General features: G+C 51.3%; 2 protein-coding genes and 1 long non-coding RNA gene across 6 annotated transcripts; 1 reads left to right on the top strand and 2 right to left on the bottom strand.

Annotated features, from left to right (window-relative positions):
• Positions 1–32,241: 32,241 nt before the first annotated feature.
• On the bottom strand, positions 32,242–52,133 carry LOC135186817 (uncharacterized). Its single transcript, XR_010307118.1, has 2 exons — positions 51,810–52,133; positions 32,242–33,333 (listed from the first exon to the last, which is right to left on the bottom strand). It is a non-coding gene; the product is annotated as an uncharacterized LOC135186817 (long non-coding RNA).
• A 6,893-nt stretch (positions 52,134–59,026) lies between these two features.
• On the top strand, positions 59,027–108,900 carry MME (membrane metalloendopeptidase). Of its 3 annotated transcripts, none has more exons than XM_064164965.1 (23): positions 59,027–59,080; positions 63,260–63,429; positions 65,440–65,475; positions 71,988–72,149; positions 73,641–73,721; positions 74,422–74,517; positions 74,598–74,716; positions 75,859–75,924; positions 81,335–81,469; positions 84,333–84,434; positions 88,048–88,184; positions 88,948–89,041; positions 91,064–91,192; positions 91,686–91,784; positions 92,449–92,529; positions 93,424–93,527; positions 93,882–93,940; positions 98,027–98,146; positions 99,622–99,755; positions 100,473–100,538; positions 103,624–103,719; positions 104,515–104,591; positions 107,555–108,900. In XM_064164965.1, exons 2-23 carry the CDS (start codon positions 63,270–63,272, stop codon positions 107,652–107,654), a joined length of 2,253 nt encoding a protein of 750 aa, XP_064021035.1. In that variant the 5' UTR covers positions 59,027–59,080; positions 63,260–63,269; the 3' UTR covers positions 107,655–108,900. The 3 variants fall into 3 exon arrangements, with proteins under 3 accessions (XP_064021035.1, XP_064021033.1, XP_064021034.1); XM_064164963.1 differs by lacking the exon at positions 59,027–59,080 and adding an exon at positions 60,062–60,162; XM_064164964.1 differs by lacking the exon at positions 59,027–59,080 and having other exon boundaries at positions 62,715–63,429.
• A 9,473-nt stretch (positions 108,901–118,373) lies between these two features.
• On the bottom strand, positions 118,374–122,430 carry STRIT1 (small transmembrane regulator of ion transport 1). 2 transcript variants are annotated; one of them, XM_064164791.1, is made up of 3 exons: positions 122,323–122,430; positions 119,343–119,442; positions 118,374–118,474 (listed from the first exon to the last, which is right to left on the bottom strand). In XM_064164791.1, the coding sequence occupies exons 1-2, from the start codon at positions 122,333–122,335 to the stop codon at positions 119,348–119,350; spliced, it is 108 nt and encodes a 35-aa protein (XP_064020861.1). In that variant the 5' UTR covers positions 122,336–122,430; the 3' UTR covers positions 118,374–118,474; positions 119,343–119,347. The 2 variants fall into 2 exon arrangements, with proteins under 2 accessions (XP_064020861.1, XP_064020860.1); XM_064164790.1 differs by lacking the exon at positions 122,323–122,430 and adding an exon at positions 119,549–119,638.
• Positions 122,431–140,727: the final 18,297 nt, after the last annotated feature.

The following is a 140,727-nucleotide window of genomic DNA, read 5'->3' as shown; positions in this document are numbered from 1 at the left end:
ACCTGGCCTTGGACACCTCCCTGGGCAATTCCTTCCAGTGTCTCACCACCCTCACCGCAAAGATCTTCTTCCTCACATCCACTTCCAATCTCCCCTCTGCCACTCCAAACCCATTCCTCCTCCTCCTCCTCTCATTACCAGACCTTCTCAATAGTCCCTCCCCAGCCCTCCTGGAGCCCCCTGCAGACCCTGCAAGGCCACTCCAAGCTCTCCTGGAAGCCTTCTCCTCTCCAGGCTGCACAGCCCCAACTCTCTCAGCCTGTGCTCAGAGCAGAGCTGCTGCAGCCCTCTCAGCATCTTGGTGGCCTCCTCTGGGCTGGCTCCAACACTTCCATGTCCTGCTTGTGCTGGGGGCTGCAGAACTGCACCCAGGAGTGCAGGTGGGGTGTGAGGAGAGCAGAGCCAAGGGGCAGAATCCCCTCCCTTGCCCTGTGCCCACACTGCTCTTGCTGCAGCCCAGCACAGGGTTGTGTAGCTAAACCTCAACATTCAGAAACCAACCATTGCCTCCACTGTGTGGGGAGAGTGAGGAGATGGTTTTGCTTCTCTGCCTTGCTCAGAGTGAAATATTTTTGGTGTTATAAGTTAGAAAGTTAATCAATGAAAAGAAATTAAATCCTTTGCCCTGGTTCCTTTTTCTTGCTTTTTGGCTGATCAAGGTGGGGGCTGCCTCTCAGCTTCGGTGGAACACAGAGCAGGAAAGCCCAGCAGGTTTTACAACTCCACCTCTGCTACCAAATTACAGCCACAGCAATTCCAAGAAAAAGAAGACAGCAAAGGTGCAATTGCTTCCTAGAATCTCCAGCACACCTAGAAGGAAGCTTTGCTCCTTGGGTACAGCAGCTGGATCTCTCCCAGCAGCATTTCGAGTTGTAGAGCTCCCCAAGGGCACTTCAAACTGCTTGTTTAGAGAGAAAGAAAGGAAAGGAAGGACAGAAAGAAAGGAGGAAAGAAAGGAGGAAGGAAAGAAGGCAGAAAGAAAGAAAGAAAGAAAGAAAGAAAGAAAGAAAGAAAGAAAGAAAGAAAGAAAGAAAGAAAGAAAGAAAGAAAGAAAGAAAGAAAGAAAGAAAGAAGGAAGGAAGGAAAGGAAGAAAGCAAGGGAAGGGAGGGAAGGAAGGGAGGGAAGAAAGGGAGGAAAGGAAGGGAGGGAAGGAAGGGAAGGAGGAAAGAAAGGAGGGGAGGAGGGGAGGAGGGAAGGAGGGAAGGGAAGGGAAGGGAAGGGAAGGGAAGGGAAGGGAAGGGAAGGGAAGGGAAGGGAAGGGAAGGGAAGGGAAGGGAAGGGAAGGGAAGGGAAGGGAAGGGAAGGGAAGGGAAGGGAAGGGAAGGGAAGGGAAGGGAAGGGAAGGGAAGGGAAGGGAAGGGAAGGGAAGGGAAGGGAAGGGAAGGGAAGGGAAGGGAAGGGAAGGGAAGGGAAGGGAAGGGAAGGGAAGGGAAGGGAAGGGAAGGGAAGGGAAGGGAAGGGAAGGGAAGGGAAGGGAAGGGAAGGGAAGGGAAGGGAAGGGGGAAAGAAAGGAGGGAAGGAAAGGGGGAAGGAAGGAAAGCAAGGAATGAAAGGAAGAAAGGAAAGGGAAGGAGGAAAGAAAGGAGGGAAGGAAAGGGGGAAGGAAGGAAAGCAAGGAAGGGAAGGAAGGAAAGGAAGGGAAGGAGGAAAGAAAGGAGGGGAGGAGGGAAGGAAAGGAGGAATCAATCAATCAAATCAGGAACATATAGAATAACAACAGATCCACAAGAAGGGAAGTGCAGAGCCAGGGAGCACCAAGCACTTTCCTAAGGACCTAGCCAAGAAAAAAGAGCTCCTGAATACTTTACTGAGGTTGTGAATGAAATCTCCCAGCCAAGATGAAACTGCACTTAGCAAACAGCCTTTGCAACACAGCAACAGCTCCAGCCGATCTGCTTCACCATGTCTGAGGCTCCAAGGTGCTAAAGGGACTGCAAGCTCCAGGCTTAGAGCCAGCACAGAGTGGACATGGTGTGTCAGCAAGACAGTGAGACAGACACTGAGCAAGCTAGCCAGAAACAGCTGCCTTAATGGGCCAGATGGGAAGCAAGTGCCAGGCTGCTCAGGCAACAAGAAGACCAAGTGCTGGAGGAGGTCAGACCACAGTCAAACGCTGCACCACTTCAGACACAGCTCACTTCTGGTGGGATGAGGACAGGAGGCTGTTGGAGGGTCAGTGCCTAAGAGCAGGCAGAGTTAGCACTGGCACTCGTTTTCATTATCACCTTGCCTGTTGTCATTCATATTCATTATCACTTTGCCTGTTCTCCTGAGGCCACCAGCAGAGCTGGCAGTGCTTGTCAGGACAGCCGCAGCAAGCCCTCTGCCAGGCATCCAAACATCCTACACTTTAGCCAGGGAAATGCAGAGGCACCAGAAGAGAAGAATGTGACCATCAGTGCCATCAGGAGCAATCAGTGCCACATTCAGCCCAAAAGCCAGCCAGGCTCTCTCTTCACTCAGCCTTGCCACAGAGGCTCCCCAGGATGTTTAGGAGGGTTTGTGCACCCAGTGACCTCAGCTGTCACACTCCCTCGCTTCTTTCTTTGTGTTAAATCATCATCAAGAGGGTTCAGATGTCAGAGCTAAGCTCTGGAGAATTGTTCAGGGCTTTCTAAAGTGTTTCCCATCCCTTCCTCACTCAGCTTCTGTGATTTATGCCAAGACTTCTCAGATTAACAGCCCAGTTTATGGCAGAAGTCTCAACCTCAGCACATCCAGGGAGCAACTTAGGGAGGTTGTGGATGTCCTCTCCCTGGAGGCATTCAAGGCCAGGTTGGATGAGGCCTTGAGCAGCCTGGGCTAGGGGAAAGTGCACCTGCCTATGGCAAGGGGCAGGAACTCAATGATCTTTAAGTTTCCTTCCAACCCAAACCATTTGTGCTTCTGCCATGTGTGTGTTAGATGTGTGCTTGCAGATTCTGTTGCTTCTGGTTGTGGCCAGGTGGGGTTGGGCTCTGCTGCCAGGCACCCAGGGACAGAAGAAGGGGACACAGCCTGAAGCTGTGCCAGGGTAGGTTCAGGCTGGAGATTAGGAACAAGTTCTTCACAGCAAGAGTGATTGGCATTGGAATGTGCTGCCTGGGGAGGTGGTGGAGTGCTCATCCCTGCAGGTGTTTAAGAGGCTGCATGAGGCACTTAGTGCCAGGGATTAGTTAATCATAGAATGGTTTAGGCTGGAAGGGACTTCAAAGACCATCCAGTTCCAACCCCCTGCCATAGGCAGGGACACCTCCCACTAGAACAGGTTGCCCAAGGCCTCATCCAACCTGGCCTTGGACACTTCCAGGGAGGGAGCAGCCACAACCTCCCTGGGCGACCTGTGCCAGTGTCTTTCCACCCTTACTGCAATGAACTTCTTCCTAACATCCACTTCCAATCTCCCCTCTGCCACTCCAAACCCATTCCTCCTCCTCCTCTCATTCCCAGACCTTCTCAGTAGTCCCTCCCCAGACCTCCTGGAGCCCCCTGCAGACCCTGCAAGGCCACTCCAAGCTCTCCTCAAAGCCTTCTCCTCTCCAGGCTGCACAGCCCCAACTCTCCCAGCCTGTGCTCAGAGCAGAGCTGCTGCAGCCCTCTCAGCATCTTGGTGGCCTCCTCTAGACTGGCTCCAATACTTCCATGTCCTGCTTGTGCTGAGGGCTCCAAAAGTGCACCCAGGACTGCAGGTGGGGTCTGAGGAGAGCAGAGCCAAGGGGCAGAATCCCCTCCCTTGCCCTGCTGCCCACACTGTTCTTGCTGCAGCCCAGCACAGGGTTGTGTCTGGGCTGCACTCACACTGCAGGCTCAGGTTGAGCTCTGCATCAATTAGAAGGGGCAGGTCTCTTCCAACCTGGTTAATTCTGTGATTCCTTTTGTATCTGACACAGAACGTAGTTAAGTTCCTCCAGGTAGAGAGAGAGAGAACATCTACTGCCCCAAGCAAGCTCAGTGCCCAGCCTGGTCTCCTGTGGGCATCACCTGCTTGGCAAAGATGGGCTCAAGTGCCTGTGCTCTGCAGGCAGCTGAGAGGCACCGATGCAGTGTCAGTAAATACACAGCTGAGCACCAGCCTGACACCTCACTGCCTAATGCACACCAAAACATCTTTTGGAGGGTTATTCCACAGGAACTCTGGTGAAATCATTTCCCAGCAGCCTGTGAATTTAGATCAGCACAAATATCAATACCAGGGTGTGTGTGTGGGGGGGGAGAAGCCCATTTGCTCAAACCCATAATCACTTCTATGCCATTACTGATGCAGAATGCATCACCTTCAGGTTATCCTAATGAGTTTAAGTAAGAAAACATCCAAGATAGAAGTCCTAATATTGACTTTAAGGCAGTGGGAACCTGGGAAAATTGTGCTGTGAACACATGGGGTTTCAGAGGGCTACATCGAGCTAAAAAGCCCCCTGGGCCAGGCAGATGCCCACGCATTGATTTTCAGTCAATTACGCCTCCGGTGTTGAGGTTTGGCTGTTACAAATATCCCAGCCCCAGGGTTAGAGCTGTGCAAGAAGCTGCTTCAAGCCTCCTCTCGGATGCTGAGAGCAGCTGGCTCCTCTCACACACATCTCCCTGTTTGCTGAGATCATTCTAAAGGCTCCTCTGACTCAGCTGTCTATGTGCAAAGCTCCTTCAGCTCTCAGCCGGAGGAACAATGCCTTTCGCTGTCTGCTCAGCCCCTGGCTCTTCACTAAGTACACAAAGGGGGTTGGGGATGGAAACAGAACCAGAAGGCACTGTAATTAACGTCAGAACTGGCTCAAGGTCAGGCTCCTCAGCTCTTTCTTAATTGAGTGGGAATGGGAATGATCAGTAAACTACTTAACACCTTTACTTAAAGGCACAGAAGGTGACATTCATCCCTAGGAATCACAGGCTGGTTGTGGTTGGAAGGGATCTCTGGAGTCCCTCTGGTCCAAGGTCTCTGCTCAGAGCTGGATGCTGGGGACCCTGTCTAGATGGCTTCTGATGGATATTCCATCACCCACACTGGGCAGCCTGAGCCAGCGTTTGGTCAACATCACAGTGAGGAAGTGTTGTCTGGAGGGTGCTGCTGTGTGTCACTGCATGTCCATCACCTCTGGTCCTGTCACTGGGCACCACTGGAAGAGCCTGGCTCCATCCTCTCTGCATCCTCCCTGCAGGCATTTACACACAAGTGTGATGGGTTCACGTGGATCCCTCCCCCAGGAAAGCAAATTGACTCGGGGGGCTGGAGGACAAATGAAACTCTACTTCTGTACAGTTTAAACTAAATAGAATCACAGAATGGTTTAGGTTGGAAGGGCCCTCAAGGCTCAGACAGCTCCAACCCCTGCCATAGGCAGGGACACCTCTCACTAGAACAGGCTGCTCATTGGCCTCTGCCCACCCATCCAGCCTGGCCAGGTCCCTCTGCAGGGCTCTCCTACCCCCCAACAGCTCCACAGCTGCTCCTAGCTTGGTGTCATCTGCAAACTTACTGCTGCTGGACTCAATCCCCTGGTTCAGACCATCAATAAAGATATTGAACAGAACTGTGCCCAGCACTGATCCCTGGGGCACACCACTGGTGCAAACTGGCTGTGGCACCATTCACCACCACTCTCTGGGCCCAGCCCTCCAGCCAGCTCTTGACCCACATCAGAGTGAATCTGTCCCAGGAGCTGCCAGCTGTGCCAGGAGCTGCTTGTGGCAGAGTGTCAAAGGCTTTGCTGCAGCCCAGGTAGTCTCCATCCACAGCCTGCCCCACATGCACCAGGCAGGAACCTGATTGTAAAAGGAGCTCAGGTTAGTCAGGCAGGACCTGCCCTGTCTAAACCCATGCTGTCTGGGCCAGATGTTCAAAATCAGACTTGGTGTGGCCTTGGGCAGCCTGGTGTAGTTAGAGGTGTCCCTGCTGACTGCAGAGGGGTTGGATAAGATGACCTCTGAGGGTCCCTTCCAACCCAATGCAATCTGTGAGTCTGTGAAAATGGTTTTCAGCCTCATTCTGTCGGGCCTGAGCTCAGAGCTCATGCTGCCATTCCTGTTAAACGAAGTCACTGCAGAGTTCCAGCCCAGACTGGGGGGCTGAGACTTGCCCTACATGTGCCCTGGGGCGGCACAAGGCAGTTCTCTCCTCCTAATGAACTTAAACTGTGTGACAACCATACCAAACGTGAGCCATGCCACAAAAAGGAAGCAGCCTTCCCTAACCCTCATCCTGCTTTAGAGATAATAAAAGGTGTAAGCCTTGCATTAGCAAACATGATTTCCCAATGTGGATAAAGAAGAAGATTCAGGACAGTCAGCTTTGATACAAGCATGATGGAGTGAAGAGGACAGGCAGAAAGAGGCAAGCTTATTGCAGAGACTGATGACTGCAGATCTGAAGCTCTCTCAGACATCTCTCTGATTTAGAGGGTTCTGGTGATGCCAAATTGGCAGCAGGCTGTGAATGCCTCACTAGTCACACTCAAGATGTCTGTAGCCTTATTTCACAGCCATGCTCTAATGCAGAACTTGAAGCTGAAGCACAGCAGTGTCTTGAAAAGCCACACTGGAGGCTTCTGCTGTGCATTGCAGTGCCCCTCAGGACCTAAGCCCCTTTGCTACCTTCATCTTGCCTGGGAGCGAGGGCTGGAGCTGCGCACAGTGGCCAGCCTCAGGCAGCTGCTCTGTGCTCCGCAGGAGGAGGTATACCAAGAAGCAGGCTCCTCTCATCTCCATCAGTCAGTCACTTCTTTGTGAGAAAGGTGAATTATTGAGGAGAAAATCCTCTTTAATCACCATCACCAGGACATCACCACAAGCATCAAAGAAAGGCGAAGTGACAACCAAAGTGTCAGCTGCAGTTTAGAGCTTCCCAGTTTTTTTCCATCAACCCCCAAATATTTTTTTCATCCACAAAGTGCCAAAGATGAAAAAAAAAATCTGTCAGCAGTGTGGGTGACAAGTGGGAGAATATCTTCTAGGATTTGAGGGCAGAGGGGAGAAGCACAACTGCCATCCTTCATTGACTACGGGAGCAAGAGCTGCAGCTGAAGGCTTTGAAGAGGCAGAGGGAGATGAAAGAGCCCCCAGTGAATATCCACCTGCTGAGACAGGAATGGCTGAATTCAGGCTTCTGGTAGGTTCCATAAGCAGGTTCCCCTCAGTGGTACGTCCTGCTCTAGGTCTGACATCTCTTGCTTCAAGCAGCAGCTGGGTGATGTTTCAGTCTGCTGTGAGAATCAAAGAGCACCTTACCTATGGGTATGGAAAGGCTGAAAAGTAGGAGTTGGTGAAGGAAGTTTTGGACAAGACCATCCAACACAACAAAGAGAAAAAGAACCTGAGCAAGAGAGAAACATGAGATGAGAGCAAAGAACCTCACAACTGCACCACAGTAAGGCCAAGCAGTTGAAGAGTATAACCTCTGGTTTCACTGCAGTGTTCTGGTCAGCATCCTTCGACCTTCTTCATTTATTGTAACAGGAGCCAGGCAGAAAGCAGCAGATCGGCAGAGAACTGGCCAGGTTGGGAGAGACCTCTAGGATCATCAAGTTCAACCTATTACCTGACCTCATGCAGCCTGCTCCTGAACACCTCCAGGCACAGCAACTCCACCACCTCCCTGGGCAGCCCATTTCAACGCCAACCACTCTCTCTGGCAACAACTTCCTCCTCACATCCAGCCTAGACCTCCCCTGGCATAGCTTGAGGCTGTGTCCCCTTGTCCTGTCCTTAGGTGCCTGGCAGAAGAGCCCAACCCCACCTGGCTACAGCCTCCCTTCAGGTAGTTGTAGACAGCAATGAGACTTTGCTGCCCTTCTCTGGACACCTTCCAGCACCTCAACATCTCTCTGCAATGGAGGAGCCCAGAACTGGACACAGCACTTCAGGGGTGGCCTGAGCAGAGCTGAGCACAGGGGCACAAGAACCTCCCTTGTCCTGCTGCCCACACTGCTCCTGAGCCAGCCCAGGATGCCATTGGCTTTGCTGCCCACCTGGGCACACTGCTGCCTCATGTTCAATTGCCAACCAGCACTCCTAGGACCCTCTCTGCCTGGCTGCTCTCAGCCACTCTGTCCCCAGCTTGTAGCACTGCATGAGGTTGCTGTGGCCAAAGTGCAGAACCTGGCACTTGGCCTTGTTAAAACTCCTGGCACTGGACTATGCTCATCTGTGCAGCCTGGCCAGGTCCCTCTGCAGGGTCCTCCTACCCTCTAACAGGTCCACACTTGCTCCCAACTTGATGTTGTCTGCCAGCTCACTGATGGTGGATTCAGCCTCCTCCTCCTCCAGATCATTAATGAAGACATTAAACAGGACTGTGCCCAGCACTGATCCCTGGGGCACACCACTCGTGACTGTCCCCAGCTGGATGTGGCACCATTCACCCCCACCCCCTGGGCACAGCCATCCTTTGGTAACTCAGGTTTCAAATTCAGGCACTTACTTGCAGAAAGATTTCCTTTCTGAGGTCTTGTTGTCAGGGAAAAGAGCAGAATCATATCAAGGCAACTCAATCTGCAATTTAATTTGCTGAAGTCAAAACATGAGGTGAGGTATTCTGAGGGGTAGTCAGTGCCAGCAGGAGGCTTTGGCTGATATCATCTGATTGCCAGCCATACACTTAGCACTGCTTGCTTCTGTCTCATCTTCTCTCTTCAGCAGTAGAAGAGGCAGACAAAGCTCCTTCTAGAGGCTTGGTAGAAACCCAAGGTTTTCTCTAGGCTAACAGATGGGGGATTTGGCTTTGTGTCAGTTCAGTTACAGGAGAAATTGGTTTGCCCCACTTCAGGTTGTCCCCATTCATCAGGCACTATTCCAGGCTCCATGGCATAGAGAAGGTGGATCAGTTTATCCACCATCATTAAAAAACCCCTGAAACTGATGTAGGAAAGAGTCAAGGACTGCAAGAGTCCCTTTGGGTTCACTGTGGTTTGTGCCCCCCTCAGCTAGTCCGATGGAGTGGCTGGGAAACAGGCATCCTCTTGTCTCTGACAGCTAATTTAGAGTGAAGCAAGGAGCCATGGTGCTTGACCCTGTAGCTGCAGCTTTCTGGGCACCAGCAGCAGGCTACAGTGTCAAAGAGAAGCAGCAGCAGCAGACCTGCCATGAAACAGAAGTGTGGTCTGAAAGATAACTCAGTCAGAGAGCAACAGCAGCACCAACTCCCAATGCTCTGCTGCTCCACGCCTGACAGAACCTTGCCCTGTGCTTAACGTAAAGGTCCTTTGCTGCCTCTCCAAGGTGTCCCACTGGAGAAGGCCAAGTGCTTGCTTTAGATTAACTCTACTCACACACAGCTACTGCACAGCTCAGTGGAGAGCCTAGACCAAAGCTTGTCACAGAGTCTTAGAATGGTAGGGACTGGAAAGGACCTCTGGAGATCACTGAGTCCAACCCCACTGGCCAGGGCAGGGTCACCTAGAGAAGGTCACACAGGGTTTGGAATCTCTCCAGAGGAGACTCCACAACCACTCTAGGCAGCCTGTTCCAGGGCTCCAGCACCCTAAAATTAAAGAAGTTCCTCCCCATGCCTAGATGGAACTTCTGATGTTCCACTTTGTGCCCATTGCCTCCTGTGCTGTCACTGGGCACTACTGAATCAAGCCTGGTCCCATCCTCCTGATGCCCACCCTTAAGTATTGATCAACATCGATGAGATCCCCCTCAGGCTGCTCCTCTGCATACTAAACTGCCCCAATTCTCTCAGCCTTTCCTCCTCACAGAGCTGTTCCAGTCCCCTCAGCACCTTTGTAGCCCTTTGCTGTACCCTCTCCAACAAGTCCCTGTCCTTCTTGGCCCAGGGAGCCCAGACCTGGAGCCAGTACTCCAGCTCCTGCCGCAGCCTCAGCAGGGCAGAGCAGAGTGGGAGGAGAACCCTAATGACTCTGTGCAAGACAGGAGACACTGAGCTTGGCCTTCTCTTCTTTCCCCTTACCTGTCCCCCAGAGCTCTCTCATCCCTGGAGATCAGCATGGGCTTAGTATCTGCAGGTGCAAGCAAGGCCTTGTTCCAAAGGCACCCTGCCAGGCTGAGCAGAACTGACCTGTTGAATAGCAATAATGCAAACCCCACCAAAACCACAAACTGTTTTCTTTCACTTGACTAAATCCAGACCAGTCAAACCACCTGGGTGACACAGGGCTCAGCAACAGCCTGGCTTGTGATGAAGCAGCTAAGGAGAGCAGAAAGTGTGCAGCAGCTTCTCTGCCAGGGTGTCCTTATGAAATATACATCTGCTGCCATGTGATTAGGATGCAGTTCCTCATTGGGATTAAAATGCTGCTTCCTTTCTGTTTACTGAGCTTCAGAACCCAGCCTCATTGGCATGCAGGATTTGCTGTCTTTTTTTCCTCCTCCTTTTTCTTTTCTTTTTCTTTAAAGCAGGACTTAAATTAACTTCCCTGCTATGCATGCAAAAATGCATCTGAATGTGAAACTTCCTTTGGCTTGCAATTATTAACTGTTGGGTGAAAAATCAAAACTAGGACTACTGCTGATAACAGTAACTCCAGAAGCCTGAAATGAGGTCTGGGGTCCACTGCAGGGAGAACTGAAGACAAACACACACACACATCAGAGACACATCACTTCCCCTGGGAGAACAAAGCCAACTAGGCCAGAGGAAGAATGAAACTGAGGCACAGAGTGATGATAAGCTCTGAATGGAGAGAGAGAGATGATGGAGATGAAAGGGGAAGGAGAAAGAAGGGGAAGGAGAAAGAAGGGGAAGGAGAAAGAAGGGGAAGGAGAAAGAAGGGGAAGGAGAAAGAAGGGGAAGGAGAAAGAAGGGGAAGGAGAAAGAAGGGGAAGGAGAAAGAAGGGGAAGGAGAAAGAAGGGGAAGGAGAAAGAAGGGGAAGGAGAAAGAAGGGGAAGGAGAAAGAAGGGGAAGGAGAAAGAAGGGGAAGGAGAAAGAAGGGGAAGGAGAAAGAAGGGGAAGGAGAATGAAGGGGAAGGAGAAAGAAGGGGGAGGAGAAAGAAGGGGGAGGAGAAAGAAGGGGGAGGAGAAAGAAGGGGGAGGAGAAAGAAGGGGGAGGAGAAAGAAGGAGGAGGAGAAAGAAGGGGGAGGAGAAAGAAGGGGGAGGAGAAAGAAGGGGAAGGAGAATGAAGGGGAAGGAGAAAGAAGGGGAAGGAGAAAGAAGGGGAAGGAGAAAGAAGGGGAAGGAGAAAGAAGGAGGAGGAGAAAGAAGGAGGAGGGGAAAGAAGGAGGAGGGGAAAGAAGGAGGAGGGGAAAGAAGGAGGAGGAGAAAGAAGGAGAAGGAGAAAGGAGGAGAAAGAAGGAGAAGGAGAAAGAAGGAGAAAGAAGGAGAAGGAGAAAGGAGGAGAAAGAAGGAGAAGGAGAAAGAAGGAGAAAGAAGGAGAAGGAGAAGGAGAAAGAAGGAGAAGGAGGAGGAAGGAGGGAGGAGAAAGAACACCCATAAATGGTAATTATCTTGGCCATATGACTGGACCCAGCTGAAGGCCTTCCAGAGCAAGTGATGTCCAAGTGGCCATTGGAGCAAGAGCTTGCTTTCAGTGGCCAGCATGACCCTGGGATGCACGGAGCTCAGGACTTTGCTGATGCAAAGCCAGCTGACTCTTAGAGAGAGGAGCACCACTCCAGGCAGGTGGTGAGTTTAGCTGTTTGCTGCTTTAACCTGAGCAGCAAGAGCTCTGCACCACCACTTACAGCTGATCTTTAGCACTGTGTCTGCCTACAGGTGTGGCACTGGACAGTAAGCCCCAGTCTTTCCTCCTCTCTCTGCATCTCTCCCTGCCCCACACCGAGCAGCTCCAGAGGGTGGTGACACCTGCTGAGTGATCAGGGTGGCAAGCCAGCTCCTGCTGCCAGCTGACTGTGCACTTCCAGCCCTGCTCACAGAATGCCAGGCTCCAGAGGCACCCCAGCACAAGGCTATTTGCTGTGTAACTCCTGGCACCAAACACCAGCAGTCAGCACTACACAGCTCTGCAGAGCTGCAGCTGTGCCCACAGCCCAGGTCCACTTCATGCAGGGCTAATGTCTGCTGGGAGACAACCAGGCCTAGAAACCCCACCTAGAAATCTTTGTTATTCCCAAATGAAAATGAAGTCCCCAAGTAAACCCAAAAGAAGCTCCTGGCAGTCTCTCAGCACATGAGGACTGCCCACACACCAGCTGGGAGGTGCTGGTTTCAGCAAGCTCCAGCCCAAAGAGAGCAGTCACCAACCCTGGGGTGGCACAAGAGGTGTGCAGCAGGCAGGCTGAGTGTTGAGCTGAGCTCCCCTGTGTTACCCTCCTCTTTATACCACAGTGCCCACAAAACCAGCCTAAATCCTAAACATATCCCTTTAAATTTGGGCAGGAATACACACGAGGACAGCAAGTTCTCAGCATAATTAGCTCTGCAAAGTCCCAAAGCTCCTTTGTTAGTCATACACGAGGATGGCACCGTGGTCTGTACGCCTGTCAGAGCACACAAAGACTCAGCTCTGGCAAAACACAGTCCCAGGCCTTGCTTTCCCTTCTAATCCTGCAGTGCCTTCTGCTCACTACCCAGGCTACGTCTGCCACAGCAGCAGAGCAAGGATACACAGAGGGACACACACTGCCAGCTGGGCTGGGGCCACCCCACGCCACTCACGAGCATCACTCTCACAGAGCATCACTCCCTGCTCCAACAGCCCTAACTGACTAACACAGGCAGTGAGCTGACAGTCAAGTGCAGGAATCACAGAACCACTGCATGGTGGAGGCCAGAAGGGACCTAAGCCCTGCAGGGAGAGGCTGAGGGAGCTGGGGGTGTGCAGCCTGCAGAAGAGGAGGTGACCTCATTGCTGTCTACAACTACCTGCAGGGAGGCTGTAGCCAGGTGGGGTTGGGCTCTGCTGCCAGGCAATCAGCAATAGAACAAGGGGACACAGCCTCAAGTTGTGCCAGGGCAGGTTCAGGCTGGATGTCAGGAGGAAGTTGTTGTCAGAGAGAGTGATTGGCATTGGAATGGGCTCTCCAGGGAGGTGGTGGAGTGGCTGTGGCTGGAGGTGTTGCACCCAAGCCTGGCTCGGGCACTTAGTGCCATGGTCTGGTTGGCTGGGCAGGGCTGGGTGCTAGGTTGGGCTGGCTCAGCTTGGAGCTCTCTGCCAACCTGCTTGATTCTATGATTCTAAGTCCAGGCCCCCTGCCAAAGCAGGATCCTCCAGGGCAAGTCACACAGGAATGCATCCAGATGGGACTTGAAAGACTCTGGAGAAGGAGACTCCACCACCTATCTGGGCAGCCTGCTCCAGCACCCTGGTGACAAAGAAGTTTCTCCTCATGTTGAGGGAAAGAGGGAGGAGGAAAGGGGAAAACATCACTGCCACTTGTGAGATTGTCTGCTCCCAGATCCATTACTTACTCCAACCCAAGCTCCCAGTGAAGACCCCTGGGCAAGGTTCTGTGTGAAGATCACTGTGGTGTGCAAACTAAATTCCTGGTTCATTATGCAGCTCCCCAGCAGGGAACCTGTCTGTTAGGACCTTATCAAACACACTGGTTACTAATTAATAGACTTGCCTAGGAAACTCTCGACTGCATTCATGCTCCTCATAAAACACCTCTTCTACAGAAGGAGTGGGAGCAGAAGCCTTTTGTGACTCACTTGCAGATCCTTCACTATGACACCAAACTGCTAATGGCTTCATTTCCATTACCACCACCCTGCATCTTGTTGCACCAGGAAAGTCAAACTGGCATAAATATTCTGACATCAGACCCCAAAGTAACTACACACCTCCCCTCCCAGGGATGTGCTCAGGCTGCTCCCTGTTCTCAGGTGATGGAAGGAAGTGACACGGCCTGAAACTGTGCCAGGGGAGACTTGTGTTGGAAGTTAGGAAACATTTCCTCGCTGCAAGAGTGGTCAGGGACTGGCACAGGCTGCCCAGGGAGGTGGTGGAGTCCCCAGCCCTGGAGGTGCTCAAGAAACCTGTGGGCATGGCACTTAGGGACATGGTTTAGTGGCCATGGTGGGGTTGGGATGAAGGTTGGACTGGGTGATCTTGGGGGGGGATTCCAATCCAAGCAATTCTACAGCTCTATATTGATTACCTTGAGTGAGTATCAGCCATGATGGCTTTTGCTCCTGTCCTGCTGGAGAGCACTCAGCCTACTGATCCAAATGATCCTAACAAAGCTCAGCCTACTGATCCAAAGCTCAGCCTACTGATCCAAATGTAACTAACAAAGCTCAGCCTACTGATCCAAAGCTCAGCCTACTGATCCAAATGATCCTAACAAAGCTCAACCTACTGATCCAAAGCTCAGCCTACTGATCCAAATGTAACTAACAAAGCTCAGTCCTCCCATCCAAGCTCCATCAGGGCTTCATGGAGTGAAGAAGGAGGAGCAGGAGCAGCACCACAGCTTTCTCACAGCTCTGCTGTTCAAGGCAGTAGATCACACCATGTTCTCACTCCTTCTGATTTCACTCAATGAATTTTTAATCATCCCAAACCACTTGAAAATGCAGAAAGAAAAGGTTCAAATTCCACATTTAGCAATTAGTTTTCCCTGCAAATTGCTGCTTTTAAATATTTTAGATCATTCACACTGAATTATTTTTATGGAGGGAAGAAAACCAAACCACAAAGCAGCCACTCTGACATCTGTAGACTGGAAACAGTTACAAGGAGGGGTTTTTTTTTGTGCAGCACACAACATTTTTGCTATCTTCAAGAACCACAAACCAGAGAATGGAAGGAGCTGGAAGGGAGCTCTGGAAATCATCAAGACCAAGGCAGGCTCACCTAGATCAGGTTGCACAAGAACATGACCAGGAGGGTTTTGAAAGTTTCCAGTGAAGGAGACTCCATCACAGAACCACAGAACTTTAGAGGTTGGAAGGGACCTTCAGAGATGAAGTCCACTGCCCCTGCCAAGGCAGGATCACCTTAGGGTGGTTTAGGTTGGATATTAGAATCACAGAATGGTTTGGGTTGGAAGGGACCTCAAAGCTCAGCCAGTTCCAATCCCCTGCCATAGGCAGGGACACCTCCCACTAGAACAGGTCACTCCAGGCCTCATCCAGCCTGGTCTTGAACAGCTCCAGGGAGGTGGTGGAGCACAGAAGCACCCAAGGTGATCTTTGATCACCTTGGGTGCTTCTGTGCTCCACCACCTCCCTGGGCAACCTGTGCCAGTGTCTCACCACCCTCACTTCTTCCTAACATCCAGCTTCAACCTCCCCTCTGCCAGTTTAAACCCATTCCTCCTCCTCCTGTCATTACCAGACCCTGTAAACAGTAAAAAGCTACTGTCAGGCTGCCCAGGGAGGTGGTGGAGTCACCATCCTGCAGGTGTTGAAGAAATGTGTGGCCATAGCACTTTGGGCCATGGCTTAATGGCCAGGGTGGGTTTAGATTGTTGGACCCAGTGACCTTAGAGGTCTCTTCCAACCAAAACAATTCTGTGATTCTATGAAAAATGTAGGCAGGTCTGCAGTGAAGCACAGCTGGGAAGCTGCCTCCAGGGCACTCAGCACACCCAGGATGCAGAGTTTTAATTCAGTGTCCAGATATTCACACCCTGACATCAACCCCAAAGCCCTCCCCCTGTAGCAAAGCCAGCCTGGAGGCACAGATGAAACCCAACTCCAGTTTGCTCAGTAAGGTGGAGGTTGCTTTGCTGGAGGCCAGCACTGCCCTGTGCTGGGGAAGCACATCCAGCTCCCCTCCCCTCCCCAGCAAGGAGTGCAGACTGGACAAGTGAGGATTTGAGTCAGAACTCTGCATGCACAGAAAATTCAGTGCTTTGTTTCATCTGCTGCCTCTTTTCTTCACACAAAGCATTCTTTAATAAAAGAACACAGAGAGAGCCCAGTGCTGCAGCTCAGCTGGCATCAATTCTGGGGTCTTCAGACAGACCAAAGAGCTTCAAGGGACTCAAGGTTAAATTAATTTTTCAGCAATGGCTCAAAAACTTCTACAGCCTTCTGAGAAGCCTTCAGGACTGGAGAGCTGCTGAGATTCTACCTTAAGCACAAACCCAGATGAACTTTCTCATGGGGTTCTTGCAGAACTAGAGCAGGGCAAAACACAGTCACAGTCTGGCCCAGGCAACCAGGGACAGAACAAGGGGACACAGCCTCAAGCTGTGCAAGGGCAGGTCCAGGCTGGATGTTAGGAGGAAGTTGTTGGCAGAGAGAGTGATTGGCACTGGAATGGGCTGCCCAAGGAGGTGGTGGAGTGGCTGTGGCTGGAGGTGTTGCAGCCAAGTCTGGCTGGGGCACTTAGTGCCATGGTCTGGTTGGTTGGCCAGGGCTGGGTGCTAGGTTGGGCTGGGTGAGCTTGGAGCTCTCTTCCAACATGTTTGATTCTATGACCAGAGCAGCAGCTTACTGAGGTGTCAGCTGCTCACCACAAGTGCAGTAATGCAGTCACAATTAAGTATTGGGCTCCATTAGTATTACAAAGATATTTAAGAGAATCAGGAAAGAAACAAAACATCAACATTGGAGAAGACATTAAGAAAAATTAAAGGAAAAAAAAAAAAAAAAAGGTAAAAAAGAAACTGAAGAACTAAGCCAAATTCCAGGAGCAATTCTATCCTAACCCAAAAGAGCAGCAGTTGGTGTCTTTTCAAAGTCAGAGAATGGGGCAGGTGGAAGCTGCAGAAGAAGTCAGAGTTAAGGCATGAGAAGGATCACCTGCAGTGAAAATGGACCAACACTTAGTCTCCAACCTTAGGGCATGAAGAAAACTCCTTGCTGGCTGGAAGAGTGATGATCCAGCTTGTCTCTTGAATGAAGGGTGCACACATCAGCATGCAGAAGGGTTGGACACCAAAGAGATGTTCACACTGCTCCTTGGACAGCAGATCTCTTCAGAGCTGCTCTTGGGTCACGACAGCCTCAAGCGATGCTATAGGTCTGGGGCAGTGTGGCTGGAAAGAGGCCTGCAGAAAGGGACCTAGGGGTTGTAATGGACAAGCAACTGAATATGAGCCAGCAGTGTGCCCAGGTGGCCAAGAAACTGCATCCTGGTTGGGATTAGAAATGCTGTGTCCAGCAGGAGCAGGGAGGGGATTGTCCCCTTGGACTCGGCTCTGGGGAGGCCACATCTCAAGTGCTGTGTTCAGTTTGGAGCACCTCAATGCAAGAGGGATGTGGAGCTGCTGGAGAGGGTGCAGAGGAGGGCAAGGAAGCTGGGGAAGGGCCTGGAGAATAAATCTGATGAAGAGACTGAAGGAGCTGGGGATGGGTAGAGTGAAACAGAGGAGGCTGAGGGGAGACCTCATCACTGCCTACAGCTACCTGAAAGGAGGTTGTGGAGAGGCTGCTGCTGGACTCTTGCCATAGCTAAATAATAATGGAACAAGAGGGAATGGCCTCAAGCTGTCACTAGATATGTTTAGCCTAGATATTGGAAAACATTTTTCCCAGCAAGAGTGGTCAGGCACTGGAATGAGTTGCCCAGGGAGGTGGTGGAGTCACCAACCCTGAATGTGTTTAAAAGCCATCTGGATGTGGTGCTTGGGGATATGGTTTTGGGTGAAGCTTGTAGAGCATGGGTTGGGCTTGGTGACCCTGAGGGGCTTTGCCAACAGGAACATTTCTGTGCTTCTGTGATCTGCACATTGTGAGGAAAAGGCACAGATGCAGGTCAAAGGCAGCCTGCTCTCCCAGCTCTGTATCTGCTCTGGGTGTACAGCTGCTAAATTCAGTTATCCCAACACTGTTCCCTCCAGGGAACTAAGTGCTAGCTCCTCGTTAGCATCACCACCACACTGGCTCAGGGGTAGAGTAGGTTAATGGCTGGACTCAACCATCTCAAAGGTCTTTTCCAACCTAAACGATTCTATGATTATTTAATCCTATCTCTGAGCCATTAATTTCAGCAAGAATAAACCAGAATCATCTTGTGCAGAATTCTGTCTCCCTTGAATCCAATTTCAGAAGCTGTGCATCATCTGGAGGAATAAAACATGAGTGCGGGGCCGAGGGAAAGGTTCCTGCGCTCAGCAGCGCGGCTGCGAGGAGGCGAGCCGGCAGTGGCCCCCAGCGTTCGGCGAGGCAAAAACAAGGTGCAGAGCAGCCACCGCAGCTCAAGCTGAGGGCACGGCAGTCCTCCTGCCTCGGAACAGAGGGAAAACAAGGGAAAACAGGCACAGACAGCATGGGGAGTGGGTGACTGAAGCCACCCTTCCTGTAAAGAAGCCCTTAGAAAAGTGTTCAGAAGGAGAACCCCTTAGAGAAGCGATGAAAAGTGAAGGTTCCAGGCTCAGCTCACTGACCAGCATCAAGCACTCCCTCTCCCCTCTGAGAAGGGGATGCCTGCTGCATTCACAGACCCCCCAGCACCTCAACCAACACCAACCTTTTCCCCTGCCACGGCAGCATTTGTGGTCTTGTCCCAAAACGAACTCATGAAAAGGTCTCAGCGCTGAGCAAGCCCAAAAGCAGCGCTCAGAGTAAGCTGACTGCTCTACAGCAGCCTGACACGAAGTCATTTTCATCACTCAGTCTCTACTGGGTGTGGAAGTCTCTATTTTGTTAGGATTTCAAATGTGGTTGCTCAGGGAGAACTAGAGAAGGATTTCCTCTGTGTGAGAGGAGGTTCTGGAAAGCCACGAGGAAGAAAATCGGAGCTGTGAAGTGTCTCTTCTGACACCAACAAAGAACTTTGACTTTGACTCCTTGTTCGTTGCTCCTTGGGATGGGCTCAGGGATGCAGAATTCAGAGCTCTCTTCTCATTTGCACTTGTGCACAATTTCCCTGACTTCAGGCAGCAGAGCTCAGTGTCTATCTCAGCAGAGGTTAACACAGAGCAATTAGAGAACCATTAATCTTCATCACAGGCAGTCAGCACCCTGCCGGAACGCTGGGGACCATGAGGGGGTTAGGGAGATAGAAGCATGTTTTACCTCTGCTTTGTTCAGCCATGAGCCATGAGCCAGCCACGGGAGTTTCTCTTGATAACACTGAGCAGTTTAGCTCTATTTTTATCTCCTCAAGCATAGGATAATGTCCCTAAAAGCAAAGTGAGAACATCCAAACAACTTCTTTCTGCAGCCAAAGTTCAGCCAGTGGAATCAAGCAGCCCAGTCAAAAGCTCCTCTGCAGATGCAGTGAGGCCAGAAAATGGCTTTTAAGCTTGCTGCTATCTCGCAGTCCTAATGCACACAGCAATCAATTAGCAACCTGTACCTTGTCAAGAGATAAATGGTGTTAAAAGATTCCAGGGAAGAGGAGCCAAGATGCCTGAAGCCAAAGGAAAGCCTCCTCTCAGGAAGCAGTCTGAGATAGTCTGGGACTAATTATAACAGATTTTGGAAGAGATCCTTCAGGAGGGAAATCCTCACTGCTTACATGACCTGCATTCACTCAGGAAATGGAACAGAAGGAGGCAACAGTGAAGGGAGGAGGAAGCATTGGGTGAGCTGCCTTTGGGAACACCGAGGCACCTTCTTTTACCAACTGCAGCCCTGAATACTCTCCACTTGCCATTAAGTTTTACTTGTCTGGATGCTCCTGAGCTCTCTTCTTCAGGCCAGACAGAAGGTCCGAGGTGAGTGGTGGACACCTGGGAGAGAGGCTGAGGTGGGTGCAGATGAACCCAGAGCTGGTTTGCATTTTGCTGTGATTCCTTTCCTAGTTGGGTAGCTGGTGAGCACCAGGACTGCAGTGCTGGTCCTTTCTGCACTGCCAGGACTACTGGCAAGGACTAAGGGATTATTTTCCAGCTTGCTTTTGTGGGTCTTTTTAATCTCTCTTAACTGCCTGTGAAATTATACTGCTGATACAACTTCTCCACTCTAAGCACCTCTGAGTCTTAACATCAGCAGACAGCCTGGCATCAGCAGGATGCTAACATCCAGTTTCAATCTCCCCTCTGCCAGTTTAAACCCATTACTGCTCGTCCTGTCATTACAAAACCTTGGCAATAGTCCCTCCCCAGCCCTCCTGTGGGCCCCCTTCCAGCCCTGACAATTCTGATTCTATGACCTGTGGGATGCCAAGTGGCAGCGCCTTGGCTTTCCCAGGGCACTTGGAGGGAAATGATGGATGTGTCTGTGCACTAGAGGGAGCCGCCTGCCCGCCTCACGGCACCCACGGCTGAAGGCAGGCAGCCTGCGATGCTGTCTGCACAGGATGCCAGCCCCACAGCCTGCGATGCAGCCTGCACAGGATGCCAGCCCCACAGCCTGCGATGCAGCCTGCACAGGATGCCAGCCCCACAGCCTGCGATGCAGCCTGCACAGGATGCCAGCCCCACAGCCTGCAAAGCTGTCTGCACAGGATGCCAGCCCCACAGCCTGCAAAGCTGTCTGCACAGGATGCCAGTCCCACAGCCTGTGATGCAGCCTGCACAGGATGCCAGTCCCACAGCCTGCAAAGCTGTCTGCACAGGATGCCAGCCCCACAGCCTGCAAAGCTGTCTGCACAGGATGCCAGCCCCACAGCCTGCAAAGCTGTCTGCACAGGATGCCAGCCCCACAGCTCCAACAGGGCTGGACTGAGCCTGGTGCTTGGCCCTTCTGCACTGAGATCAGTGAACCACTTTGTGCCTCCCTAATCCTCCCAGCCCAGTGCAAACACACTTGAGGGTTCTGTGGAGTTAAAACTTTGTTTTGGTTTGGTTTTCTCCTCAGCTCTGCTGCTGCTGTGGCGTTTGAGTGGGTTTGCAGGGCTGTGAGAGGAGGCCGTGGCTGGAGGCAGGGCTGTGAGAGGAGGCCGTGGCTGGAGGCAGGGCTGTGAGAGGAGGCCGTGGCTGGAGGCAGGGCTGTGAGAGGAGGCCGTGGCTGAGGCAGGGCTGTGAGAGGAGGCCGTGGCTGAGGCAGGGCTGTGAGAGGAGGCCGTGGCTGGAGGCAGGGCTTCCTTTGTTTCCTTGTGGCATTCTCACTGCTCATCCCACAGCCAGAGCAGAACAAAACCAATTTGTGAAGTCAATTCTTAGACAATCATCTCTGCCAAATGTGAGCTGCCTGCACTGTGCAAGTTCTGGGGGCAGCTGGGGGAGTTCAGCAATATAAACAAGGATTTGTTTCAGACACACTCCTCTGCATCTGGAGAGAACAATGACAGCAAGGATCTCTCTTCCCTCTCTACCCCCAAAGGCTCTGACAAAGGAAAGCAGCTTCTCAGTGGCCTGTGGGGGCTCAAAATGAGATCAGAGTTGCCCAGGGGATGTATGTCTCAAATCATCGTGTCCCAGAGAGGGCTGTGAGACCTCTTACATCTTTCAGTTCCTAAAGCAAATACAACTGCCACAGCTGCTGGCTGGACTCCCTCCTCTTGGGAAGGCAGATCAAGTATAAATGAGAACTGAAATTAACCTGAAGAGTACAAAAATCTGTTCAAAATCAACATTTTCTGTGTTGTTGGTTTGTTTTCCTCCTGGTGTGCTTTCCCTCTTAGAGTCACAGAACCAGTCAGGGCTGGAAGGGACCACAAGGATCAGCCAGTTCCAACCCCCCTGCCATCCCCAGGGACATCTCACACCAGAGCAGGCTGCCCACAGCCTCAGCCAGCCTGGCCTTAAACACCTCCAGGGATCAGGCTTCCACCACCTCCCTGGGCAGCCCCTGCCAGGCTCTCACCACCCTCATGCTGAACAACTTCTTCCTAACCTCCAGGCTGACTCTCCCCATTTCCAGCTCTGTTCCATTCCCCACAGTCCTGTCACTCTCTGACAGACTAAAAAGTCCCTCCCCAGCTTTCTTGCAGCCCCCTTCAGATCCTGCAAGGCCACAATAAGGTCCCCTGGGAGCCTTCTCCTCTCCAGACTGCACAGGCCCAACTGCCTCAGTCTCTCCTCCCAGCAGAGCAGCTCCAGCCCTCTGCTCCTCCTCCTGGCCCTTCTCTGGACACCTCCCAGCACCTCCACAGCCCTCTTGTCCCAGGGGCTCCAGCACTGGCTGCAGCACTCCAGGTGGGGTCTCAGCAGTGGGGAGCAGAGGGGCAGGATCACTTCCCTCTGTCTGCTGCCCACACTGCTGCTGCTGCAGCCCAGGCTCTGGTTGCTCTCTGGGCTGCCAGAGCACACTGCTGGCTCATGCTGAGCTCCTCATCCACCAGCACCCCCAAGTCCCTCTCCTCAGGGCTGCTCTCAAGCCTGGCACTGCCCAGCCTGTATCAGTGCTTGGGGTTGCCTCAAGTCAGATGCTGGACCTTGCACTTGGTCTTGTTGAACTTCCTGAGGTTGGCTTGGGCTCACCTCTCCAGCCTGTCAAGGTGCCTCTCAGTGGCATCCCTGCCCTGCAGCTGTCAGCAGCACCACACAGCCTGGTGTCGTTGGCAGACTTGCTGAGGGTGCACTCAGTGCCACTCTCCATGGCACCCACAAAGCTGTTCTGCATAAAGAGTTGGGCAAAGTAATTCTCTGGACCTCTTCTCAGCAACTCACTGCTCTGTGTCTGATGGAGTCTCTCCTACCTTCTGTCAAGAGTCACTCTTCTCCAGCCTGCTTCTTTCTCATCTTGTTAGAGAAGTTCTACATGCTACAGCCATCAGTTGTAAGCCTGAGCTGAACCTCTTGTAAGAATGGGAAGCAGAATGAGACCTTTTAAACCTGGGTTTGCACATTTCTTGCCCTTCAGTTTCCCAGGCCTCTCACAGAGCTTCCTGCAGCTGCCTTTGTGCTCTTTGGAGTCCCAGAGTGGCACAAACCCAGCACACCCCCACTCCCACCTCCTGTCATGGTGCTATAAAGAAACCTCTGTGCAGTGGGATTTGCACATTGGATGCATCAGTGCTTGGATCCAGGAACGCTATGTGTTTAGATTGGCAGGTTGTTGATGGCAGCAGATAAGTGAGTGCTAATAGCAAAGAAGAGGTGCCTAAAAGCAGAGGTGGGGCTGGCTTGGATGCCCTCAGGCTTTCAACTCAGAGCTTAAGTCTTGTCTGACAGGTTAAATCTACTGACAAGATCTCTATCACAATATTTTTAACAGCTGCTTGACTCCTGTCACCTTCTCCTCGCCAAAGGAGCCCAGGCTGGCACATTAACATTCCTCCCAGCTACGCTATCAGCTGCTGGTTGCAGAAGCTAAAAGGCACAACAGTCGCATGGAGGTTCAAGGCAGATCAAGTCCCTGAGCTCCCCACACCCCCTGAAACTGAATGCATTTCGGTATCTGAAGTTCTATTTCAAGCCAGGCTGGGGAGGGACTGTTTAGAACCATAGAATCACAGAACCAAGCAGGTTGGAAGAGGCCTCCAAGATCATCCAGTCCAACCTAGCACCCAGCCCTAGCCACTCAACTAAAGCAAGGCTCTTTCGGGACAGGACAAGGGACAATGGTTTGAAAGGGAAGCAGGGGAGGTTTAGGCTGGACATCAGGAGGAAGCTCTGCACATGAGGGTGCTGAGACACTGGCACAGGCTGCCCAGAGATGTGGTTGAAGCCCTATCCCTGGAGACGTTCAAGATCAAACTTGATGTGACCCTGAGCAGCCTGATTTAGTTGGAGATGTCCCTGCTGACTGCAGAGGCACTTGGACAAGATGCCTGTGAGGGTCCCTTCCAGCCCCGTGCACTGTGTGATTCTGCCTGGATAAGCAGGGAAAGGCACTTTGCCCTCTAAAGCACCTCCTGGCCACTTGCCACTCAGATTCGGTCAGCGTTTCCTTCTCTGCTCCCAACGTGCTGAGCTTCCACAGGCTGGTTAATGATCCACTCTCTGATTTTCACAAGGCATCCTACAGTCTCTGCTCTGCATTTAGGCCACTGTGTTACTTTTTTTACCCTTTGTTATGGTAACAAGCAATTGTTTCTAAGCAAACCTTGGACATTTCAGCACATGCCATAGGAGAATGCTAAGCACTGAGAAAAGCTTGCAGAGCTGTTAACAAAGGATGAAAGACTCAAAGACTCTGTAGCTTTGATTTCAAATGACAGGCGAGGTCAGGATGAACGTCCTAAGCAAGGATGTGATGGTTTGGGTGCTACCTGTCCCCCCACACTTAAGGAGGATCACCCAGACTAGACTCAGCTGCTGGAAATTAAGGAATGAAGCTTTATATTCACAGCTTAGCACAATACCCAAGCAGGTGTTTACAGCAGATACAGCTATAGACAGAAACAGAGGAGGTAAAAAGTGACACAGAAACACAGCAGCCCTGCCAGAAGCCAGAGTCCCCAGGAGGGGCTCCCAATCACCCTTCCACATTCCTCCCACCCCTCTGCCTCACCCCAGACCTTGCCTTACATTCAAGGTGAGTCAGGAGGATGGGTCAGGGGGGTTAGGAAGCAGAAGGATTAGTTAGAGAGCAGGATAGGGAGAGAAGGGGGAAGTCCATGCAGCCAGAGCCCAGGAGCAACTCTGTTATCTGTGGTTATGTTCTTGTTCTTATCCATCTCAGCAAGCCTATGAGTGCAGCAGACATCACCACTGGTTCCTTTTCACAGCCTAGCATCTAATTCTTCTCACCAAAATATCCCAGCTAGGCTCAACCTAGCACAAATGATATCCTATCCTCAGTTACTAAGTCATCTATGAGGTGGTTTCACTGGATCAAGGTTGCTACACATCAAAGACACCTCCTGGAACTGCTCCCAAAGGGCTGCAGTGACAGGACCAGAGGCAGTGGTTTGAAAGGAGAGCAGAGCAGAATTAGATTGGATGTTGGGAACAAGTTCTGCACCAGGAGGGTGCTGGAACACTGCAACAGATTGCCCAGGGAGGTGGCTGAGGCCCCAGCCCTGGAGACAGTCAAGGTCAGGCTGGCCAAGGCTCTGGGCAAGCTGCTCTCGTGGAGGATGTCCCTGCTGACTGCAAGGGGCTTGGACTGGGTGACCTCCAGGGCTGACTGCAAGGGGCTTGGACTGGGTGACCTCCAGTGCTGACTGCAAGGGGCTTGGACTGGGTGACCTCCAGGGCTGACTGCAAGGGGCTTGGACTGGGTGACCTCCAGTGCTGACTGCAAGGGGCTTGGACTGGGTGAGCTTCAGAGGTCCCTTCCAACCCAAGCCATGCTATAGCTCTGTGGAACTTCCATTTGAAGCATGTGTGCTAGCAGAAACAGACAAACTCAGCCAGCCTCTTGGCAGTTCCTCTGCAATTCTCTAAGCTCTCTGAGGACCACGAGAGGTCCACAGGTGTCCTGTGGAGTTGTTCTAGTAAAGCATTTTTCAGTCTTCAGGCAGTGCTTGCTGTAAACAAGACAATCTCTAAGAGCTTTCAGGAGTTTTCTGGAACACTTAAGATCTCCCTGCTTGTCCAGGCCCCTCTCTCCCAATTAAGGACAGTAAAATCTGCTGTACAGGGGAAGCAGCACTGCACAAAACGGTCCCACTGCCTACAGATGGCGGCAGCTGGAGCCGAGAACACCAGCAGGAGGACCCAGTGCTCCTAAGCAGAGATCCTGAGAGAAGAAGTAACTGGCAAAGGCAGCAGGTGGGGGAGAGAAGGCTGCATGCCCACCAGGAGCCAGCTCATTTCACTCCTGCTCTTTAACTTCGCAGCACATTGCCACCAGACGGGGGCGGAGAGAAAGAGCAGGGAAGTGCCACTTAAGGACAGAAGAGTGTAGGGAAAACCAATTCCCATTCAGAAGCTGGGGGACTGTGGCATGAAGGCTGCAGAGGGCTTATGGTCAGCACGGTCACAGCACCGTAGGGAACTCTCCCTAAGAGGGGCAGCCCTGTAAAAAAGGAAATCTGAGGTGAACTTCCCTGTGGAATAGTCACAGATGGAGACACCATCACGGGAAATGGAGGAGAAGAAACACAGTTAACAGAGGAGTGGCAAAAGAGGAGTTAAGAGGTGGCTCTAACATGTAAGCAGTGAAGGGATGAAAGGATTCACTTCTCTGTTTGACCTCTCCACAGCCAGATTCTACCTACCTTTCATGTGAGATTGAGCAGTAACGTGTCCAGGAGACTGGCTGCTTCCTACTCCCTCCTTAGGATCACAGAATGTCAGGGGCTGGAAGGGACCTTGAAAGATCCTTCACCTCACCCTGCACAACAAAACCAGCCCTGCTCTTTCCTCAGGCACACAGCACTCACCTCTGCTGGAAACAGCAGAAAGCAGATGTGTGAGCAGGTCTCCAAGGGGCTAAACTGAATCATGTTTATGTTAAATTTAAGCCTAAAGCAAGAGTGGTGAGAATGAGTCTGAAGTACAACACCAGTGCCAGCAGTGACACCCCTCATACATCTTCCAGCACCTCATCCACACAAGGATCACTGCTGCAACTGCCTCAAAGAAGAAGCTCCCTCAGGCTGCCAGAGGGGTAAGGACAAACAGCTCATCCTCTCCAACACTCCCAGTTCCTCCTGGACCACACAAACACAGCCTCCACACTGCTCACAGCTTTCCAGGGGTGAAAGGAGATAAAAGAAGCAGAGAGAAAGAGCCAGCAGTACTGACCCCTGAGGGACCCCATGAGACCTAAAATGGCATGGGAAAGCAGAATGTAAATGGATAGCAGAATGAAGTAAGAAGGATCAAGCATGTGGGATTCAGGAGGTGTGAAGTGAGGGAAAGAGGAACTCAGACAAGTGGCACAGGTGGAGAGACCACCATGGGAAATGGAGGAGAAGAAAAGCAGTTAACAGAGGGATGGCAAAGGAGGAGGTTAAGAGGTGGCTGCCACTGTAAGTAGAGAAGGAATGAAGGATTTACTCCTCTTTTTGACCTCTCCACAGCCAGATTCTACCTACCATTCATGTGAGCTCCAAGCCCTAGTGTGTGGGGAGTAAAGGGAATGAAAGATGAGTGGTCAGTAACCCCTGAAATCCCTTCACACTGTTTCAGTGCCCCAGGAGTCCCCCAGCCTGGTGTAAACACAACACCGCGGAGCCAGCACACACTGCAGCCTGAGTCATTCTTCTGACAGATTTCCACTGCCTTCCTCTCACCCAGTTCTGTGAGAGCCTGACTGAACCAGACGTTGACAGGGACTGAATCACAACCTCAGGACCTAGTTCACTGGAGACTTAAAGTTCAGAAGTAGCAGCCCTGAGTTCACTGCTGGAGCTGAAGAAGAGCTGCCAGTAACCATCACTGTTTTCAGCGGGAGGTCAGAGCCTGACTCACTCCAGCAGGGCCAAACTACAAGAACCATGGTGACTGCAGCCTGCCTGGAGCCTCTTCCCTTGACTGATGCACAGAATCTTCACATCAGTGTGAACTACAAAGGGTCCTCAGCCTGCCCATGCACACCAGGGCCTACACTGTATCCATGGGTGCTTACACTTGCTGCAGTCACAGGAGCAGTCTCAATTCCACCACTTCTCATCTCACATTTGGCAATGCTGGAAACTCTCTTTGAAAGCAAAAGCCCAGGGAAAATGCTACAGAGCATCTCTGGGTTTCTGGAAGTCAGTCTTTTCAGGACTTCCCAGCAGCCCTGCTGAGAAGCTGTCTTCAGGCTCTCCTTGCCTTTCACAGCAGAGACTTCGCTCTGGCTGCCCTTCCCCTGCAACTCTACAGGCACACCCAGCAGTATGTGATGAGTTCAGACGTTGCTGGTGGACAAGAAGCTCAATGTGAGCTGTCAGTGTGCTCTGGCAGCCCAGGGAGCAACCAGAGCCTGGGCTGCAGCAAGAGCAGTGTGGGCAGCAGGGATAGGACAAGCAGCAATGGATGGAAGCTGCAGCACAGCAGGTTCCAGCTCAACACAAGGGGGAACTTCTTTCCTGGAAGGGTCCCAGAGCCCTGGCACAGGCTGCCCAGAGAGGCTGTGGAGTCTCCTTCTCTGGAGACTTCCAAAGTCTGTCTGGATGTGTCCCTGTGCACCCTGAGCTAGACTGTATGGCCCTGCTCTGGCAGGGGGATTGGACTGGATGATCTCCTTTGGTCCCTTCCAACCCATAACACCCTGTGAAGTGATGCCCCACTGCCAGCACCACCCACAGCTGCTGGGGGCAGATGGATGTGCAGTGCTGTAGAGCTGACAGGCAAGAAAGGTCTCTTCTCTTCCCCCAGCCACCACCACCTTGGCTACATGAGGTTATTTTCCAGCAGGGAATAGGAGCAGTGCTGGTCAACCTGGCTGTGCTTTGAGTCATCAGCTTACAAGACAGAATCAGACAATCACAGAACCATCCAAGCTGGCAAAGCCCCTCAGCATCACCAAGTCCAACCTACAGCCCTACTCTACAAGGTTCACCTCAAACCACATCCCTAAGCACCACATCCAAACCACCCTTAAACACATCCAGGGTTGGAAACTCCACCACCATCCTGGGCAGCAAAAATGCTGATGACAGTTGGGTGTCATTTATCTTCTCTTGTAGTCTCATCAGCTTCAAACACAGCAGACAAGAAGCCCAGGAGCTGCAGCCCAGACTACACTGCAGAGACATCTTATCTCACTGCTATTCTTTTGGTGGAGTTCCAGCTGAACACACCAAGGTCTACTCCACCTACAGACCTCTGCACACTCACACTCTGCCTGCCCTCCTGCAGACAGTGACTTAAAAGGAAAGCTTCTGGCTCCCTGTTGCAGAGCCAAGGTCAGAGTTACACCATGTCCTTCTGTCTGCACCTGGCAGCTTTGCAGGAAGCAGAGCCAAGGAGCTAGTGCAGACAGCCCCAGCAGCAGCTAGCCATGCTGTGTGTCCACAGGAGGGGCTGGGCTGGGAGAAGGCACCTCCAGCTGCAGTTTGACACGTCCATGTGTGGCCCCAGTGAGCCCTGACTTTGATTAAAGATTCCACGCTGCTGCAAGCTAATTCTACTTCAAACAAGGATCTCTTCAAGAATGTGTACACATGTGGGAGCTGGAGTGGAGGAGAACCTGCGTGGATTTGTAAACAGGATGACTTGACTTGACTTTTAATTCCAGCTCCTCACAACTTGCCAGAGCTCACTGCCCCTCAGCAGCTGTTGCAGAGCGCAAAGAGAAGGCAGCTGGCACCTCCGACCAGCCAAGGCTGACAGTGCAAACTGCCAATGTCATGGGCATGACCTCCACTGGCAGCTGCAGAGGATGCTCACAACTCTTCTGGGGAAGCAGAGGCTACTGAAGTTTGCACTCAGACAATCAGCAGAAGAATTTCAGCTGGTTTTGGCTTCAGCCTGTGTGTGGAAGCTTTCAGTAGAAGCTACATAAGGGTTTAAGAGCTGGGGACAGAGGTTCCACACACACTCACAACTCCAGCAGAGCCATGTCACAGAACCCCAGGAACATCCAGGCTGGCAAAGCTCCTCAGCAGCACCAAGCCCTACCTAGAACCCAGCTCTGCAAGATTCACCTTAAACCATATCCCTAAGCACCACATCCAAATGAGCCTTAAACACATCCAGGCTGGGTGACTCCAGCACCTCCCTGGGCAGCTCATTCCACTCCCTGACCACTCTCTCCTTGAAAAAATGTCCAGACATTTCCTAATGTCAACTGAACTGAGAGGAAAACACTCACCAAAGCTGTTCCAGTCTCTGGTGCTGTGGAGTCAGCCTTTCACTGGCATCCAGTTCTCTCCACTGTTTTCTAGAAGGAAGGGGAAAAAGAACAAAAGGTTTGAGAACCACAGATTTGCAGTGAGCTCTGCCTCCCATTCCCAGACCTTCTCAATAGTCCCTCCCCAGCCCTCCTGGAGCCCCCTGCAGATTCTGGAAGGCCACTCCAAGCTCTCCTCCAAGCCTTCTCTTCTCCAGGCTGCAGAGCCCCAACTCTCATAGCTTGTCCTCAGAGCAGAGGTTGAACAATGCCATGGGGACAACTCCAGGGATTCCTCCGTGCCCCTTTTGCAGTCCTAGAACATTCTGGTAGTGGGAACATTGCTCCCTCTAAAACATTCACTCTGTGGCAGCTAACTGTGGAAGGGAAGCAAAGGAGGACTATGAAAGGACTCAAGGGAGCAGGAAAATACAAGGGTTTGAAGGCAGACCTCTTGGATCATCTCTCTCTACACTTAGAGCTGTCACAGCCCACAAGACTGCTGCAACTTAAATTCCTTTGAGCTTGATGTGATCCTTGTGTGACAATCTATCAAAGCCAGCAGCCAGCACCATAATTGTACCACAACTTCCCCTAGTACTCATGGAAATCACTCGCTCAGATGCTTCTAAAGAGACAAGGCAGGCCACACTCCCCACAGTCTTTGATTGGTATTTTCAGCCAGAAGGCAACAGCTCACAAAGCACATCACAGAACCCTGGAAAGGCCTAGGTTGGAAAGGATCTCAGAGCTCGTCCACTCCAACCTCCCTGCCACGGGCAGGGACACAGACTCAGCTGCTAAAGGCCTCATCCAGCCTGGCCTTCAACACCTCCAGGGAGGAGGCAGCCACAGCCTCCCTAGGCAGCCTGTTCCAGAGTCTCACTAACCTCCTACTGAACAGCTTCTTCCTCAGCTCCAGTCTGACCCTGCTCTGTCTCATCTTCAAACCATTCCCCCCTGCCCTGTGTCTCCAGACACCCTCAGGGAAAGTTCCTCTGCAGCCTTCCTGTAAGATCCCTTTAGGTCCTGGAAGGCAGCTCTAAAGCCCCCCTGGAGTCTCCTGCTCTCCAGGCTGAACAACCCCAGCTCCCTCAGCCTGTCCTCACAGCACAGCTGCTCCATCCTTGTGGCCCTCCCCTGGACTCACTCCAGCAGCTCTGTGTCCTTCTTACACTGGGACCACCAGAACTGAATCATAGAATCAACCAGGTTGGAAGAGACCTCCAAGATCATCCAGTCCAACCTAGCACTGGATGTGGTATGGGTGAGCAGTGGGGAAATCACACTGCCAGGAGCTGAAGCACAGCACTCCACTTCTACTCACACCTTTCACTATGCCCTGGAAGGGCATTTTTTGCTCTCCTTAGTACCCTGCTTCAGCCACGCCTGTGTTTCTGATGCTCTTCTGAAGGAAGCCTCTCTTCAGAGCATGTCTGCAGAGCAGTGAGCAAAGCACTGTGCAGACAGGGAGACAGCTTACTGCACTGCAGTGAAAGGTAACTGTGCTTCTCTCTGCCAAACGAGCTGTGCTCCAGGAGTGCCATCAACACATCCTACGGGAACGGGAAGGCAGCAGAGAACTCCCATCGGAGAGAGGAATGGCAGAGCTCAGTGTCTGCAGGGAGGCTGCCCTGGGTCTAGAAGGCAGAAATGCAGCCCTGTCCTCTCCCTGGAGCAGTGCTTAAGGGCATGATAAAGCCAGAACATGGCCTCACAGGGACCCAACAGCAGAGAAATTGAGGCCTCCAATAAAAGATTTAACAACATCTGCACTGCAGGAGAATGCAGGCAGTGCTTAACCACAGCTCCGGGGCAGCTGGGGTGGTGGCACAGCCAAGCCCCCTGAGCCCCCGGGCTGTCTGCTGAGCCCGATGGCCAAACCTTGAGTGCTATGTCCAGTCCTGGGCTACTCAATTCAAGAGAGATGCTGAGGTGCTGGAAGGTGCCCAGAGAAGGGTGACAAAGCTGGTGAGGGGCCTGGAGCACAAACTCTATGAGGAGAGGCTGAGGGAGCTGGGGGGGTGCAGCCTGCAGCAGAGGAGGCTCAGGGCAGAGCTCATTGCTGCCTGCAGCTGCCTGAAGGGAGGCTGTAGCCAGGTGGGGTTGGGCTCTGCTGCCAGGCAAGCAGCAATTGAACAAGGGGACAGAGTCTCAAGTTGTGCCAGGACAGGTCCAGGCTGGATGTTAGGAGGAAGTTGTTGACAGAGTGATTGGCATTGGAATGGGCTGCCCAGGGAGGTGGTGGAGTCTCTGTGGCTGGAGGTGTTGAAGCCAAGCCTGGCTGGGGCACTTAGTGCCATGGTCTGATTGGTTGGGCAGGACTGGGTGCTGGGTTGGGCTGGCTGAGCTTGGAGCTCTCTGCCAGCCTGCCTGATTCTATGATTCTCTGTGCCTGGCAGGACAGCAGCACTGGGTCTGAGCAGCAGCCCTGTGTGACATTCGAGTGCTTCACGGCTCTGCAAACACAGCTGAGGCTGTGAATGGTGTTGTGTAGAACCACAGAATCAAGCAGGTTGGAGGAGACCTCTAAGATCACCCAGTCCAACCTAGCAGCCAGCCCTATGCAGCCTACTAGACCACGGCACTGAATGCCCTGTGGGTGCAGGTTCAGTCACTCCCTCACCTCGGGAGGGCCCTGTTCCCAGAGGCCACCCAGCTTGCAGAGCAGCCCTGCTGTCACACTACCTAAGGCAGCCTTCCTGCACCCCTGTCTCATGGACTCACAGCACAGGCACCCCCGGTCACACGCACAGGGCAAGGAAAAGGGAAAAGCAAGGGAACATCTCCCTGAGCACTCCTGATGAAGAGCCCTTGCCATGGATGCAGCCCATGCCCTGGCACAAGACTGAACTCCTCCTGCAAAGGGCTGCTAGCTCAGCTGGCTCCTTGTGGGAAGGTCTCAGCCTCCCTAAGTGAAGCTATTCGAGGCATCCTGAGCAATTTCCTCTGTTGACAGTGAGCAAATCTTTACTGCTCCTGGGCAAAGGACTGGAAGTGTTTGGCCAGGAGGTTGCCCTTATAAAGTTCTTCACCTTGGGCGTCTCTGGCAGAAATAGCAGGGCACATGCCAGCTGGGGCTACTCTCCTGCCATCACCCCACCACGGGGGAAATTTGCAGTGCTCAACATCGTCGAGGAACCTGATGTTACCCGAGGTCAAACCCCTGGCAGAAGGCAGAGACTCCTCCTCAATCTTCTGCCTGTTTGTGTGACTAACTCAGCCCTAGGCACTTTTTCAGCTCCAGGCTGTCAGTCATGACACAATAGCAGTGTGTCAAACTAATCACCACCTTTCTTAGCAGCTGCTGCTTCTGGGGCTTCCACAACCAGCAGCCCCTCTCCTGCTCTTGCAGGCTCACCTCTCCTACAACTTGTGGCTTCACTTGTTTCCATCTGATGCCGCGTTCTGAAGGCTCAGGGAGTTGAGAATGAGCAAGAGGGAAGGGGCAAGAGAGAGCTTGCAAGGGCTCCAAATAAAAGAGACTTAATGCTTTTGCCCATGAACCTAAGCCTGGGCCCAAGAAGAGAAAAGGTTTATGAAGCTTCAAAAAAAGTTTATCAGGTGTGAGCTAAACCTTGAGGTTTTGATGAAGTCTGAAACGAGCCAGTGGAACAGGACTGCAAGTGTGAAGTGCACTCTGGAAGTCTGAACTGAGGTTGGGGCACTGCTCAGCTGCCCAGGATTCAAAGGCATTAATAGGATTCCTTGAGACAGCCTTTTCACAGCTCTCTCTGCAATGAACTGTCCCCAGTAGCCTATCATCTCCCCAGGAGCCAGGCACAGCCAGTTAGAAAAACACCAACCTGGAGAGGAAGCGAAAACCATGACTGAATTCCTCTCATTGTTGGTGACAGTGTAAGGAGAGGCTTCAGTGTCCAATCCTCACTGAGTTGTGGAGACTGAACAGTCCCTGAGCTCCCAGCACACTCTGGATGTGACCAGCACGGAGGCATCGAGGACATTTTCTGTCTGTCTCGCCGAGAGGGACAATTTCCACACTGGGAACTTCCCTCGGTGCTCTACGTAGGCAGTTCATGTCCCCTGCTGCTTTTTCAGACCTAGAGGTAAAACGGATCCACATTAACCTTCATGCAGAACAAACCTCCAGCATGCAGATTGTATTTGGAAGAATCAAAAGCTGCTTTTACACCTACAGGCAGAAGGTGTAAGAAAACACAGTGATGGGAGGCAGGGACAGGATGGAGAATGTTCCTCCCACATCTCCTGAGGCTAACCTCAGCCACAGTGGGGCAGTTTCTGCCCTTTGAAAACGGCCAAGAAGCAGAAGCTGTGAAATTTGCCTGCCAAATATTTCTCTTTCCTTACCAGGTGCAAAGTCTGCTTGAGCAAAACGATCCTTGAATCCCTCAGTGAACCACTGCTGTGTGCCAGAGTTCAAGCAGGCCTGAAGGAGAGTCTTACCCAGTTCACACCAGTGCAACTCTGCCCTCTGAAGTGCTGGGGTACAGAAAGAATCTTGCTTCACTGGTGCATGAAACATTTACTTAAGCACTCTGCAGCAGACTCTAGTGGGAACAACATTATGGTCCTTGCCTCACTTTGTTTTCGGGAGCTCCTAAGAGCTTTCCCTCTGGACTATGCAAGAGCTGAAGTGCAGCTCCTTCACAGCTGAGAATCACAGATTCAAGCAGGTTGGAAGAGAGCTCCAAGCTCACCAGCCCAACCCAGCACCCAGCCCTGCCCAACCAACCAGACCATGGCACTAAGTGCCCCAGCCAGGCTTGGCTTCAACACCTCCAGCCACAGAGACTCTACCACCTCCCTGGGCAGCCCATTCCAATGCCAATCACTCTCTCTGCCAACAACTTCCTCCTAACATCCAGCCTGAACCTGCCCTGGCAGAGCTTCAGGCTGTGTCCCTTTGTTCTGTTGCTGGCTGCCTGGCAGCAGAGCCCAACCCCACCTGGCTACAGCCTCCCTGCAGGCAGCTGCAGGCAGCAATGAGCTCTGCCCTGAGCCTCCTCTGCTGCAGGCTGCACACCCCCAGCTCCCTCAGCCTCTCCTCACAGGGCTGTGCTCCAGGCCCCTCCCCAGCCTTGCTGCCCTGCTCTCAACACCTTCCAGCACCTCAGCATCTCTCTGCAATGGAGGAGCCCAGAACTGGACACAGCACTCCAGGGGTGGCCTGAGCAGTGCTGAGCACAGAGGCACAAGAACCTCCCTTGTCCTGCTGTCCACACTGCTCCTGAGCCAGCCCAGGATGCCATTGGCTCTGCTGCCCACCTGGGCACTGCTGCCTCCTCTGCAGCTCCTCTCTCCCAGCACCCCCAGGGCCCTCTCTGCCTGGCTGCTCTCAGCCACTCTGGCCCCAGCCTGCAATCTGTAATAGTGTCACTAGCAGAGGAGCAGGGACAAAGTTTGACACTTCAAGCACACTGCCCTTAGCAAAGAGCTGACTCAGAGCTGCCTGAAGCTCTCTCTGTTCCCAGTATTTAATGGAGTGCAGACCAGAGGCCAAAAAAGCCCTCCCCAGAAAGCCAGCCACCAAACAGAAGAATGGGGCACACAATACTTTCTGGACCTTGTTCCCATGCAGGCAGGGCCACTGCAGGACTCAGCCCAAACTGCTATGGCCACAAATGAAGACAACAGGAGCCTTCAAGCCCCTCTCCATCTCAGCTGCCAGGGTGGTAGTGCTCTGCAAGGTGCCTCCTGAGCCCACACGTGTGACACATGCTGCATTATGCAACAGCAGAATGAAACATTCAAAGGTTTCTTTTCCAGCCTGGCTGTGTCTCTTAATTCATTTAGCAGCCATCAGCTCCCAGGATCCCCTTAGCAAAGTAAATGGGTTAAACTGATGAGGTATTTTTAATGTGTGCTGACAAAGGTCCAGGATGAATGAACAGCTCCATCAGTCAGATGGGGGACTGCTCTGCTCAGCCCCACTAGAAAGATCTTCCTCTTCTATTATTCAAAGCTGCTGGGGTTTTTTAAGCATTTTGTTATGTAGAAAGAGGTAGTAGATAAAGTGCTAATTCTCTGGGAAAACACTGCTGCATCTTCCTGCAAAATCACCTCGGGGCAGCCACCCAGATGCCTTTGTTTCATTTTCAAGCTTCCTTTAGAGGTAATCTGCAGACAATCTCCTACCTTTCGTGCCCTCGGGAAGTGTTATTCAATGAGGATGATGAGACAATGGAGCAGAGTGTCCAGGGAAGTTGTGGATGTGCCTTCCAGAGAAACAACCAAAGTCAGGGTGGATAAGGCTTGGAGTAACTTGCTCTGGTGCAAGATGCACTAGAGACAAGAGCCAGCAGAGTGCCCAGGTGGGCAGCAGAGCCAATGGCATCCTGGGCTGGCTCAGGAGCAGTGTGGGCAGCAGGACAAGAGAGGTTCTTGTGCCCCTGTGCTCAGCACTGCTCAGGCCACCCCTGGAGTGCTGTGTCCAGTCCTGGGCTACTCCATTCAAGAGAGCAGCCTCATCCAGCCTGGCCTTAAACACCTCCAGGGATGGAGCCTCAACCACCTCCCAGGGCAACCCATTCCAGACTCTCATGGTGAAGAACAACTTCCTCATTGCCTCCATCATGGAGGCAGTGAACTGTGACTCCCTTCCAGTGAGTCAGAATCCATGCAAGCCTCCCCCTGGGGCCTGTCAGTGCAAAATGCAGTTGCCAGAACAGGCAAGCAGGTATTGCAGAGGTGGCTTTGCTCTTCAGACACCACCTTGTAACCACTGGAGCGATGGAAGTGCAGATAACAGCCTCTGCTAGAGCACCAAAGGTTTGTGAAAGGAATCAATGCCACCTCGAGAAGCACTCCGGACTGAGAAGTCATTTGTGTCAATGACAAAAATCAGCCCTGGGTTTTCAGTCCCCAGGGTGACAAGCAGAGAGGTGTTACAAACAAGGAAAACTTAGCTCCTGATCTTTCTCAGTGATAGATCACCTCCTGTCACCCACGAGGACGAGGTCACCTGGAGCTTCCATCTGGCACAGGAAGATAAGGAGGCAGAGCAGGCTGGCTGCAGAACTTGAGTGTTTTCTCGAGGTGAAAAGATGCTTACAGGACCACCCAACACTGTCCCATCACTGGGGACCTCCTCTCCCTTTCACAGACATCTCCAGGGGCGTTTCATGTCCCACTGTCCTTTAGTGCTGCTCAGGCCACACCTGAGTGCTGTGTCCAGTTCTGGGCTCCTCCATTGCAGAGAGATCACAGTATCACAGTATCATCAGGGTTGGAAGAGACCTCACAGGTCATCAAGTCCAACCCTTTACCACAGAGCTCAAGGCTAGACCATGGCACCAAGTGCCACGTCCAGTCCTGCCTTGAACAGCCCCAGGGATGGTGACTCCACCACCTCCCCGGGCAGCCCATTCCAGTGTCCAAAATGTTGAGGTGCTGGAAGGTGTTTGGAGAAGGGCAGCAAGGCTGGGGAGGGGCCTGGAGCACAGCCCTGTGAGGAGAGGCTGAGGGAGCTGGGGGTGTGCAGCCTGCAGCAGAGGAGGCTCAGGGCAGAGCTCATTGCTGTCTGCAGCTGCCTGCAGGGAGGCTGTAGCCAGGTGGGGTTGGGCTCTGCTGCCAGGCACCCAGGGACAGAACAAGGGGACACAGCCTGAAGCAGTGCCAGGGGAGGTCTAGTCTGGATGTGAGGACGAAGTTGTTGGCAGAGAGAGTGATTGGCATTGGAATGGGCTGCCCAGGGAGGTGGTGGAGTCTGTGTGCCTGGAGGTGTTGCAGCCAAGCCTGGCTGGGGCACTTAGTGCCATGGTCTGGTTGGTTGGGCAGGGCTGGGTGCTAGGTTGGGCTGGCTGAGCTTGGAGCTCTCTGCCAACCTGCTCGATTCTATGCTTCTGTTCCTCAGGCTCCCAGACTGGAGGGCTCTGATCCTGTCAGGTGAGATGTGTTTAGCTCAGCTTTGTGCAGGCAATCATTTCAGGATTGCTCCTTCCCTGGATTTCAGATCTGGCACCTGCACTCCAGTGCTGCCATAGCCAGCTAAGGTTTGGAAGCCAATTGTGTGTGTTTCCCTCCTCCACAGCTCAGGAACTATCTCCCTCCAAGGGTGCCTGCTAAATACAAGCCACATGTGAGCATCGTTTGCTGGGCCTCTACCTTCCTCTAGCTGCTGCCTACAAATGCCTGCCAAGTTCAGCCTCAGGCTGTAAGTGGGAACACCACGCAGGCTTTGATGGGCTGCTCTGTGCTCCACCATCAGGCCCCACTCCTCCTGGCACAGCACAGCAGCAGAGAGTCTGCATTCCATTAGAGTTTCACAGCCCACACTTGAGCCACCTTTGTCTGCCAGCACTTGGAAAACCCCCTCCTGTGTGAGCAGCGAGGGCAATCCAGCACCCACACGCTCAGCACTTTGCTGGCCACGGCGTTATTCCTCAGTGGCATTTGCTGTCAGGAGAAACTGGATGTGCAGGCTTACCCCAACCACTTCCCTCTCCAAACTCCTGCTATTCAGCAGCCAAGTCCCACCAGAGTCATTTGCACGCTGGCCAAGGGCAGCAGTAAAAGGCCAAAGTGCAGATAGCTGGAGCATGAGCTGTGCTTCACCTGATGGGTGAGGTGAAGTAAGTCTAAACAAGCTGAATTCTGTTCCCAAGAACACTGCAGCTCAGCCTGGCAGCAGGCACTGGATGGCAGCAACTACAACAGCAGTGACAAACAGCACAGAGCAACGGCAGAGCTTCAACCACTGAACCACCATGGAGGTGGTTGGAATGGGCTGCCCAGAGAGGTGGTGCAGTCACCATCCTTGGAGGTGTTTAAGAGGAGGCTGCATGAGGCACTTAGTGCCAGGGGTTAGTTAATGAGAAGAGTAAGGTTGGCCTGGATGATCTTAGAGGTCTTCTCCAATCTGGTTAATTCTGTGATTCTGAGGATACCCCCAGAAGCAACAGGACCCCCCCAGTCCAGACAGTTCCTGTTCTCCCGTGTAATGCTCACCAAGGTGCATCTGCAGTTCATGTTCTTCTCTCTGCAGTGCTCTGTCACAGTGCTCTTACCTGCCTGATCTGTCACCACCCAACCTGCCACACCAGCCACAACCCACCAAGATCTGCCCTTCTGCTCAGAATCATAGAATCAACCAGGTTGGAAGAGACCTCCAAGCTCATCCAGCCCAACCTATCCCCCAGCCCTATCCAGTCAACCAGACCATGGCACTAAGTGCCTCATCCAGGCTTTTCTTGAACACCTCCAGGGATGGTGACTCCACCACCTCCCTGGGCAGCCCATTCCAATGCCAATCACTCTCTCTGTCAACAACTCCCTCCTCACATCCAGCCTGAACCTGCCCTGCCACAGCTTGAGGCTGTGTCCCCTTGTTCTGTTGCTGGTTGTCTGGCAGAAGAGCTCAACCCCACCTGGCTACAAAGTCCCTTCAGGTAGTAGACAGCAATGAGCTGTGCCCTGAGCCTCCTCTGCTGCAGGCTGCACACCCCCAGCTCCCTCAGCCTCTCCTCATAGAGTTTGTGTTCCAGGCCCCTCCCCAGCCTTGCTGCCCTTCTCTGGACACCTTCCAGCACCTCAACATCTCTCTTGAATTGAGGGGCCCAGAGCTGCCCTCCCTGCTGAACTCACTCCAGACAGCACAGCAATCCTCATGCTCCCATTCCAGCACTTGCAGAACTCATTTCCTCCACCCTGAATGCTGGTTATTAACTTCTCTGGCCATACCCTGAGACAGGAGCCAGGAGAGACTATTCCTGTGTGTTAGGGAAAGCCAAGAAACCACAAACACCTCTGCTCATTCAGAGCCTGCCTGCCCTCCAAACCCCACAGTCACAGCCCCTGGGAGCACTGCACCTTGGAGGTGTGGTTACCTCCTCAGACAAGCTGTGCTTGGTTACAGCAACACCATCCCTGCCCTCGCTGCAGCTTCCTTGCCCTATTTTTCCTCTTAGAAGGGTTCCAAGAAGATGATGGTGAGATCTGCTGGCAGCTGGAGCTGTCTGGCTACAAAGACACCACCGACGTGTAGGACTGAGTCTCTGTTGCACCTCTGGGCTTTGTTACAGTCCCAGAGCAGACACACAGTCTAACTCCTGACTTTCCCACCGTCTCTGCTGCTAGCCTGCAGCAAACATGAGCTGCAGAGAGTCAAAAAGGAGCTGCCAAGAGCCCAAAGGGGAGCTGCAGAGAGTCCTAAGAAAGGCTGCTTGGAGATAAAACAAAGGAATGCTTTCAAAACAACAAAAAAAAGGTTAAACCAGAAGCACCAAGGCCCCAAGCAAACCCATGCAATTATCTTGCTCTGTGCATGGAAATGTGGTGAGCAGATGACGATTCAGCATATTTCTGTGCAGCTTTGGGCTTCCAACTCTGTGGAAGTCCACCCCAAGATACTGAAGTCTTATTTTTCCTTTGAGAACCAAAAAACCATCACTCACTAAATTGCACCAATGGAATAAATATGCCTGCCCCATAGCAGCTGAGAGAATGCATCACCTACCACTGCAAAACTGCACTGTGGTGTCCACATCCACCTCAGTAATGGACCTGTCACAACAAAGGACAATGGAAGAGCCTCTTACGTCCAAGTGCAAATGAAACACCAAGTCACCAAGCAAAAGGGAGTGAGCAAAATGGGTTCTGCTTCTCAGGCTAAACCAGAACATGAAGAGCAATCCATGGTCAGTGAGGAAAGGCCACTCCTGGGTAGAATTCAAGCCAACAGACTTGTTAGCACATAGCTTTTCACACGAACAAAATCAGCTCTCTGATGAAAGGGTCCAAACAAGAAGGCTCATAGCTTTTGGCTCAGAAGGGGTGACAGAACAAACCAGGACCTAAATGTTTCCAAACCCCCTACTGGCTGCAAGAATTCCTCTGTCTGACTCCTTCCTCTCCTTCATTTTGGAAAGTCTTACCAAGCAGTAGTATCCCTACAAAACAAGGCTGGGCATTCCCCAGGAGCCTGGCCTACCCTGCAGCCAAGGCTGGAGACCACTGCATGCAGTGACACCCCAGCCCCTGCACCCTGATAGTGCCCATAACATACTGAGCTGCCTTCAGCTTTGCAACAGAGCCACAAAGCACCAGCCTGCTCAGCCTGCAGGAGAGAAGGCTCCAGGGAGACCTTACAGCAGCCTTTGGTCCCTGAAAGATGCTGAGGTGCTGGAAGGTGCCCAGAGCAGGGCAGCAAGGCTGGGGAGGGGCCTGGAGCACAGCCCTGTGAGGAGAGGCTGAGGGAGCTGGGGGTGTGCAGCCTGCAGCAGAGGAGGCTCAGGGCAGAGCTCATTGCTGCCTGCAGCTGCCTGCAGGGAGGCTGTAGCCAGGTGGGGTTGGGCTCTGCTGCCAGGCACCCAGGGACAGAAGAAGGGGACACAGCCTCAAGCTGTGCCAGGGGAGGTCTAGGCTGGATGTTAGGAAGTTCTTCACAGCAAGAGTGATTGGCATTGGAATGGGTTGCCCAGGGAGGTGGTGGAGTCTCCATCTCTGGAGGTGTTAGTTAATTAGAAGGTGTTAGGTTGGATTTGATCTCAGAGGTCTTTTCCAACCTGATTAATTCTGTGATTCTGTGCAAGGGGCTTACAAGAAAGCTGGGGAGGGACTTTTCATAAGGGCTTGGAGTGATAGGATGAGGATTATGGCTTTGAGCTGGAGGAGAGGAGATAAGGAAGATATTCTGGATAGTGAAGGTTGTGAGACAGTGGAACAGGCTGCCCAGAGAGGCTGCGTATGCCCCCTCCTTGAAGGTGTTCAGTGCCAGGTTGGATGAGGCCTTGAGCAAGCTGTGCTGGTGAGAGGTGGATCTAACTGACCTTTGAGGATGCTTCCAGCCCCAACCTACAATTTGCTTCCTTTTGCTGCAGGACTGGCCTGGTTAGCAGCAGCTCCCCCAGCTGCAGCTGCTGCAAATGGAAGGAATAAGGTTTTGGTATTGCTCAACAAAAGATGCTCTGTTGTGCCTGTGTTTGGGGTCTGTGATGCTCCTGCTGCCAAACACCTGCACGTGTTCAGACAGATGTGCAGAAGGATCAGATGTGCTCAGACACCAACCACAAGGAGGGAACCTGTGCAAACTGGCTGAGAGCTCTGCTTCAGCACTGCCTTTTGGCTTCTTCACACATGGCTCAGCAAACCCAAGAAGCTGAGTGACAAAAAGCAATCCACTGAGCTCAACCTTAGGGCAATTCTGCACTAGCAAGTATCTTGGCAGGGCTGGAATTCAGATACTTTAGCCAATTCTGCTGTTCCTTCTGTAGTCTTCATGTCAGTCCTGGTTGCTTCCCTTTATTTGGCTGGTGAGATTCACCCCTTGGTTCAGTCTGCAGCAGTGAGCTTTGTTTTATGGCCATGGATAGCAGCACCTCTGCCTCGTGTTTTAAGCAGAACTGCCTGGTTCTATTTAGATGGTAACTGTCTGAGCAGCTGCAAAACTCAGAGGAGGGTTTCTCAGATGAACAGAATGGTTTGGGTTGAAAGGCACTTTAAAGATCACCAGTTTCAACTCCCCTGCCACAGCCAGGGATACCTTCCACTAGATCAGGTTGCTCAAGGCCTTGTCAAACCTGGCCTTGAACAGCTCCAGATGTTGAATTTCTGGGGAGCAGTGTTGTGCCCTACCCCAGAAGAGCAGCCAGCTACAGTTACCAGCCCAGTTATGGTGGCAGGAGATTTAAAGCACAAGTTTCAACATTACCCTCCCAAGGGCTTAAACAGCAAGACACTTTCTCCAGTTGCAGCAGCAGAGAAGTGAGCCTCTGTCCTAAGCTGCTCTCCCCTGTCAGAGTGAAACAGCAGCTCTGCTGCAGGTCAGCATGTCCTTCAGCTTCTGAAATCCCAGCCTCAAAGCAGCACTCCTTAGCTGCAGCTCAGTGGCCTGCACAGGTGCCTGAGGTGAGGCTGAGATTTGATCCCCAGAAAGATCTGCTGAGGTTAGCTTCCACAGCCAGTGGAAATGACTCCACTGAGCTATGTTCAGAGCCTCTCCAACTCAGCCACTCCTTTGCAGTGGCATTTGAGATTAGAGAGCAACCCAGGCACAGACTATCACTGCTTTGGGTCAGGTTTAAATGAAAGCACTGGCACAGCCACTCAGCATTGCCACAAACCACATTTGCACAAGCAACCCCAGGGCTCTTAATGGAGATGTATGGCTTACTGTGACCCTAAAGCATCCCCAGTCACTGGGGTGGCTGGATCAAGGTCCCTGGTGTGGGAATGAATGCAGCATCACTGCCACGTCTGTCCACCTTGCACTAGCCTGAACTGCACTCCAAATAAGCAATCAGACCTCGAGTCAAGACAGAGAGCATCTGGTGCAGCTTCAGCTGTATTTTGGAAAATGGAATGACTCAGTCCTATTCCCTCCTGATTTCGTTCAACTCTTGAAAGTTCTCTTTGTTTTCCTGACAGAAGCTGTCTCCATCCTTTCCACAGAGCACAGGGGCTGATGGCCACCCTGGTCTTGCACTGGCCTTTCATCCAGCAGGCACAGTCCTCTCCCCACCAGCTCCAACCAAAGAGAGCTGCTGGCCAACGGCCTGGGCTGTTGTTTTGTTCCTCTGAAAACCACACCTCGAGCGGTTCACTGCGCTTTTAGCTTCCTAACAGCCCCTGCAGCTGAACTGCTAGGGTGGCTTGCTGAGTGCCGGTGGGAGATCAGCTCCCGAGGCCACCCTCTCACAGCGTGCAGAGCTGCAAACAGGCTGTCTCACACCGAGGAGACACTGCACTGTCTGAGCAGGTCCTGGCACACAGCACCAAGGCTCTGAACACAGGCTGGTCACTGAGCCCCCCCAGGCTGATGCATGGCAGCTCAGTACTGGCCAGAGACAGAGCAATCACAGCACAAAACCTACTACAGCAGCTGGGAGCCAAAGGGTTACCCTGCAGTGCCCAGAAGAACATGAGGCACCGAGGGGGCTGCGAGGTGATTCGCCTTACAGCAGGGAGGAAAAAGCCCAAGTCTGAAAGGCAGCTAGATAAGATCGCAGCCTGAACACATGAAACCACTCTGGTGTGGCTGAATGAGCACTCAGACAAAAGCTGTCCCAGTAGGGATGCTCCACAGAAACTTCAGCGCCGGCTCCTCTTTCAGCCCCGCGGTGTTAGGAGATTACAGAGCCTCAAGAATCAATCTAGAGCTGCAGTGCTGCCTCAGCACTATCTTTGGGGGGGGGAGGTTAAAGAGCTCCTTCTGGCACTAAGAAGGGTTTCAAATCACTTGGCACTTACCCTTGGTTTGACTTCAATTCAACTATCTGCAAAACAGCTTTCTGCAATCCTAACCCCAATGTCAGCAGCTTTCTGCAGTGCCATTTGTCAGATGGAAACAGAACCCACAGAAAAGACAATGCAGCCACATATCAAAAGGCATGAAGCTCCTGATGGAGTTCTCTGAAGGAGAAGGATTCTATATTTGGCCTGCCTGGAGCCATAATGACCTGTACTTGTCATCTCAAGGGTGAGCTGCCTGCCGTGCTCCACTGAGAGGTAAGCTGAACAGCGCTGGGGAGGCAGGAGCTGAAGTGCTGGCTTGCTTTAGCAGCACCAGTCCTGCTCAGTGTCGTTACTGAGAGCTGGAGCAGGGGATTGAGGCCAGCAGCAGTAAGTTTGCAGATGACAGCAAGCTAGGAGCAGCTGTGGAGCTGCTGGAGGGGAGCAGAGCCCTGCAGAGGGACCTGGCCAGGCTGGATGGGTGGGCAGAGGCCAATGGGATGAGATTAAACAAGGCCAAGTGCAGGGTTCTGCACTTTGGCCACAACAACCCCAAGCGGCACTACAGGCTGGGGACTGAGTGGCTGAGAGCAGCCAGGCAGAGAGGGCCCTGGGGGTGCTGGCAGAGAGGAGCTGCAGAGCAGGCAGCAGTGCCCAGGTGGGCAGCAGAGCCAATGGCATCCTGGGCTGGCTCAGGAGCAGTGTGGGCAGCAGGACAAGGGAGGTTCTTGTGCCCCTGTGCTCAGCACTGCTCAGGCCACCCCTGGAGTGCTGTGTCCAGTTCTGGGCTCTCCCACTGCAGAGAGATGTTGAGGTGCTGTTGAGGTTGCACTGCTTTCCACTTAACTCCTGGGTGCCAGCGCAGCCTATCCCACTTTGGATTTGCTGTCTGTGTGCACTATTTCTGCATACTTCAGTGTTTATTTCCTTCCTCCACCATAAGATAACAGTTTTTTTCTTCCCAATCCCTGTCATTCTGGGGGGAAAATGCTTATGGCAAATACTTGGGCTGAGAAGACAACACTTCAGCCCTTGCCAAAAGTGCACACTTTTAAAGCCTAAGAGCAAAAGCAAAGCGCTGTGGCTTTTGGCCAGGAGAAACTCTCACTCAAAAGATCTTATTTCACATACACAACAATCCCCCCAAGGAAATAAATGCTCTTCTTGTTAACGCAGTGGATCTCTTCTCCACACTGGCATAAGATTTAAGATGAACTGACACAAAGCATAATTTAACTTGAGAGCTCTCTTGATTAGGCATCCTCTGGCAGCTCCCCCTGAACTATGAGGAGTAACAATTAACTTCAGATGGAAATATGAAATCTAAATTACAGTTGCTAAAGCTAAGAACAGCAAAGAGAAGACTTCTATTATAATAAGATAGATCCAAATTACATAGACAGCAGTGTTAATTCAGGAGAGTGGGCTCAGCAGGAATGGCAGAGATGTGCCAAGCCTAGGAAAGTTTGGGATTTCTTTATACTCCTTAAACTTGATCATAAGCAACACAAGAGTCTGCCTTGTTTTCTCTCAGTTTAGACACAGCTTCTCAGCTGTGTGAGCATCTCCTCTGCTGCAGGCACAGCTTACCTCACCTTCCACTGGCCCTGTTTGCCTTTGCTCTCAAAAATCATGAAGTCATTGGATGGTTTGGACTGGAAGAGATCTTAAAGATCAGCTGGTTCCAACTCAGGGACACCTCCCACCAGCACAGGTTGCTCAAGGGCTCATCCAGCCTGGCCTTGAACACCTCCAGGGAGGTGGTGGAGCACAGAAGCACCCAATGTGATCTTTGATCACATTGGGTGCTTCTGTGCTCCACCACCTCCCTGGGCAACCTGTGCCAGTGTCTCGCCACCCTCAACCTGTACCAGTGTCTCGCCACCCTCACTCTCAAGAATTGCTTCCTAATATCCAGTTTGAATCTCCCCTCTGCCAGCTTTAGCCAGTCTCCAGCAGATACTCTGTGTGGAAGTCCTGTTTCCTTGGGTTTGCTCCCAGAAATCCTTACTCATCTCCTGGGAGAGCCCAGGACCTGTGCTTGCACATTCAGCAGAGCAGCACTTGGCAATACAGGTAGCTTGGCAAGGGAGGCAGCAGCTCGGAGAGAATGTGGCTGGATTTGGGGTTGCAATCTGGAGAGCACAAGTCCCAGAGTATGGCTCAGGGAGAGGGCAGGTGGCAATGCATCAGCAGGCTGACACCAACTGCTGGAGACTAAGCAGTCAGGCTGCTGAGGGAGACTCCTTGCAAAACATCTTTCCATTAGGGAGCTCTTACTCATTCTTACCCTGAGTGTAATTACTACTTGAGGTACTCTTGCCCTAAGCCTGGTTTGCCTTCCCACCCACCTTGCCCAAGGTGGTCAGGCCCTCCCCCTCAATGCCTGCCTGCATTTCCCTGGTTGTAAAGGTCTTACTCAACTGACAGAGCCTGAAGGGAATGTTCCATAGATATATTCTCCCCAGGTAGTCTCTCTAAACTCCCCCTAAAATCTCAGATCAAAGCAGACCACACTGAACTGGGCACATGGTAGCCTTCAGCACAGCCCAGTCCAGCTGTGAGCACTGCAGCTTGCTCTCTCACACAGCCTCAAGCCCCTTGGGATGCACCAGTTTCAACTCAGGAGGCAGAGCTGACATCCTCAACTCCCAGCCCTGTGCTGCTGTGCTGCACAGCTGGGTCACTGCTGCAGCCATCACCAGGAGAGCACAGCTGAGACACTTTCCCTCCCCATGCACTGGGCTCTCCTCTCAGCACATTTCCTATTTGTAGCAGACATTAAGCTGTGAATTACCTTCAACACCATTCTGCATTTGCTGCCTTGCCTGCAGTGTTCAGCCTTCTGTTCAGCCAGTCCTGTGTCCAATTCTGGGCTCCTCAATTCAACAGAGATGTTGAGGTGCTGGAAGGTGTTGGGAGAAGGGCAGCAAGGCTGGGGAGGGGCCTGGAGCACAGCCCTGTGAGGAGAGGCTGAGGGAGCTGGGGGTGTGCAGCCTGCAGCAGAGGAGGCTCAGGGCAGAGCTCATTGCTGCCTGCAGCTCCCTAAAGGGAGGTTGTAGCCAGATGGGGTTGGACTCTGCTCCTAGGCACAGAGCAAGAGGACACAGTCTCAAGTTGTGGCAGGGGAGGTCTAGGCTGGATGTTGGGAAGAAGATAATGCCAGAGAGAGTGATTGGCACTGGAATGGGCTGCCCAGGGAGGTGGTGGAGTCCCCATCCCTGGAGGTGTTTCAGAGGAGGCTGCATGAGGCACTTAGTGCCATGTGTGAGTTCATTAGAAGGTATTAGGTGCTAGGTTGGACTCTATCTCAGAGGTCTTTTCCAGCCTGGTTAATTCTATGATTCCTCCTTTCTACAACAGCAGCCCCAGAAGTGTGCTCTTTTCTTTGCTGAGAACATCAGCAGCACCAAATGGCTCCGTGGGTACTGCAGAGAAGGAGATCTGAAGCTATCTGACCTGTTAGAATCTCCATGCCTGTGAAGCACACAGCAAAGCAGAGCCAAGTGTCACTTCTCACCTGTCTGAGCCAGCAGCAAAGCCTGGGTGGGATCCAAGCACAGCTAAAAATAACCTGAGGAGGGAGAATGGAAACACTCCCTTTCCATCAGCCACTGCTTTTCTCCTTGTGGTTTCTTAACGGCCCACCTCCATGAGGAGAACTCCACCACGGTCAGGAACAAGAAGGCAGACTGCTGCAAAGCATCCTCCCCAGGCTGCAACAGAGCAATCGTCGTTTGCACATCTAAAGGGCTCCATCCAGCCCTGCTTTGAAGCTGTGTCATTAGCAGCCTCGGGGCTGCTTCCCAGTCTGTCTTCTTCTAACATTAAGTGACTTGGAATTTGCCCTCATCAGGATGTCCTTCAACAAGAGTCAGATTGCTGTGGCAGTGCTCCACGTGTCAGAGCATCTCTTTAATCACAGGCATTGCTCTTGAGCAGTTCCAGGCACCTTCCATTTGCAGTCAATGACATTTCACCACTCCCTCACCTGCGGTCAGCTCACCTCCAGATACAAAATACCACTTCAGGAAATACACCAAATACAACTCCCTACTATGAGAGGCTGATTATGAACTACTATGGCCATAGGGCCCTAATTAAACTCATTTTCTGGTGCATTAAAGGGGAGGGAAAAGTTGGTAAGACAGACTGGTTTGTTGGGCTTTTTCCTCTCCCCCCCAGCAGGTAATTTAGGAATGCAAAGTCGAATGGAAAGCAGGAGGAACTGTACTAGAACTGCCCCCAGCTCTAGGAAGCAGAATCACAGAATTGGTTTAGGTGGGAGAGACCTCCAAGGTCTTTGAGTCTAACTTTAACCCAAGACCACTACAGCCATCAAACCACGAGCTCAAGTGCCATGGCCACACATTGCCAGGGATGGGGACTCCACCACCTCCCTGGGCAGCCTGTGCCAATGCCTGACCACCCTTTCAGCAAAGAAGTTCTCCTAATCTCCAACCTAACCCTCCCCTGGCACCGCTTCAGGCCACTTCCTCTCCTTCAATCACCTGACACTAGGGAGCTGTGACTGACCCCCCCGGGAGGCTGGAATGGTCTCCCCTCAGCCTCCTCTGCCCAAACTAAAGATCTTTTGGCTACAAATGCTCTTTTCCAACCATGCAGCACATGCACAGGGTCTGAAGCAAGGCCTGTCCCACAGAGCAGCAGCTGACAGCAAGCAGCCACTTCAGAAGGGATCCCAGAGGACAGCAGCTGCCCCAATACACAGCTGGGTCCCACCCTGTGCTCAGCACACACCGACCCCTCAGCAGCCTTCAAACACCTCCTGTGCCTCCACCTGCCCAGCCCAGGGCTGCTGCTTCCAGTGGAGCCAGGGCAGAGCTTGCAGCTCAGCCCCCAAGCAGGGCAGTGTCCTGCTGGCTCTGAATGCACCTAAGGGTGCAGACAACACTTGGCACTGGGGCTGCCCTCTGAGCAAAGCCACGACTGAGGCCCTCACCCTGCACAGACTGGAGGCAGAAGGATTCATTGCACTGACACTGTCAGGTAGCCACAGATGAGTCTTTAGAAACCACCAAGCCTAGAGACATGGGATTGTTTTGGCAGGGGGTAATCCCAGCACGTTCAACTGCATCCTAAACAGCACCCAGGAAGCAGTGGTAGAGGTAAAGGTTATGTCAGAAACCTTTGTAAGAAGCCAAACATTCTGCACTGCTGCTCTGTGCTGTAGAAAAAGCAAGCAGCCCAAGCAAGAGTAACTTGGATTATTCCTTCTAATCCCCATTAAATCATATGAAAGATAATTAAAAACTATTTAGTGTTAATCAGCCTTGGCAAAAAAACATCTGAGAAATCTTCTCCTTTAATCTCCACCTAACTGGAATATTAAGATGACTCCAACAGCAATGGCTTTGGTGCATCTGTCAGAAATCATGAGTCTTCCCAGCTTCAAATCTGCTGGAGATGGGGAAGCTGGAGCCAATGCTGCCATCATTCTAGGTGCTGGCAAGGTTTCTCCAGCAAGTACAAGCTCATCAGAAGCCCCCCAACAAAACCAAACCCCAAAGCAGGTCCACAGCAGCACACATTTAAGCCTTGTCTCTCACACACACACTTCATATTTGAATCTCATTCTACCTAGCTGGGCTAAGAAAAGCTACAGTACAGTCTCATTTATCATCCCAGCAGCATCAATCACCTCCAGCTTCAGAAACCAACCCCCACATCAGACACAGCCTAAAAAAAACCCAAACCCCACCTGTGGGATAAAAGGTAGGAAGGTAAAATACCTTCTATCATTATTACCAACAGTGGTGATTATCTAAGATATCTGCTATGAACAGAGTGCTTGTGCAGAGCATGTGGTAGGTAAAATATGGGGCAAAGAGGGAATAAAAGTGGACAGACTTCCTTGTGGAGTTTGTTTTGGCTGACAAAGCCTGGGGAGAAGGGGGAATGAAGATGGACAGAGCTCCTTGTGGGTTTTGTTTTGGTTGAAAAAGGAGGAATGAAGATGGACAGAGTTCCTTATGGATTTTGTTTTGGTTGAAAAAGGAGGAATGAACATGGACAGAGTTCCTTGTGGATTCTGTTTTGGCTGACAAAGCTTGGGGAGAAGGGGGGCTAAATAAGGACAGAGCTCCTTGTGGATTTTGTTTTGGCTGACAAAGCCTGGGGAAAAGGGGGAATAAATCTGGACAGAGCTCCTTGTGGGTTTTGTTTGAAAAAGCAGAAATGAATATGGACAGAGTTCCTTATGGATTTTGTTTTGGTTGAAAAAGCAGGAATGAATATGGACAGAGCTCCTTGTGGATTCTGTTTTGGCTGACAAAGCTTGTGGAAAAGGAGGAATGAATATGGACAGAGTTCCTTGTGGATTTTGTTTTGGCTCAGCCACCTTTATCAGAGCAGAATATCACTTATGTAGTAAAAGCAAATTCCTACCTGTAACCAAAACTTAGTGACCAGGACAACAATGATGGAATGGCCTAGGTTGGAAGGGACCTCAGAGCTTATCTATTCCAACCTCCCTGCCATGGGCAGGGACACCTTCCACTAGACCAGGTGGTCAATGCCTCATCCAACCTGGCCTTGTACCCCCCCTAGAGAGGAGGCATCCACAACCTCCTTGGGCAGAGTCAGAGCACCCTTGTACTGAAGAACTTCCCCAGATCCAGCCCAGAGCTGCTCTCCCTCAGCTTCAAGCCATTGTCCCACTGCTAGACAGCCCTCCTAAAAAGTAAGGAACAAATCCTTTTGGTCTCAGGTGGAAACAACTGAAATTGCTAAGCGTTGGAGCATCCCTCAGTGAAAACTGCACGTGGCAGAGTTTGAACTGATCTTCAGGAAGAGCTGTGAAAGATGCATAAACAAGCACAGTATTTACCTAAAACTGTCAAGAAAAGCTTGACTGAAAGGTAAGAGAAACCTCCCTGTAAAGAAATGCTAAGCTGCAAGTGGCAACAGCTGAGATCTGGAGCTGTAAGCTGCTTATTTACTCTGCTTCTGAAATAAACCAGAGGGCAAAACTAAACTCAGTGCAAAGACAGCCCAGGCGAAGCCGCTGCAGGAGGTTCTGAGGATGGCCAAGGACCACAGCTGTGAGCTCATTTCTGCTCCCTCCCTGGCTAAGCACAAGAGCTCAGCACAAGGCACAGCCTGGCAAGTGGAGGCAGAACCTGGAGACTCGCAGCTCAGAGGCACTGCTCTGGGAAACAAGAAGCCTGAACCACATCCTTCAAATCAAAGATGCATTTTACACTGCTGGCTACCAAACCCAAACCCAAGCTAGCCATGCACTCAGTGAGCACCTGCATGCTTTCACAACCATTACTGTGCACCATTCACTCCCTTGAGCCAAGCACAGGCTGAACAGAAATAAAGTATGAAAGGGAAGAAAAGAATTCTGTTAGTCCTCAGCACTCCTGAGCAGTTCTTTAGAGGAAGTCTTGCTGCAGTGAAGGTCAAGTTGTAATTATAGCAATATTCTGAACCAGGAATAACATAAAGGCCTGTGAAAACATGCAGAAATGACATCAACACATGCCTGTGTTTCCTCAGAGCCTGCACAACTCCCAGGGCTCTCAGTAGGTAGTGGATGTCACCATTTCCACACCAAGACCTTTGAACAAGTGTCTTTTCTACATCCTCAGCCACAGTGGGAGGGAGGAATCACCATGCACCCAAGGCAGCTCGGTGCTGCTGGCCCCTGTAAGAAACACCTGCCAGAATTTGCTCTGATTCAGGTGCAGTTCTCTCTTTGCCTGGCAAAGGCAGCTGTGGCAGCAGCAGCAGCAGCACAGAACACACCTAACCCTTGCCAAGTTGTTTCACCAAGAGCCTGTGGCAGCCCCTAGGAGAACACCAAAGCAGCTGCACAACAGCTGTGACATGGCACTGCATAGCACTCACAGGTCTCACCGGGGTCACCAGGGCCAAGCTGTCACTACCATAAGAGGGTTTAGGTCAGAAGGGGCCTCCAAAGGTCATCCAGACCAACCTCTCTGCAGTCAGCAGGTTACTCAGAGCCTTGCTGAGCCTGACCTCCAGGGATGAGGCCCCAGTTACCTGCCTGGGCAACTTGCTCCGGTGTTCCACCACCCTCCTGGAGCAGAACACATTCCTCACATCCAGCCTCAATCTGCTCTGCTCTCTCTGCAAACATTGCCTCTTGTACCGTCCCTGCAGGCCTTTGGGAACAGTTCCTCTGCAATCTACTTGTAGGTCTCTTTCAGGTATTAGGTCTGCCCAGAGCTTTCTCTTCTCCAGGCTGAACAACTCCAGTTTCCTCAGCATGTCCTCACAGCAGAGGTGCTCCAGCCCCCCCAATCTTCATGGCCCTCATCTGGATCCACTCCAGCAGGTCCATGCCTTTCCTGTGTAGAAGACACCACAACTGGACTCAGCACTCCAGGTGAGGTCTTACCAGAGCAAAGTGGCAGAGTCCCCTCTCCTGATCTGCTTGCTACTCTTCTCTTGATGCAGCACAGGATGGGATTGGCCTTCTGGGCTGCAAGTGCCCATTGCCAACTCTGTAGATTCTCATGCTACTCAAGACATCCTTCACCATCAGCTACAGCACTGCAGGTTTCCCCTTTGCTGCTTCTTTTTGGGTGGGAAAGGAATACATTTAACTGCTCACCGAACCAGAAGTCTTTTAACCTGCCACTCCCTGGGGTTATCTCACTGAGTGAATAATAAGCCCCTTCTGCTGCCTCAGCCATGTTCTCTCTCCTCACTTCAGTCTGAGTCACTCTCTATCCCCCAGGCTTCTCCACAGCTGGGTGTCAGATGATTTTGGCTGGGAGTTCTTCTTGCACAGTTGGTACCACCTGCTGTAAATTCTTCAGCCCTTGTTATCTCTGCAGCAGCCCTTGGCCTTTCAGAAGCTAATTCAGAGCAGAAAGAGGAAAGGACAGTTTGTGCTTGATGTTTAAACTGCAAATTTGTTTTCCAGAAACTCTTCAGATGGAGAGTTTTGATTATGTGGATGAGAAGTCCCAGCGTGACACCGTGACCTATCAGCTCCTGCTGCTGTCATCTGAAGGAGGCCAAACTGCTGCTAGGCTGGACCAGCAGTGGGACAAATCCAAGGTGATGCCACTGAGTGACAGGGAATTGCTTTACCCCCAGATAAACAGCTACTCTGAGGGTGTGTAAATAAGAGTTGCCTGTAGCTCTCTGTAGAGATTAAAGCCAAAGCTGTTAGGCACAAGGCAGGCTCTAGGAGCTTTGTGTTTATCCCACTCCTCTCACCAGTCAGCAGTTTCAGAAGCACATGGCTCCAGCACCGAGGATGCCATCAGTCAAGCAGCGGGGGAGGGAACAGACAGGAGCCACAGAAACAACTGAATTTATACTGTTGTGTTGAAACAAGACTTCTTTAAACTCACTGGAGCTGCAAGACCTGAGCAGCCCACAGGAAGGAACCCACTCAACAGCAGCAGTGAGGGTGGGGAGACACTGGCACAGGTTGCCCAGGGAGGTTGTGGGGCACAGAAGCACCCAATGTGATCTTTGATCACATTGGGTGCTTCTGTGCCCCACAACCTCCCTGGAAGCATTCAAGGCCAGGCTGAATGAGGCCTGGAGCAACCTGTGCTAGTGGGAGGTGTCCCTGCCTATGGCAGGGGCTTGGAACTGGCTGAGCTTTGAGGTCCCTTCCAACCTAAACCATTCTATGATTCCTGCAGTCAGGAGATACAGGTTGGGGTCCACACAAGTCTGAGAGGTGCTGATGTGGAAGACAGGCAACAGGAAATCTGCATTTGGTCAGATTTGGGCATCTCACAAGTCAAAGCCACTGCTAATCCAAACCCAGAGCTGAGCAGGGCACACATAAACAAAGTCCTACACTCGCTTTGATGTCCAGGGAAGTCAGAGAGTCATAGAACCAGACAGGGTTGGAAGGGACCACAAGGATCAGCCAGTTCCAACCCCCCTGCCATCCCCAGGGACACCTCACACTAGAGCAGGCTGCCCACAGCCTCAGCCAGCCTGGCCTTAAACACCTCCAGGGATCAGGCTTCCACCACCTCCCTGGGCAACCCCTGCCAGGCTCTCACCACCCTCATGCTGAACAACTTCTTCCTAACCTCCAGGCTGACTCGCCCCATTTCCAGCTTGGTTCCATTCCCCAAGTCCTATCACTACCTGACAGCCTCAAAATTGAACTAATTTTACAGCTGTCTGGTCAGGGGTAGTCACTGAACAAACATCCAAGGGCTATGTTTTGGTTATGTTTACCCTGGAATTACAAATAGCAGGTTTGTGCTACCATAAGAAACCTGATAGTTTGTTTTCTGCCTTCCTTCTCCTTTCCCTCCACATCATCCAAGATAGAAGCTTCCAACACAAAGCACTGGGAGGTTAAGTGGGGAGAGAGCTGTATTTTTAGGTTAGGTGTATTTTGCCCTTCCTCTCTGGACAGTAACCACCAGAAGTTCAGACATGTTCTGAGTGATGAGTAAGAATAAAGCAGGACTTTGTAATAAAACCACCTGGCATTTAGCAGGCACTGTCTCATCTCCCAAAAAGATAAGAGGAAAATGTAGTGCCCCAGAACCTTAGAAGTTCTACAACTTAGTAGTTAGACTTTAGTAGTCTGCGACTACCTGAAGGGAGGCTGTAGGCAGGTGGGGTTGGTCTCTTCTCCCAGACAACTGGCAACAGAACAAGGGGACACAGTCTCAAGCTGTGCCGGGGGGGGGTCTAGGCTAGATGTTAGGAGGAAGTTCCTGGCAGAGAGAGTGATTGGCATTGGAATGGGCTGCCCAGGGAGGTGGTGGAGTGGCTGTGCCTGGAGGTGTTGAAGCCAAACCTGGCTGGGGCACTTAGTGCCATGGTCTGGTTGGTTGGACAGGGCAGGGTGCTAGGTTGGGCTGGCTGAGCTTGGAGCTTTCTTCCAACCTGCTTGATTCTATGATTAAATGACAAAGAGGCAAGATGGAGGGAAAGGAAATGCTTTTTGCTCCCCCCCTTATTTTTTACACACAATTATGTACTGATAGTTCAGAAGGTAGCTGTAGGCATCTGTACCTTTGCAGTTTTCTCTTTCTCTGCAAAAGAAGCAATTCTCAACTTCTCATCTCTCAGAGTTAAGTGCATTTAGAGAGTGCAGAATCTTTCCCTGCCTAAATCAGTGGTGTCTTTAAAACTTCTTAAGGAGTTTAATAGGCCTGGAAACTCTTAGTAGGCTACTAAATCCCCCATAAATCCTGGCAAGCTCCCAGGCTGCCCATTCTCACAGGGATACATGGCCTTATTACAGACCCATTAAACACTCTGAGATCAAAGGTCTGCTTTAACCCTGGAATTATTTGATCCACCTTATACTAATAGCTTCAGTGAAACAGAGAAGAAGAAAAAAGGACACAGCCAAAAGGAAAATAAAGTGAAACCAGGATCAGAGAGAAGGCAAACCAAAAACATGAGAAAAGTAAATAGCAGTTGAAAAAGACTAAGCAGGAGGGAAGGAATGCTCTGAGATAAAGGGAGAGACTTCCAGTTAAAGAGGACAAAAGCACACTGCTTGCTCGGCCTGGGCTCTGTTAGCCAAGGGTGAGCAAAGCAGACACTGAGATGCTGCTCCTGGGCCATCACTGTAGGTAACAAGGGTGTGGGAGCAGCTGTGGCTCCATCCAGCAGGGCCACAGCCAGCAGCTGCAGGTGAGCAGGTCCCAGTGCAGAACTCCACCCAGCACAGCCCAGTGAAGCCTTTAGGGCTGAAAGTAGGGCAGGGATTGGCTCTGGTTGCACCTGCTGAATTGTGTGTGCAACTACATCCCACACACCAGCACCTTCCTCGGGGCAGAAAAGTGGCTTTGATCTCTTTGTTAAAGTGAGGGTGGAGAGACATTGCAACAGGTTGCCCAGGCAGGTTGTGGATGCCTCCTCCCTGGAGGTGTTCAAGGCCAGGCTGGATGAGACCTTGGGTGACCTAGGCTGGTGGGAAGTGTCCCTGCCCGTGGCAGTGGGGTTGGAACTAAATGATCTTTAAGGTCCCTTCCAACTCAAAGCATTCTGTGCTGGTATGAAGCTTTCCCACAGGGGCAGGTGAAGGCAGAACAGGTCCTTACCGAGACCATCAGCAGAAGTTTGTTCTCCTACATTCAGAAGCTTTGCCCTTGCATATGCTAAAGGAAATGAATGTAAACCGTAATGAAAACCAATTCCTTTCCTCTCCCACAGCTACTCTTTGCTATGACCCAAGAAGGGTGGTTTGGACAGAACAGCTCTCACCGTGTTCTGCCAGCCCAGAGTCAGGGGGGGTTCCCCTCCCCATCTTCCATACAGTGCTCACAATATGCAAGCCATGTACTCTGTCATTCCAGATTAAGAAAAGACCAACAAGAGACATTTAAGTCATGGACTTTGTTCAAATTATCTCAGTGTCCAGGGCCGTGGAGCCAGCTAATCTGTGACACTGAGACAGCACTTATTTTTCTTGCAGGCTGGCTGGTTGTGTCATCTGGACGGTGAGCAGGAACGAATCTAGGGTGTAAGCAGTGAGAAAGAAGAGAAAAACGGGCCTGCTGAGTGGCCACAGTGCCAGGTAAGGTGGAACTGCTGCCTGCCTAGCTGGGCTGGGGCTGACTGTTTGCCAGTGACCCAGGCGGCACTCGGCAATGTTTTTAATCTGTCAGCCTAAATTTAGGCATTTCTTCCCCCTCGGTTTGAATACCTTCCAGCCTTAATCATCTTCTTGATTGGAGCTGTTCTCAACACTCACAGCAAACATGGCCTTTAGTGCTTGGCTTGTTTCTGAGGCTGGCAGGACTTCACTGGCTGCTGGCTTTAACAGAGGATGACAGTGGAACGAACGGCACCCTTGGGCACGGCATCACCTCAGTAGTGCCTGTGCCAGTCACAGACCCAGAGAATCATCCAATCAAGCAGGTTGGAAGAGACCTTCATGCTCATCCAGTCCAACCTACCAGCCCTATGCAATCAACTAGATCCTGGCAACTGCCCAGGGAGGTGTGGAGTCACCATCCCTGAAGGTGCTCAAGAAGTTGTAGGTGTGGTGCTTTAGGATATAGTTTAGTGGTTATGGTTGGATTCAGTGATCTTAAAGGTCTCTTCCAGCCTTAGTGATCCTATGATTCACAGTCCCCACCCATCTCCCTGCCCACGGCTCACTCCTTGGTCAGTAATTGCTACTGACCCTAGCACTGTCTGTAAAAACACAACTCCAAACACTCCCCACACCATCACCTCTCCACCACTGCCTGGGCACCTTTCCTGGCACCTAGCCCCACTTCCCTGCCACGAGGCTCTTTGGCATTGTCAGGCAAATAGGAAACTGCTACCTCCAAGGCCTAAGACTAACAAAGGTGGTGACAACGCTAAGAAAGCAGGCTGAGGTCTCTGCTCATGACTAAGCCACAGCCTGCTTGTCCTCTCCAAAGCCCCACCAGGACAGTGCAGCAGGCAGCAGGGCCACGCAGCTGCCGACCTGTGATGCCAGGCTGCCAGCTCCAGCTAGAGAAGCCCTCCTTGCGGGGACACATGCAGGGGGTGGGTGCTGGCCGAAGGCCACCTGGCAGGAGGCCACGGGGAGCACAGCCCGGGGCAGGGATAACGCAGTGGGAGCCTCACCTGCGGGGCAGCCAAGCTTTGGAGCCTAAGTGCAGACAGCTCCCTGGAAACGTGGCACGGAGCTGACTCCTTACGTTCTGCCTGTCTGCAGTGGTTTCTGCTCCAGTTGTTGCTGGGGTAAAGGCCTCTCTGTGCTCACGCTGCTCTTTTTTTGGTGCAGCACTGTGGTTTTAAAGCTAACCAGAAAAGTGTGACTCAAGCTTTGCAGAGCCCTATCTGCCCAGGAAACCTCACAGTTAATCCATCCCAATTCCACCCCTTACCTTTTGCTCTGTGTTTGCAGCTCCTATGCTGGCACAAGCAGCTTGAGCCCACTCCTTGAACCTGCTTCCTCCACAGATCCCCCTGCTTCCCCACTTGTGCAACTACTCTTGCCAGTATGGCTGCAGAGGAGTTCAGGACCCCAAAAAGCCTGTCAGCCTGCGCTGAGGGAAGCATTATGTGTGGCTTTTCAGGCAAGCCCAAAAACAGCTAATAAACCCCAACCCCGATAATAATGCAGCTTTTCAGCCAAGCATTTTATCAGGCTTGCAAACACCTGCAAATCAGTTACACCACAAAGCCTGTCAACTAACAAAGACAAAGCTTTGTAATACAATACAATTAGACCTGAATAATTTAGGCACTGCAAGCAAATATTTTGAGTCCTGGGCTGTTTACTTTCCCGAATGAGAAATCACCCAGACTTGGGATTTGGTATGCACCTACTGAGAAAACAACTCACAAACTCACTGTGCTAGGCTTTACCATCCCGATTCTCTCACAGCCCAGCTGCACTGAACACATACGGGGCCAAGGAGGCAAGGCAGGAGATTTTCCATGTCTTCTCCTGCCTGCAACACTGCACTTGACAGGGAGATCAAAGGGATGGTCAGAATCACACAGGCAGCACTAACGGGGGCAGCTGTTTGTTTCCTGAACGTTGACTTTGTTGCTTCGGGGAAGTGAGCTTTCCCAAACGGAAACAGAGCAAGTATCATCAGAGTTCTTTCATGGTAATGTGGATGAGTCCTAATTTCCTACAAGTCGTCCAGAAGTCATCTTGAGAATAAGGTCTTACTGTGTCAGTTTGGACTAACTGGAGAAAAGAATGTTGAATGGTTTGCTGGCTTTTCTTGCCTTGATGAAGTGTCCAAGTTGAGCTGTTATGACGCAGCCTCTTGCTCTGAGGGCTGGCTAGTGCCTCTGGGTTTGGACCTTCTGAACTACTTGTGGGCACAGCTTTTGGAGAAGCATCCTCCTCAAGCTCAGGCCCAAAGAGGAATCTCAGCACCTGACTCACAGATCACACCTCCTGCAGCCTGTGCAGGCGAATGGCTAATCCCTCTTTCCAGGCACAAGGTTCCACAAGAGTGGAAACTCTCGTGCTGCCTGTCAGATGCCCGGCAGGTTTCCAGAGGAGTTTCTCCCTCTTCCCTCTCTCTGGGATGAATTAGGCAGCTACATTTCATTGTTTGTTTTTTTTTCAAACAAGTCCTTTTCTTGCCATTTTAGCTCAGTCTGTTTGCATCCTCCACACACACACACTCACGCTGGTGTAGTTGAAGCTGTACAACAGGCATCTAGCTACAAACCCACATGGGAGCGGTAAGGACTCCTCTAGACCGATGCTGCTCAATGAGTTTCCTGCTGTGTATCAGGGTGTCTTTAAGGCACCAGGCAGTGTCAGGACTGAGCTGCAGGAGGAGATGGTTTCCAGTAACTGCAACTCTGCGAGAGTTGAAGCAGGAAAGGTGGAAAGTGACATAGATTCGTATCAGTTTGAACACTGATTCAGCATCTCCTCTACTCCTGCCTGTAAGAAAATGCAGTGCTTTTGTTCTCTAGACTTCTTGAAACGCTTTTCTTGCCTGCTTTTAGCACTTCTATCCCCTCAGTGAATAAAACCTTATCAGTTCTTGTTCCTTCAGGTGTTCACTTTGTGAAAGTGTTTCATTTGTAGAGCTCAGTCCATGCCTTAACAACCTCCCCCTCCCCTTCACTGTCTCTGCTCTGTGGATCATTTGCAGTGCATTCCTGGAGAGAAGTCAGCACTCAGTTTCCACCTTTCTGAGAGGCAGAGGAAGGTTGCCCCTCTCAAGCAGCAGACATTTTAGGGTGAGTAGTAGGTAACAAAAGATTTCAGACATTTCGGCTGCCGTTCCTGCCTCAGAGGTCACAAAGGTGCTCTTAAGAAGGCAGCAAAAGTGAGAGGAACGACAGTAACTCACTGCTGCTGCTGCTGGTGTTCGCTGGTTTGGTAGCAAAAATGAAACTCAATACAAATGAAACTTCGTAAGAAGGAAACAAACATCTTTTGACCTTTGGTGGGCTCGGAAATACTCTGACTGAGCTCGGAGCTGCCTGCCGTGCAAAGAAGCCACAGCTGTCTCGCCCCCCGAGATGAAATCCCCGGGTGCGTGAGGCTGTAAGCGCTCGCCGAGGGTATGTGACTGCATCCGTGTGACAAAGGCAGCGAGACTGCAGGCAGACAGGCACTAAGCCCCGCAGCCATGCAGCCGCTCGCCCTCCCCGTGCACCAGCAGCTCTCTCCTTTCCTAGGACCGCCTGGAAGGAGATGAGGAGCCGCAGGAGGCGGGCAGGTGCAGGCTGCTCTCGCACTCCGGCGCGGTGCTCGCTGTCCCTGCGGTCCGGGGTCCCGACACCCTCCCCCGGGGCAGGCAGCGGTGGCCTCCCGAGCCCGTGGTGCCGGCTCGGGGATGGGGCAGCTCCATCGGACATAAGGCTGCTCCGCACCGCCCGTGCCGGGGCGGCAGCTCCGTCCCCGCGCTCTCCCTAAGCGCCCGGGGCAGCCTGGCGAGGTGCGGAGCGGGGCGGGGGGGGTGTTTGTTTGTTTCCTGCCCCATCCCATTTTCACGGTCGCACAGAGGAAGAAGCCTTCAGGTCACCCGGAGAACTGCTCGTCCGGCAGACAAGGGCTGCTTTGACTGCCGGCAGCGCGGCTCTGCGGCGAGCGGGCAGCGCCCCGGGCTTTGATGTTGCGGCGATGCCGGCTGCCCGCGGGCGGGCCGGGCGCTGAGCCCCGCCGCCGGCCGCCCGCCGCCCCGCCAGCCTAGCCCGCGGCCGCCTGCCCCCGGAACCCGCTGTCCCCGGCACCGCTGCCCCGCGCCGCCTCCGCCCGGCGCTGCTCGGGGATGTGTGTGACGGCCCCGCGGCCGGACCCCTCCGAGCGCCTGCCGGTGAGTACGGGGACGGGGGACGGCGGGGCGGGCACGGCGGCGGGACGAACGGATCCCTGCGCGGCTCCACTGTCCCGACCGTCCTGCGGGGGTTTCTGACCGGCCCCAGGTTAGCAAGCTCCTCGGCGGGCGGGCAGCGGGCAGGTGGGTATCGGGGCGGCGAGCCGTCGGGGCGGGCTGCGGGGCAGAACGGAGCTTCCCGAGCGGCGTCCTGAGAGCCCCTCGGCTGCTGCGGCCGGAGCCCAGCGCCCTCCCGGCGGGGCTCGGCCAGGAGGCAGCCCGCGGTGGCCCCAGCCCGGCGGCCCCTCCCCGCCCGGCCCGGCCCGCGGCGACACCCAGCGGGGCCGGTTTGAAACGGCGGCGGGCAGCGTGCGGTCGGTACGGCGGGGGCAGAGGTGCCAGCCGGCGGCGGGGACTGGCTGGCGCGATGCCCCGGGGCACCTCGCCGCCGTCCTTACCGGTTGGGTCTGGCTTTTACCGTGCCCGGCGCGGCGCATCTGCACAAGTTGCTGACAACCAAAAAGTGTTTTTGTGAGGTGCTGCATCTCCTGCGGAGCCTGCACTGAGCACCAGGTAAGCCACCAGCCCGTTTTTAACATGCAATCCCCAAAGCCAAGCATTAGGTCCCTGTGCCACCTAGACCAGACCAAAGTAAGGTCAGCTGCCTGTGTACCCGAGTTTTAGTCGGCAGAGGGGAGCACAGAGTACTGTAATATGTGACCAAAACAGACTACTGAGGTTTATCTCTGCTTCACTTATTCTCCTGCTCTCGATGTGCTTGCAGTTAGTGCATAAAGAAGCTTTTACCTGATGTTTCTTACTGCAGATGTGAGTTCTCTAAATAAGTAGAAGTAAAAATGAGTCAGTGGGATGCCTTTAGCCATGAGGAAGGCTCTTGCAGGAACAGAAAGATTAACTCACTTGGAAAAACTTAGCTGAGGGTGAGGAAGATACTCGCACACAAAAAGTGCAGTGTTTCTGGCTGCTCTGGTGAGTGATGTTTTCGGTGCTCTAAAGGCACCATCAGAGTCAGGAGATGAGTTTCCAGTGCTCTAAAGGCACCGTCAGAGTCAGGAGATGAGTTTCCAGTGCTCTAAAGGCACCGTCAGAGTCAGGAGATGAGTTTCCAGTGCTCTAAAAGCACCAAAAGGGTCAGGAGATGAGCATCCTTTCTTCAGCTGGGCTCCAAGCAGTCAGGGGACTCTGGGGATCAGTCAGTATTCAGTCAATACAAGGAACATCTTTTACTGCTTCATATGACTGGAAGTGAGCAGGGTATGATGGCTGAATTGCCTTTTATGATCTGTGAATTTATAGCTCACAGTTAATGCAGGGTGAGTTTCTCTCTACATAGCTCGGTCTTTTTACATAGTTCTGTGGGGTTTCAGTCATGTGTCCCACAAAGCACTTGCTGATTTGACCAAAACCCTGCTCTTCAAAGAAAAAGAGTAGCTCCTGATGAAGATGAAATCAGTTGTAGTGGTCCCTATGGATTTGGAAAGCCAGTCTGGGCAAACCTTGCAGAATTCCAGCCTCCTGAGCCTGAGAAGAGCTGTGATTCTGGCACTGCCAGGCACTTCATGCCTCTTGGTGTCCAGGGAGTAGTGACAAATAGGGAGATGAGACACACTGAGATAAAATGTTCTCTCCTTCATTTAGAAGAACAGTGTTAGTCTGATAATGTCCAAACATCCCCCTGAGACAGGTGTTGTGTAACACGGAACACAACATCTCCACTTACTTAGGACCACGCTACTGAGTTATTTGACCTCTTTATTTCACTTTAGTGAGATGGTCCTGCAGCACTGTAGTGAGGTGGGCATCAAAGGGAGGGAGAAGTTATTGCAAGCTAGTGGACAGGAGTTGAGCAGAAACAGAAGGTCCAGAGGAAAAGCAAAGAGTGAGCATCTAAAAGGTTGTGGCAGCTTAAGGAGACAAAGATGAATGCAAGGCAGACAAAAGTTCAAAATCATGCAGTTCAAGTCTTAGCCTTCAATGGATGAGGGGCTGGGAAGGGTTCCCTTCCTGCTGTTACGCTCACTTCAAAGTGGGGTGTGATGACCACAAGAGGGCTTGCACCACTGACCCGCACCACTGGTTGACCTCCTTGTGAGGGAATGTAGCTCTTGCCATTAGTTCTGCCAGCAGACCTCCGTCTTCTTCCCTGCTGAATGGCAAGGGGCTGTACTCCAGGGATGTGAAGATCCCCAGGCAATGCTGTGAAAGAAGCTGTTGAGTTTTCACAGTGAAATGCTGAGACAGACGCTGCAGCGTGTGCAGGGATTGGAATCTGTCAGCAGAGGAGTGTCTGGGAGCAGAGGAAGAGGGAGCAAAGAACCACAGAACGGTGCTGCAAAAGGTGGCCAGGTTACCTCTGAAGAGGGACAGAAATGCCCTCTCCAGCCTCCCACAGCACACATCCCATGGGGGAGCGTGGGTCTGCTCACCCCCCCACTGGTTCTGCGTGCCTGCCTTGCTGTTACTCCTCACTTGCAGCGTTCTAACCTCAAAAGAGAGGCTTGGGCACACGTCTTGAGGAGCTGCTGGGAAGACTCACTATCTTCAGTGTGAATCTGACAGGCTCCCAGCACAGCCCGAATGCTTCTTCTATTTTTAGAGACAGCTGTAAAGCTGTAGTCAAGAACTGCTTACATAATCTTGTAAGAAATGACAGCGAAGCACAATGGCATATTTTGACCTTTGGCATCAGATAAGTAATTGGAAGATTAAGTTAATTTTTATTCAAGCAGGGAGCCTCTCTTGTGAGCTTCTGTACCATCACACCCTCGTTAGAGCGCACAGGCGCCGTTCGGAAATAGGGCTTGGCTTGCTGCTTGGTGGCCTCCTCACCTGAGGGCAGACCACACTGCTGTTCTCCATAGATGCCAAGCAACGTGTGGTGTGTACCAGCCTTTGTGGGCCTGCTTGTGTGAGAGGAGAGGACCCTTCTCTCCGTGGTGATATCCCAGTGAGGCTGCAAAGGATTGGAAAGCGCACCCAGAAAATGCTTCTGCTACTGTGCAGCTGAGGAGCCGCTTCCAGCGAGCGCCGTGGTGGAGTGTAAGCCCCCCCAGTGACCTCTCCCTTTTGCTTTCAGACGCTGGGTTATGGGCAAGTCAGAAAGCCAGATGGACATCACTGAGATGAATGCTCCCAAGCCAAAGAAGAAGCTGCGCTGGAGCGGGCTGGAGATCGGGCTGGCCGTGGTGGTGGTGCTGCTGGCCGTGGTGGCCATCACAATGATCGTCCTCTACGCCACCTACGACGGTGAGTGCCGTCGTGGCCCTGCCTGCAGCAGGGGGGGGTTGGAACAGATGATCTTCAGGGCTCCTTCCAACTCAAGCCATTCTATGATTCTGTGAATATAAAGCTACTGTAAGCAATTCCAGGGGAATGCTCCACTGGATAGAATCCAGTTCTTGGTACAGACTAAAGAAGGTTCTGAGATGACCTTATGGTGGCCTTTCAGGATCTGAAGGGGGATACAAGAAAGCTGGGGAGGGACTTTTTAGCCTGTCAGGGAGTGACAGGACTGGGGGGAATGGAACAAAGCTGGAAATGGGGACAGTCAGAAAGGAAGTTAGGAAAAAGTTGTTCCTCATGAGGGTGGTGAGAGCCTGGCAGGGGTTGCCCAGGGAGGTGGTGGAAGCCTGATCCCTGGAGGTGCTAAAGGCCATGCTGGATGAGGCTTTGGCCAGGCTGATCTAGTGTGAAATGTCCCTGGGCATGGCAGGGGTTTTTGAACTGGATGGTCTTGGATATCAGGAGGAAGTTCTTCACAGAGAGAGTGATTTGCCATTGGAATGGGCTGCCCAGGGAGGTGGTGGAGTTACCATCCCTGGAGGTGTTCAAGCAAAGCCAGGATGAGGCACTTAGTGCCATGGTCTGGTTGACTGGCTAGGGCTGGGTGCTAGGTTGGACTGGATGAGCTTGGAGCTCTCTTCCAACCTGGCTGATTCTACAGTTCTATGATCCTTGTGGTCCCTTCCAACCCTGACTGATTCTATGATGATTCTATTCTAAATCCTGGGGTTGCACTGTACTGAAGTGTTGCATGAGGAGAGCCTGTGCTGCATGGCATCTATAGCTGCACTGCATGAAACATGAAGAAAATCACACCTCGAGGTCAGCTCAGAATTATTTGCCCAACAATAGAACATCATCCCCTAGCCAGTGTATAAAATCAGATGATGAGCAGCTGCTACATCATGTCCATATTTCATATTTATGTCACTGAACAGTAGGATACAACCCTCTGAAGCATAAAGCTGCAGTCACACTTGTTGTTGCTGGACACTGACCTTTTTTTCTCCATCTGGGAAAAGTGCCTTTTCTTTCTCCCCTTCAGGGACTCTCTAATTTCATTTGTTCAAGCAGAGTTGTGGTAAACACAAAACATCTGCTTGTTGGGACTCAGCAGTCAGTTCTGTTTGCAATTAATGCTTCAGGAGGCAAAAAACTCTGCATGAGGAAAGGTAAACACCAGTGCCTCCTCCTCACCCCTGCAGATATGGGAAGGTTCTGCTTTCCCCTTTTACAGGCTGCTGCAGGACTCTTGGTGCATGTAGCCACACTAAGAGCTGCTGGGATCCAGCAGCCACATCAAAATACTTGAGAATAATTCCATTCAGGGGTAAATATCTTGGTAATTGTTGGAAAAAAGATTACAGAGAGGCTAACATTTCCATTTGGGGTCAAACTAGAAAGTTTCCTTCCCCTGGCAGTGAAATGCTTTGTTTCAGTTTAAAGTGCTTAATAATTTTGTTTAAGCTTCTGATCTTGGTCTAGTTCAGGCATGGGATGGAAACCTGCCACTCTGAAACAGCAACACAGAACTATCTAAAGTCTCTAAAGGAAACTTTTTCATGTTCCTGCACCTTGAGAGTGAATCTCTCAGAATTTTCAGCTAATTCCTCCAGGACCTTGATGGGTATTACTAAAGCCAAGCTGACTTTGCAGCTGCCTTCACTCCATGTGCTGATTTTCTCCATTCCCCACACACACCTTTGTTACAAAAATAGCATTTTGCCCCCCTCTAATTAATTGATAAAAGATTTTCCTCTGCCAGCTACCCAAACTGCCCATGATGAGTGACCAGCACTGAATGACCCTAAGTGAATGAAGATGATAGCACCTTCTAAATACTGACTGACTGAGAGCAGTGTCCACTCACCTTTACATTTAGAAGAGCCTGTCAGTGAAAAGCTTATTTACAGCAGGCTTTGCTGTTACTGACATTCAGTAAAGAATTAACACTATGACTGTATCCTCTTTCAGATGGGATCTGCAAGACCTCAGACTGCATAAAATCAGGTAAGAATGCATTTCCCTTTGGAGTTAATTTCTGTATAACCAATGTGCAATGCTCCCATCTAGCTGCAGACAAACACCCTGAGGCATGGATTCTGCTAGCCCACATCATTTTGTTTAGCCTGTTTCTTCTCCAGCTGTAAAATCCTGTGGTGAGATAGTGTCAGATCTTACCAAGCCATCAGAGGCTGGCTAGTTTAAAACTTAGAAACACACAGGAGAACATTTCCACCTCCAGAACATCCTTTAGGTCAATCAGAAGATGGCTCTTCCCCACGCCTACCTCCAGATCAGAATTCAAGCTGAGGCCATGTCTCTGAAGAGATGGAGATTAGGGAGAAAATCCTGAGAGTGAGGGTGGGGAGACAGTGGCAGAGGTTGCTCAGGGAGGCTGTGGATGTCCCCTCCCTGGAGGTGTTCAAGGTCAGGTTGGATGGGGCCTTGAACAACCTGATCTAGCAGCAAGTTCCTGCCCATGGCACAGGAGTTGGAACTGGATGATCTTTAAGGTCTCTTCTGTGAAGAAGATACCTGGGAGCCATGGGAGGCTTCCAAAAGAATTTGATTTGTAGGCCCCATCTGGACTTGCAGTCATGTCAGAAAGAGCTTAGAAAGGTGATTAGGTAAGTTTCCTTACTTCCATGGGACTGCTCATTTTAGGGCTCATTTTAGGTAGTAGCCAGAGGAGCTAAGTTGACTGCCCTCACACCTTGGTTCTGCTGCAGTCATGCCCTGGTGAAACCTCAGTGAAGGCCATGGTCTCACTAACTGCACAGTGTCATCAGCACAAAGTTATTTTCCAGGTTCATTTCAGATGGTCATAATGTCTTCTAGCTACCTTTCCAAGGTACTTTGCTGCCACCATGAAAGAGGTTCCGACAGGTGGTGTAATGCTGAAAGGACTCAAAAAGGAGCAGCAGCAGAAGGTTTGGAGAAATGAAAGATCAAATAAGATCTGAAGAAATGCAGAAGCTCTGACTTCTGACCCCCTTGTGACCTGCACTCAGTGTTGTTGGGGACACCCACCAGAAGGGACTGAGGATCTGCAGGGTCTGTTAGTGTTGTAGCACTGAGACTTTGCCCTGGGGGAGGCAGTTAGGATCAGTTTGGATGTGCTGGTCCTTACAGAACTATGAGCTCCAAGTCCTGCATCTGTCTGGAAATGATTCAGAACAGAGAGCTGTGAGCATAGTTGAGTTTAAATTGCAGTTAACTGAGCCAGGAACTCCATGGATGCATTTCAGGCAGAACTTGCTAGCGACCTGTTGGGCCTCCTCCATACCTACAGGGCCATTAAATGATACACAGAGTAAGAAAAAGGAGGCAACTTTTGGTCAGGATGGCATCACCTACAAGACTTCTCTGATCTGGTGGTCACTAGAGTGAGCGAGTTCTAGGCTCCAGAGGCAGAACATTGTGACTCAGGAGCACAGAGAGGTTAGCTGGTGTCTGCTCCAGCCTCCACTGCTCCAAAAGCTCCACAAATAGTTCCAAGAGTCTGTCAAGTCTCTGTCATTTAATTACAAAGTCATACTTTAAAATGCAATGTAAAAGGGCTTGAGGCAGAGAAAGAAGTTGTTATTACTGCTGTTTAGTTGTCAGCCTACTGGAATGACTCTACAAGCTTAGTACTACTTCAAATCAGGACTTTGTAAGTGGTCAACTTTAACTTGATTGCTTCTTCAAGACCCTGTAGGTCATCTTTAACTTGGCTGCTTCTTCAAGACCCTGTAGGTCATCTTTAACATGGCTGCTTCTTCAAAGACCATGTAGGTCATCTTTAACTTGATTGCTTCTTCAAGACCCTGTAGGTCATCTTTAACTTGATTGCTTCTTCAAGACCCTGTAGGTCATCTTTAACTTGGCTGATTCTTCAAAGACCCTGTAGGTCATCTTTAACTTGGCTGCTTCTTCAAGACCCTGTAGGTCATCTTTAACATGGCTGCTTCTTCAAAGACCATGTAGGTCATCTTTAACTTGATTGCTTCTTCAAGACCCTGTAGGTCATCTTTAACTTCACTGCTTCTTCAAGACCCTGTAGGTCATCTTTAACTTGGCTGCTTCTTCAAGATCATGGATGGAGGAGAAGATAGAGTAAAAGTTAGACAGAGGCAGAATGCAGGAAGTGTTAACTCTGGAATACTGCTTGTGGTCTTTCAGGAAATGTCCTCAGCAACAGACCTGAACTGGTAACTCCTCAGACAAAAACTGACCACTATTGGGACAGATCTTTGCAGACAAAAAGACCAAAAAAAGCCTGGCTGGGGCACTCAGTGCCATAGTCTGGTTGATTGGCCAGGGCTGGGTGCTAGGTTGGACTGGATGAGCTTGGAGCTCTCTTCTAGCCTGGTTGATCCTATGATCCTATGATTCTATAGTACCTTTAAGAGAGCAGAAGAAGCATAATGAAAATTCACTTGGTTCTAGGCAGGGTCAGCTGTTTGTGATCCTCTGTAGCTTGTAGAAGCCAACAGGCACTGCTTACTTCCCTGAGCTCAACCAGCACAGGCATGAGAAAGGGGAATTTTGCTCTCTGAGCTCGGTTTCCCCTAGGTAAGCACCTTGTGTTTCTCCTGTATCCTCCCCAGGCCACGGGGTGTTGTGTCAGCTCCTATCACTTTATTAGTAAGCTATTAAAGCAACAACTGGCAGTCAGGAGTACTACAATAAAATTAATCATTAAGTGGCTGAGATAAGGCTCTGCATTCCTCAGTGACAGTTAGGAAATTGAATAAACAAGTGAGAGGAGGAAAAAAACCCAAACACTGGGTCACCAAAGCAGTGCTGAGGACTCCTGAAGGGTGTACCATGCCTTTATCTGTGTTTGTGTATATAGAAATTAACCTCTGGTAGAACTAACCCAATAAAACACTCATCACTTGGTATCTCCAGAGCAAAAACATTTCAGTGTCTACAGCCATTGAAGTACCATAAAGCTTCTTTGGGGTTCAATATCAACTAATATACAACCTGGAGAAAGTTTAGGATCCTGTCCTGCCTAGCTGGGCCTGCTGACTGAAGGGGCAATTCATAGGTCACCACACCTCTGGACCTGGTCAATGACAAAGTTAGAATCATAGAAACATAGAATCAGTCAGGGTTGGAGGGGACCACAAGGATCAGCCAGTTCCAACCCCCCTGTCATCCTCAGGGACACCTCACACCAGAGCAGGCTGCACACAGCCTCAGCCAGCCTGGCCTTAAACACCTCCAGGGATCAGGCTTCCACCACCTCCCTGGGCAACCCCTGCCAGGCTCTCACCACCCTCATGCTGAACAACTTCTTCCTAACATCCAATCTGAATCTCCCCATTTCTAGCTTGGTTCCATTCCCCCCAGTCCTATCACTACCAGACAGCCTAAAAAGTCACCTTCCAGTGTCTCACCACTCTCATGTTGAAGCCTTGGTTTCAGTAGATACATGGCAGCAACCAAAGCATGAATCCTGGGGTTTAGATGTGCAAACTACCCTCCTAAGGAGAGTACTTAATGCATGGGCTTTGCGTGGGGCCCTAAGTGAGAGGCTGCAGCTCCCAAGGCTGAGCTCTTTCTGTTACATTTGCAGTGCTTAAACTTCAGCTTTTGGTCAGAGCTGAAGAGGTGGTCCTGGCTGGCCTGGGAGTTCCAGCAGATGCACCAAGGAGTGCCTGTTTCTGGGTGACAGCAGCAGACAGGGAACAGCAAGCAAATGCTGACTACAAACAGAGCAACCTGATTCCTCAGGTTGCCCAGACAGTTCATCATGTCTCACATTTACACAAGATGTGGGTTTCTCCTGGGTTTTGGTGACAAGACAATGGACAAAAGCTATATTCTCTCGAGGTCAGCTTGCCCTGTCCTGCCATTGCTTCTTGGCACTGCTCTGAGTGAGCCAGCCACTGTGCCCAGGCCTGACTGTTAAAGCTTTGTTGCTGGACTAACACATGCCAAGGTAATCCCAGAGACTGCTGCCTTTCAGATGGTGCTCCAGCCCAGCAGAGAGTGTGATAAGGACACTTCTAAACCAAGAGATGTTTGTAATCATTAACAATATTCCTCTTTTACAGCAAATAGATGGAGCTAGGACAGGAATAAAGTGCACTGCCCAAAACATTCCCTTTCCACAACGAGACAGACTAGAAAGAAGTCTCAGAGTTCACACAGCACAGCTGGGGTTGGACATGGCCTCTGGAGATCACACAGTGCAGCAGCTCTGCCTAAAGCAGGGGCAGCTGGAGCAGGTTGCTCAGGGTCTTGTCCAGTCAGGTGTTGATTATTTCCCAGATGGCAACTTCCCAGAAACCCATTCTGGAGCTGGACCACCCTTAGAGTAAGAAGTTCAGAGGGACTTTTTTTTGCCCTCCCCTTTCTTTATTCTTGTTTGTGCCCATTGCCTCTTGTCCAAGTTTAGAAAGAGAGGGGAAATTCCAGAGTGGACAGCAGGACTGGCTGCCTGCATTGTTGGGAATGGGTAAAAACAAGTCAAACTTCCTAAATCCACGGGGGAATTTCACAGTCTCTGGCTGCTGGCACGATCCTGTCTCCTTCCCAATTGATCTCAGCCTGCCATTGACTTGAGAAGGAAGAGAATCAGGTGGCAGACATTGTACCTAGTGCTGCAGTGGCTTTTATGCTCCCGAAGCATGAGCGACCTGTTCTGGCAGGAGGTGTCCCTGCCTATGGTGGGGGGGTGGAACTGGCTGAGCTTTGAGGCCCTTTCCAACCCAAGCCATTCTATGACCCTGTCATTCTATAACCAGTGTGGGAAGTGGATGTACAGAAGACAAACTGGTCCAGAGACAAGCAAGGCAGTCTATTCTCTGATAGGATCCCATGAAGCATCCCAACACTGAAAATGGGTGTGTGTGTTGCCACCTGCCGAGCACTGCACCACTGTAAACCCATCAGATGTTGGCCTCAACTCTAACAGTCCTAAGCCAACTGAAGATCCCAAGAAAAAGAGGGAAGGCAACCAGCATGCCTGCTGGAGCCTGCCTATCCACCTCTCATTTCTGCCAGCTCAGGAGCCACGGAAAATACTGAAAGTACTGGAGAAATGACTACAAATACTTGACTCAGCCCCTGGGGAGGAATGAACACATGGAATCACGAGCCTCACCCTTTGCTAAAAATAGAGTCTGGAAAATAGGAAGGCTAGGCAGTCTCCTGGGAAAGGCAGAGGTGTCACCAGCTCTTCCCTGACTCCTAGCACCTGTCCTTTCTGTGAGAGCCTTCATGCTAGCACAGGGTGCTGAAAGCAGCCTTAGTGGAACAGCAATGCGGAAGGGAGAAGGCACTGAAGGCTTCTGAACAGCAGCTGGTATCAGATCTCACTGAGAATCCCATGTCCTGATCAGTCACTGACTGCTTAGTCTTTGACAAGCTGCTTCAAAAGGGACAGCAAGATGCAGTATCAGCTCTACAACAAAAATCACTGTAGATCCAGGAGCATTAACAGTAAAAACTTCCCTGACAGGACCTCAAATGGTCCAACCAAGTCACTATTTTCTTGAACCAGACAGGACTCAGCGCAGCCTCCATCATATCTAATCACTGAAACTGTATTACAGGGGATGAGATTCCCCTCTGATCTGGGTTCTGCTTTTAGTTGGTGCTTTCACCTCATTTGCACCCAGAGAAGTGTAACTGAGACACCTTCCCTTGTATTTACAACGGAGCAGCACTGGCAGGGAGCAGCAGCACCAGCCAGTGTACCTGCCAGCAAACACGGGCAACAGAAGAGCCTGGAAGCTGCTGGCAGGGAAGGAACTGGAACTCGTTGTGCACTGACAGGTACTTTGGTCTAGAGGGATGAGAAGCTCCCCAGGAGCCAGCAGTGTCCTTGAGCAGCCCAGAAGGCAGCTGTGCTGCAGCAAGAGGAGTGTGGGCAGCAGGGCAAGAAAGGGGATTCTGCCCCTTGGCTCTGCTCTGATGGGACCCCAACTCCAATCTTGCCTCCAGTTTTGGTGTCCCCAGCATAAGAAGGACACAGCTGATGAAGTGAGTCCAGGGGAAGCCACAAACGTGATGCAAGGGCTGGGGGACCTCTGCTATGAGGACAGGCTGAGGGAGCTGGGGGTGTGCAGCCTGCAGAAAAGAAGGCTCCAGGGAGATCTTAGAGCTGCCTTGCAGTACCTGAAGGGTTCCTACAGGAAGGCTACAGAGAGACTTTTCATAAGGCAGTCTAGAGACAGGCCAAGGCCAAGGAGGAATGGTTTGAAGCTGAGGCAGAGCAGGGTCAGACTGGAGCTGAGGAAGAAGTGCTTCAGTATGAGAGTGGTGGTTCTCTGGAACAGGTTGCCCAAGGAGCCTGTGAATGCCTCCTCCCTGAAGCCATTCAAGGCCAGGCTGGATGAGAGCAGCAGAGGCAGGGGGGGCTGGAGTAGATGATCTCTAAGGTCCCTTCCCACCTAGGCCACTCTGTGACTACGATTCAAGCACATCTGAGCCTACTCTGAGCTGAAGGCAATATGTGTACTCCTCCCCTCTCCAGAGCAAACAGATGCATTCATTCCTATGCCTTGTCTGGTATACAGCAGCCCGAATCCTGGAGAACATGGACACCACTGCAGAGCCCTGCAAGGACTTTTACCAATATGCCTGTGGAGGATGGCTCAAGAGGAATGTCATCCCAGAAACCAGCTCCCGTTATAGCAACTTTGACATTTTGAGAGATGAACTAGAAGTTGTTTTAAAAGGTCAGTGGGGTTTGTGTGTGGGGACTATATAAAGTTTCTGCTTTGGCTTGCATGTTATTCTAATGAGATGTGGTTGTCTAGCAAAGCTTAAAAAGCTACCAAGCATTGCAGCTTCTTGGTGCTGGGTTCAGGATAAATCTACCACCACAAAGTGTTTGCTTGGAGGTTATGCTGTTGGGTCTGACACTGGAGTGGAGCTGACCAGAGCTGACCCTTCTGCTGTCTGACCTCTGTGTGCTCATCTGCATATTATAACAACTGAAATCCATATCATCACCCTCCTGCACTACCAGTAGCAGCCAAGCTAGACGGAGAAGGAGGAGGGCTGCCTGTGTCCAAGGCAGCTGAAATGCTGCAAGTTACTCCCTGGCATTCTTATGTCCTGCATATCTTCATTCCAGCAGCTGAATCCCAAAGAGCAGGCAAGCAAGTTTCTAATCAGTCACATCACCAACTCACAAATGTTCCTTTTCCCAGGGTGTTAAATGGTCCATATTCCCTTTTCCCAGACAAAAAGTCCAAGAAGCCAGTTTATCCTCATGGCACATTCTCCAAACCACTCTCTCCAGTCTGAATATCCTCTTTATGATTTTGCATGTCACCTGGCTCTGCAGTTTATGGATGCCACAGTGCTCCTCAGGCTTCAGCTGCAGTGGAGCAAAGCAACTGTAAAGCAGTAATTGGAGTCATTGTAAAGCAGTGGCAAGAGCAGGCAGCTCCACAAGGGAAGGGGAGCCAGGAGCAGACTGTGAAGGAGGCAGGCAGGAGCAGAGGCCTCACAGACAAGGGGCTCAGACCCACAGGACCCAGGCCAGAGAGCAGAGCAGGTGATGGTGACTGGGTTCAGCCAAAGCCTCATCCTCACCAGACAAGGCCACAGTCATGCAGCAGGTCTCAGGCAAGTCAGACACAGCAAAGTACAAGGCCAGGTGCAGCACACCTACAAGAATGTGGGCAAGGGACTGCCACAGACTGCTGCTCCTGAGCCAACAGCCACTGGATGCACAAGTGGAGGCACCAGGTGAGGCCTCTCAAAGCTTTCTTACAACGTAGCTGCTGCACCAAAGCAGACCCTGACCACCAAACGGCTGCAGGGAAGAGACTGCAGGTTAGAGTGACAGGACGAGAGGGTTATGGGCTGGTCAGTGCAGGCAGAGCCTGCTGGTACCCTCAAGGCCCTGAGAGCAGCTCTCTTCACACAACAGCTTGGTCCCTGAGAAGTCAGAGCATTTCTGTGTTGTCAAGGGTGACTCACAGGGTTTCTGTGAGGCTCCTCAATGCTCAGCGCAGTAACACAGATCAGTGTAATCACAAAGCCAAAGCATCTCCAGAGCCTTCTCTCCTCTCAAAGGCAAAGCTTCCCTGGAATCTGAGATGGACACAGAATATGCACTGTCCACCCTCTGGTCCTCAGGATGGTGTCCACTACGGTTCCTTCAGTACCTTTCCAGCTGAGATCAGACATGAGGGTAGATGTTCTGTCTGTTTCAGATGTCCTCGACACACCAAGCAGCAATGACATAGCAGCAGTGCAGAAGGCAAAAACTCTCTACAGATCCTGCATCAACGAAAGTAAGTGTCTCCTGGCTGGGGTACAGACAGGAGACCTAAACCTCACCCAGAGAATCTCACCTTCACAGGCAGCTGCACCTAGAGCCTGTACAGCACTGTTTGGAAGCTCTGCTGAAAACTCAAATGCTTCTGTTCCATAGTCACAGCAGAATGTCAGCAGTGAAAGGAGTGTGGCAGCTCCTGTTTTACTAGCTCGAGTATGTTAGATGAGATGACCTTACTCTCCAGTCACTAGACTGCTGCTAATACTCAAACCCTCTCAGTTCGATGTGAGTTAGCTTCTGTTACAGAAACTATCAGGGACAAGGTGAAAAACAGCTGCCAGAGCAGGCTGCTAGAAAGGGAGGGAGAGATTTAATTAGGAGTTTGGGACTGAGGAGCAGCAAACCAGCAGTGCTCCCTAAATCTTGTGGTTTTATAGTTCCTATAATGCTACTAATACTTCTGAAAATAGTTATTCCAAGCTACCTGCAGAGTGAAAATGCAATAGGTCTTTAGTGTCACAGTCACCAGGATTTGCAGTCATGGCTAAAAGTCTTTTGCAAGGGAAATGTTAAAGCACAGTCACAGACCAGAGCCTGTTCCTGTTGTGGTGATGAGGAAAACACATTTCTCAGCTCCATTCTTCTGAACTCAGAAGTAGGTGTAAGGTTGGTGTGGTTTAAAATGTCCTGGTAACTCCTTTGATTCCTTCCCAAAGCTACCATTGACAGCAGAGGTGGAAAGCCTTTAATCAGCTTATTGCCAAACATGTCTGACTGGCCTGTAGCAACAACTAACTGGGATGCTTCCTACGGTAAGACAATCTGCACTTACAACAGCACCTCTAAGTGCATAGCAAAGGCAAGAGACTGAGGCTACCTTCCATCTGCCTAGGCACTGCTTGGACAGCTGAGACAGCCATTGCACAGCTCAACTCCAGATATGGAAAGAAGGTCCTGATTAATTTTTTTGTTGGCACAGATGATAAAAACTCCTCAGCACATATCATTCATGTAAGTCTCTGTGGGTGGCTTTGCCCTGTTGATTACAGAAGTGCAGCAAAATGACTGCAAGCATAGGCATAAATGTTAACTGGGAGGGACACCACTGAAGGGACTTTTAGCAGAGCAAGTTGTAGATGAGTGAGTTTTCCAAGTTGAGTTCTCAGAGTGCAATGTCCATTCCCATCATGTGTGTCTGTGCACTCAGTGAGACACTTACAGACACAACTGATGTGTACACCGTGCAGCAGACAGACACGATCTTATGATGCATGCAAGCAGTAAGCAAACCTGATTTCCTCAGCATGGACTGGAGGCAGAATGCTCTGTCACTGAGAAGCTGGGCTAGAGTGCCAATGGCAGAAAGCCCACAAGGAGTGTGTTTTCACAAGGTATCAGATGCCAAAGCACCGACGGGACCTACTGGCACAGACCTGAAAGGGCCTGAGGGCATTTGCTTAAGGAGCATGTTGGGAGAGCCCTGCCTGCCTGTGTGAGCTGATCTCTGCAAATGGGCAGCCCCGAGGAAGGCAGCTTCATGTGCAGTCAGTCTTCAGCAGCTGCTCCTGCAACCCACCAGTGACAAGAGCAAAGGTCTCATCTTCCTTGTCAGTGGGTAGACAGATCCATTACTACATGGCACATAGGAGTTTCCAGGAGGCAGTAACTGCTTTGCTTGTCTCTGGACCAGTTTGTCTTCTGTACATCCACTTCCCACACTGGCTATAGAGTCACAGAATCATGGAATGGTTTAGGTTGGAAAAGACCTCAAAGCTCAGCCAGTTCCAATCCCCTTGACATAGGCAGGGACACTTCCCACTAGAATAGGTCACCCAAGGCCTCATCCAACCTGGCCTTGAACACCTCCAGGGGGAGGTAGCATCCAGTCTCCCTGGGCAACCTGTGCCAGTGTTCCACCACCCTCACTGGAAAGAACTACTTCCTAAAATTATGTGTGCTTTGCATTGTTCAGCAACAGAACAAACCAGACTGGAAAGACAGACCCAAAGTGCAGGGAGAGAGGAGGGGGGAATAGGCTGGAAGAGAAACTCCCCTTTGGCCAGAAGACAATTTGGCAGGAGTGCAGCATCCTAACTGCCCAAAGTGCTTTCCTATTTTGTCTTTAATCACTTAACTTTTATTGGCATTTCCAGATTGATCAGCCTGGGCTTGGCCTGCCTTCTCGTGACTACTACGAATGCACTGGCGCCTACAAAGAGGTAAGCTGGAGCTGACCCATCCCTGACTGCAGCTGAGGAGCTCAGAATCTCTTTTCAAGGCAGACCCTCAAGACTGGGGACAGGCAAAGAGCAGGAACAGTCCTTCTTAGTGGGGAGGGAAATGAAGAGCTACAGAGAAATGAGATCACAGGCAAGCAGAACTAAGTCAGCCAGGAGTGGGAGAGAGCCTAAGAAGTGTTGTGCAGATGAGACGTCACCTTGATGTCTGCTCTTCTGGCAGCACTGGCAGCCAAAGGGGTTTGCCTAGGCTCCAGCTGCCAGCTCTCTCTGCACTGGATGAGAAGGCTGCACATTCCTCTGGCATCACTACACCCCAGACATCCCAACCTGTTTCCCTTCCTGTGCCCCCCCTGCTTCTCTTCCATTCTTCTTGTCATCACTGAATGTAGATGTGAAGAAAGGTTCCACACAAGTGCTGTATGAATGTGCAGGGCAGAAGGGAGCAGCTACTTGACATTTTAGGACCTCTTGGAAGGAAGCATAGAACAACTTAGCTCCATTACACAGCTTCTGCTAGGCTTCACAGCTGGATAAAGAGGTGCCTCAGAAGTTGTATTAAGATAGAATCTGAGTGCTCATGGATCACCCCTGCTCTGCCACTACAAAAAGGATCCCATCTCTGATCGACTGGCAAGTGCTGCAGGGGTCAGTGGGCTCCAGCTGGAGTATTCATGGCACTAACAGGCTTAGAGAGAAAAAAAGCCATTCAGAGCCAAAGACACTTTTCTGCTTGAAAGAGCTTGACAGCCCCTGAGTATGTAACATCAGCAACTGATTCTGGTACCTACAATCTAGCTTGGGTTTGAATTAATCTTAAACTGGATTTTGTATGCATCCTTATTAACCTGTTAGCACTGATGCTGTGCTAATCTTGACTGTGCTGAAGTGAATCATATAATTGTAGAATCAACCAGGTTGGAAGAGACCTCCAAGCTCATCCAGTCCAACCTATCCCCCAGCCCTAGCACTAAGTGCCTCATCCAGGCTTTACTTGAACACCTCCAGGGACGGTGCCTTCACCACCTCCCTGGGCAGCTCATTCCAATGCCAATCACTCTCTCTGTGAAGAACTTCCTCCTAACATCCAGCCCATACTTTCCCTGGCACAACAAGAGACTGTCCCCTTGTTCTATTGCTGGTTGCCTGGGAGAAGTGCATGTACTTGTTGCAGTCACATAGCTGAAACTCACCACAGGAACCCTTCATTAGCCAGGGCTGTTCTGTGTAATTCAAAGCAGAAGCAAGGAGGAAGTGTACAAAGCATTTGGGGTCTGTAGGCATTTTGCTGATGTGCTAACAGCCAATGCTCTGATAGTGATGACATTGCAATACAGACCACATGCTAGTAAAGACACTCCTCACTGTGTTATCTGTTCAGCTCCATGTCAGCATCATCACATGTGCCATGGCCTCTAGGCGCTGGCTCATGCATCACAATCTGCTCCCTTCCTTGTATTACACTGAGTGCAGCACCAAAAGGCCATTCTCCTTCTAATCTCTGACCCACCCAAAGGTATCAAAACACCCTGCACTGCTGGGAAGTTGTGATCACAACAAGGTATCATCTGCACTTTAACCTCTGCCCTTATCAGGACCTCCCTCATCAGGCTAGAGGTGCAGTCTGTCAGCAGGCTATTTTGAGAAGCTTTTTTCCCTATGAGATCCACAATTCCTCTGGAGTTACTCTGACAGCCAAGTCCCCTCTGAAAGCCTACCAGGACACACACAGCCCACCTGAAGTGACCTAAGCTAGTTCTTTGCTGCCTGACCACACAGTCAGCTGCACTTCAGGCCAAGAATAAAGTCCACTGATTGAAACTTGAATCTCTGTTGACTTGCTGGTTTGGGGTAAAGTCACAGAATCACAGAACAGTAGTTGGAAGGGATGCCAGGAGATCATTGAGTCCAACCACTCTGCCAAGGCAGGGCCTCCTAGAAAGGGACACAGGAACACATCCAGGAGGGTTTGGAATCTCTCCAGAGATGGAGACTCCACCACCTCTCCGGGCAGCCTGCTCCAGCACCCTTAAATTAAAGATGCTGCTCCTCATGTTTAGATGAAACTTCTGATGTTCCAGTCCGTGCCCACTGCCCCTTGTCCATGTCTGCATGGAATGTTAAAGGTGTGAGTTTTCAAAAGGCCTTTAGAGGCTGGGTGTGTGCACCTGTGTGACTTGTAGCTGTCAGGACTTTCATGGGCTCTCTCTTGCTGCAAAAATAATCTGTCTGGATTAAAAACCACAGAGAGCTCAGCCCTTCAAGGTGCAGTGAGCCTCTGTCTCTGGAGTCTGCTGCCAGACCTCTCCCTGAGCTGCTCTGGCTTTCCCAACACCAAAATATTTCACTGTTTTAGCAGAAAATGCTGGTTTACAGGAAACAAATTTCTTATTAAACAGCTAATCTAACAGGATTGAATTTGTGTTGCACCTAAGCAGCATACTGAGAACAGCCTTTCTGCACCTGAGCAGCACATTGAGAGCAGCATTTCTGCACCTAAGCAGCACACTGAGAACAGCCTTTCTGCACCTGAGCAGCACACTGAGAGCAGCATTTCTGCACCTGAGCAGCACACAGAGAGCAGCATTTCTGCACCTGAGCAGCACACTGAGAACAGCCTTTCTGCACCTGAGCAGCACACTGAGAGCAGCATTTCTGCACCTGAGCAGCACACAGAGAGCAGCATTTCTGCACCTGAGCAGCACACTGAGAACAGCCTTTCTGCACCTGAGCAGCACACTGAGAGCAGCATTTCTGCACCTGAGCAGCACACTGAGAACAGCCTTTCTGCACCTGAGCAGCACACAGAGAGCAGCATTTCTGCACCTGAGCAGCACACTGAGAACAGCCTTTCTGCACCTGAGCAGCACACTGAGAGCAGCATTTCTGCACCTGAGCAGCACACAGAGAGCAGCATTTCTGCACCTGAGCAGCACACAGAGAGCAGCATTTCTGCACCTAAAATGCATACTGAGAACAGCCTTTCTGCACCTAAGCAGCACACTGAGAACAGCCTTTCTGCACCTGAGCAGCACACTGAGAGCAGCATTTCTGTTGACAGAAAAAGGAGAGTGGCTTTAAAAGGAATTAAAATAAGAATTTTGGTGAGACCCTGGCACAGGTTGCCCAAGGAAGGTCATGGATGGCCCTTCCCTGGAGGTGTTTGAGGACAGCTTGGATGAGGCCTTGAGCAACCTGGGCTAGTGGAAGGTGTCCCCCTGACTATACCACAGTGGTGGAGTCACCATCCCTGGAGGTGTTCGAGCAAAACTTGGCTGGGGCACTTAGTGCCATGGGCTGGTGGGTGCCAGGTTGGGCTGGGTGAGCTTGGAGCTCTCTTCCAACCTGCTCGATTCTATGATTCTAAATGATCTTTCCAGCCCCTTCCAACTCAAACCATTTTATTAATCCATAAATAAAATACAAATAAAACCAGTCTATAAATAAAATTACAAATAAAACCAGTCTATAAATTAAAATAAAAATGAAATCCATCTATATAGTAAAAATAAAATCAATCTGTAAATTCAACTAAAAATAAAATCCAGTGGTAAAGTAAAAATAAAAGCAGTCTGTAAATTAAAAGAAAAATACATTCAATCTAAAAGAAAAATCAGATCAGTCTATAAAGTAAACAAAAATACATTATAAACTAAAAACCAAATCAGTCTGTAAATTAAAATAAAAATAAAATCCATCTATTTAAAAAATGGTCTATATAGTAAACTGAAAACCAAATCAATCTATACATTAAAGTAAAAACACAATCAATCTATAAAATAAAACTAAAATCAGGCTGGAAATTAAAGTAAAAACGCAATCAATCTATAAAATAAAGCTAAAATCAGTCTGTAAAGTAAAATAAAAATCAAATCAGTCTGTAAAACTAAACTCAGTCTATAAAACTAAAATCAGTCTGCAAATTAAAACTAAACTCAGGCTATAAAACTAAAGTCAGTCTGTAAGTTAAAATAAAAGTAAACTCAGGCTATAAAACTGAACTCAGTCTGTAAATTAAAACTAGTCTATAAAACTAAAATCAGTCTGTAAATTAAAACTAAACTCAGCCTATAAAACTAAAGTCAGTCTGTAAATTAAACTAAAACTAAACTCAGTCTATAAAACTGACCTCAGTCTGTAATTAGAACTAAAATCAGTCTACAAAACTAAAATCAGTCTGTAAATTAAAACTAAACTCAGCCTATAAAACTAAAGTCAGTCTGTAAATTAAAACTAAACTCAGCCTATAAGACTAAAGTCAGTCTGTAAATTAAAACTAAACTCAGCCTATAAAACTAAAGTCAGTCTGTAAATTAAACTAAAACTAAACTCAGTCTACAAAACTGAACTCAGTCTGTAATTAGAACTAAAATCAGTCTACAAAACTAAAATCAGTCTGTAAATCAAAATAAAACTAAACTCAGCCTATAAAAATAAAGTCAGTCTGTAAATTAAAATTAAACTAAACTCAGTCTATAAAACTAAAATCATTCTGTAAATTAAAACTAAACTCAGTCTATAAAACTAAAATCAGTCTGTAAATCAAAATAAAACTAAACTCAGCCTATAAAACTGAACTCAGTCTGTAAATGACAACCAAACTAACCCCAGCCTATAAATTAAAACACCCCCACAATCGATCTGTTACATGAGAATAAAATCAGTCAATAAATTAAAAGAAGATCCATCTATAAACCAGACATAAAATCAGTCTGGAAATGAAAATAAAAATGGAATCCATCTGTAAAATAAATTGAGATCTGTAGATGCTTGAAGTGTGACTGTGAAGAGTCCTCCCTCCTTCCCCTCCACGAATCCTCCTGTGTGCGGCATCCTAAGGACCTTTCCTTGTCCCTAGGATATGCAAATATGCTAATGCAGAGGCAGCACCAGGATTTCTGAGTGTTCCAAGAAGCAAGGCAGGAGAGGCTCAGTGCTTCTGGGAATGATTTTCCCACAATGCTAATTCAACACAGCCCATCAGCATGGCTCTGGGTTTTATGTTTCTGGGAACAGTGCTCTTGGGAAGGGATATTTTTGGAAGTTGTAATTAAAGTGAGCTAGGAGGAAAAAAAATGAAAACAACAGGGGTGATGGCTTAAATATGGGAGATGCAAATGGCTCATTTGAAATAATGAAAACAGAGGGGCAGCAGTTGAGACTGTTTCGCTTTGAAGAGCACAATACATTCATCCAGCAATTTTCCATGAGGGAATTCTCCAAGTTCATTTCTGTTTGTGATCTAAGGGTAGGGCAGAATGAACGGAGTATGAAAGGGGTGAAGAAGTGCAGCTCATAAAGAGCTTAAAGACTCACAGAGTCTTAAAGCTACTCAAGGTATGCTAAAGTTGGGAGAGTTTGGAGTGTGCCATGTTTGTGTTTGTCCCTGCAGGCCTGTTCTGCCTATGTGGATTTCATGATCTCCGTAGCTAAGCTGATCCTGCAAGAAAGAAATATTACTTACGACGAGAACGAGGTTTCTGAGCAGATGAAGACAGTTATGGAGCTGGAGAAGGAGATTGCCAATGTAAGAAAAACATCCTTTAAATAACTGCCTTTCCCCTTAATACCTAAGGAAGCTAACTGTAAACTGAGTTGTTAAGTTACTTGCTAATGTTATTCTGCGGCACCAAAAATGTATGGGGCCTGGAACACCTTAGAGGAGCACGTAAGAAGCAGGACATGCCTTCTAAGGAGAGAGGGAAAATATTTGAGTTAGCTCCCTTCCAAAGAGCACAAGCTTTCATCCTAAGCTGTTCACAGAGCCCTTCAAGAGAAGAAAGGGAGCGAGAGAGACAGACCTGGTTTCTGTTTAGTCTCTTCTAAAAAGTGAGTTTGGGGAAATGCTTCCTGCCCTCTTCTACCTCTGCCCCCTTTCCCCATGGGCTGTTTGCTTATCGGAGCAGCAGATTCCCAGCCCTTGGCCTGCCGTGCCACACAGAGTAGTGTTTGTCCTGCCCACGCTGCTCCACAATGCTGATTGTTCCCAGAGCATTTTCAATCAATCACTGTTCCTCATCACAGTGTGCCCTGGAGAAGGCGCTGGGATGTCAACTTGCATGAAGAAAAACAAATGGAAAAGCAAGCATGCACGAGCAAAAATGGTTGGACTGGGTCTTAAAGGTCTTTTCCAGCCTTAATGATACTATGAACAACACGGCTGATGATTACTAAACATCTCAGAAGGACCTGAAGCTGAGGGTGATTGCAAACCAAGCTAAATACAAATCACAGAATCCTAGAATCAAGCAGGTTGGCAGAGAGCTCCAAGCTCATCCAGCCCAACCTAGCACCCAGCCCTGTCCAATCAACCAGACCATGGCACGAAGTGCCTCATCCAGGCTTTGCAAGAACACTTCCAGGGACAGCAACTCCACCACCTCCCTGGGCAGCCCATTCCAATGCCAATCACTCCCTTGAAGCTACACTGATAGAGTCTGGGTTTGGCAGAGGAAGAAGTTTCTTCCCCTACTTGTATAAAATAAACCCATCTGATTTTAATTCTTCTCCATGTTCTGTGAAACACACCTCTGGCTTAGATCAGAAAAGGAAAAAATATGAAAAGAAAAGGAGATAATTGGAGGAAGATTTGAAGGGGATTACAAAGGGAAGCCCCAACTGAAACGTCTGTAGAGCAGTTGCTGCTGCTATTGCTGCTAGAAAAACTACTGCTGCTAGAAAAACTACTGCTGCTAGAGCTGCTGGTAGGGGACAAACTGTTGCCTCCGTGCTTAACCTCTGGTCAAAAGCTTACACCAGCCTGAATGCTACTGGAAGAGAGCTGGCATTGTGCTCTTGAGAGTTTGTGAAACAGAAAAAGCCACTGAATACACAGTGGGATAGGAAAGAGGAAGGGGAAGAAGGACAGAAATCAGATCAGGCTTGGTGTGACTGGACTTGCAGAGCAGTTTAAACAGGCAATAACTGCTGTGCTCACTCCTAAGCCAGTCAGGTAAGAGCACTTCAGGCAGCAGGGATGCAGCTTCCCCTATGGGAAGTACCCTCACAAGATCACTCTTTTCCCATAATCATTTGTCTACCTAAATTTTCTTCCTCTACCATCAGAAAGTGGAAGGCATGAAGGAGGATCCAGGAATGCACTTCAGAAGCCTGCAGATGCAGTCTAGCAAGGGACACACTAATGTATGAGGAACCAGAAGGATATCCAAGAGGGCCTTCAGAGACCATGGGAATAGTTACCACTAGGTGCTGGATTTGCCTTCTCTCAGTCTACACCTTAACTGCAGAGACCTCCCTGCTAACATTTGCTGTCTGGAGATTCCAGTGATTAACTGGCCTCATAAAGCACCACCACAAACACAGGTCTCTGGCAGCCAGGCAGCTTTATTGTCTGCAATAAATGGGCCTAATACAGGCATGCCATTAAGGTGTTAATGTATGCACAGTTTAACATACTGGTGCAGAACCTCCTTGCCCAGGCTAATGCAAAGCTTATTGGAGTTGTGAGTTATGGCTGCCTGTCTGTTCTGGGAAGAACAGCCCAGACAGCACACACATCCTGAGCAGAAAGCTCAGCTGTGTTCCAACCACAGCACTCTGGGTGCCCTACACTCCATAAATCCATGTCCTTTGTTTGGGTGTTAGGAAGGTATTCTTTACAGCCAGGGTGGGGACACACAGAAAGAGTGACCACCCATTGGAATGGGCTGCCTGAGGAGGTGGTGGAGTCCTCATCCCTGGAGGTGTTTAAGAGGAGGCTGCATGAGGCACTTAGTGCCATGGGTTGGTTAGTTAGAAAGGTTAGGTGACAGATTGGACATGATGATCCTAAAGGTCTTTTCCACCCTGGTTAATTCTGTGATTCTGTGACACTGGAACAGGTTGCCCAGGGAGGTTATGGATGCCCCCTCCCTGGAGGTGTTCAAGGCCAGACTGGATGAAGCTTTGAGCAACCTGGGCTAGGTGAAAGTGTCCCTGCCCATGGCAGGGAAGTTCAACTTGATGAACTTTGAGGTCTCTTCCAACCCAAACCATGCTATAAATAATCTGAGATTCCCTTCTGCCAAGATTTTGCACCCTGCATCACCCCATGGGTGTCATGGGATACTCTTGTGCTGGGTGTGTCTGGTGGTACCAGGTTCTGCTCAGTGCTGTGGGTCTGTGTTCCTGCACAGCCTCAGCTGCTGCTGCAGCCCAAAGAGCAGAGCTGCAAAGCTTGCTGGCAGAAACGTAGCTGATTTAAGCTGGCATTTGCTAAGTTTTTATCCACAAAGCACTGGCCATATCCTCCTGTAAGCTACTTTGCTCTGAATGCAAACTTATCTTTTAAGCCAGAAAAACTCATTTTCTTACTTTTCACTTCCACTTACTGAAATTGCTGTGAATTGCCTCAATAGTCTGAGTGATTCTCTCCTTTTTAACTTGGATAGGCAACAACGAGGTCTGAAGACAGAAACGATCCACTTCTGCTGTACAACAAAATGACCTTGGCACAACTCCAGAACAACTTCTCCTTGGAAATCAACCAAAAGGTGAGTGATCAATAAGCTGATATTTTAACCTCCAGTTTGTGAGTGACTAAGGGCAAACAATGAAGCCTGACAACTATTTCTTTTAAACACATTACTTCTTGAGCTGGGACATGTTTGAATTGAGCAGAATATGTGACCTAAACATCTGCTGACTTTAAACTGTGTGTAAAAGACTCTGCTTCTGTACCTAGTTTCTTCTCACTTGAAGGCAGATCTGACCCTCTGCCTCAATATAGAGAGATGGAAAAGGACAAAGGAAAAAACAATCCCATGAGCTTGATTTATCCTCATGGACTGTGTACAGTTCTGGAGCCCCCAACCCAGGAAGGACATGGAACCATTTGAACCAGTCCAAAGGAGGCCACCAAGATGCTGAGAGGGCTGCAGCAGCTCTGCTCTGAGCACAGGCTGAGAGAGTTGGGGCTCTGCAGCCTGCAGAAGAGAAGGCTTCCAGGAGATTTTGGAGTGGCCTTGCAGGATCTGAAGTGGGCTACAGGAAGGCTGGGGAGGGACTATTGACAAGGTCTGGTAATGACAGGATGAGGAGGAATGGGTTTGAAGTGGCAGAGGGGAGATTGAAACTGGATGTTAGGAAGAAGTTCTTTGCAGTGAGTGTGGTGAGAGACTGGCACAGGTTGCCCAGGGAGGCTGTGGATGCTCCCTCTCTGGAGGTATTCAAGGCCAGGCTGGATGAGGCCTTTGGCAGCCTGTTCTAGTAGGAGGTGTCCCTGCCTACGGCGGGGGGGTGGATCTTTGAGGTCCCTTCCAACCTAAACCATTCTGTGACTCAGGATGGCAAAACCTGCAGTACAAACCCCTTGCTGCAAGTCAGAGCACAGATAAAGTCCCTTCCTATCTACTTATCACAGCAGCTCCAGAGGGATTCAGAAGCAATCAGGCAGAGGGGGGCACATTCAGAACAAGAAGTCCTCCTCTCCCACCATGCCCTCGGTAAGAAGTGCTCCCAAAGCATGCAGAAAGAAGCCAGAAAGTCCTTCCTAAGGATCAGGAAATCTCTGCCCATTCCTCTCCCTGTAGCTCTCCCAGGATGTTTCAGCTGTGCCTTCTGACCCTGAGCCAGGTGTCATTTGTGCACTATAACCTTCAACTCCTGGAGCCACAAAGTCCAGCCAGAGCCCAGCCAGAGCTGGTAAGCCATGGGAGTGCCTGCTCAGTGGCACCGTGTCCTACCTAGACACGGACGTCTCTATCATCAGCGACTCCTCCTTCAGCGCCTGGCACAACAGGCAAGCAGTTAACTGAGGTGTCACATGGAGGGTACAGTGGCCTGGCTGGCAGGAGGGCACCACTGACTCTTCAGAGGCCACTCAGGTACTATCAAAGCCTGACCCAGATTCCTGCCACAGCTTCATTAAGTGCTGATATTGTCAGGGACTTCACATTCTTCAACTTTAAAGCACAGGACACTTCACTCCTGCCCACCTTAATCTGTCTGATGATTTACCTTCTGCCCCAGGGCTCAACTGAACTGCACTGCAGTCCCAGAGTCAGAAACTAACTTCTCTTGTCACAGAATGGTATTGCCCTGCTTATTTTTAGTTCCTGGGGAGTGCTGCAGATCAGCAATAATCATTTGCTCTAAATTTATCCCAAAAAGCTCAAAAGACACTTGATGGGAGTTGGTAGCATTGTTGTAGCTGTCTAAGGATAGAACAGCAATTATCCCTGAGATTAGCTGGAAGTTGGCTGCCTCTCTTTCAAACTTGAAGTGATTCTGCTCCTGAAAGCTTATCTGCTTCCCTCAGCTCCGTGAGTTTGTCTGATAAAAGGCATTAGCTCTTCTTATAAAACTTCCTCTCAAAAGATAGAGGCTGGGGAAATGCTTCTCAAAGCAAGAGGCACAACAGAAAGGTTTAAGCTCCTAACAACAAAACAGACAGAAGATCTGCTTTTCATGCATGAGACACCTCCCTGGTCACCACTGAGATGGTACCTGGGGTAAAAGCACTCAACAGCTTCAGAATTCTGGGGTGCATCAAGGCAAGTGTGGCCAGCAGGTCTAGGGAGGTTCCTTCCCCCTCTACTCTGCCCTGGTGGGAACAGACCTGGAATCCTGCATCCAGTTTTGGGTTCCCCAGTTCAAGAGAGACAGGGACCTACCAGAGAGAGTCCAGTGGAGGCTATGAAGATGTTGAAGGGACTGGAACACTTCTCCTATAAAGAAAGACTGGGAGCTCTGGAGCTGTTTAGTCTGGAGAAGGCTGAGAGGGGATCCTGTCAGTGTCTATAAATGTCTGAGGGCTGGGTGTCAAAATGAAGGTGCCAGGCTCTGTTTGGTGGTGCCCAGTGACAGAACAAGGAACAATGGGTACACACTGGAACCTCAAAATGAGGAGAAACTTCTTTATGGTGAGGATACTGGAGCCCTGAAGAAGGCTGCCCAGAGAGGTTGTGGAGTCTCCTCTGAAGACTTTCAAGACCCATCTGGATGCCTTCCTGCATGACCTGCACTGGGTGATCCTGCTTTGGCAGGGAGCTTGGACCCAGTGATCTCTGAGGTCCCTTTCACCTCCTACCATTCTATGACTCTGTGAATTCTGATGACGATTTTCAGCTTCTGTTTGGAATCACTTTCTGAGTCCAAGGTTGGCCCACAGAGGCCAGAGATGAGGAAGCCCTGGACCACCAGGGAGAATCTGAAGCCACATGTGTCGCTTACTGCAGAAGCGAATGGAGCCACTGGGGCAATATACAACACTCTGCAAGTGACTGTGCCCACAGGCCACCTTCTCTCAGCAAGCCAGAAAATTACTCTGCTCTCCAGCCAGTCCTCCTGCTCTCTGAAGCAAACAACACTGCCAGGCAAAGATTACCAAAGGGAAATTACTTGTTTATCAGCAAACGAGTAAGAGTTTCCAGCTGAGAGTGCCCAGGCACTGCAGCGATGCTGTGCTCAGCCCAGATGGACCCCACAGAATGAAAACCAAGCTTTGCATAGGTTGTGTGAGCCTCTCACAATGATGAATGCAGCAAAAAGAAAGTCTGGGGTTAGGGCCAGAGCAGCAGCAAACAAACAACCACCCCAGCCTTTGTCAGATTTCTCAGGCTGACCCTGCTGGCAAATCTTTGCTTCCCCAGTACCAGAGGACAATTCATTACAGAGAGTGGATTTAGAGTGTCTGTTTTAAAGCCTATTGAAAGAAATCCTTTTATGGACTTCAGTGTACTTCAGAACAAGTCCTTGCCACATGCTTCAGAATGCATGGCTAAATATACCATGAGCCCTGCAGCCCCCCAGGTGCAGAGACACTGGGCCTTGGGTCTTGGCCAAATACAGCAAAAAGGCAGCTAAGATTTTACTTGAAATGCCACTGCTGCACTCCCAGGCTCAAAGGAAGGGACCACAGCCTCTTCAGTTGTGGTAGCCTGAAATCAACCCAAAATCTCAGCCCTTTCTCCTAACTGCCACCCTATTGTCATGGGATTTTAGAGCACAGAGGAGACAGTTGAGCTCCAGTGACAAGGAGTGCAGCTCTCAGGAAAACTAAAGGGCGGAGCATTTGTGTCACCCAAACATGTTTAAGCTGGAAAAGCCAACTGAAGGCTCTTTCTTTATGGTTTAACCAGACAACACCACATCTTGATTCTGCAGGTATTCAACTGGTCAAAATTCATCAATGACATCATGTCCACGGTGCAGATCAACGTGGAGAACACTGAAGACGTCGTCGTTTATGATCCAGAATACCTCATCAAGCTGAAGCCTATTCTTAGCAGATACACCCCCAGGTATGGGATGTTGCCATTGCTATTTGTCACTTGCATTTGTACTGGGGAGAAGGGCCTGGCAGTGCTGCTGGCCAGCAAGTCCTCCATGGCACAGCAATGTGCCCTTGTGGCCATGAAGGCCAACAGGATCCTAGGGTGCATTAAGAAGTGCAGCAGATCGAGGGAGGTTCTCCTCACCCTCCACTCTGCCCTGGTGAGGCCTCACCTGGAATACTGCATCCAGTTCTGGGCTCCCCAGTTCAAGGGGGACAGAGATCTACTTGAGAGAGTCCAGCAGTGAGCTACAAGGATGCTGAAGGGACTGGAGTGCCTGACCAGGAAAGGCTGAGAGCCCTGGGGCTGAGAGTCTGGAGAGGAGAAGACTGAGAGGGGATCTAATAAATGTCTATCAATACCTGAGGGATCAGGGTCAGGAAGGGAAGGGACAGGGACAGCCTCTGCTCACTGCTCCCTGGGATATGACAAGGGGTAGTGGCTGGAAGCTGCAGCACAGGAGGTTCCACCTCAACATGAGGAAGAACTTCTTTACTTTAAGGGTCCCAGAGCACTGGCACAGGCTTCCCAGAAAGGTTATAGAGTCTCCTTCTCCGGAGACTGGATGCGTTCCTCTGTGATCTGTACTAGATCAGATGGTCCTGCTCTGGCAGGGGAGGTTGAACCCAGACATCTCCAGAGATGCCTTCCAATCCCTAACATGCTGTGATTTCCAATGCACTTCAGAAGCCTAAGGACATGACCAGATTGTTGTTGCTGTGTTACACAGGGACCTTCAGAATTACATGGTCTGGCGATTCGTCATGGATCTGGTCAACAGCCTGAGCCGCAGCTACAAGGACACGAGGAACGCGTTTCGGAAGGTGCAGCAGTTCACCTCTCTTCAAGCTGTAAAGATGACTTCTGTGAACCACAAAAGATCACCTTTTATTTTCCCCATGTCCTTGTAGTATGGAACAATGTGCTGTGGTTTGAATTTTGCACACAGAAGCTGGATGTGGCTGCTGGAGCTTCCGCAGGAGCGGTCACATCATTGCTGCGCTGCGTGTCTGGTGGCTGGGGTGGATGTGAAAAGCTCTGCTCTGCTGCTTGGTCTCCCTGCTTCTCTGAATCAGTCCCTGCTCTGATAACAGCACAGTTCTTTGTCTGCAAATGGTCAGTCAACTGATCTGACTGAACTGTGACATTCAAACCTAAGCAGGGGAGATTTAGGTTGGATATCAGGAGGAAGTTCTGCACAGTGAAGGTAGTGAAACAGTGGAGCAGGTTGCCCACTGGCGAGGGTGGAGGCCCTATCCCTGGAGATACACAAAGTCATATTTGATGGGGCCCTGAGCAACCTGATCTAGTTGGAGGTGTCCCTGCTTACTTCAAGACAAGCTTGGAGGGTCCCTTCCGACTCTATGTACTCTGTGATTCTTTCATTTGATACAAATTCTGCAGCACCCAAAGCACGGCATTCACAGACACACGTCCTGGGCCCAATCTGGGTTTTCAGGGATTTGATCCTGCAGACACTTTCTGCTCTTAAGGAAGTGCAGAGAAATTTCACAGCCAGGCTGGAGATGAGAGTCCTTTGTATTGCCACAGTAGCATTCCCCACTCTGCAAGCTAGCTCAGCTCCATTAAAAAAGGTTAAAGCCACTCGGTGACACCTGTCAGTGAGAGCAGAAATCCTCCTAAAACACACATGCAGCTTTTTAAGGAGATTAATTTGCTGCATAATCAACAGTGGCCCTGTCAGATCTGAAACTGCAAGAGAGATCCCTGGGACAGTGAAAGTCTTGCCTCAGGATGCTCCTCAAACCTCTCCTGCTCTTAGCTTTTGGAGTGCTTTTTCTTCTCTCTACCTTCCATCTTTATAAGGATAAAGAATCTTGCTAATGATTCCCATCTTTCCTCAGCCTGTGGACATGTTCTCATTACAGAGCCTTCCTAACTGCCACAACCACAAATGTGAATCACACAGAATCATAGAATCAGTCAGAGTTGGAGGGGACCACAAGCATCAGCCAGTTCCAACACCCCTGCCATGGGCAGGGACACCTCACACTAGATCAGGCTGTCCAGAGCCTCATCCAGCCTGGCCTTAAACACTTATCTGCTGAGCTGCAGCACAGGAGGTTCCAGCTCAACACAAGGAGGAACTTCTTGACTGGAAGGGTCCCAGAGCCCTGGCACAGGCTGCCCAGAGAGGCTGTGGAGTCTCCTTCTCTGGAGCCTTTCCAGCCTTGTCTGGATGTGTTCCTGTGTGATCTGTGCTAGATTGTATGGTCCTGCTCTGGCAGGGGAGTCGGACTGGATGATCTCCTTGGGTCCCTTCCAACCCCTAACATCCTGTGAATCTTGTGAACCTCCAGGGATGAGCCTTCCACCACCTCCCTGAGCAGCCCATTCCAGGCTCTCACCACCCTCATGCTGACAAATTTCTTCCTAACATCCAGTCTGAATCTCCCTGTTTCCAGCTTTGTTCCACCCTCCCCAGTCCTATCACGACCTGACATCCATGTATTTAAGGTGGACTCAGGTCCTGTGGAGCACACATCTGCCAGCCAGCCACCATTCCTAGAGAACCACAGAATTGTTCCAGTTGCAAAAGAACTCTAAGATCATTGAGTCCAACCTTCAACCTAATGCCATGGCCAATCAAGCCATGTCCCCAGGTGCCATGGCCACAGGCTTCTGGAACACCCCCAGGGATGGTGACTCCACCACCTCCCTGGGCAGCCCATTCCAATACTTGACCACCCTTGCAGCAAAAAAAGTCTTCCTAATCTGCCACCTAACCCTCCCCTGGCACCACTTCCTCTGGTTCTATGTCCTGACACCAGGCAGGCCTTCTGCAGGCCCAGCTGTGGCTCTCACCCCATGCTTGTGTTTCGCAGGCACTCTATGGCACCACGTCAGAAACCGCTGCCTGGCGCCGCTGCGCCAACTACGTCAACGGCAACATGGAGAACGCGGTGGGAAGGCTCTACGTCGAGGAGGCCTTTGCTGGAGACAGCAAACATGTGGTAAGGCCTTCAGCAAGCTCAGCCTTCTGCCCTCTAACCACTTCACGGTCATGGTTCTCATCTGGAGACCCCACCTGGAGTACTGCATACAGGTCTGGAACCACCAACACAAGCAGGACATGGAAGTGTTGGAGCCAGGCCAGAGGAGGCCACCAAGATGCTGAGAGGGCTGCAGCAGCTCTGCTCTGAGCACAGGCTGAGAGAGTTGGGGCTCTGCAGCCTGCAGAAGAGAAGGCTTCCAGGAGAGCCTGAAGTGGCCTTGCAGGGTCTGCAGGGGGCTGCAGGAGGGCTGGGGAGGGACTATTGACAAGGCCTTGTAATGACAGGATGAGGAGGAATGGGTTTGAACTGTCAGAGGGGAGATTGAAACTGGATGTTAGGAAGAAGTTCTTTGCAGTGAGGGCAGTGAAACACTGGCAGAGGTTGCCCAGGGAGGCTGTGGAGAACAGAGGCACAGAATGTAACTGAAGAACTTTCTGCTGGTTTCCCCAAGGTTGAGGAGATGATTGCAGACATCCGAGATGTCTTCATCAAAACCCTGGATGAACTCACCTGGATGGATGCAGAAACCAAAAAGAAAGCAGAACAAAAAGTAAGTAAAATCTGGAATCTGATGAGATCTATAAAGCCTTAAGTTGAAAGGGCCTATAAAAGTCACCATTTCAGTTCTTTCTTCCAAAGACAAACCAGTTCTTGGCCATCAGAAGAAACTGAGTGAGGTTTGGGTTTAAAAACCTTTGCTCAGAATTTTCAGTTGTCAAAATTTGGAAGCATTTAAATATCCTCTTGGACTGCAGAGGCAGGAGGAGCTGGCTAAGAAATAGGGATCCAGACACCAGGAGAGTTAAAGTGTTCACATTTCTGCAAAATGTCTATGTGTGTTTTCCTGTAATGTACTGAAGCAAAAAGATTTGGGTTTAAATCCAGTTATTAATTTAGTTTCCATTTTAGATACTGTAAACTCTGTCAAACACTTCAGGACTACTGCTGTTAGTTTGCAGCAGCCTTTTAGCTCCAAGAGCAGTGCAGTGTGCACTTCATTTGCAAAGGAAGGGAGTTTCTAGAATTTTCCATGGATATAATTAACCATCAGAGCTTTCCAATGCTTCAAATCAATAGAGACATAAACAAACCCCACAGATAATTAACATCCTGGGGGCTCTGCAGTGGCTTCCACATTGCATTTATTAGCTAATGATGATTGATGTCTAAATCTGGCTGCATTTGCTATGGATGTCAACTGCTGTTGTCCCCAGGCCATGGCAATCAGAGAGAGGATTGGTTACCCAGATGAGATCGTGACTGATGACGACAAGCTGAACACTGAGTACCAGGAGGTAAGAGTCCCTGGCAGGCAGGGTGCTTAGGGAAGGGTCACATCCACTCCAGTACAGTATTTGGTGTGATTTCAAGGCAGTGTATCAGCCCTAGAGGAATTCCACTAGGATAAAATGTGCAAAAGCATGGAGCACCTCTGCTGCCAGGACAGGCTGAGGGAGCTGGGGGTGTGCAGCCTGGAGAAGATTCCAGGAGGACCTTAGAGCTGCCTTCCAATAACTAAAAGGATCCTACAAGAAGGGTGCAGAGGGACTTTTCATAAGGGTGTCTAGCAACAGGCCAAAGGGGAATGGTTTGGAGCTGATGGAGAGCAGGGTTAGACTGGAGTTGAGGAAGAAGTTCTTCAGTATGAGGGTGGTGGTACTCTGGAACTGGTTGTCCAGAAAGGCTGTGAATGCCTCCTGCCTGGAGGTGCTCAAGGGCAGGCTGGATGTGGCCTTTAGCAGCTGAGTCCAGTTTAGAAGTGTTCCTGCCTATGGCAAGGAGGTTGGAGTAGATGAGCTCTGAGTCCTTTCCAACCTAAGCCATTCTAGGGTTGTATGATAAAAGGTGGAGCCAAGGATGCTAAGCTCAGTAGCTACAGATTTCAAGCTGGCAACTCCCCAGAGGTTAGGCTCAAACCCAACAAATGCTGAATGCCACTGAAAAGATACATATAAAAAGGCAATAAAGACCTCTGGACAGAATTATACATCCACTAACCCATATCCAGCTGCATCAGCAAGCCTCTGCCATAGCAGAACACTGCAAACCAAGTTCTAGTTGTGGATCATAGACCAGTCCCAAAAATGCATTGCTTAGCTCACGCTTTAGGGTAGGTCCTCCAGATCCATGTGTTTTTAGCTGCAAACCAGGAACAGCACCACTAAGTACTTTCTCCTCTTTCTTTTCAGTTGAACTACAAAGAAGAAGAATATTTTGAAAACATCATTCAAAATTTGGTATTTACCCAGAAGAAAAGGTTGAAAAAGCTCAGAGAAAAGGTGGACAAAGAGGAGTAAGTATCTAAAAATACTCTGTGAGGTCTTTCATCCATTGCCATGGAAGGAGGTACTGGGAGGGTCATCAGCAATGATTTAGTGACCTTTCTTCTGCACTTTACCCTCCATGAAGAGGGCAGCTCAGAGGCCACTGCTCATTTCTCAAAGGCTGGACCTACACTAGCAAGTAGAGCAAAGAAACTGGCAGATGGTGTAGAAGGTTAAGCACTCTGGAATAGATCAAGTCTGGTCCTTGAGCTCCCACTGTGGGTTAAGTGGACTTCTGGAGAGCAGCTCTGTAATGAAGTTCATCTGAAAGATGCCATTAAGAACTGAAAATCTGACCTTTATTCTTCTGTTGTTGTTATTAGGTGGATAAGTGGAGCTGCTGTGGTCAATGCTTTTTACTCAGCAAGTAGAAATCAGATAGGTAAGGTTTACCAACTTCTTAACTGGCTACAGCTGTAATGGCCAAATTATTTATAGATATGTGTCTGTGTGTTTTGGAAAGGAAAAGTGAAACAACCTTTAACCTTCTGGGGGCTGCAGAAGGGCCTCAGTGCAGCAAAATCAGAGGTGTCAGTCACAGTGGTTTCATCATCTCTTTGGGGTCTGAGTAGCCTTTCATAGAATCATAGAATCAACCAGGTTGGAAGAGACCTCCAATATCATCCAGGCCAACCTAGCACTCAGTCCTATCCAGTCAACCAGACCATGGCACTAAGTGCCTCATCCAGGCTTTTCTTGAACACCTCCAGGGACAGAGACTCCACCACCTCCCTGGGCAGCCCATTCCAATGCCAATCACTCTCTCTGCCAACAACTTCCTCCTCACATCCAGCCTAGACCTGCCCTGGCACAGCTTGAGACTGTGTTCCCTTGTTCTGTTGCCGGTTTTCTGGGAGAAGAGCCCAACCCCACCTGGCTACAGCCTCCCTTCAGGCAGTTGTAGACAGCAATGAGCTGTGCCCTGAGCCTCCTCTGCTGCAGGCTGCACACCCCCAGCTCCCTCAGCCTCTCCTCATAGGGTTTGTGTTCCAGGCCCCTCACCAGTTTTGTTGCCCTTCTCTGGACACCTTCCAGCACCTCAACATCTCTCCTGAATTGAGGGGCCCAGAACTGGACACAAACAGTGCACAACACTACAAAACAAACATACAGGATGAGAAGTGTGGAGTGGCTACAGGTTTAATGAGCAAGGAAAAGAAAAACAAAGAAAAATAAAAAGGCCACCAAATTTAAGGGGTGAGCAGGGAGCAGAGTACCACTTCTACCTGAAGGAAACACTAGCTAAAAGAAGTCAATTTCCTGCCACAGTCTACTTCTGGCTTCCACTCCTCACAGCCCATTCACAAACCTCAGCTGCTTCTGACTTTCCGTGTCCCCATTTCCAGCACTTCCACACACACAGCTGTAAGAGCCAATGCTCAGAAGAGAGATTCCAGCAACCAGCTTCACATAAGCTGTGCTTAGCAAACTTGTCCCATGCTGCACAGGACTAGCAGCACATGGGCTCACTGCTTCTGGAGCATATGGGTATGGTTCCAGAGCTGCTTCAAGTCCCAAGCAGAGAGAAATCCTACGTGGCTGTGACCCCCTTCTCTAGCTAAAAAAGAACATGACAAGTGGGACACAGAATCAGTGAACGGTAGGGGTTGGAAAGGACCTCAGGAGATCACTGAGTCCAACCCCCTTGCTAAAGCATTTAAGGCTCAGGGAAGCCAGCATTGCCCAAATGGCAAAGTTTGCTCAGAAGGCTTCTCAACAGCTCTCTTATCTGCAGCACTTCAAGATCTAGACATGAACCACCACACACCTCAGCTCCAGACCAGCAGGACTTTAAGTAATCCCACTTCAATGGCAACTCTTAACTGGGCACCACCTTAAGTACAAAATTCTGCATGGCATTTTTTTACATATGGCTTAAGGAAAGAGGAGAAGCTTAAGTGCTTTTGAGGCATCCTCAGCTGTGGCTTTTAAGATGTAAGGTCTGCCAGACGACTGCAAGTTCACTGTCTGATCTCATTTCATTCTGCTGCTGTTGGAAAACTGAAATGGCAACCTGGTAGCTCAAACAAAGGGAAAACTAAACTGAAAAGATAAAAGCTCACTGCAATCAAATTGTTTTCATAGTGTTTTGGATCACCCAAGCCTGAACTCTGCCAGTGCAGGTTTAAAAGAATAGCATCAGCTTGACACTGGAAGAAATCAAACTGAAGAAAATACAAGTCCTGGAGTCCAAGATGTTCAGATCTCCCTGCAAATGTGCTCCTGGCTTCTCCTACCAGAAGCCTCTGCCTTTGCATTAGTTTGCACCTTCTGAATCTCTGCTTGGTGCACAGTGGCACTGCAGCACTGCCAGCCTCAACATCGTGCAAGCAAGGACTGAGAAGGCTCCTTGTATCGGTGCAGCCATGCACAGGACAAGGGATTAAACCCACTAGAAATGGTGCTGATTGCAAAGGAGCTCAGCAGCTGCACCACTCATCTAGTTTTCAGTTTCATGCCCTAGTCAAAACTTGGATGGTATTTGCCAGGGTTGAAGTTAACCCAGCCTGTTCTGGCTGTGCAATGGGTTCCAGAGGGAAAAGATGAAATCAGCATCAGGAAATCCAAGATGGACATTACAGAGACAAACCCACGTGGACTTCACTGACCAGCACTGCTTGGTTAAGGGTGGCAAGGCAGTGCCACCAGTGAGGCAGGTGGTAAAGCCAAAGATAGTTTACCTCATTACAGTTAGCACAAAAATCTGCTCAGGAGGCTTTGTTGAGAGCAGCTTTGCTCAGTGAGCTGTGGAAAAGGAATCATGATTTGGAAGACTGAAGCTGGTGACTGGCAGTTAATATGAGCCATAAATTCTTACCTCATCCTTCAGCTATGGCATGCCACAGGATAATTAAAGCAGCCTGATCTTTAGAGTGATGTCTGAGTCTCAGGGATTTGCTTTTTTAAATAAAACCCTGCAAAGAGGAGATCTGTGCAGGATGGGTAGCAGATTTCCAGCTCTGCTCTTACAAGACGGCCTGATCTTCACTGCTCCATCAATGAAGGAACAAGAGAGAAAGGAAGGCACTCAACCTCAGAAAATGAACTGAGCTGTCTCTGGTGAGGTCCAGCATTCCCTAGAGCTCCTGTGACCCAGGCAGCAGTTTGTACAACACAGCAGAACCAACCAGGTTAGAAGAGAGCTCCAAGCTCATCCAGCCCAACCTAGCACCCAGCCCTGTCCAACCAACCAGACCATGGCACTAAGAGCCCCAGCCAGGCTTGGCTTCAACACCTCCAGCCACAGCCACTCCAGCACCTCCCAGGGCAGCCCATTCCAATGCCAATCACTCTGTTTCAAATTTTCTTCTTCTAGAAAGAAGCTGCTAGAACTGGGCTGGATTTATGCTGAAAGGCAACCAGCAAGGCTCAGTTTTCTTCTGTTGTGTGAAAACTGCCATCCAGTTCCTCTCTCTGCCGTCCAAGTCCTGTAGTTAGATCTCACTGGGAGTGAGAATCAACTCTTGGTATTGCTGCAGCAGGCTGGAGCAGAGGGGAAGCCACCATGAGGAGGTGTCATTGAGTGTCAGAGCAAGTATTTTGTAACTCTTCATTGATACAAAGATGAAGATTACTCAGTGATTTCTTTTGCACTGGTTCCTGAGAGAAAACCAAGCACCAAGTGGGTGAAAGGAAAGAGTTTGCTCCAGTTCTTTGGCCTATTTTTGCTGATCCTGGTGGGAATGATCAGTGGAAGAATAAATTCTCTATGAGATTGATCTGTGGCGGGGGCAATGATCAAACAATTTATTCTCCTAGGGAAACACCCTCCACTTTTCATGGTGTCCTGAAGTTTGCTTGGTAACAATGCAGACAAGTGCTGCAGATTGAAAACTAAACTGCCTTTTGTTTTTACTAATTAAAAACAAAGTAAAATGGAAAGAATGACAAAGTAAAAGCTGATGGTGACTTTGGGAGTGTCAAGAGGAGGGAAGTGCTGCTGCTGTCCTTAAGGCTGTTCAGTCTGGTGAGGAGAAGGCTCCCAGGTGACCTCATTGTGGCCTTGCAGTATCTTAAGGGGGCTGCAAGAAAGCTGGGGAGGGACTTTTGAGGCTGTCAGAGAGTGACAGGACTGGGGAGAATGGAACAAAGCTGGAAATGGGGAGAGTCAGCTTGGAGCTTAGGAAGAAGTTCCTCAGCATGAGGGTGGTGAGAGCCTGGCTAGGGTTGCCCAGGGGGGTGGTGGAAGCCTGATCCCTGGAGGTGTTTAAGGCCAGGCTGGATGAGGCTGTGCACAGCCTGATCTAGTGTGAGGCCCCTGGGCATGGCAGGGGGATTGGAACTGGCTGCTCCTTGTGGTGCCTTCCAACCCTGACTGACTCTATGATGCTGCAAGCATCATCTGGCTTACTACTGCTGGTGAATCTGAGGGAGCAGCATGACTCTGTTTGAAGCCCATTGAAAAAGTCTGTTCCTGCTGCAGGATAACAGGTGCAGGGCCCTGACTCTGTTGTGTTTTTCTCTGCAGTCTTCCCTGCTGGCATTTTGCAGCCCCCTTTCTTCAGTGCATCCCAGCCCAAATCTCTGAACTATGGCGGCATAGGCATGGTCATCGGTCACGAAATCACCCACGGCTTTGATGACAACGGTAAGGCACCAAGCTCCTGCTTGTAAGCCTTAGAGTGCACAGGGTGCTCTAGGTGCTCTAGTGCTTACTCACTCCAGACAGCAGATACAAGGAAGTTTCCACATGTAAGACCACATCTGGATTTTTGAGGCTTTACAGTATTCTTCCCCTAGATGATCACAGGCTCACAGGATGTCAGGGGTTGGAAGGGACCCAAAGGGATCATCCAGTCCAACCCTCTGCCAGAGCAGGACCACACAACCTAGCTCAGGGCACACAGGAACACATCCAGACAGGCCTGGAAAGGCTCCACAGAAGGAGACTCCACAACCTCTCTGGGCAGCCTGTGCCAGGGCTCTGGGACCCTTACAGGCAAGAAGTTCCTCCTTGTGCTGAGCTGGAACCTCCTGTGCTGCAGCTTCCATCCATTGCTGCTTGTCCTATCCCAGGGAGCAGTGAGCAGAGCCTGTCCCCCCCTCCTGACTCCCAGCCCTCAGATATTTAGACATTTATTAGATCCCCTCTCAGTCTTCTCTTCTCCAGACTAAAAAGCCTAAAGCAGAGTCTAAGGAATTCCACAGACACTCTCATCACTCTGAGGCTGCAGGAGGAGCGCTGGAGGTTGGGCTGTGGCACACAAGGGCTTTAACAGAGCTGCTTTTCTCAGGGGCTACAGCAAAACCCATCAGAAACCACCCATAAGTGTGCCAGGGTGTGCCACTGGGCTGGCTGTCTTGAGAGCCTGGCTGTCAGACCTGCTGCCCAGCCACATCAATCATTTCTACTCACACTATGATCAATCACAGGTCAGATCCATTCCACGTTTCTCAAGAGAGGCTTTAAAAACTGACAGAGCAAACCAGGACAGACTATACAATAAGTAAGCATTGTCTGGCTGACCTCCTCACTACAGTGATGACTTTTTTAACTCCATGAGTGGCTGTTACCCTTTCTGCTGCATCAAACCCCTCTTCTCCTCTACACAGAATTCTGTTAATGTCTCTCCACTCTGGTGAGACCTCAGCAGGAGTACTGTGTCCACATATGGGGCCCCAAACACAAGAGGGACATACACCTGCTGGAGCAGGTCCAGAGGAGGCCACAAAGAACTGCTGTGGGGACAGGCTGAGAGACTGTTCAGCCTGGAGAAGGCTCCAGGGAGACCTCAGAGCAGCATTTTGATATCAGCAGGGGGCCCACAGGAAGGCTGGGGAGGGACTGTTCCGAATGGCCTATGGAGATAGGCTGAGGGGCAGTGGTTCGACACTGGAGCAGGGCAGGTTTAGGTTGGACATCAGGAGGAAGTTCTGCACAATGAAGGTGGTGAGACACTGGAAGAGGTTGCCCAGGGAGGTGGTTGAGGCCCCATCCCTGGAGCCATTTAACATCAGAGCTGATGTGCCCCTGGGCAGCCGGGGGGTAGGTGTCCCTGCTGAGTGGACAAGATGCCCTTGGAGGGTCCCTTCCAACCTGACGCAATCTGTGAACTGTTGCAGGCAGAAACTTCAATGAGAATGGAGACCTTGTAGACTGGTGGACTGAGGAATCTGCACGGAACTTTAAGGAGCTATCCCAGTGCATGGTGTACCAGTATGGAAACTTCTCCTGGGACCTAGCAGGTGGACAGCACGTACGTCAGAGTTCCTTCTAACCACCAATGCTGGTTTTAACGAGGAGGTGCAAACTCTTCTCTCCTAAGCATGCAAACTCTCACTGATGGTGATTCTAAATGCTGCAGTTTCGAGTTCTCATGGCCCAGTACCTTGGGCTGAAGGTTGAAACTGTAATGGCATTAAAGTAAAATGACAGATTCTCCATCAACAGGCTTCATCATCTCGAGTGGTACTGCCCTGGCTTAGGAATGGCAGCCAAGTAGGCACCTTCTATGTGTCTGGCTACCTAACCTGCCTAACATGCAAGGAAAGACTTGCCAGCAGGTTTGCTGCTGATCATTTCAGCTGCTGGGAGTCTGGAGTTTGACTTGTTTTGTAGGCTCAAAGAGGGACAGGTTCTGCCCATTCCCTCTAACTGGGACTGTAGTAAGGAGCTGAGGCTTAAAGACGTGGAGAAAATAGAAAGTTTGACTAAGCAATGACTAAGCATCAGAAAATCTGGGCAGAAGAGCTATGAGAGCCTAGGAAGCCATCTGTGAGGGAAGGAAGAGGATGAGAGAAGAGTATCCACAGGGATTTTGAGACAAGGACTTTGAATGCAATCTTCTGCTTAAAGTTCAGATTGGAAGGGTGTGCTTGCCTTGGATCAGTGAAAAGCACCCAGAGTTTGCCATCACAGGGCCTGCACCAGCTCTGCTTCCCAGAAAACCCTCCTTTTGCTTTCTGTTTTACAGCTGAGTGGCATCAACACCCTAGGAGAAAACATTGCCGATAACGGGGGGGTGAGACAAGCGTACAAGGTAAGAGGGATCCACTTCTCTGCTTGAGCTGAAACCACCCCAGATTAAGAATTAACTCCAGAGCCTTTGAAGAAGCAGCATTATCTCTGGGTTAGGGACAGGGCCCCATCAAGGCATGGTTTAAAACTACTGCCCAGCTGCTGTACTTCTTTCATCCTATGAATTATTCCCTGCTAGATATTATCTGCACTCCTTTTCAGCTCACTTCATTTCTTTTTTTGCCCCATTTTTTTCCTACTGTGACTTTGTAGAATGAGAACATTTAATGAATCACACTTGGACCATCACCTCTAACTGAAGTAGTGATGCTGAGCAGCTGTCTGCCTCTGTCATCACCTTTTTTCTGCCAGGAAGGAGGGACAGAAGGATTTCACCTATAAACAGCCTGTGCCTTCATGGAACACTATTTACTATTCAAAACACTCTTCCAAGTAGCAGCTTGTGCTTGGGTGCCCTGTGCAGGTATCCAAAGATGTGACATCTGGATGCCTTGCACTAAGCCTTCCATGGCAGCTTGTTTGTGTTTTGGCTTTCCTCTTGTTCTCTTCATTTAACTCCTTCATTTGGCCAATTGGAGACTGAAAGCAGAAGCAGCAGAGATCTTCTTTTCCTCAGCACAGGCTGGGAGGTGAGAAGCAAATTAGCTTCTCCGTGAACTTCTTTATTAGGCTCATTACTTGCAAGCCTGATAGACACAGGCCTCAATAACACAATCCTCCCTCTCCTTCCCTGAACACATTGTTCTGCAGCAGAACATTCAACACCTGACACCAAGGAGTGTTTTCATCCCTCAGCAAAAGGCCTGCCAGGACGTTTGGGCCAGCTCACATTTCTCAGAGCTACCATCACAGCTTCTGCAAAGAAGCCATCAGCAGTACTTGCCCCACCAGAGAGACACAAACACCATTATTACTGAGAGGTCAAAGAAGGATTTGGAAACTTAGAAGGCACCAGTGTGGCCTATGAGATGAGTCCAGTCCTCAACTACTGGAACATTTGTGCACTTAGCAAAAAAACCAGTACCAGGCCACAAATGGGAATGCTCTGTCTGAAAGGAATGGGAGCAGCCAAGGAAAAATCAGGGCAGAAGTACCATCAAAAAGAGAATTAGATTAGTCAGGGCATCATATGGATAGTGAAAAAAGGCCCAAAAGGAATCTTGAGAGGTGACCTAGTCCAGCCCCTGCCTCCTAGTAAGTAGAACCAACCATGTGTGTAGCAGACATCCTGTAAGAGGAGTCCCAGTGCCTGATGCCATCAGGCCTTTGCTTTCAGCAGTGGAAGCAGAGAGTGAGCTGCTCCCTTCTCTCCTGCTGCCTTTCACTTGTCTGCAGGCTGTTACGCACGTGAAGACCCAGACTTCTCCTCTTCAGACTAAACAAACCCAATTCTTTCAGTCTTCCCTCATAGGTCATGTTTGCTAGACCTCTGCTCATTCTTGCTGCTTTCTTCTGGACTCTCTCCAGTTGGTCCACATCTTTCTTGACGCGCAGTGCCCAAAGCTGGACAGAGAGCTCCAGCTGAAACCTGGCCAGTGCCAAGTGGAGCAGAAGGCATACTCCACGTGCCTTGTATCAGACACTCCTGCTTGGACACCCCAGGAGGACAGCCGTGGTTTCAGGGGTGCTGTGGCCCTGCTGGCTCTCGTTCACCCACTGAGGCCCTGCAGCCGCTTCGGTGGAGCTGTAACTGCTGGTTCCTTGACTCGCGCTCATGCAGCAGTCAGACTCCAGTCAGAACATCTCCCTCTTTTGCCAGCATCCCTCCATCAGCAATGACATGATGCTGACACCACAGTGTCTGACACACAGTCTCCAGAAGAGACAGGAAAGCAGCTGTTCTTATTGTGGAAAGGTTTTGAGGCACTCTGTAGTTTGCCTCTAAAAAGCATGATGGAAACCCCCACTTTTCATCATGCCACTTCAGATAGCTGAGGAAATGGATGCCTGCTCCCTGCAGAAACAGTCCGGTGCCTGCAGAAGTGGGTGCTGGAACTCTGCACTGTATGCAGGGAAGGCCTAGCTTAACCAGAAGGGTGGTATTTTAAAGAACAACCTCAATGTTGACAAAAGAAACCCAAAAAAACTTTCATATGCTAAAGATCAGTGAGAAGCAGCAGCTGCAGGCAGGACAGCAGAGATGTGTGTTCAGGAGGACCAGAGAGGAGAGTGACTTCCAGCCCTGTGTCCCTCAAGTCTAGCGGGAAAGGGAAGGGGAAGATGAAAAGATGAACCAAGGGCGGAGGAATGAATCCTCAGGTCACACTTTCATTGACTTGGAGCTGGTTTGTACCTCCCCTAGCAGAGGCTGGCTGGGCTGCCCAGCCCAGTCACTTAGTCAGGGATTCTTGCCCAGGGAATCCCCAGATCAGGTGAGACACCTCAGGAATGCCTGCCTTGGGAGTGTGCCTTAGCAAGCAGCATGCTGTGATCCACAGGGATCTTTACTGTGAGAGGTAGAGCCTTGACTTCCTTGTGCTCCTATAAATTGCCTCCTTTAAGCCTGTTTCTCCTGCTGTTTATTCCAATATAACTCGGGCAGCTTCACCAAACCTGATCCAAAGCAGTTCTGGAAGGTCAGGTAGCGAGGAAACTCTTGATCCAGCCAGGCCACCTGTGTCAGAGTCCTGAGAAATGGCCCTGCAAAGTGGCTAAGGTATTCCATGATGAATTATGTCAGAGAATCCATGCTCCTCCTCCTCATTTCATTCTGAATGTCTGGGCTGGAGTTTTCACAGATTGCAGGATGCTGGAAGAGGCCCTCAAAGTTCATCTTGTCCAACCTCCCTGCAGTCAGCAGCAACATCTCCAACTAGATCAGGCCACAGCCAGTCTGATCTTGAATGTCTCCAGGGACAAGGCCTTAATGACATCCCTGGGCAGCCTGTTCCAGTGTCTCCCCACCCTCACTGTGCAGGACTTCCTCCTGATGTCCAACTTGCTCCAGTTTCAAACCACTGCCCCTCGTCCTGTCACTACAAACCCCTGGCAGCAGCCCCTCTGCAGCCTTCCCATAGGTCCCTTCAGACAGGGGAATGCAGTTACACTGTGCAAAGCTCTAACACCTCCACTAACTCCTTCCACAGGCCTATGAGAACTTTGTGAGCAAGCATGGAAAGGAAAAGCTTCTTCCTGGGCTCGAGATGAATCACAAGCAGCTGTTCTTCCTGAACTTTGCACAGGTATTCTAAGCACCTTGAAGCCTTTGGAAGTCACTCAAAGGTTGAGTTTGAAGGGCAGGCTGAGTGCAACACTTGGACTGAGCACTGGTGGTGCTGCTAAGCTGAGCAGTGCTGAAAGTAATCTTGGTAGGTCATTTTGCCCTCGCCTAAATAAATTAGTTCAAGCACCAGAAGGTCCTCTAGATAGTTTCACAAGCCCAAGTGCCTTTGTCTGAGGACAACGATCCATTTTTTCCCTTTAAACAAGATAAACTATTTTGTGTCTCTCTAGCTGCTGATTGTGGCAGCGTTCAGTACTCCACAGCTCACTGTCAGCAGGCCTGGCCCTGGGCAGTCTTAGGTCATAGAAACACAGAATCACAGAAACAGTCAGGGTTGGAAGGCACCACGAGGACCAGCCAGTTCCAATCCTCCTGCCGTGCCCAGGAACACCTCACACTAGATCAGGCTGCCCACAGCCTCATCCAGCCTAGCCTTAAAAACCTCCAGGGATCAGGCTTCCATCACCTCCCTGGGCAACCCCTGCCAGGCTCTCACCACCCTCATGATGAAAACTTCTTCCTAACCTCAGTCTGAATCTCCCCACTTCTAGGTTTGTTCCATTCCTCCCAGTCCTATCACTTCCTAACAGCCTCAGAAGTCCCTCCTCAGCTTTCTTGTAGCCCCCTTAAGATCCTGAAAGGCCACAAGAAGGTCACCTGGGAGCCTCCTCTCCAGACTGCACAGCCCCAGCTGCCTCAGTCTCTCCTCAGAGGAGAGGTGCCCCAGCCCTTACAGATGCTGCTCTTTGTGCAGGTGTGGTGTGGGACGTACAGACCAGAGTACGCAGTCAACTCCATCAAAACCGACGTGCACAGCCCCGGGGAATTCAGGTCAGTGTCGGCAACAGCCTTCGGTGCAGCTCCTGAGGAGAGCAGCTGCAGGGCTCAGGGGACTCAGAGGGCTGGGTTGTGCTTGCACACTGCAGCTGGTAAGGAGAGAGGAGGAAGCTGTCCCTTGACCTCCCAGCCCTAGCCTGACCTTGTGCTGACAGAACACAGCCCTTCCCAGGAAGCTCCACAGGCAAAGCAGGGCTCTGGGGGCTGTTCTGCCCCTGGAGATGATATAACTCAGGTCATAGAATCATAGAATCAGCCAGGCTGGAAGAGACCTCCAGGCTCATCCAGACCATCCTAGCACCCAGCCCTGGCCAACCAACCAGACCAGGGCTCTAAGTGCCCCAGCCAGGCTTTGCTTCAACACCTCCAGGGACGGCAACTCCACCACCTCCCTGGGCAGCCCATTCCAATGCCAATCACTCCAAAGCCTATCACTGGAGCTGGTTTTGCTCCAGTAGATGTGTCTGGTCAGATGCCATGGGATCAGGTAGTGCTCACAGAATGGTAAGAGCTGGAAGGGACCTCTGAAGGTCATTAAGTCCAACCTCCTGCCAGAGCAGGATCACCTAAAGCAGGTCACACAGGAACATGTCCAGGTGGGCCTTGAAAGTCTCCAGAAACAGACTCCACCACTTCTGGCAGTGTTCTGCCACCCTCAATGTACAGAATTTCCTTCTCATCCTTAGATGGAACCTCCTGTGTTCAAGTTCGTGCCCACTGCCTCTTACCCTGCAGTGATGCAGACATCACCACATCCCTGCTAGCACTAAAGGCTGCAGCACCTCTGAGATTTATGTACCCAAGAGCTGATTTCTTTCTTCACACAATTCAGCACTTTGATTCTTGCAGCAGCTTTTCAGCAGAGAGCCTTTTTGTTTATCCCACACACTCAAGTGTTTAGTGAAAGCAGTGACTGCTCCTTCAGCTTGACTGGCATTTCACCGTGGGTGGTTCCTGCTCTATCTGCAGATCTCTCCCAGGGGCTATGCATGCACCAGGTCCTGTGAGCAGCTGGATTTGGCCACAGTGCTGAGCAGCCTCTGCAGTGGTTTCAGAGCTCTGCTCCTCTTTGCATATCTAATTGGTGTAAATCACAGCCCTCTAAAGTTCACTGCTTCAGCAACTCTGTCCACTTGTATTTGTGCACATCTTGGCTGTATTACATCATGTCTTGTGCTGGGTTTGCATCAGCCTGAAAGGCTGTGGACATTCTGTGGACTCACACAAGTGTTAATGACAAACTCTGCTAATATTGTTAGGATGGGAACTAAATTTCAGGCTGAGCCCCCTGCTAAGAGCTGTGAAACAGAAAGCACTGCAGTACTGCAGAGGCACCCACACCACCACTGCCTGCTGACATGCCACTGAAGCGGCACAACAGCTCCCGAGGGGCCTTTGTGTTACTCTTTGGGGTGAGGACTGTGTTTGTAAGAGCAGGCTGGCTCTCCTTGCAGGGAGCACAGGCAGCTCCTCAGAAACATTGCTAATTGCATGGTGCAGTTTAGTTTAACAGCTCTTAGTCATAGAATCAAGCAGGTTGGCAGAGAGCTCCAAGCTCACCCAGCACAACCTAGCACCCAGCCCTGCCCAACCAACCAGACCATGGCACTAAGTGCCCCAGCCAGGCTTGGCTGCAACACCTCCAGCCACAGAGACTCCACCACCCCCCTGGGCAGCCCATTCCAATGCCAATCACTCTCTCTGACAAGAACTTCCTAACAACATCCAGCCTAGACCTGCCCTGGCACAGCTTGAGGCTGTGTCCCTTTGTTCTGTCCCTGGGTGCCTGGCAGCAGAGCCCAACCCCACCTGGCTACAGCCTCCCTTCAGATAGTTGTAGAGTTGTAGAGCAGTGAGCTCTGCCCTGAGCCTCCTCTGCTGCAGGCTGCACACCCCCAGCTCCCTCAGCCTCTCCTCACAGGGCTCTGCTCCAGGCCCCTCCCCAGCCTTGCTTCTCCAAACACCTTCCAGCACCTCAACATCTCTCTGCAGTGGAGGAGCCCAGAACTGGACACAGCACTCCAGGGGTGGCCTGAGCAGTGCTGAGCACAGGGGCACAAGAACCTCCCTTGTCCTGCTGCCCACACTGCTCCTGAGCCAGCCCAGGATGCCATTGGCTCTGCTGCCCACCTGGGCACACTGCTGCCTGCTCTGCAGCTGCTCTCTCTCAGCACCCCCAGGGCCCTCTCTGCCTGGCTGCTCTCAGCCACTCTGGCCCCACCCAGACTCTTTATAGGGGGTCTAGACTGGAAGTAGGAATGGGCTAACCACTACACCTGAGGTCACGTTCAGAAGACCCCCAGGAGGGTTAACCCTTTATAAGGAGGTAGTCAAAGGCAGGTGGAACAGAATCTGTATCTGAGCATGCAAACTGAAACTATAGCAAGTGCAGCAACAGCTACAGGTCAAGCAAACCCCTCTGGCTCTGGGGATATTAATGAAGCAGGATTCTTACCCCACTGCTGCTTTATGTTTGTTGGTAACAAATAAAAGTAGACTTTTATTACACCCCAGATACCTTTTACTCTGTGTCTGGCAGAATCTCACTGTAGTAATTCTAGGCTGTAAGGACAAGGAAGTGCTGCTGGATCATTCTGTGATCCCTTCTTGGTGCTATCTCCTGAAAACACTCACCCTGGCTTTTGATCTTGAGCAGCCACTGGGATGGCTGCAGAGGTCAGCTGCTGAACTTCGACTCAGAGAGGTTCCCCAGCTGGGAGGGATTGCATTAGGGGCTACTCAAACCACAAAGAGGGGCTGCAAAGGGGACTACTCAGACTACAAGGAGAAAACAGTCAAGACTTGAGATGAAATGGGAGAGTCAGAGCACAGAAATGTGGTTTCCAACAGCATTTTGAGGTGATGCAAAAAACAAAGAAGCTGCAGGATGTGGGCTCTGTGTTTGTTTTAAGCAAAGGCAAGTGTCAATGACAAGATGCTGCTGGTTTGTTTTGAAGGGTCATAGGATCACTGCAAAACTCTCCAGAGTTTTCTGAAGCCTTCTCATGCACAGAGGAGAACTACATGGATCCTGCTAAGAAGTGCCGCGTTTGGTGATGAACTGCGAGCCTCCAGCAGCTTCCCAGGAAAAGAGAACTCTGGAACTACATTTGAGCAGAAGAGGAGGGAAGAAAAGCCAGGGGAATGTGCCAGAGTAGTCAGTGTAATTGTCAATAAACAAGAAAACCCAACACAAAGCAGACGTCAAACCATCGGGCAGGGACTAACACCGCTGCAGCGAGGAGCTGCCGCAGCTGATCAGCTGCTTCCCCTGCCCCTCAGCCCTGCAGAACCCAAGTCACTTGGCGGTGTACAGCAACACTGCACTTGTAGTTAATCCTCTTCCCCAGCAGCCAGTGCCACTGGGGTTTGTTTTACTGCCTCTGGTCAGCGAACGCTCACTGCTGATGGGGCAGAGGAAGGGAATGGTGACAAACACCCAGTTGTAGCCATCACACCGCGATCCCCAGCGTCAGACTTTGTAACCTCTGCTGTTATCATCAATCTGTCCCACCAAATGTTTTCATTTTTACTTGAAGCCCTTTCCACAAGAGGAGTCCAAAGACCTGCTGTATACTTCAGTAACTTCTCACTAACATTCTGGCCTGCATCATCTGGAGCCACTAATCCCAACAGATTATTCACAGCTTTCTGGCCAGACTCAAACCTTAGCTAATTTATTCATCTGGAACATGTAATCTGCCAGGTGGTGATCAAAGAGCCTGTCATGGGTTTCTAAGCTTTTTCTTTCCTTGCTTTCTCTCAAGTTGGTCTTTTTTAAAGTTTCTAGTAATGTATAAATCATAGTTTTTGTATTTAAATCTGAGCTACACTTTTGACTTGAAGCATTGTAATGGATTTTATCAGTGGCTGCACAGATTGGAGCCGAGCACGGTGTGGGCAATAAGACAAAGCCTGCAAACTGAGCTCTCCCAGCAGGATGCCAAGGTGCAGGTTCCAGGCTGGCTTTGGCTGTGGTTAGGGTCTAACCCTGCAGGGAATTTGTACACGTTTTGATTGATGCCAGTAAAGCTGAACAGCCGATGGCAAAAACCAGGAGGAGCTTTAAGTGAGAAGGTAAAAAGGCTTTAAATCTGCAGTGACAGATATTAAACATCCTCCTGCAGATTGCAAAGGAACTTAACTGCTTTGTGTATCAAAGCAAACTGATTTCCAAACCAAGTACCAGATACCTCAGATGACTGCTGCAATAGGTCTGTTTAAGCACCTATGTCCTCTCTGCTTCCTGAGTTTGTCATCTGATAAAAAGCGTTTTGATAATAAACTGAACTGATGAGCCAAAGGCAGTGTCGTGTGCTTGGCAGGAAAGGCTGAAGTACAAAGCACTTCTCCCTCCAGACACATCTCTCCCTCCCCCTGAGCACCAGACCCCACCCTGGGGAACACTGCCACAGGGGCAGTTCCAATCACCTTGTTCTGAAGGCAGATGGCAACAGCTTCTGTGCCATCTAAGGAGACCACACCACAGCCGCCTTCGGGAAACAGCCTCTTCCAGGGCACTTCATGGGACGGCTTGGATTGGAAGGAACCTTCCAAGGTCAGTGCCCCTGCAGTCAGCAGGGACATCTGCAACTAGAGCAGGTTGCTCAGAGCCCCATTCAAACTGGCCTTGATTGTTTCCAAGGCTGAGGCATCTCCCACATCTCTGGGCAACTCAGGTCAGTGTTTCGCCATCCTCAGTGTGCCTTCTCGTCTGAATCTCCTCTTTTGGTTTAAAACCACCACCCCTTCTCCTGTTCCAATGGACCCCACTAAAAAGTCTGTCCCCATCTTTCTACAAGCCCCCTTTAAGCACTGAAAGGCCACCAGGTCTCCCTGGAATTCTCTCCAGGCTGAGCAAGCCTGGCCTCACAGCAGAGCCCTTCCAGCCCTACCAGCATTGCTGTGGCCTCCTTTGGCCCTGCTCCAAGAGGTTCCTGTCTTGTGCTGTGCTGAGCACTCCAGAGCTGGCCCCAGCACTGCAGGGGGGGTCTCAGCAGAGCACAGTAGAGAGGCAGAATCCCCTCACCTCCTGGTCGTGCTGCTTTCCCCCACAGTACGATAACGAGAGCAGAAAGTCAGAGCCTTTGCCTTAGGCTGGAGGAGCCACGCTCAAGCCAAGGACACAATACCTAGGACACAGGCAGTTCTCTGTCAGTCACAGCCACCCTCGTGGGGAGCATCCAGCAACATTCTGGTTAGAGAGCAACAGAAACTCTTTATGGAAACCAAACACAGAGACATCTGACAGCTGGCTTCAGACAAGTCATCAACCTCAGCTGCTACAGCAAGCAGTCACAAGACTCCCTTCCCCACTGCCCCTCATCACTGCTGCCCTCTCCCACTTCCTTTATTGCAGACAGGCCATGTGTGACAACAAGCTGGAGCTTGGAAAGTGCGTGAAATGCAAACCAGACATCTCCAGAAGAAATAGCAGAGTTACCCTGGTCTTTGCTGGCAGCACCATGGGCCAGGAGCTGCCTCTTCCATGAGATGAAATCGAGAAAATGGACATCTAGACAACAACCTACAAAGACTCCATGACGTGAGTGAGAAAGGCTTGGAGAGAAGGACCTGGCCACTGTAGGAACCTAAAGTTAAATTGTTTGTAAAAGCCACATTTACTCATGCCCCTGCACCTATATCACTTCCAAACACCCCTCACAGACACCCCTTCCTTCCATCCTTCCTCCCCACCGTTACATGGCTTACACCAACCCCAGAGTCAAGACTCTAGGTGCAAATGAGGCTGCACATTCCCTTATTTCTCCTTTGGAGTAGGTGGGAAAATCAATGAAGGGTTGTTTTTACTGCTGGCTAAAGCAGCTGGATCAGCACTGTGTGGGTAGCTGTGACTCTGAAATGAGCCCTGGGAGGAAGTGGCTACACGCCAGAAGAACCACGAGACAACAAAGAACCTGCAGGAGAGATGAGATCTTGGTGTCTGCTGACAGCAGTCCCAGGGCTGGGTGCACCACCAACCACCTCTCAACAGCTTAGTCTTCTCCAGCAGTCACTCAGCACATCAGCCAAGCACAGGACAGAACACGGAACAGAGAACTCAAGACATAAAATGCAGCCCTCGGCCACTAGCAGTTATGATTTCCTCACTCATGCAGAAGTGGAATTCAGCTCTTCACAGAAGGAAGTGAAGCTAACCCTAACCACTCAGGAGTGAGATACCTGGCATCAAACAAGCAGTGACACAGGAGTCCTTTCATCCCAGCCTGCAGGCTAATTAGTGCCCGCAGGAGTTTCCTTCTCAGGGTGTTAATGTCAGGGAAGTATTTATAGAGATGTCACCAAAGCAGTTACCAAAAGCCTCAAAACCAACGAGGGAGTGAAGATGTCACTCAGGGCACCACTCAGATTTCCCTGCTTCTTCACTTCACCTTTAAACACCCTGAGATCTCACAGCAGGAGTTAAAGATGTGTGGCCCTGGTTTGTAATGTTCTAAGCCAGGCAGGGACAAGTAACAAAGCAGAGCAGAAAGCCATCAGCGTTACCTGTATGGAAGGCAAGGAAGTTCCATGCCCAGCCCATTACTGCCTGCAATTGATCTTGATTTGTAGGCTATCTGCTCTTTGTCAGGCTCTTCTAATTCCCTTACCCTTGAAAGTTTTATTCTTGGAATTTATTTTGCAGCTGCTGAAGTCACCTTCACCTGTACTCTCTTCCAGAAATCAACTTGCAAGCAGCCACACAGTTTCATAACCCATCTGCCACGATTTCCCTCTTTGCCTACCCATTTCAGCTCCAAGTTCTCCCTCCACCATTTTCTCCTTTACACACAAAGGAGGATTAAGGTCCTTTTGCCCCCTGGTCAGGCTGCTGCTGTCAAATCCTGCCTCTCTACGAGTCCTAAAGAGAGTCCTGCTGTGGAGAGCAGCAAACAGGAAGGGAGAAGCTGGAGCAGCATTTCTTTCTCGTGGCACACTTCTCATGTTTTCCTTCGGGCTGAAATGCCAGCACACCACATCCTGAGCTAGTTCACAGGTGAAGTGAGGACACATGCTGGCTGCCATGCCCCCGTTCCAGTTCTCACAGGGATGCAGTGTCCTGGTGCTAGTCCTTGACCTTGAAAATCATCCTTCTCTCATGGGCAATTCAGATGAAAGCAAGAAGACAAACAGAGCACTGGGACGAGAGGCTTATCACACTGCTGTCCAGAAATTAACCTAACTAGGGCTTAGACTGGCATGAAACACAGATCAGCTTTCGTCATGGAACTGAAAGTCACTTTTTCACCCAGCTGCAGCCTTCCCAACGCACCAAACACCATCACCTCTGGTAAGGACTCTGTTTCCTGCATCTGGAAGAGGAACATCTGCACTGCCTTCCAACTCCTCAGTCTTTACAGGCACCATCCACAGGCTGTCAGTCATACACTTGAGACAAAAGTAATTCCTCCTGCTGATGCTACACAACCTTCCCAATCCCAGCTGCTGCTTTGTCATCTCCTGATGACAACAGCACCATTCAGCATGTCCCCTACTGCCCATGCAGGCCATCACGTAGCAATCAGACATTCCACTAACAACAGTAAGCAACAAACCAGTGTGGAACAACCACTGCACATCTGTGGCTGCCAAGCAGACCTTCTCACTGTTCTAAGGCTTCCTTCCTCCCGTGGGGATTTTATTGCTGAAGTTCCAAAATGACCTGAGAAGACAAGACATATCTATCTCCCCTTGATAGCTACCAAACACATTGTTTTCCATCCCAGGTCCTGCATCTCAACCATGACACACCAGCAGAATGCTAAGCAACAACAAGCTGGCTTTTGTTCTCCTCCCCACAGCAGCAGACGTGCAACACAGCATCCACTAAGCCATGTACGAGCACAGCTGGAGAAGGCACAAAGATGCAGGCATGGAAGGCTTGGGGCAGTGTGGCTGGAGAGCTGCCTGGCAGAATGGGACCTGGCACAGCTTCTCATGCTGGAGAAGGCACAAAGATGTAAGCATGGAAGGCTTGGGGCAGTGTGGCTGGAGAGCTGCCTGGCAGAAAGGGATCTGGGAGCTGTAATAGACGGGAGCTGAATATGAGCCAGCAGTGTGCCCAGGTGGCCAAGAAGGCCAACAGCATCCTGGCTTGGATTAAAAATGCTGTGACCAGTAGGAGCAGGGAGGTGATTGTCCCCTTGGACTCGGCTTTGGTGAGGCCACACCTGGAGTGTCGTGTTCAGTTTGGGGCACTTCAAGCCCTGACATCCTGTGAACCTTGGCAGCTACCATTTCATCATTAAACCAGCTTGACAAAGTTCAGCTAGAGGCACATGATACGAGTGGAGTAACTCTTTAGTCACCTAATACTGGAGTAACTCTTCACCCTGTTAAAACTATCTCCAATGTCCTCAGCTATCTTTATACATAAGGGGTTGCAAGCATTAAGTAAATCACCCCAGAGAAGGCTCCCACAGGTAGGAGCCTTTCCCTGCACCTCATCACAACAGCAACCAAGACCGACTCGGCCACTGGCTGCCCTTCCCTGTCCAGCAGCCGGCTCCAGGGGCTGTGAGAGGGAACACCAAGAGCAAGAGTTAACCCAGACCACTTGATGGCTACTGGCAAGGTGAAGCACCCAGCCTGGGCCACGTCCATGCAGCTGCACACCGAGGTCAGCCCCCCTGACCCAGCTCAGTGCGAGGATGGCTTCATCTCCAGCTCCGACAGCTGGGGAAGCACAACAGCGTCCTGCAGATCAACAGCGTCCTGCAAACCAACGGACCTAAGCAGGCCAACAGCTCCCCAGGGTCCGTGCCTCAAATGTCAGTAAACAAAACCTGCAACAAGCACAACACCATCTCGCTACAGGGCTCGGAGCGTCTGCTTCGAGCAGGAACAAGGCTCTCACCAGAAGGGGCACACACAGCTCCTCCATTTGCACGCAGGGACCAGGGCTCTGCAGCTCTTTGAAGGCACTTTTAAGGCAGATGTCCTTCCTCCTCTGCCGCCAGGGAAGGCACTCGGCTGCGAGGCCTGCGCTGGGCTCTCGGCTGGGAGCCAGGAACGGGCCTGGGAGCTCAGGCAGGGGCTGGGCCCGGCCTGGCGATCCGCAGGCAGGCAGCGGCTCCATCGCTGCTGCGCCTGGAAGGCCTCCGGTGCCCTGCCCCGCGGGGCCTTGCGCTCCGTCCCCAGGCGAGGGCCAGGGCCCAGCCAGCCTGCTCGGCACCGACGCGACCCCGGCCGCGCCCTTACCTCTGCCGGCTCCACCGCGGGGACAGGTCTGAGGCGGGCCGAGGCTCTGGGCGGCCTGGGGCAGCACACCGCGGCCTGGGGCAGCTCACCGCGGCCTGGGGCAGCACACCGCGGCCCGGGGCGGGCCAGAGCGCACACGGCACAGCCTCTGCTGAAACGCTTCGATGGAAGGAGGCCGTAGATGGCCTGAGGCAGCACACCATGGGCCTGAGGTGGGTCACAGCCACACCCGGAGCTGCCTCTGCTGAAAAGCTTCGATGGAAGGAGGCTCTGGGTGGCCCGGGGCGGGTCAGAGCCACACCCGGCGCAGCCCCTGCGGAGACACCTGCTGGGCGGGACGCTGAGGGCAGCGCGGGAGGCCCCGCGGGGAGGCCCCGGGCTGCGCGGGCCGGGCCATGCCGAGCGCCGTTGGGCTCTCGCCATGGGCGTCCTGGCCTGGGACTGTGGCACTAGAGAGGAGTGGACAGGCCTGAGTCCATTTTCTTCTTCCCACTTCAGCCAAGAGGAAGGGAAGGGAGTGTCCAGAGTGCCCTTACCGAAGTAGGGCCCACAGTTACTGACAGGGCTGAACCTGGCTTCAACACTGCCACAGGAGCTGGAGGGGAAGAGGTTGACTGGAGAAGAGGCTCAGGGCAGAGCTCATTGCTGCCTGCAGCTGCCTGCAGGGAGGCTGTAGCCAGGTGGGGTTGGGCTCTGCTGCCAGGCAGCCAGGGACAGAAGAAGGGGACACAGCCTCAAGCTGTGCCAGGGCAGGTCTAGGCTGGATGTTGTTAGGAAGTTGTTGTCAGAGAGAGTGATTGGCATTGGAATGGGCTGCCCAGGGGGGTGGTGGAGTGGCTGTGGCTGGAGGTGTTGCAGCCAAGCCTGGCTGGGGCACTTAGTGCCATGGTCTGGTTGGTTGGGCAGGGCTGGGTGCTAGGTTGGGCTGGCTGAGCTTGGAGCTCTCTGCCAACCTGCTTGATTCTGTGATTCTATGACTTGATCTCTGTGCTGGTGTTAGCCTTTGGGGCAGAGGAGACAAAAAAGGTGAGCACAGTGCCCTGGAGCCACTGCCCTTGGTTTAGGTCCCCCTAAGACAAACTCTCCAGGCAGGCTCTCTTGCAACAGCTCTGCCCTACACAGCACAGAGGACCACAGCTATGCTCTTGTGTATGCTCATATCCTTAAATTGGATTACAGGCATTAAACAAGGTAAACAAGAGGCTGGAACAGACACCAGGAAGCCACATGCAGCATCCCAGGGTGCAGATTCAACCCTAATCAGCTTATTCTAACAGCTCTTCAGTGAGTGGGTGGCAGGGGAAGCCAAAGAGAAGGCGTGGTGCAAGCTTGGCAGCTGTTCTCTGGAGCAGCAACGACCCAAGTGTTCCCACTTAGCTTTTGTAAATAAAAAGGCAAATAATAAATCAATCAGTGAAAATCATCTTAGGAACACAGAAAACATCATCCTATCTAGGAGGAGATGACAGCAATGAAAAGGAGGCTTGAGAAAGCTGCTCACAGTCAATGTGTGCAGAGCACCTTTGCTCACAGAGAGCTCAGTCTTGGGGGATGCAGTGCAGCTCGTCAGAGCTTAGGTCAAGGGAGGTTCTTGTGCCCCTGTGCTCAGCACTGCTCAGGCCACCCCTGCAGTGCTGTGTCCAGCTCTGGGCTCCTCAGTTGCAGAGAGATGTTGAGGTGCTGGAAGGTGTTGAGAGCAGGGCAGGAAGGCTGGGGAGGGGCCTGGAGCAGAGCCCTGTGAGGAGAGGCTGAGGGAGCTGGGGGTGTGCAGCCTGCAGCAGAGGAGGCTCAGGGCAGAGCTCATTGCTGTCTACAACTACTTGAAAGGAACTTGTGGCCAGGTGGGGTTGGGCTCTTTTGCTAGGCACCCAGCAACAGAATGAGGGGGGACACTCTCAAGTTGTGCCAGGGGAGGCTCAGGCTGGATGCTAGGGTTCTGTGATTCTGTGCTCCACAACCTCCCTGGAGGTGTCCAGGGCCAGGTTGGATGAGGCCTTGAGCGACCTGTTCTAGTGGGAGGTGTCCCTGCCTATGGCAGGGGCTTGGAGCTGGCTGAGCTTTGAGGTCCCTTCCAACCTAAACCATTCTGTGATTCTACGGTCTGGGCGCAGCACCAGCTGCAGAGACTGGGATCCTCCAACTGCCTGACATACTTCATGGTTTATCCTCTCTCTTCCAGGACACTCAATGACACAGGATTGCCTCTCTGCCTGCTTCCTTCACAGGCCAGCAGGCTTGGTGTGACAGCGTTGCCAAAACTCAGTGTCCCGCTTCGGGGCTTCTGCTGGTAGCTGCTGGAGTGGCAGAGGAATTTTCATGCTTGCACTAAGTCAAATAGTTTTGGTTTGTTTCCATTCCTAAAGGGTAAGAGACACTGACCACAGCTGGAGACAGGATGTCTGCTGCTTCTGACTTCCTCACCTTCCCCAGATCACACAAACTGCCTGAGCAGGACTCAATAAACCTTTTTCTGCCTAACTCCATCAAGGGTCACTAAGGGTTTTTTTCATACCCCAAGCATGCACCTCGACAGCATTTTTCAGCTGCCTCCCACAGTCAGTTCTCTATCTGGAGCTGGAATTACCAACGATTTGGCCTTCTGAGAACTGAAACCTTTCATTAGGAAAATCTTTGAGCTGAGAAGCTTGGAGCTGCCTGAGAAATGCAGCGGCTCAGATGATCTGATCACTGCTGCTGAGTTAAATCGCCAGGTCATTGGAAGGTCTCAAGGCACAGCATCAAATGGGTGAATGTAATTATCTCCAACCCTAATTAAAACAGGCAAGACCCCTAGTCCAAGATAAGCAGAGGCCACAGGGCATCTGAGCCACAGTTCTGGCCATGGTCTGCTGCACAGCAGACCTCTCAAGCCTAAGCAAGGCTGATGTTTTCTTTTTGAAGGACATCCATGTTTCTCTTTCATAACAATAGATTCCAAGGAGTTTTCCCTATAATATGGCTAAAAATACCTCCTCAGGCAGCATGAGAACTGAACTCTTGTCTGTGGCCATCAAGCTGGAAGTTGCTTAGCTGGTAGCAGCTACTTAAAAGGCTTGATAGTCAGTGGCATGCCATGAAAGGCCAAGTTTCTCCAGCCAGGTGTAAGAACACCATAGCAAGGCTGATCCAGGCAGCACTACATCAGTCAGAGACTCACAGAATGGTTTGGCTCAGAAGGGACCTTAAAGATCATTTAGTTCCAACCCTGACATGGGCAATGACACCTCTCAGATCTAGTTCTAATGCTGCCATGGGCAAGGACACCTCCCAGATCTAGTTCCAACCCTGCCATGGGCAAGGACACCTTCCAGATCTAGTTCCAACTCTGCCATGGGAAGGGACACCTCCCAGATCTAGTTCCAACTCTGCCATGGGAAGGGACACCTCCCAGATCTAGTTCCAACTCTGCCATGGGAAGGGACACCTCCCAGATCTAGTTCCAACTCTGCCATGGGAAGGGACACCTCCCAGATCTAGTTCCAACTCTGCCATGGGAAGGGACACCTCCCACTAAACCAGGTTTCTTATGGCCCCATTCAGCCTGGCCTTGAACACCTCCAGGGAGGGGGCATCCCTGGCTCCCCTGGGCAGCCTGTTCCAATGGCTGCAAGGCCCACAGCTGAGTATACAACTGTTTGGTAAGCCATGCAACACCAGCCAGGGCACTGTGGTACAGCCTGCCTCACCTCAAGGCCCCTGATCCTCCCAGCCTCTGCCTTGGTGAGGCTGAACTGCCTCCAGAGCTGACAGCAGGGCACCAAAAGTGGAACTTCAGAGAACTGGAATGGTTGCCAATGGAGAAACATCCAAGTGGGGCTCGAGCAGCATGTAAACAGAGGAGAGCAGCAGTTAATTTGGTAGTTAGCCATTGTTAACTAAACCCCATGTGTGTGAGGGCTTAGAGTCCACGTCATGCATTTGAGGATTCATTGCTTCCAGGCAGCCTGCTCTGCCTGCTCCCCAGTTTCTAAAGGCCTTTTCCCTGCCCTGTGTGAGTCTGTCACTTCAGAGCATTCACTCAGGCACTCCCACCCCAGCTCTTGGGGCAGGCAGGGTAACCACCACACTATTGGCAATTCCATCTTTTAGTTTTCCACTACAAAACTTAACAGTTTCTATCGAGCTGCTTCATCCCCAGCTCAGTGCATCTCACCCATGAGCTAAACTCCCTTTTCCCTCCATCATTGCATTGCTGCCTCTGGGAATATTGCTTCCAAAACTGCTTAGGCTCAAAGTAGCTACACCAAAGAGGCTGGAGAATGAGCAGGCATCTGACCTGACAGGTATCAGTAACCTGACAGGGGACTCATCCCTGGAGATATTCAAGGTGAAGCTCAACAAGGCTCTGAGCAACCTGATCTAGTTGAGGATGGCCCTGCTGACAGCAGAGAGGTTGGGCTGGGTGACCCTTGGAGGTCTCTTCCAGCCCAGCCCATTCTGTGTGATTCTGTGACCTGCCACTGGCCTCCAGAAGCTCCTGAAAACTGGGACAGTACTTTGATGGTTCTTCCTAATGCTGTAATGAGCCTTTCAAACCTTGTTTGGAGGTAAAAAGTGCACACCATGTTTGCAGTCTTGGTGCTGAAAAGAGCTCATTTTATACACATTGTACTCATTAGAAAGTTCTGTTTCACTTCCAGGTTCTTCTCATCCACACAGCTGCAGATTCTGCTGCCCTGTAAAACAAAGAAAATTGCATTTGACAAGAATCACAGACTCAAGCAGGTTGGCAGAGAGCTCCAAGCTCATCCAGCCCAATCTAGCACCCAGCCCTGCCCAACCAACCAGACCATGGCACTAAGTGCCCCAGCCAGGCTTGGCTCCACCACCTCCATGGGCAGCCCATTCCAATGCCAATCACTCTCTCTGCCAACAACTTCCTCCTCACATCCAGCCTGAACCTGCCCTGCCACAGCTTGAGGCTGTGTCCCCTTCTTCTGCTGCTGGGTGCCTGGCAGCAGAGCCTGATCCCAGCTGGCTACAAAGGCAGCACTCAGGGCTGTCATGGAAGGCTAAAAGGCCTAAAACATCTCCTGGATTGCTCCACCCTTCTGCTGCTGGGGGAAGCCAGGGCAGGAGGGAAGCAAAGGCTTGGGCCATTATGTCCCCTCCCAGAGTGAATAAGGACAAGCAAGGCCTGGTCTCACCTAATATGGTCAGTTTGACAAAGTGCCATTCTGCTTGGTGAATCTCTGTGGCCAAAGGAGCCTTTGCACTTGGGCAAATGATATAAGTGGAGCTAAGGTGTTCTGACAACCTGCTCTGGCAGCAACAGAAGAAGGAGACACAGCCTCAAGCTGTGCCAGGGCAGGTTCAGGCTGGCTGTTAGGAGGAAGCTGTTGGCAGAGAGAGTGATTGGCATTGGAATGGGCTGCCCAGGGAGGTGGTGGAGTCTGTGTGTCTGGAGGTGTTGCAGCCAAGCCTGACTGGGGCACTTAGTGCCATAGTCTGGTTGGTTGGATAGGGCTGGGGGATAGGTTGGATTGGGTGAGCTTGGAGCTCTCTTCCAGCCTGGCTGATTGCAAGGGGGTACAAGTCACTTACTTCCATCAGGAGAAGACAATGTAAACCATCAGGGCACAGCCCACGATCCAGCCAGCTGCAAGGAGCAGGGGAACCAGGAGACGTGAAAGTGGGACTTGGGCTGAAAGAGAAGAGAGGGGCTTTGGCAGCAGGGCCACCTCACATGGACACTGAGTCCACTGAATTCAACACCTCCCCCCCCCAGCTGTCAGGGAGCAGGAGGATACCTGTGAGCTCAGGCCACATTGTCTGTGGGTGCTGTTTTTAGCAGTCACCACATCTTGGCAGGCTTCCTAATGGGAATACACAGCTCAAGCCCAAAGGGATTTCATGGTGTGGCCTCTGCAACTAGAGAGGTACAAGGCTTAGCACCCCCAAAAGCAGCAGGGCACAGGGAGGGGCCAAGGATGGTTCTGCCCTTGGTCTCTGGAGGTCATCAGGAGAACATCTGTACAGGGCTTCACTGAGAGCAGCTGTCCCAGCAGGTTCAGGACTCAGTCCTTGACATGTAGCAGCTTCTACAAGTGGCCCTCTCACTCCAAGCAGGACATTGAGGGGCTGGGGCAGGGCAACAAATCTGAGGAAAGGTCTGGAGAACAGGGCTGGGGAGGAGCAGCTGAGGGTGCTCAGCCTGGAGAAGAGGAGGATGAGGGCAGAGATCATTGCTCTCTACAGCTCCCTGAAAGGAGGTTGCTGTGAGGTGGAGATTGGGCTCTTCTCCCTAGCATCAGGTGATAGGAGAGGAAATAGGCTGAAGTTGTGCCAGGGGAGGGTTAGGTTGGATATGAGGATCAAGTTCATCAAGGATGGGCACAGGCTGCCCAGGGAGGTGGTGGAGTCCCCAGCCCTGGAGGCGTTCAAGAAACGTGTGAGCATGGCCCTCTGGGACATGGTTGAGTGGCCACGATGGTGTTGGAAGGTTGGACTTGGTGATCTTGGAGGGCTTTTCTAGCTGGTTCTAAAAGTCTCCTTAGGCCTGTGCTGCCCACTAGAACAAGCTGCAAGATTACAGGGAGCCCAGCACAGGAGGTGGCTCCTGAAGGAACATGGAACAGGCAGGAGCAGTGCTTTAGCTAAATGTCTTTCTGTAGAGCATCAGAATTTCCAGGAGCCTTCACCAGCTCCCTGCAAACAGCAGAAGCTTGCCAGAAAGCTGCCTGTCAACCTCTGGGATCAGATTGCTCACTGATACATGACAACATTTCAAAGCACATCTTTCTGCACTGAAAAGCTTTCCAGGTTCCTGAAGGGATTAATAAGTGATGCAAACCTCTCCATGACACCTCGCATGCTTTACATCAAGCAGACAGACCTGGGAGGGACTCTCAATAATTTAAGGTTTTCCCACATTGCTCTCTTGAAGCTCTGCACAGCACAACCACATCTCACCATGCCACTGCCCTGGAGAGAGAGCAGACAGAGAGGAGATCCCCCTGCTGCCAGCAAAACACTAAACACAGAAGCAACTAAAAAGAGAACCTGAGACAATCCTGCTCTGAAACTGGATGTCCTTTTGCCACAGGGGACTCCTCAACCTGCTTTATTTAAGGGCTGTTATTGCTTGGACACTCTGTAAGGCAAAGCTGCTTCTGCTGGGAACCATTTCTCTGTAGCTGCCATTTGTGGAGAGATTTTGAGTTGAGTTTTTTTTTCCTCCCCATTGTAGTATTTTTTCCTAGCTTCAGTCATGAGTTTGTCTCCAAATAAAGAGGTCAGAGCAGCAGGTACCCAACACTTCTGCTATGCTACAGCAGATTGCTCTGCACATGACTGACAGGGTCCTGAGCAATGCACTTGGGCAGGTCAGAGCCCTGGGAATTGCCCATGATGGGGTGCCCAAGTGCCCTGGTGAAGCTAAGGAGCCTTCAACTGCAGGACACAGCAGCACAGGCTTCCAAGCTAAATACAGCCTAAACACACTGACCAGCCTAGAATCACAGAATCAGGGCTGAAAGGGACCACAAGGATCAGCCAGTGCCAACCCCCCTGCCATGCCCTGGGACACCCTACATCTGACCCAATGCACTATATGGTTAAGCACTGATTCCTGCTGGAGTTCCAGCATCATTCCTGTGGATATCAATGGAAGCTGGAATCAATACCCTGCTGAGCTCTGAGTCTAGCACAGTTCTGCTGTCCTCCTTAGGCACCAGGGAGTAATGCTGCTAGAGAAGGGAGAGAAAAGTCTTTAAAGTTGGTTGTGGTGGTAAAAAAGGGAGGGGAAAGTCTTCAAACCTGGTAAGGAGGGTAAAAAGGGAGAGGGAAGTCTTCAAACCTGGTAATGAGGGTAAAAAGGGAGAGGGAAGTCTTCAAACCTGGTAATGAGGGTAAAAAGGGAGAGGGAAGTCTTCAAGCCGTGGTGATGAGGGTATAAAGGGAGAGGAAAGTCTTCAGGCCCTGGTAATGGTGGTAAAAAAAGGGAGAGGAAAAGTCTTCAGGCCCTGGTGATGGTGGTAGAAAAGGGAGAGAAAAAGTCTCCAAGCCCGGGTGATGGTGGTAGAAAAGGAGAAGAAAGTCTTTAAAAGCTGAGTCTAGTTCCGAGGTTGCATTCCGGAGGTACTTGCAGAAGGCAGAGCACCACCTGAGTGCCTGCAGACAGCCGCCAGCAGGACGAACTCGCAGCCACTTCACCATCCAAACACAAAATGCCACTGGGGGGGAGGAGGTTAAAACCTAACGGAGTCAGCCTTCAGCCAGCCTTGCCCCTCGGATTTCAGCCGCCCTGCCAGGGCATTTAAAGGGCTGCCACTCCTGCCTCGGCGGGCACAGCGATGTGAAAGCAACTTCAAAAGACAGCGACAAAACCTGCAGCGAACAGCAGGGCAGGGCTCAGAAACGCAAGAGGAGCCCAAGCTGCTTTCAGCTCGTTGCTGTTAGCAGAAGGAGCTGTTAAACCGAGGACTCTCTCTGCTGCAATGTCAAACCCAAAGCACAGGAGCACACAGTGCTGAGCATTGTCCCCTTGCACTGCTCGGGTTGAACACACAACTCTGCATCTTACCTGCTTCTGCCATTCCCCCCTCTGCTGCTTTTGTTGGCAGGTTTCAAGGTTTGCTTCTGCAGCTGCTCCTGGGAGCCTTGGGATGCTTTAAATAGGGGAGATGTGGAATGTGCTGCAGCTGCCTTGCTCTGCGATGCCAGGTTTGGCTCTAGCCACTCCATTGTCTAAAAAGGCAGGAGGTCGAGGTTAGCTCTTCCTATTCCAGACACAAAACCTGGAATGAAGAGGGGTCACAGGGCTCCAGAGCACAGAACAGCCCTGAGAGGAGGAACTGCTGAGCGAGTCGGAGCTGTTTAGCCTGGAGAAGAGCAGCCTGAGGGGGATCTCAGCAGTGCTGATCAGTAGGTAAAGGGAGGGGGTCAGGAAGATGGGACCAGGCTGTGTTTGGTGGTGCCCAGTGACAGGACAAGGGGCAATGGGCACAGACTGGAGCATGAGAAGTTCAGTCTGGAGAGGAGAAGGCTCCCAGGTGACCTCATTGTGGCCTTGCAGGATCTTAATGGGACTACAAGAAAGCTGGGGAGGGACTTTTGAGGCTGTCAGGGAGTTACAGGACTGGGGGGAATGGAACAAAGGTGGAAATGAGGAGAGTCAGCCTGGAGCTTAGGAAGAAGTTCCTCAGCATGAGGGTGGTGAGAGCCTGGCAGGGGTTGCCCAGGGAGGTGGTGGAAGCCTGATCCCTGGAGGTGTTTCAGGCCAGGCTGGCTGAGGCTGTGGGCAGCCTGCTCTGGTGTGAGGTGTCCCTGGGCATGGCAGGGGGGTTGGAACTGAATGATCTTCATGGTCCCTTCCAACCCTGCCTGATTCCTGGATTCTATGATCTGAACAAGAGGAGGAACTTCTTTAATTTCTGGGTGTCAGAGCCCTGGAGCAGGCTGCCCAGAGAGGCAGTGGAGCCTCCATCTCTGGAGAGATTCCAGACCCACCTCATCATGTTCCTGTGTGACCTTCTCTAAGTGACCCTGTCTTGGCAGAGGGGTTGGACTGGGTGATCCCAGAGGTCATTCCCAACTGGGAGTGGGATCCCAGTCTGGGATTCTGTGGGCTCTTTTGAAGAGGGAGAGGAAGGAGGATGAAAACTGCTTTGTGGCCTCTTTACAACCACGAAACCACACTGGATGAGGCCATGGAATATTTGTGTACACCCACGTACCCAAAGCATGACAGGGATCCAGTTCACATCATTCACCTCTCTCCTACCAAAAACCCAAGCCAAGTCCTCTTCTGGAGCACTTGCAGATGAATTTCTGTAGGTGTTAGCTACTTGCTAAGCTTCAGCAGCTATCTTGCACTCCACAAAGCAGGGAGGCACTGGAGTGAGCTGCCCAGGGAGGTGGTGGAGTCACCCAGCCTGGATGTGTTTAAAGGTAGTTTGGATGTGGTGCTTAGGGATATAGTTTAAGGTGAATCTTGTAGAGCAGAGTTCTAGGTTGGACTTGGTGACCCTGAGGGGCTTTGCCAACCTGCATGTTGATTTTGTGATTCTGAGGCACGTTTAGTGCCCTCCCTCTGAAAGGTTCTGGGTTGTCATTCCTCCTGTGTGACAAAACTCAATGGAGGAACATTCCTAGAATAATCTGGGAATGGTTTTGTCCTAACTAGGATAAAGAACTGCAAACTGTTTGTCAACCAGAAGAGAAAACACAAAGAGCAGTGCCAGGTCAGAGCCAGAAGCACACCAGCTTGTGGCACCCAAAAGGAGATTGCTTAGGGTGATCCTGGCCACAGTTTTTGTCCAGTAAGCATAAGAAACCCTCCCAAAGCTTACTGGGGAAGTGAAGACCTGTCAAGAGCATCAAAAGGAGCCCCCAGGTGAATCACAGAATGGTTTAGGTTGGAAGGGACCTCAAAGCTCAGCCAGTTCCACCCCCTCCCCAACATAGGCAGGAACATCTCCCACTAGAACAGGTCACTCAAGGCCTCATCCAGCCTGGTCCTGAACACCTCCAGGGAGGTTGTGGAGCACAGAAGCACCGAAAGGGATCTTTGATCACATTGGGTGCTTCTGTGCTCCACAACCTCCCTGGGCAACCTGTGCCAGTGTCTCACCTTCTTCCTAACACCCAGTTCTTCCCCATGAGGATGGTGAGACACTGGCTCTTGTTCAGCCTACTATGTCCTAGCACCCCCAGGTCCCTTTCTTCCTGGCTGCTCTGCAGACACCCAGTGCTACACCAACAAAGCAGCTGGGAGAGAGCCTTTGAAACCCCCACAGCAGAGGCCATTAAAACCTCTGCTTTATTGTTCCAAGAATGCTTTTTTTGTGTGTGTGTGTGTCCTAGATGCAAGAATGGAATTGGTGGGCCCCAGGCTACACATGACTTGTAGCCATCTAGCAGAGAACATTCATCTGGAATGACCAAAACAATGAATGGCAGTGGAATGGTTTGCATACAATTATTTGTATTGCTGTGAGCAGTCTCTTAGAAACCAGCCTGACATGCAAGAGGGTGATTGAGCAGCACTCAACTCTGGCAGGACCTTGCTGGAGACAGTTGGTTTCCATCAGTGCTGAAATCAGCTTTGTATAGATTGGGTTCACTGCATACTATAAACAGTCCCCACTTTGGGGTCTGTTTGGTATCAATTCCAAGATGATGATGACAGGAAAATAACTGAAGCCAAATTGTGTCACCTAAAGAGGCTCTCATCAGTGCTTTAATCAACATCTCAACCAACCTGTTCCTCAGCCAGGCTCTGCTCGCTGGCTCTTGGGTTCTTCTCTCTCTCTTTGTACCAGGAGATACTTCAAAACAGCTCCTTTCAGGCACCCTTGCCACTTCTGCAAATGCAACAGAAGCACTGAGCTTATTAGACCCCACTAACACCAGCTCCATACCAGCAAGGCTCTGCTCCCTGCAAGATCAGACCCCACTAGCACCAGCTCCATACCAGCAAGGCTCTGCTCCCTGCAGGATCAGACCCCACTAGCACCAGCTCCATACCAGCAAGGCTCTGCTCCCTGCAGGATCAGACCCCACTAGCACCAGGTCCACACCAGCAAGGCTCTGCTCCCTGCAAGATCAGACCCCACTAGCACCAGCTCCATACCAGCAAGGCTCTGCTCCCTGCAGGATCAGACCCCACTAGCACCAGCTCCATACCAGCAAGGCTCTGCTCCCTGCAGGATCAGACCCCACTAGCACCAGCTCCATACCAGCAAGGCTCTGCTCCCTGCAGGATCAGGCCCCACTAGCACCAGCTCCATACCAGCAAGGCTCTGCTCCCTGCAGGATCAGGCCCCACTGACACCAGCTCCACACCAGCAAGGCTCTGCTCCCTGCAAGATCAGACCCCACTAGCACCAGCTCCATACCAGCAAGGCTCTGCTCCCTGCAGGATCAGACCCCACTAGCACCAGCTCCATACCAGCAAGGCTCTGCTCCCTGCAGGATCAGGCCCCACTAGCACCAGCTCCATACCAGCAAGGCTCTGCTCCCTGCAGGATCAGACCCCACTAACACCAGCTCCATACCAGCAAGGCTCTGCTCCCTGCAGGATCAGGCCCCACTGACACCAGCTCCATACCAGCAAGGCTCTGCTCCCTGCAGGATCAGGCCCCACTAACACCAGCTCCATACCAGCAAGGCTCTGCTCCCTGCAGGATCAGGCCCCACTGACACCAGCTCCACACCAGCAAGGCTCTGCTCCCTGCAGGATCAGGCCCCACTTCCTCCAGCAGGAGCACAGGACTTAAAGGATTTTTGGGAGCTGAACTCCTGTCTGCCAGCTAACAGCAACCAGCTGCTAACACACTGCTCATAGATCTGAACATCACCTTAAACCCAGCAGGATTTCTGCCACCTGTGACTCTGCAGGATTTACTCCTGGCAATTTCCTGCTGGTTTGCACCATTCAAAGCCTGGCTGGGGCACTTAGTGCCATGGTCTAGTTGATTGGCCAGGGCTGGGTGCTAGGTGGGACTGGATGAGCTTGGAGGTCTCTTCCAAACTGGTTGATTCTATTCTCTTCTATTCCATTCCATCTCCAGATCTGCACATTAAAGACTCAAGGAGTCCCTTCAAAGGATCATAGTGCTTTGCCCAGGGAAGCCCGGGAAGGGTCTGCCACTGGTTTCTTGAGAGCAGCTGGAAGCAGTGGGTGCACCAATGGAGTATCTTACACAGCCACTCTCAGAGTACTGAATGTCTCTGGTACTGCTTGTCCCAGCATCCCAGCATGGTAGGGACTGGAAGGGACCTCTGGAGATCATCCAGTCCAAACCCCCTGCTCCAGCAGGGCACCCACAGCAGCTTGCCCAGCAGCACAGTGCCATGGGCGGCTTGGAAGCTCTCCACACAAGGACACTCCACAGCCTCTCTGGGCAGCCTGCTCCAGGCCTCCACCACCCTCACACCAAACCTCCTGTTGAGATGGAACCCCCTAGATTCCAGTTTGTGCCCATTGCCCCTTGTGCTGTCCCTGGGCACCACTGAACACAGCCTGGCCCCAGCCTCTTGCCCCCAGCCTTTAGCTGTTGCTGAGCATTGCTCAGCTGCCCTCTGGGGCTGCTCTTGTGCAGGCTCTCAGCCCCAGGGCTCTCAGCCTCTCCTCATAGGCCTCCACTGCTGAGTTTTCCCAGTCCTCTGCATTCCTGACAACACACTTCACCTTCCTCACTCTTGCCTTTCCCAGGCATCAGGTAAGGAGAGGGATTTCATCCCTGCTCATCCACCACGGGTATGCTGCTGGAGCCAGCCTGAGGGCTGTGCGAGATCGGCTCCTGCCCTGCGCACCGCAGCGTGTGGCACTGCTTCGAGGCAGCAGAAGCAAAGCAGGCTTTACCTCTGCCTGGCTTTGCCACAGAGCAGACTCTTTGGGGCTAAGGTCCAATCTGTTATAAAAAGAAAGATGATTTTGCTCTCTGTGCTGTGCAGCTACTGAAACCCTCCTCTCTGCCCCCATCGTTTTGCTGCCTGCTGAGCTGTCCCTGTCACAACCCTCTCTGCCGTGGTCCTGCTAATTATATCTAATACATCTGATCTAATGGAAATAATTCCTACCAGGAACCAGCTATTCCTAACGAGACAAGCTGACCTTCACAGACTGGGCTTTTTCCAGCCCTGCTTGCCTTAAGCAAGGGCAAAGAGTCGTTGCTGTTCACAACAATTTTGCTAACTAACCCCCTTAAATTTAGCTCCCGGCACAGTGAGTCTTGCCCTGCCAGTGGCAAGCAGGAGGTTAGGGGTAGAAAGCAAAGGATCCTGTCACAATACAGACAGTGTAGTAAACAAACCTTCTGCTTGGAAGAGGGGAAATGAACTGCAAACAGAAATTCCACAACAGATCTCAATCCCAGCCATGGGGGGGACACACACACACATGGCAGGGAGACAGTTTCAAAACAGAAAACACAAAGAGAGCACAAAAGGCCTGAAGAAAACCTCCAGAGGATGATCTTTGGCCCAAAAGTTGCTGCTGGAGAACAATGCTCCAGAAAAACAAGTCCCTGGTTTTTGTGTTTCAGTTGACAGTGTCGTTTTTATAGGCTATTTGTTATGTGTGTTTGTGCTGGGATGATGAAATGCTACCCAGATGACTAAACCGGACTGAGCTGCTGAGCTCTGGTCAGAAGTGAGAGCTCTTTTTTAGCCCTTAGAGCCTTGAGGTACTCAAAGAGATTTGTCTCACTTAAAGCAGCTTTGGAGCAACCTCCTTGACTTCAATCCCATTAACTGCTCCAAGCTAGGAATGCACTTTAAATGCTTTAAATGCCTTTGGTACTTTCGGTGAATGAGAGCCAAGGTTAGGAGGAGGAACTGAGTAAGGCAGCAGGGCTGAGAGTCCTTGCAGAGGAGCAAGCAGCTGGAGGAGGAACAGCAGCAGAGATGTTTTAGAAAATAGGAAATTCTCTTCTTCAGATCCATGTTGGACTTTGCCAGAAGGGAAAAACCAAATGAAAACCAAACCCAACCCAACCAACCACCAAACACCCCAGACAAATAAAACCCACAACTGCCCCCCCAAAAACCCAACCCAAACCCCCAACCAACCAACCAGCCAAGGGAAGGCAAACCTGAGAAGCTGAGGCTGCTGTTGGGTCTGGTGGCTGGCTGGAGGCTGTCCTGGGGGTGTGCAGCCTGCAGAAGAGGAGGCTCAGGGCAGAGCTCATTGCTGTCTGCAGCTGCCTGAAAGGAGGCTGTAGCCAGGTGGGGTTGAGCTCCTCTCCCAGGGCCAGAAGAAGGGGACACAGCCTCAAGCTGTGCCAGGGCAGGTCCAGGCTGGATGTGAGGAGGAAGTTGTTGGCAGAGAGAGTGATTGGCATTGGAATGGGCTGCCCAGGGAGGTGGTGGAGTCTCTGTGGCTGGAGGTGTTGCAGCCAAGCCTGGCTGGGGCACTTAGTGCCATGGTCTGGTTGGTTGGGCAGGGCTGGTGCTAGGTTGGGCTGGCTGAGCTTGGAGCTCTCTGCCAACCTGCTTGATTCTGTGATTCTATGAATGGCATCAGTCACCAAGCCCCAGCCACACATGCTGCTGGCCACAGGGAGTGGTGAGAGCCCTCAGCAAGCTCCTGGACTCTTGTTGTGGCAAAGCTGTGGTGAAGGGTTGGAGGGAAGGATACCCCTCGCTGTGCTCAGCTGTGTCCCACCTCTCATCACAAAGTGCATTGTTCCACCCGTGGCTGCTCCTTCAGTCACACAGAGGAGTTGTGGAAGCCTGCTGTGGTTTGAAAGGCTCCATCCTGGGCCACACTCCAAAGCTCTGGCTGACCAAACTGGGGTTGTTCAGCCTGGAGGAAAGCAGGCTGAGGGGAGACCTTCTGGCTCTGTACAGCTCTCTGAAAGGAGGTTGGAGCCAGGTGAGGGTTGGGCCCTGCTCCAGCTCTTGCTTCAGCCCTGAGCTCCCTGCCTGAAAACAACTCACTAGGCTGAAGCTCCTGCACCCAGAAACAAGGCCTGGCTTGTGTGACTTGAGCTCATGAGCTGAGGGGAGCCAGGCACAGGCTGCAAACATTTCTGTGTCCTCTGAAGGAGATCAGATCGTGCCAGCAAGGAGTACAATGGAGAACACAACCTGGCTGAGGAAAAGAGGATGTATTCATTAAGAGAAGTGATGAAAGGCTTTCTGCAGTGCTGTCTTGATCCAAGACTGAAATGGTTTCTTGATCTGATCATTCTCATCAAGCACAACTACCGGACAAGGATGGGGCAAGATGACTTCAGTGGCTCCTTCAGAACAGCAGGAAGCATTTCTTCAGGATCTTTTCTCTTGAATTAGGAAATTACAACACAACTGAGCATGAGCCAGCCTGGAATTTGAACCCTCAAGCCACTTCCCCCCTAAAGTGCACCTTCCCCAGAAGCAGTACCCACAGGCAGCTTGCTCTGCTCTGCAGATCAGGTCAGCAGCGTGGACAGAGGAATCAGTGCAGCCTCAGCAGGCTCGCAGATGGCACCAAGCTGTGTGGCACAGTTGACTTGCTAGAGGGCAGGGATCCATCCAGAGGGACCTGGACAGGCTGCAGAGCTGTACCCAGGCCAACTTCATAACACTCAGCAAGGCCAAGTGTAAAGTCCTGCACCTGGGTGGGTGCAGTCCCAAGCACAGCTCCAGCTGGGTGGGGAATGGCTGAGAGCAGCCCTGAGGAACAGGCCCTGGGAGTCTGGGGTGAGGAAAAGCTCTACAGGAGCCTGCAGTGTGAGTGCAGCCCAGACACAACCCTGTGCTGGCTGCAGCAAGAGCAGTGTGGGCACAGGGCAAGGGAGGGGATTCTGCCCCTTGGCTCTGCTCTCCTCACACCCCACCTGCACTCCTGGGTGCAGTTCTGGAGCCCCCAACACAAGCAGGACATGGAAGTGTTGGAGCCAGGCCAGAGGAGGCCACCAAGATGCTGAGAGGGCTGCAGCAGCTCTGCTCTGAGCACAGGCTGAGAGAGTTGGGGCTCCAGGATGTCTGGGGAGGGACTATTGACAAGGTCTGGTAATGAGAGGAGGAGAGGAGGAGGAGGAGGAGGAGGAGGAGGAGGAGGAGGAGGAGGAGGAGGAGGAGGAGGAATGGGTTTGAACTGTCAGAGGGGAGATTGGAAGTGGATGTTAGGAAAGGGTTCTTTGCAGTGAGGGTAGTGAGACACTGGCACAGGTTGCCCAGGGAGGGTGTGGGGCACAGAAGCACAGATCAAAGATCCCATTCTGTGCTTCTGTGCTCCACAACCTCCCTGGAGGTGTTCAAGGCCAGGTTGGATGAGGCCTGGAGTGACCTGTGCTAGTGGGAGGTGTCCCTGCCTATGGCAGGGGGTTGAAATTGGCTGATGCTTGAAGTCTCTTCCAACCTGAAACGTTCTATGATTCAAGAGCAGGTGGTGTGAGTAGCAGCAGCTCCTCCACTTGTGCTGCACTACCCTCTTGTGGCAGACTCTGCAACTCCAGACTGGCTGGGAGCTCGGAGACCAAAGGATCAGAATCGTTTGGGTTGGAAAAGACCTTTAATATCCAATCCAACCATTTTCTAACTCTACCAATGCTGATGCTAAGCCATGGCCCTCAGCACCATAGCTCTGAGTCTCTTAAACTGGCTCCAGGGATGGGGATTCAGCCACCCCCCTGGGCAGGCTCTAAGAATCATAGACCCAAGCAGGCTGGCAGAGAGCTCCAAGCTCACCCAGCCCAACCTAGCACCCAGCCCTGCCCAACCAACCAGACCATGGCACTAAGTGCCCCAGCCAGGCTTGGCTGCAACACCTCCAGGCACAGCCACTCCACCACCTCCCTGGGCAGCCCATTCCAATGCCAATCACTCTCTCTGACAACAACTTCCTAACAACATCCAGCCTGGACCTGCCCTGGCACAGCTTGAGGCTGTGTCCCCTTCTTCTGTCCCTGGCTGCCTGGCAGCAGAGCCCAACCCCACCTGGCTACAGCCTCCCTGCAGGCAGCTGCAGGCAGCAATGAGCTCTGCCCTGAGCCTCCTCTGCTGCAGGCTGCACACCCCCAGCTCCCTCAGCCTCTCCTCACAGGGCTCTGCTCCAGGCCCCTCCCCAGCCTTGCTGCCCTGCTCTCAACACCTTCCAGCACCTCAACAGCTCTCTTCAATTAAGGAACCCAGACCTGGACACAGCACTGCAGGGGTGGCCTGAGCAGTGCTGAGCACAGGGGCAGAAGAACCTCCCTTGTCCTGCTGCCCACACTGCTCCTCAGCCAGCCCAGGATGCCATTGGCTCTGCTGCCCACCTGGACACTGCTGCCTGCTCTGCAGCTCCTCTCTGCCAGCACCCCCAGGGCCCTCTCTGCCTGGCTGCTCTCAGCCACTCTGGCCCCAGCCTGTAGTGCTGCTTGGGGTTGTTGTGGCCAAAGTGTAGATCCCTGCACTTGGCCTTGTTCAGTCACAAGCCAAGGGTGCTCAGAAGTGACCAAGCACTGGCATTTTGGCTACTGCTCACATCACTGGGAGCTGTGTCTGTAGGTAGACTTTGGTGCTTGTTTGGTTTGGGTCCTCCCCTGCCTTTGTCATTTCTGTGGGTTCTTCACTGAGAATGTATTTTGCCCCAGACTGAGCTCCCAGAATTTCCTGGGCTCAGCTTTCTGCACCTCAGAAGTCATCTCTGTTATTGAACCACTACAAAAATAAAAGCAAAGGCCAACAATCAGCCTCCTCTTTTCTGGAGCAGCCACAGGTTGAATGCGCCACTTGGACCTGGCCTCTGCTACAGATTCATGTGGATATGATCTGCTGGAAGGTGTCCAGAGAAGGGCCATGAGGATAAGGAGAGCCTGAGGCAGTTGGGGCTGTGCAGTCTGGAGAGGAGAAGGCTCCCAGGTGACCTCATTGTGGCCTTGCAGGATCTGAAGGGGGCTACAAGAAAGCTGGGGAGGGACTTTTGAGGCTGTCAGGGAGTGATAGGACTGGGGGGAATGGAGCAAAGCTGGAGATGGGGAGAGTCAGCCTGGAGGTTAGGAAGAAGTTCCTCACCATGAGGGTGGTGAGAGCCTGGCAGGGGTTGCCCAGAGGGGTGGTGGAAGCCTGATCCCTGGAGGTGTTTCAGGCCAGGCTGGCTGAGGCTGTGGGCAGCCTGCTCTGGTGTGAGGTGTCCCTGGGCATGGCAGGAGCTGGATGGTCCTTTTGGTCCCTTCCAACCCTGACTGGTTCTGTGATTCAGGTTCTTTCCTAAGCAGAGTCCAAGCTACATCTCCTCACCTCACTTTGTCCAGGGTACACAGGATTCATTGCTGCTCAGGTTAGGCTAAGCTGTTTGGGTCACAGGAAGTCATTCAGCTTCTCCAGGGCTTCTGAAGTCAGGTCCCAACAGCCAAAGTCTCTCCTGCTCCAGTCACACTGCTCCAGCTTGTGCACTCAGACTGCAGGGTGGTTGCCAGCAGATGGCAATCCCTTCCTGCATCCTGGGCAGCCAAGGCCAGCACACAGCAGCTCAGGCCTGCAGTGTCTGGGGGGAAAAAATTAGATCTGAATCATTAAAGCAACTAATTAAGTGTCTCTGGAACGAAAGAAATGGATCATCTACAGAGCACAAATGTTTTGTCCTGGAGTTTAGCACAAAATCTTCTCCTAGGCTGCCAAAAGTGGCTTTCAATAACCAGGATGTGAGAAAAGATCTCAGTTTCATCAGCATCTGAAAGCTCTCTCTGCAGCAGCCCTGCCCTGGGAAGCATTTCCACACCTCTGAACTCCTCTCCCTTGTTTTTCTGGAGCAAAGAAAAACAACAACAAAGGAGAGAACTCAGCTGTCCGTGCTCAAAGGACTCAATCTGCCCTCCTGAAGCCTCAAGTCCCATCCTCAAAGTTTCCTGTGAGGAGCAGAGAAATCAGCAGTCCCATTGCAAAAAAACCCTCTGGATTTTTCAGCCATTCCCTCAGTGGCTTTAAGTTGGTTTGGTTTATTTTCCCCCTGGCAGTTCTTTCTGAACAAGCAACACAAAGTTTAAAGGCTGCCACGTGTCAAGGGCTGGTTTCTTCTAAATGAATGCTAATTGAATTAGCAGCACAGGTTAATGATGCTGACTTTAAACTCTGTCTGAGGAGAGATTCAAACAGACAATCACCCTTCAGTGGCATCTGCTGCACTCTGCCTTTCTCTGTTGAGTAATTAGTACTTAGCATAGAAGGGTTTGGCTTGGAAAAGGCCTCTGAGATCATCAGGTCCCACCATCAGCCCGAGGTCATCCAGTTCAACCCTCAACCCAAGCCCACCATGGCCACTAAGCCATGTCCCCAACTGCCATGGCCACAGGTTTCTTGCACACCTCCAGGGCTGGGGGCTCCACCACCTCCCTGGGCAGCCTGTGCCAGTCCCTGACCATTCTTGCAGCAAAGAAATGTTTCCTCATCTCCTGCCCGACCCTCCCCTGGCACAAATTCAGGCCATTTCCTCTCCTTCTGTCACCTGAGACTAGGGAGGAGAAACCAAGCCCCTCCTGTCTCCAGCCCTGACCACTCTTCCACCACTGATGTCTTCAATGTGTAAAGTTGTTGCATTGACTTATTTCCTTGCTCACTCCTCCTGCATGCATTGGGTAGGAGGTTGGACTTGATCATCTCAGAGGTCTTTTCCCACCTTAATGATTATGTGAAATGGAGGAAAATAATCACAGACTCAGAGACACATCCAGGCTGGCAAAGCCCCTCAGGATCACCCAGCCCAAGCCAGGGCCCTACTCTACAGGGTTCACCTTAGCCCCAAGCACCACATCCAAACCACTTTAAACACATGCAGGGTGGGTGACTCCACCACCTCCCTGGGCAGCTCATTCCACTCCCTCTGTGAAAAACGTCTTCCTAATGTCCCAATCTTCAAAGCCAAGGAGCAATAGGATGGACAGGACAAGCAGCAGTGGATGGAAGCTGCAGCACAGGAGGTTCCAGCTCAGCACAAAGGGGAACTTCTTGACTGGAAGGGTCCCAGAGCCTGGCACAGGCTGCCCAGAGAGGCTGTGGAGTCTCCTTCACTGGTGCCTTTCCAGGCCTGTCTGGATGTGTTCCTGTGTACTAGACTGTGTGGTCCTGCTCTGGCAGAGGCTGGACTGGATGAGCTCTTTGGGTCCCTTCCAACCCCTGACATCCTCTGATCCTGTGATTCCTTGGCCTTTGTCCTGTGCCTGATGACTGTCTGCATGCCAGCTGCAGAGAGAGGAGGCTCCTGTGACAGCAGCTCCCCTCAAAGCAGCCACATGCCATCATCTGGAAACAATTTCCCACCCCCCTTGGCCTGGCTGGCATTAGAGGCAGCAGCAGGTGAGAAGCACCAATCCCTTTCCTGCCTGTCAGGGCCTCCTGGCTGATCCTGGGGGGCTACTGCCTGAGAGGGTGTCACATTCCAGGCTGGCACAGAAGAGTTGGTGACCCAGAAGGTAATTTTGTCTGATCTATTTTTAATCTACTTCTGGATTGCTCTTACTGCTGCTAAATCTCCCCAGCCTCAGTCCCTATGGGGTTATTGTCACCTTGCAGCCCAACCACCTCAGGGATGCTGCTCCACAAGCAGGATGGATGTCAAATAGAAGCATTAAGTCACTAAGAGCAGGGGAGGCTGTGTCTCATTGCTATGTCTTGGACTCTAAAATTGGAATAATGACAAAAGAAAATCCTTAAATTGAGCCACTCAAAAGCCATTATGCCAGGAAATGTCCCTTTGGCTGTTCTGGGTCTTGGGGCTCAGCAGCTGGAGCAGCTGAAGTGTGAAAGGTGATGGCACAACAAGTGGGAGAGTTTCAGCTCAGCTCACTCATCACAGAGCTGGTTTGAGGTGAAGGAGAGGCAGAAAGGCAAAGGAAGGATTCAGGGCAAGACCTTGCAGGCAGTGGGCTCGAAGGTTGGCTGGCACTGAGCTCACCTGCACCAGGCCCTGGCAGCCTGGCAGGATGTATGGCTCTCAGGGCTCATTAAGGAAAGAGAACATGAGGAGCAAGGTGAGGAGCAGACAGAGTCTTCACTCTGTCAGCATGCAGAAAGAGGCTGCTGATTTCCCCTGCCAGCTGAGGGCCAGTCCTCAAGAAATCCACTAAATCCATTCATTTCCAGCCTCATCTTCCTCACTGCCACTGCTGCTGGGAGCTCTGTTAGTGGACTGCCTGTCTAGGCAGATTGACTTTGTCTCAAGCTCTTCCCCTGCTCAGTCACTTCCTGCTCTGTATTAATCCTCTCTGTATTCAGTTGGGTTTTCCTATCCTGCCCTAATTAGTGCTGTTAACGAATTTGCTGCTAGCAGCCCTTTCCAAGTTCAATGGAGGAGGTACCAGAGCAACAAAGTCTACCTCTGGCAGCCCACTGCAAACTTTGACATCTAGAATCAGTGTCTAAGAAGCAACCTGACCTGGTGTGAGGTGTCCCTGCCACGGCAGGGTTGGACCTAGATGATCCCTGAGGGTCCAGCCCTGACAGTTCCATGCTTCTGTGTCCTTGTCCTGCTGGCCACACTGCTGCTGGTGCAGGCCAGGATGCAGTGGCTGTGGGAGAGAGGCCTCGAGAGGCAGTCTGCTTTCAGAGGCAGATTCACTCACGTTCATCCCACAGCCTGCTCCTCTCCAGCCCAGCACTCTGCATGTGCCACTCTGATTAATTTGCTCCCACTTGCAGAAAGTGACAAGCTCTGACAAGGAGCCAGAAGAGGCAGAAATGTCTCAGCCAGTTCCAGCTTCTGCTTTGCTTTATGAAGCTTCTGGTCTGCATAGCTGCAACAAAAGAGAGAAGCTGAAACACTGCTGGAGTGCTGCCTTAAGTGCTCCCAGCCAGGCTGAGCACTGAGCAGCTGCTGGTGTGACAGCCCAGCCGAGCGTGGCTCCGCTTCCTGCCGCCCCCCAGCTGCCCCATCCCTGCCTGCGTGGGGTGATGCTGGACACTCCTCACCTCGCCCTGGGCAGGTCTCTGCTGCAGCCCAGCCTGGGGGCAGACTCCCATGCGTGTGCCAGCCTGGCACTATTGCTGCCTTCCTCTGGGGCCTCGAAGCACAGGCTGGCAGCTCCCACACCTGCGCTGCCGCCCTTAGCAGGCATCATGCCCAGGCACTGCTGCCAGCCCTGCTCACATCAGCAGCCTGGCAGCAAGAGCCTCCCTGTGGCCATCAGCACTGCCTCAGGCACTCCCAGCCCGGACCAGCTCATCCCAGCCAGTTCACACCTCTCTGAGGGGCATGAAGTGACAGAAGCTGAGGGAGCAGTTGCCAAGCTCCACTAAACCTCGTGTCCAAAGCAGGCCCAGAGGCTGTGATCTGTTAATTAGGCTGATCAAACAGAAGGTGACAGAGATGCCCTGGGAAGCTAAAGCCACCCTGCAGCTTCCTCCAGCAGAGAGGAGACTTCGTTTTCGTTTATAAAGGGCAAAGAACAAAGTCTCTGACTCCGACCAAGAATAACCACACCACAGCCCTCCCCCTCCAAAACAAACCACCACAAACAAACCAGATCCACAAAATCCCCAACCTGAACAACCCAAAGTGAAACCAAAACCCCAAGATCCTGTCAGGGACATCCCCTTGGTGCCCTACAAGAGCTTTCAGCTGGCCTGGGGCAGTAGGAGCTGTGCTGGAGCACCCTCAGGAAGGACTGACCATAACCCCTCAGGGCCCCTGCACCCCAGGGGTGGTCTTCTCCAGCAGGATGTTTGCTGGCCAAGGGGGATCACAGAATCAAGCAGGTTGGCAGAGAGCTCCAAGCTCAGCCAGCCCAACCTAGCACCCAGCCCTGGCCAACCAACCAGACCATGGCACTAAGTGCCCCAGCCAGGCTTGGCTGCAACACTTCCAGCCACAGCCACTCCACCACCTCCCTGGGCAGCCCATTCCAGTGCCAATCACTCTCTCTGACAACAACTTCCTAACAACATCCAGCCTAGACCTGCCCTGGCACGGCTTAAGGCTATGTCCCCTTCTGTCCCTGGGGGCCTGGCAGCAGAGCCCAACCCCACCATAGAATCAGTCAGGGCTGGAAGGGACCACAGGGATCAGCCAGCTCCAACTCCAACCCCCCTGCCATGCCCAGGGACACCTCACACCAGAGCAGGCTGCCCACAGCCTCACCCAGCCTGGCCTGAAACACCTCCAGGGATCAGGCTTCCACCACCTCCCTGGGCAACCCCTGCCAGGCTCTCACCACCCTCATGCTGAGGAACTTCTTCCTAAGCTCCAGGCTGACTCTCCCCATTTCCAGCTTGGTTCCATTCCCCACAGTCCTGTAACTCCCTGACAGCCTCAAAAGTCCCTCCCCAGCTTTCTTGTAGCCCACTCCAGATCCTGCAAGGCCACAAGAAGGTCCCCTGGGAGCCTTCTCCTCTCCAGACTGCACAGCCCCAACTGCCTCAGTCTCTCCTCCCAGCAGAGCAGCTCCAGCCCTCTGCTCCTCCTCCTGGCCCTTCTCTGGACACCTCTCAGCACCTCCACAGCCCTCTTGTCCCAGGGGCTCCAGCACTGGCTGCAGCACTCCAGGTGGGGTCTCAGCAGTGGGGAGCAGAGGGGCAGGATCTCTTCCCTCTGTCTGCTGCCCACACTGCTGCTGCTGCAGCCCAGGCTCTGGTTGCACTCTGGGCTGCCAGAGCATACTGCTGGCTCATGCTGAGCTCCTCATCCACCAGCACCCCCAAGTCCCTCTCCTCAGGGCTGCTCTCAAGCCTGGCACTGCCCAGCCTAGATTGGTGCTTGGGGTTGCCTCAAGTCAGATGCTGGACCTTGCACCTGGTCTTGTTGAACTTCCTGAGGCTGGCTTGGGCTCACCTCTCCAGCCTGTCAAGGTGCCTCTCAGTGGCATCCCTGCCCTGCAGCTGTCAGCAGCACCACACAGCCTGGTGTCGTTGGCAGACTTGCTGAGGGTGCACTCAGTGCCACTGCCCACGGCACTGAAGAAGAGTGGCCAGAGTTGAAGGGGGGAAATCAAAGAGACAGCTGAGTGGCCATGTGTGCAGCTGGCTTCTCCCTGCAGCCCTGCTGGCAGCCTAGCAGCATTCCTGCTGCAGAGCTGGCCGAGTGCTGGGCTAGGCAAGGGCTGAGCGTGGAGGCCGGCAGCAAAGGGGACTGCTGAGGATTTAGCTTTCCAATTAAAAACCTTATTAAGGAGTAAATCTTGGCTTAGCTGATTAAAGCCCACTTTAGCTTCAGGGAAATCCAGAAATACAGCTCCCAGCTTCCTCTGATGCTGCTGTGTGGGGAAGGATCCCACTGCAGCAGAGGGCTGGGGGCTCAGTGTTGCCACAGCTCAAGTGCAGGCTGCATTGGTGCAGCAGCTCCCAGTCTCAGCTCTCTGGCTCTGCTTACCTGGTCCTGAGACATCTCTGTCACCGTCCCCTTTACCCCTCGAGGGGTGCTGGCAGCCTTGTCACAAACTGCTCTCAGAGTTGGTTCTTCTGCTCCATCAGCAGAGTCACTGTGTTCACTTCAACCTTTCTAGCAGAGGGCAAGATCCCTGGAGAGCAGCAGTCCCTGTCTGGCAGCACTCTACCTGCTGAGAAAACAGGACAAGTTCTCTCTGCTCATGCTTCAGGAGTACCCTCAAGCACTGGGCACTGGGAGGGGGGAGGTGTGCAGGACCCCCAGATCAATTCTATTGATTTGCCATTGGAATGGGCTGCCCAGGGAGGTGGTGGAGTCTCTGTGCCTGGAGGTGCTGAAGCCAAGCCTGGCTGGGGCACTTAGTGCCATGGTCTGGTTGGTTGGGCAGGGCTGGGTGCTAGGTTGGGCTGGGTGAGCTTGGAGCTCTCTTCCAACCTGGTTGAGTCTGTGATTCTATGACCAGGAGAGACAGCTAAAAGCAATCATCTCATGCACCCTGCACATGCAGCCAGAGACAGAAGAGTCTCCTCCAGAGCACAATATACAATCATAGAAACACTTTGGTTGGAAAAGACCTTCCAGACCATCAGTCAGGCAGCCAAGTAGGCTGAACTCTCACCCATCAACTACACAAATCAAACCAGAATCCCAGCATGGTGGAGCCTGGAAGAGATCATCCAGTCCAACCCCCCTGCTCAAGCAGGGCACCCACAGCAGCTTGCCCAGCAGCACAATGCCCAGGGCAGGCTGGAAGCTCTCCACACAAGGACACTCCACAGCCTCTCTGGGCAGCCTGCTCCAGGCCTCCAGCACCCTCCTGTTCAGATGGAACCCCCCTGGATTCCACTTTGTGCCCATTGCTCCTTGTGCTGTCCCTGGGCACCACTGAGCAGAGCCTGGCCCCAGCCTCTTGCCCCCAGCCTTTAGCTGTTGCTGAGCATTGCTCAGCTGCCCTCTGGGGCTGCTCTTGTGTAGGCTCTCAGCCCCAGGGCTCTCAGCCTTTGCTGCTCCAGGCCCCTCAGCAGCTCTGCAGCCTGCCCTGGGCTCTCTGCAGCAGTTCCCTGTCTCTCCTGGCTGAGCAGCCCCCAGCAGTCCCCTCCAGCATCAGGCATGCAGCTGCTTCATGCCAAAGCCTCACGTTATGCAGACATCCTGCAGAACCTGGTGCACACCCAAGCTACAGGGAAGAAGTGGGAGTGCAGGTCAGGATGGCTACTATTAATTACTGAAATTAATTCAGGAGAGCAGATGGGCCCCCAGCCTTCAGAAAGCTAGGCAAGGGGTTTAAATATGTGACATCTTAATCCCAAGACAGGACAAGTACAGAGGCCTTCATTACTCTCTTCCTCACTCAGAGCCCACACGGCCTCCAGCTCCAGGCTCAGCTAAGCCAGCACAGCCTCTGCCCCTTTTCATTTGTTCCTCTCTCAATCAACACAGGACTTTAAAAGATAATCTCTGCTAGAAATTCAATTTAGTCCTCCTCCTCCTGCATGCCTAAGCAGATCCATCATCAGCATAATCACTCTGCTGCACTGCCCCAGGCATGTGGACTGGGGGTCCTGAGCGTTGTTCCCCCTGCTGCAGAGAGGAGCAGCAATAAAACCTCATCAAACAGACTCCAAAGAGCATCAGTGCAGGAGCAAACCCAACCCAGCACGTTCCTGAGGGGAGGTCATGGATTCACAGAGTGCCTTGGGTTGGATCCTGTGTATCTGGTATAGGAGATCCTGCTCTGGCAGGGGGCTTGGACTGGATGAGCTTTCTGTGTATGTGGCATAGGAGATCCTGCTCTGGCAGGGGGCTTGGACTGGATGAGCTTTCAAGGTCCCTTCCAGCCCCTGTGGAAAGCACCTTAAAGACCATCCAGTCCCAGCCCCTTGCCAAGGGCAGGGAAACCTTCCACTAGACCTCATCCAGCCTGGCCCTTGAACACCTCCAGGGAGGGGGCATCCACAACCTCCCTGGGCAACCTGCTCCAGTGTCTCTCTACCCTCACTGGAAAGAATTTCTTCCTAATCTCCTGACTCAATCTGCCCTCCTAATAGAATGGTTTAGGTTGGAAGGGACCTCAAGAATCATCCAGCTCCAGCCCCCTGCCATAGCAGGGACACCTCCCACTAGCACAGGTTGCTCAAGGCCTCATGCTTCAGTCCTGCCTTTGCTCTCTGTAGCCTTTCACTTTTCTTGTTCTCAAATGTT

Source organism: Pogoniulus pusillus, chromosome 26, assembly GCF_015220805.1.
Source record: "Pogoniulus pusillus isolate bPogPus1 chromosome 26, bPogPus1.pri, whole genome shotgun sequence".
Lineage (NCBI taxonomy): Eukaryota > Metazoa > Chordata > Aves > Piciformes > Lybiidae > Pogoniulus > Pogoniulus pusillus.
Note: the sequence above shows the minus strand (reverse complement) of the source record. Positions and strands in the feature narration are given on the sequence as shown.

What these genes read in the sequence shown, in the direction of transcription:
- MME (XM_064164965.1), top strand. Translation starts at nt 63,270, where the DNA reads ATGGGCAAGTCAGAAAGCCAGATGGACATCACTGAGATGAATGCTCCC. An exon ending in CGAGGAACGCGTTTCGGAAG is followed by an intron (nt 89,042 to 91,063) that starts GTGCAGCAGTTC and finishes TGTGTTTCGCAG; the next exon opens with GCACTCTATGGCACCACGTC. An exon ending in TGAACACTGAGTACCAGGAG is followed by an intron (nt 92,530 to 93,423) that starts GTAAGAGTCCCT and finishes CTTTCTTTTCAG; the next exon opens with TTGAACTACAAAGAAGAAGA.